The sequence below is a fragment of the Netta rufina genome (assembly GCF_964035555.1).
Source record: "Netta rufina genome assembly, chromosome: 1".
Classification (NCBI taxonomy): Eukaryota; Metazoa; Chordata; class Aves; order Anseriformes; family Anatidae; genus Netta; species Netta rufina.
Genome location: NC_140123.1, coordinates 152,102,144 through 152,242,974, shown reverse-complemented (window position 1 = coordinate 152,242,974; position 140,831 = coordinate 152,102,144). Strand labels below are relative to the sequence as shown.

General features: G+C 47.1%; 6 protein-coding genes across 9 annotated transcripts; all 6 read left to right on the top strand.

The window, feature by feature from the left end:
• Nucleotides 1-17,225: 17,225 nt before the first annotated feature.
• On the top strand, nucleotides 17,226-25,226 carry PVALB (parvalbumin; the record flags this gene model as incomplete). Of its 2 annotated transcripts, none has more annotated exons than XM_084290550.1 (4): nucleotides 17,226-17,301; nucleotides 19,182-19,314; nucleotides 19,775-19,884; nucleotides 25,115-25,226. In XM_084290550.1, the coding sequence occupies 4 exons, from the start codon at nucleotides 17,241-17,243 to the stop codon at nucleotides 25,141-25,143; spliced, it is 333 nt and encodes a 110-aa protein (XP_084146676.1). In that variant the 3' UTR covers nucleotides 25,144-25,226. The 2 variants fall into 2 exon arrangements, with proteins under 2 accessions (XP_084146676.1, XP_084146677.1); XM_084290551.1 differs by having other exon boundaries at nucleotides 17,241-17,301; nucleotides 19,185-19,314.
• Nucleotides 25,227-35,819: 10,593 nt separating this feature from the next.
• IFT27 (intraflagellar transport 27) lies at nucleotides 35,820-49,213 on the top strand. 2 transcript variants are annotated; one of them, XM_084287213.1, is made up of 9 exons: nucleotides 35,820-35,928; nucleotides 39,024-39,103; nucleotides 40,206-40,265; nucleotides 40,931-40,990; nucleotides 41,996-42,113; nucleotides 42,426-42,535; nucleotides 42,747-42,962; nucleotides 43,584-43,678; nucleotides 49,114-49,213. In XM_084287213.1, exons 1-7 carry the CDS (start codon nucleotides 35,895-35,897, stop codon nucleotides 42,843-42,845), a joined length of 561 nt encoding a protein of 186 aa, XP_084143339.1. In that variant the 5' UTR covers nucleotides 35,820-35,894; the 3' UTR covers nucleotides 42,846-42,962; nucleotides 43,584-43,678; nucleotides 49,114-49,213. The 2 variants fall into 2 exon arrangements, with proteins under 2 accessions (XP_084143339.1, XP_084143338.1); XM_084287212.1 differs by having other exon boundaries at nucleotides 43,520-43,678.
• Nucleotides 49,214-60,998: 11,785 nt separating this feature from the next.
• Nucleotides 60,999-108,414, top strand: CACNG2 (calcium voltage-gated channel auxiliary subunit gamma 2; the record flags this gene model as incomplete). The annotated part of the gene is made up of 4 exons (XM_084306193.1): nucleotides 60,999-61,209; nucleotides 104,039-104,122; nucleotides 107,419-107,559; nucleotides 107,879-108,414. 4 exons carry the CDS (start codon nucleotides 60,999-61,001, stop codon nucleotides 108,412-108,414), a joined length of 972 nt encoding a protein of 323 aa, XP_084162319.1.
• Nucleotides 108,415-118,419: 10,005 nt separating this feature from the next.
• Nucleotides 118,420-124,653, top strand: EIF3D (eukaryotic translation initiation factor 3 subunit D). Of its 2 annotated transcripts, none has more exons than XM_084282981.1 (15): nucleotides 118,420-118,503; nucleotides 118,730-118,864; nucleotides 119,117-119,162; nucleotides 119,513-119,649; nucleotides 119,774-119,859; nucleotides 120,367-120,439; nucleotides 120,571-120,683; nucleotides 120,903-121,035; nucleotides 121,193-121,340; nucleotides 121,582-121,712; nucleotides 122,209-122,294; nucleotides 122,463-122,592; nucleotides 122,882-123,024; nucleotides 123,480-123,760; nucleotides 124,558-124,653. In XM_084282981.1, the coding sequence occupies exons 2-15, from the start codon at nucleotides 118,742-118,744 to the stop codon at nucleotides 124,569-124,571; spliced, it is 1,644 nt and encodes a 547-aa protein (XP_084139107.1). In that variant the 5' UTR covers nucleotides 118,420-118,503; nucleotides 118,730-118,741; the 3' UTR covers nucleotides 124,572-124,653. The 2 variants fall into 2 exon arrangements, with proteins under 2 accessions (XP_084139107.1, XP_084139106.1); XM_084282980.1 differs by having other exon boundaries at nucleotides 120,568-120,683.
• A 535-nt stretch (nucleotides 124,654-125,188) lies between these two features.
• FOXRED2 (FAD dependent oxidoreductase domain containing 2) lies at nucleotides 125,189-132,200 on the top strand (the record flags this gene model as incomplete). Its single annotated transcript, XM_084291523.1, has 8 exons — nucleotides 125,189-125,703; nucleotides 127,172-127,423; nucleotides 128,060-128,329; nucleotides 128,797-128,963; nucleotides 129,617-129,782; nucleotides 130,286-130,527; nucleotides 130,846-131,016; nucleotides 131,255-132,200. The coding sequence occupies 8 exons, from the start codon at nucleotides 125,189-125,191 to the stop codon at nucleotides 131,503-131,505; spliced, it is 2,034 nt and encodes a 677-aa protein (XP_084147649.1). The 3' UTR covers nucleotides 131,506-132,200.
• Nucleotides 132,201-132,454: 254 nt separating this feature from the next.
• TXN2 (thioredoxin 2) lies at nucleotides 132,455-139,401 on the top strand. The gene is made up of 4 exons (XM_084306411.1): nucleotides 132,455-132,596; nucleotides 132,711-132,871; nucleotides 133,889-134,012; nucleotides 138,724-139,401. The coding sequence occupies exons 2-4, from the start codon at nucleotides 132,711-132,713 to the stop codon at nucleotides 138,838-138,840; spliced, it is 402 nt and encodes a 133-aa protein (XP_084162537.1). The 5' UTR covers nucleotides 132,455-132,596; the 3' UTR covers nucleotides 138,841-139,401.
• The last annotated feature ends 1,430 nt before the right edge of the window (nucleotides 139,402-140,831 follow it).

Below are 140,831 nucleotides of genomic sequence, written 5' to 3'. Positions count from 1 at the left end.
TATTCCAAGCTAGCTGGTTAGGACACCCTCAGATATGTCTGCTGCAAACCAGTCAGAAGTGGAGGGGGATTGATGTCCTGTTCCAGTTCGTTCCGTTCCACCTCTCGCCTCTGAGTTCTGCTGAATGTGACATTTTTCCCTGGCGCCTAATACACAGAACTCTGCTGCTAATTTTATGCACAGAGCTCTCATGCTGTGTAATTTGAGGCCAGAGTCTCCTCCAACAGCCTGCCAGCCAGAGTACGCACCCTCCAACATTGCTTCTGCTGCAGAGAAATGGGGAAAGGCAGGTGGAAACGAGCCAAACAAGCAACAAGCTCCTAAACTTCTCAGAGGTGTTTAGCTGATTTTTGGCTCCCAGGTCTACCAGGGATATTTCTTCAGCTCTCCCTGTGCTGTTCGTCAACAGCCTAGTCCAGTGGATCTGACAGCAGTTACAAAGATTCACTGAACTCAAGGCTCTCACTTCTCCCTTTTTTTCCCATATTAGATTCTGTCTGGCTGCTGTAATACTACATTAGGCTGCTGGCCACAAGGCTTATTTAATACTACAATGATACAGAAGAAGAAGCGATTACTGTAAGATCGTAATAAAGGTTTTAAAAGTGAAGCTGGTATCTCTTTTTCTGCACCTTATTTGATATCTCTGCATCTCAAAGACAAATTCTCTACTATACAAGATTCTAACAAAATGAGAATGGTCAAATAACCTTTAAAACCTGGCCTGATCATACTCAAAAGGGGATTGTACTGGATGTGTTCCTGTTAACAGACTAGAAAATCTTCTGTGCCAGATACCCCTTCATGCTTCCAGCTAACTGGAGCAACTTTTGCTGGAGCTATTTAGTGGAATCATCACCTCCCACAGCAGAGAAAGTATTGAATTAGACACATTTTCAATACTACTTACTTCTACCCTGGTGCTGATAGTGCCAGAAGGAGAATACCCCATACCACTGTCTTCTCCCAGCTCCATTTTTTCTTTCTCTTGACTGTATCAACCAATAGACATAAAAGGGAACTACAAGTTAGAAAGAACAAAGAAACTAAAAAGCTAAACTAAAAAAAAAAAAACACCTTTGATAACAGTTATATCAATAACTTCACTGAAAACACTTTTTGCCAGAACAAAATTAATTCCATTGTCTAAAGACTTCTTTGGATGGCATGATATCATCTTCACTAATGTTTCTTCTGGTATAATTACATTGAACAACAGTATTAACTACAGACCTGGTTTTAAGAAGAAAAAAATAATCTCAGACCTGTACAGCAGATCTGCACAGCAAGTGCTATTATAGCCCAGAGATCTATCTCTAGCTGAGACAAAATAAAATCTTTCTTGAGAATTTTAGAAGAATTGAGATATTTACTGGTGTTCAGCTGCAATAGAACATAATGAGCTTTGATGTCCAGACAATTTTCTTTGCACTTCTTCTCAGCATGAAATATGTGCCTACGTAGAGAGAACAAAGGAGGAAAGACCAGGAAGAGAAACATAATCCTTTATTCCGTATCTAGGATGTGAGATAAACAAAAGATAAGACAAAGAAGTAATCTAATTCCTTATATTATTCTAGTATAGTTGTCACGCTCACTGAAGAAAAAGAGGAAAGATACAGGCAATGGAAAGTGGGCAGAAAGGGGAACATAAATTAGTAAAGGGAACAAATTGGGATGTGTAAGAACAACCAAAGGTAAGGAAGGATTGGGAAGAATCCATCCATCCTCTGAAGACATGCATTGCATTTCCAAACTTGACCCACATGTGTCTGACTATCTAATTTATGAGAGACATGAAGCTGACCAGCCAGCAGGCTGGCCATAAATTACTTCTCTTAGATAAGACAGGATGATTTACATTAGGAGAGAGGAAGAGAAAACTAAGGAATAAGAACCATGCCCCTTGCCCTCTCTGTTTGGCCACCGCCTGAGATATACTCTGTTGGCCTCTAAAAATCTGCAGGTATCCTGAGGTGATTATACTTCTTGCCAAGACCTGTCTGTTACAAAAACTAATAGATCAGAGCCTTTTTCTACTGCCTGACAGCATGGATGCATGGAGCAACTACACTTTCAGCTCCATGTTACCAGCAATTTTGCTGACCAGGCTTTGCTCAAGTCCTTTCATTTTCCTCTTCTTTCATATACCTTTCTTGCTTATCTTATTTCTCTCCATACATGCACTTTTTTTTTCTTGTTTTATTTTATTATTCTCTGTATAGAGGTTGTATTGAGAGACCTAACAGGCATCAGAACTCCAATCTGCATGGTCTGCTGCAAATACAGTGCAAGACCATCCCTGCCCCAAAGAGAGAGTCTAAAAACAGTTTTGAATTATGTTCTCATTCTGTTGCTTTTGATCCGCTTGTTGCCATTCTTCTTACTGATCTCCATTTTGATTTCTCACATGTTCTTTATATACCTTACTGGAGAAAGACTATTTTAAGAGGAGTACTGTTAGAGAAAAAGAATCATTATGAGGGCATTTGGCTAGCTGACAAAAAAAAAAAGATTTGCCAGGACCAGGGGATGTTAAAGGCAGCTGCATGGACTGTACCTGTAGGAAATACCTGCACTTGTGTTTGTTGGGTTTAGCATTTTCCTGAGGTATTAAGATCTATATCTTGTTTCTTACCTGACTTTTGATTAAAGCACTTTTTTTTTTGCAGTATCCACTTGATATACTGGAGGGCAGGGCTGCCACTCAAAAGGCCCTTGGCAAGCTAGAGAAATAGGCCAACAGTAAAATCATGAAATTCAGCAAATGTAAAGTTCTGCACCTAGGTTAGACGGAGTGTGGGGATGGGTTGGCTAAGTAGCCAAAATAGGACCTGGAACATCCTGGTGGAGAACAAACTGAACATGAGTAGGTCATGATAAATTAATTTTCTTCTCTAGTAAATGCTTATAGTGCTCTCCTGGAATATTATTGCTAGTTTTCAAGCCCCCAAAACAACAGAAATATTGACAACCTGAACAGAAAGCTGCTTGAAACTGGAGGAGGAGGGAAAGATAGCCACCATGAAAATGAATAGTGACTAAACTTATGCACTGCACAAGCACTAGACCTGCACTAGTTTTATTAGCAATAAATGTAGTTCTTCAGTTATTCTTTTGTCTTAGAAGTTTGGTTCCCATTTCTTTATTCTTGTTAGTGTAGAACTTAAGATACTTACTGTAAAAAGAAAAAATAATTTATAAAAACTTAGTATGCCTGACTATATATCTGGCATGATGAAAAAAAAAGGATAAAGAAAAATTTATACAACTCGAAATTGAACTCTTACAGCCATTGACTAGCAACCAAGCAGAAAGGCTGCAGAGTTTTACACATATAACTTGTTCAGACAACAAGAATCAGATAAGGTTAACACTTTCACCATATAACTAAATACATCTAATTACTATTTCACAGACATCATTTGAAACTTGGGTATAGTTTTGTTCTCAGTTGCAGAACCCTCTGTTCACACGTTTGAATGGCAGACATAATATTTACCAGTCCACCTATGTCACGATGTAACTATACTAAGAATTTATGAACATCAGAAAATTTTACACAGAAAAATATTTAGTTTCTCCCACTCTTGAATTCCTCTCTTGATTCCTCAAAGCAGACCTGTAATCCTGCTCTGAATACTTTCTTTCCAATAGTTCCTTAATTCATATGTTGTAGAAAAAAAATGAATTCAGAATGCATTTGCCTGCTTTGGCAATATAGTTCACATACTTACTCCTTCTGATGATTGTCTTATGCTTCAAAGCCTACCAGATTTAGTGAGGCTAACACCAGATACTCTACTTTTAAATATAATCCTTTTTCAAATCTCAATAAACTCTTTGTTGAAATAATAGCCATCCAGCTGCTAAACCCACAAGATAATTAAACATTGTGTGAAGGGACATTTCTTTTTTTTTTCAGCAGATTTAATTTTTATCAAATGATTACTCCATCTTAATTTAAATAATAATTATTCAATTACATTTTTTTAACCTCTTCTCACCTAAGTCCTTTCCTGGGCCCTAGGACAATGGAACAACTTGAAATGTAACTGATATAGCAAAAGAAGGGGGAAAAGGCAAGAAATGGTTACTGAAGATTCTCATTTAGGCCATAGATCTGGCTTCAGAGGGACTATTCATAGTTGAAAAGTAAAACATATGCATAAGGCTGTGAAAGATCACAGTGTCTTTGGCACAAGAGTTATTTCTTGATATGAGATATGTAAGTGCAATACTTACGAAAGGCCCTAGTTACAGCTGAATCTACAAAAACTGATGTAGTGTAAAAACAAATGAGAAAGAAGTATCTAGGAAAAGAAACGTCTGGTCTTTTATAATAAATCTATTCTTCAAATAAATATCTGACTGAGTTTTCTTGGATTGATTTAGTCTGAGTCTGCATTTTTGACTGTACATGTAAAATTCTGGTCAAAACATCTACTTTACTATCCACAGACTGTGTTAAGAAGATGAGGTAGTCATGGTTAAGAATTCACGTTTGAATTAATGCTGCCACACAAGTGCAAAGACCTTATCTTAAACATGACAGTCCACACAAAAGATGTAACAGGCAAAAGAAGTTAACAACAGATATTTTTTTTTCCCACTTTTTTTTTTTTTTTTTTTTTTTCCTGGAGTAGCAAATTATCTAGAACTACAGAAGAATATTTGCTACATGCTATTGATCCAATCAGGATATCCCTTGGCTTTTCAAAAGAAACAACTCTCTTAGATATTTACACCTTTGGATTTCTTCCTGCAAGCATCTGTATCTGCAAAAATCCCTTCTCTCCTTAAAATGAACTACTTATTTCTGTAAGCTGTTACTGTACGGTGTGCCACCATTTTAAGGGAGACTCTTAGCAGATGTTTTTGTTTTGCTTTCTCATTCTCAGGCTCCTTTTAAGGAGCTATTAGACTTTTGGGTTCCCTAATCCCCCAACTAAATTTATCAGCAGTTGATTGCAGCCAAGAGTTAAGCTAAACTAAACTTTGAAATCTCTGTACAATGTATCAGATGCACTTCTGGTAGGGGAGGTGGAACAGAAAGCTCCGAATGTTCTCCTTACAAAGAGACATGAGAACCATGTTTTTCTCTCATCATTTCTCGAAGCTTCCTCAGATTTTTCAAGATCACCACAATTTCCCTGATTTTATAAAAGCGAGAAATGAATTACTGAAACAACTTGTCATTTACCTCTGTATCAGGTGTGTGCATGTTACACGTGCCTAAATTTTTGCAGATGTACACATTTTCCTCTACAAGTGTGTACTTCATATATCAAAAAGGTATGTGTATGCACTTAGGTTAAGGCTGCATGCATGCTTGAGACATTTGTTACAACCCTTACATGTGGTGAGTATGTATTTATCTGTGTGTGAGTTTATGTGTCTGTTCCCGGTCCTTGTCCTCACCCAATCAATCATTCCCTTGCTTGTTCTCTTACTCATACTCTGAAGTATTTATCAGAACCCATACCCCACCTGCTCTCTTTCCTGCTCTTATGATGAATAGTAAAATACAGTCTTAAATAATTTGCATGTCAACATCAATACTTGGTTAGTTTTCATGACAAGACATCACATTCCCCTATTATTGCAGAACTTTTCACTTCTATGGTACTTCCAGCAGAAGTGGGACTATTAAGTATCCTTGTGAGAACAAAATCCAACAAAACATAGAAAGGGACAAAAGGACTTACTCTTTCTAAGAAAATAAAAAAGTATATAGAAAAAATTTGAATGCTTAAAAGGAATTAGCATAAGACAGTGATTTTTCATCTGTAAGACTAATTGTGATCTAAACTGCCAGTAATTTTCATAAGTCACCAATATGTAACAAGAGATCAGTACCAACATAGACTGACAGTCTCAATCAAATTCATAACAAAGTGTTCCTCTCTCCATAAAGTAATTATTCAGTGCTACTAATTAATCCCTAACTCACTGCAATTTCTGTAAAAATCTCTAGAAGTCTAGAAGAGAGGCCTGGTCAAGTCTCCACTAAAAACACCATAAAGAGTTCCAGTGACAACTGTGGAAGACGGCTCAAGTCCAAAAAAGACATTTGAATAGATACTACAGCTCTTTAGATGTAAAAGCAATTCTTGCACACCAGGTAATAGTATACTGATGCAATAAAGACAAACTTCATATCTAAAAACTTCATAGCATTTACTCTGAGGACACATCAAAGATTTGTTTCCAAAATCATTTGTCTATCATTTTCATCAGCTTTTTTTTTCAGCAGAGAAAGTGTGTGTGAGAAGTGTGATTTCTGCTGTCTGTATCCCCATAGCTACTAGAAACAGCTAGAAAGGGAATTGGGCACATCACAGCATACAAAATGTCAGGTTAACAAATTCCATCACAACAGCTCAGAAACAGACGCTAGCTTTCTCCCACCTTCGTCCTCCCATATCACTAAAAGAACGAAAAAAAGAGAAGTCAACAACAGAAAACTAGCCAAAGCCACGTAAGGGGACCAAATATGTCCTTCAGAAACATAAACCCCTCTAAAAATAGAGAACAGCTATGCAAGTCACTTGTTTTTACTCATAGCAGTAATAAAAGGTCCTTGTAAGGGATTCGCACAAGCTCTGTGCTGTTACAGTAGCATCTGGTCTCCCCATTGCTGGAGAGAAATGGTGAAGAGGATTTAGAGCGTGTGTAACCTGCGAGAGAAATCATCTGTCATTCCCTCACAGGGCATTAGCAAACTTTCTCTCTCCTGAGATAAAGAAGAACCACTTTCCTTCCTCTGCTTCTTGAGATTACAGCTTTAAGCTTTTTTATTCCATACATGCTTATGACTAATGTTAATAGTTAGAAAAAAAAATCCAGCTCTATTAAGAAAAGACAAGGGAAGCCCCATCAAAAATAAACCATATTCTGTGTGGTACACAAGGTGAACTTGGTAGCGGAGAAGAAGTTGAGTAGCAAACAGATCCTCTCTGTGAAAGAGGATACCCTTCATCCACCCAAGTGAAACTTAATGGGCTGTACTTTTCATGATAAAGAGCCAAAGCAACAAAGAAAGTAAAGGATGCTTCATTATTGAAGATACGGTCTCAATAAAGGATGCAACATGCTATACTGTGTGGTTTCATGCAATCAATTAATCTGTTGGAGTTTCTGTTTTCTGCCCTTTAACAGGAGAAAGTGATAGAAAAATAAATCCAAGACAGTCAAACAACAGTAAAGGAGGGTATGGAGGTACACTAGCTCAGAGATCAGTGGGGTTTTCAGTATGACCTGCTACTTCCTTTTTTCCTTCCCAGAGTAGGGGGGAGAAATGTCAACAGAAGTGCAGAAAAATAGCAGAGATGATACATTTCAAAGAGGCAAAATGCTGCCAAACAGCACATCACTTTTATCTTGCAAGCCTCTGCTTGATCCAAAAGCAAGATATTAATGATCCCTTTACTGAAAATATCTCACTCCTCTTCGAGACAACAGCTTCTGTGTCCCACTGAGATCAAAACTCAAAGGGCCTAGGAGCTACTGCCTGTTACAAATGGCTGTGAAAACACCACAACACAAGCTAAAAGCTCTGTTGCATATCAGTCAAGTCTGTACCGCATGCTACATTTGATGCTCCATTTCTAGATTACATTTTTTTTGTACCTAAACATGGAAGACTAACATTGTTGTGAAAGGTGAGCTGCAAAAAGGCCTAGCAATAGTTTACATAAGTGATGGCCACCATGAACCACTTTTGGAAAAAAAAAAAAAATATTAACATCAAAGAACAAAATATGTGCCCATAATGAGCATCAATTCAGATGTGGAGAATACCAAAAAAAGGCAATGTGAGTTTTTATAACATAGTTTAGTCCAGTAATTTTTTTTCAAATACTATTTTAAATCAAGGAGATAAACTTTTTTGCATCACCTAGGAAAAAATGAAATCCCCCTACATAAGATTATGAACAAGGTGATGAGATTATTAGCAAAATAAATGTCTAAAAAGGAATTGTAAGAAGTTGTGGTGCACTGGTAATGGCAGGGAAGATGCCATTAACCTCTAGGAATATGCTGGTGAGCCTTTCTTTGATAAATTTTCTTCCGAGAAGACAGAGGACGTTACAAAAGATAAACTCAAATTTTCAGTTTGAAATATAACCAAGGGAATCCCAGATTCAGCAGAAGAGAATGCTGCTGGATCAATAACACCAGTGCAGGTCCATTCATGTGAGAAGTTTAGGACAGGTAGTAAAACCAGAGATTTTCTTCCTGCAGTCTTCCCTTTACGCAACCTAAAGAGATAGAGAAAGTACAGAAGAATTCAGTGTCTGAGTCTGATTCAATCTGCAAACTACATGGAGATATTTCTTCAGTGACAGTAAGTTTGTTTTGTGTGCATCTGTATATTAACAACTGAAGTGGGATTGCTGAATTCATTTCATCGGGGTGACTAAAACAATATTACAGAATAATTACTTTTATTTACTGATATTCTTGGCTGGATTGAAATCATGACCTAAAGCTGAGAAGATATCCCATTTACCAATTCTGTAAATGGAAGAATTGTTTTTCTAATGAAATATTGACAATAAACAAACAGCTGACTCAACTGTGCTCCTTTTCTGATGTTAGTTATAGACTTTCTTAGCCAGCACTTTCCACTTGAGAGGTTGGCAGGGAAAGCCCAAACTTGCCATTTAAGCATCACTGCTATGGAATTATTTCTACTCAGTTTACCCAGAAATATATAAATCCTTTACAAATTTCTGACTTTTAAATACATCTCACTGTGCACTAATAACTCTGAAACAAATTATAAAAGCATAAGAGAAAAACAAAAACAAACACCAACAAAAACCAGCAGATTCATTAGAAAATAACTAACAAAATTTGGCTTACCACAGGATTCCAACTGCTAAAACTGAAGTCATATTTCCCCAAAAGCCGTTTACCCTGATATAATTGCTTTGACTGCTCTCCTACCAGCAGTCTATTATAAATGGGAATAAGTAATGAAGCCATCTTTCTGCTGTGCTACTTTTCCTAGAATATAACCCCTGTGGTAATAATTACATGGGCTTATCCATCCCAGTGTGAACAACACCAGTGTCAATTATGACAAATGTCTGATACCCACGAGTGTCTTGTAAAGAAAACCAACTGTTTCCATTCTCTTAACCTGGGGTCAGGGTTTCCCACTGGGACTAACAGCTTTTTTTCCTGCTGTAAATATCCATTTGGGAGTTGCTAGAAGGCGTTAGGATGCACAGACCTCCTCTTTCAGCACCAGCTTTTTCTTGTTTGGTAATCTGAGCCTAGCTCTCATTGGGGGTTAACATAGAAACACCTATCACTGGTTTTTATTTGTATTATCTCCTTTGGGTGATACAGCTCATGACATCTCACTTTCTTTTCCACATCATTTGCAGTACAAGCTATGGATTTCCCAAAACTCAATGGTGGCATGGACTATTAGTGACCTACTTCTAGCCTCTGGGGTGTCTATTGTAGCCATTTGCTATTTTCAGCTTTTGAGCCAATTATCAGAGGAGTCGTGTAAAAACAGAACCACTAAACCTGAATCCTAGGAGTACAAACTTCTATCAGGCAAACCAAAGAACAGTCCATTGCAAGGACTATTAAGAAGTAATAGAAGCTAAAAAAGCCTGAAGCACTCTGATATACTACATCTGGCAGGACAAAGTGATAATTAGTATACAAAACAATTGGCATTTTCAATCACAGAGTAGTATCATAAAATATATGTGTACCTGAACAGGTATGCTCATATGCAGCCTAAAGAACATGGATAAGAAGCAAAAAGCAGCACATAAGCAAAAAGTCACAGTAAAAAAGGACTGAAGTTTCCTGTTTTTTTGTTAGGAAGCAAACATTTTTGTCCTATGGATACTGTCATTCTTTTATCTGATGTATTTCTCACATACATACTTCCCATCTGATCCTTCCACTTTTCACACATGTGGTTATCATAAACTACACCAAGAAAAATAAGTTACAAACTAAGGGAAGGGAAGGGAAGGGAAGGGAAGGGAAGGGAAGGGAAGGGAAGGGAAGGGAAGGGAAGGGAAGGGAAGGGAAGGGAAGGGAAGGGAAGGGAAGGGAAGGGAAGGGAAGGGAAGGGAAGGGAAGGGAAGGGAAGGGAAGGGAAGGGAAGGGAAGGGAAGGGAAGGGAAGGGAAGGGAAGGGATTCCTCTAGCCCAGAATTGTGTCCCTAACCATGAACATATACAAAAGCCTTTGGAACAATGTAAGCAAAAGGCAAACACATTATGAAACTTTTCCCTAATTCTACTCCAAATCCCAACCACATTTGCTCAGGAACTTCCCAGGCTGGATGTGGCCTATATAAATTTGGTAACCTTCACTGGAGCTCTCTTCCACAAATCTGACTATTCCCCTCTTCAACACATTAAAGCTCTCAGCACCACAAAATCCTTGGCAAACAGTTTGCCAGAATACATTTAATAGGTGCTGCATCCTTTACTGTGTATATGCATCCTTTGAAAAAGTTGCAAGTTGTACTCACCAATATGAAAGGTTTAGTGTTCCTTTTTCCAGGAGAGGTTTGCCTTAAAATTCTGGACAACTTCTAATAACTCCCAGTTATGTTATATTAATTAAAACTGATATTCACTCCCACTTCTCCAAAAGACTTTTGGTATAGCATTTCTAGAATCCAGAACCCCAATACTGTATAGTCTGTGGTTATATGGAGCAGCTAAAGCATCTCATTTCAGTTAAGAAAAAGAGCACTGTGACACTTCTTCCTTCCTTTATTTAGAAAATGAAAGAGGACTATATACCAGGGATACTGTAAGAAGGAGCAAGTCTAACAGCAAGAGCAGGAGGAAAAAGCATCCACTTACATCTTAATGTACAAGGAAAACACCAAAGAAAATAATGCCAGTGTAAGGATTCCTATGCTTCCTCTAAACATAGGTGAGGTTTGCTGAGTTTTGCTATAGAGGAAGGTGAAGGGGTTCCCATATAATGAATGATGACTACAAATGCTTCAAGATGTTCTTTAACCAAAATATACAGCAGGCATGCAATATTTGTTTATTTATTTATTTTAAGATTTTAAATGGTTGTGGGAATTGTTTTCCAAATCTAAATACAATGTGGATGGGCATGTATGTGTCTTGGACTGCAGCAAATTCAACCAGATTTATCATTCTTGGCTTATATCCTAGGAACAGGTTAGAGACTATAACAGATATTTTAGAATATTTTACAAGCTCAGACAGCAAAGTAACTCTGTATTATGCTGGGCACCACACTACCACAAAAATGTCAGCAGAACTGTGAGAATACCAAAAGGAAACAGGAAAAAAAAAAATATTACAGGTTTAGAGAGACTGATTCATGAGGAAAGACGTAAAACAGATAATTCTGTATAGAGGGCATAGCCTACCCAACCCAAGGACCGGAGGATATTAAAACTGTAAAATCAAATGGAAGGCATGAACAGTGAAAAGGTCAGTACAAAAAGAAGACTAATACAGAAATTTATATGAAAGACTGGTAAGCTAAAAATGTAGGAGAAATGTTAACTGGCAACCAAGACCTGTTATTTATCAATGAAACCTCTGAATTTTAAAATATGCTTTCAAATAAGCGATGTCATATGGCTTACATGTACTAGACACAGAAGATGGAAGCAGGATATGCTTCCTTTTTAAAGTGCTAGTAATGCACCATGATGCTAACATCAAAACTTTCACGTACATTGTCTGATATGAACTTGAAGCACCTTATTCCTCAGGTTACAGTTGTTTATGTGTGGCAGAAGTGAAAAAAAAATAAGTGAAAATGGATGAGAGTCCAATTAGCTCTGCAGTATATAAGTATCTCAAAGGGGAAGCACAGTTCTGTTTTTGTTTTTTTTTTTTTCCTGAATGAACCTGACTGAGATGATGACTGCTGTAAGACAAACATCCTCCCTAAACTCTATCACTTCACATAGGTGAACTCTCAGTGATCAGATGCCCTGTTGCCACGATGCTCTGTCTTTCAGCTTCAGCCAAATTTGCACTAATAACCTAGAAGGATCAGATTTCGATTGTATTTTTCTCACCAAAAATAATAATAATAATAATAAAATAAAATAATTAATGAGTTACTTGACATATAACACAGACCTCACTATCTGCCTGAGGAGGTCATAAGTCTGCTTCTCTCTTTGTAAATAAGCATTAGCGGGAACTAAGTAAATGGATAAGAAAGCTAAAGAAAGCTATCCTGATTAGTGGAAATCCTTTCTCACAGCTGAATTACACATGCTAGCTCTGCACTTGCTCTCCTTTCACCAGTGGACAAATGCACTAATTCCAGTGGATCAGACAGAAATGAAAGTCACACTCTGGTGGACAAAAAGACAGTCCTACAATCCATATCCCCTCTAAGCTGCCAAAAGAAGATAAGAGGGAAACATTGCTATGCCTGTTACCACATGGAAATGCAGCATCCTGCTAATAACCACGAGACGCTGGTATCTCGAAACCAGAATCTAATCGTGGTACTACATCAAAGGTGTATAATGTGTCAAAGTGTAATGCAAACTCCACATCACTGAACATAGCAAACAGCGCACTATGAATCATACTGCTCCAAAGGCAGCAGTTTGTGGAACCACAAGAGTCAGGGATTTCTCAAGGTAGTTAAATACAAATTCTCACCTGCTGTAAGCTAGGGCACAGAGACAGTGTTTGTCAAAGTGAGGAAGAAAGGAGGCTACCTGAAATGTAATATCGTTTTCCCCACTAACTGTAGCACAAGCAAAAATCAAAGACCACTAAAGGAAATGTAATACAAATATACGGGAGAGAGAATATTAAGCTGATGAAATTAACCTTGGTTATATTTGATTCAATAAAGCTTCCTTCTTTTGAAATTATCTAAAGCTCCTGGAGAATTTCCAATTTTTCACAGAACTCGGCATCAAAATGATGCTGGCATTAGCAAAATATTTGTAAATATTCTTATCCCATACTTACCTCAATTGTCTTTCCTCCCTTCTAGGATCAATTAATCAAGATAGAAAAGTCAAATCTCAGTTTTTCAGCACCTGCCTTTCCTGCAAGATAATTTCAGTTGTATCACAGTAGCCCTGGTCACTTTTTAACCTACCAGCTGTTGGGTTTGCATCCTGCAACTGAAAAGATATTTTGTTACTTAAGAATATACTCCAGATAAATATGATTCACAGTCCTTTGTAAAACATTTCCCCTTGCCAGAAAAAAAAGACACTAAAGATCAAGAAAAGTGTCCCCAGGTGGATTACAGAGTGGCGAGTAGGTCTCAATGGCATTTTTATTGTTGTTATTATTGCTTGATAGAGTAGAAAATAGAAGCGTCTTCAAAGGTATGTTTCCCCCAAATAAGCAATTCGGCATAAAGAGAATTCATATGCTGAAAAGGTCGCAGTAAACTTATTATGCCTGTATAGATTGTGACTCTTCATTTACAACCCTCGGCCTGTCCTAGGTAAGCTCAGGTTGTAAATTTTTTTTAGATTTCTTGTCCAATAAGGCCCAGATCAGAGATTTTGGATGCTCCTGGGAGGATGAACAACCAGCACTACCCAAACGGAGCTTGCTGCTGCCTGCAGGAAGCATCTCCCTGAACACCTTGTGGTGAAGACGACCACATCTTGACTGTGGCCTGTACAAGAATAAATAAATAAATAAATAAATAAAATTAAAAATAAAAGTATTCCTGCCTTCTGCCAAGGCCAGGAGGAAGAGCTGAATGTTGCAGCCTTAGATGCAGAGGCAGCTTTGGGCTGTTTCTTCTTGTTTCGAGCAGTGTCTGCCAGAGCTGGGGGGTTGGGGGAAAGGGGGAAAGGACAAAGTCCTGAATGTCTTTGCTTTTCTTTTCTTTGATCGTGTGGTTGCATCTTCCTGGCCCCTTCCTTCTGAGCAGAGTCCCGTCTCCCAAACAGAACCTGATTGAACGCGATGGGTCCCTCCGAAGCAGCCTTCATCTGATGGGAGCTCAAGGGCCCTCCTGCCTCTCCCCTTATCAATAAAGTTCCCTCGTCGGTTTGCCGAGGTAACAGGTTTTCACAGCCAGGGGAAGGTGAGTGCCAAGGATTATTAATAGTGTTCTTTCATTACTTAAGGGAAAGATAAATGTGACACCGTCACCAAAATCCCTGAATACCTGATACCACTGAGGAGTGGGTATCACCTGCCGAAAATAGAAGGAGCGAGAGAGGTTATATAAGGGGGGTTCCTACCCCGAGTTTCACCTCTTTTTGACCACCTCCATATCTAACAACCTGTTCAAGCCTCCTTGGGAGAGATCTGAAAGGTAAGTAGCAAGAAAACGTTCAGACTTCCATAGCCAACGTGGATTCGCCCGCTCCCGGCAGGAGCCCAGGACCTTTGTCTCCATCCCTCCGGCCCTAGAGCCCTTCCCACAACCAAAACCCGAGAGACAAAGAGGTGCAAATCTTCCAAACAAAGAGGAGTGGCTTCCCGCAGAGAAGACTCCAACCGAGAAGAAAGGGCTATTAGGAGGGGGAAATGGGTGACCGAGTGGAGGGGGAGCGAGGAGAAAGAGCAGGGAGAAAGTGAGAAAACGGAAATAACAAAATAACTCTCCCTGACTCGCTTGCTTTGGACGAGGGGGGGGTTGATTTCTACTTCATTTCCATGATGGTTTACTTGGTATGAGTACCAGCGTTCTGGCTCTAGTGGAAGGGGAAGCTGAGCTACATGAAAGCTTCTGTGCAGTCAACTTGGGAATCCACGGTGTCGATTTTGCAAATAGTTCCGGCAGCAAAACTGGCAAAACCTCAGCAAGAAAGAAAAACGCGTCACTCATCTCGGAGGGATGACGGAAAAAAAGGCGAAGGGTCGGCCGTGAAGCTGCCGATTCGTGAAACGCCTTTTCTATCTGAATAACGTACCAGCCTTGACTAAAGCTTGGAGGTTCAGAGCTTCTAGAAGGCTGCTGGCTGTCCTCAAAGCGAGTTTTGTTTTTTTTGGCACCTCTCACTCGTTTCTTTCCACGCTCAGGCCCCTTGCGCGCAGGAGGAGTCTGCTACGGGCTTGTGTTGCTGGCGGGGGCAGCCCTCCAAAATCGATGCGTGGTCAGCACAGCGGGGCTGACACCGAAATACGACTCGCCCGGCGGATGGGCAGCAGCCACCCCTGGTTGTAGGGACCTGAAACGAGGCGCTGGGGCTCCAAGGGAGAGGGAACATCAGCGAGGGGCTTGCAAGAGGGTCGTAGGAAAGCGAAGAAGGCGTGGAGAGGGAAGCCCGGCTCCTCTGCAGATCGCACCGATGCTGAGCCTGGCAAAGGGAGGTGGATGAGGACGTCGGGTCAGGCTGGAGGCGTCTCCACTGGAAACAAGAAGGGGATTTTCTCTCTTCCATCAGTTAAGCAGAAATAAAGAGACGCCAGTTGCAGAAGATCGCGCAACCAGCACGTTGTTGTCTCTCATGAAGAGTTGTGCATTGATGGGACCGCGTTTGACCCGTGTAAAACAGGCTACCGGGTTTAAACCTGTGCTACACGAGGCTTTCCCAGCCCCATCCTCCCAGCTCAACCCCGCTGAAGGCAGGGCCCCGACCAGAGCCCCGGCCCTATCCCGCTTTCCCTAGGGAGGTGGAGTCCGCTCCCCCATCCATCACCGCTGTTTGTCCTTGGAGAAAACAAAGCCTCTCTTGTATCCTAGGAAATATATAGAAATAGGGGGAAGGAAAAAAAAAAAAAAATCCAAGGAGAGAAGAATGACAGTCCCTCCCACAACGAAGGCACTCTGTTTAAAAAAGAAAAGGAAGAGGAAAAAAAAAAAAAGGGACCCCAATGTCACCTCCTCCTCCGTCCTTCTGCGCTCAGTGGCACGCTAATGACTCACCCGTCGGAGCTGAACTTGGGCCGCGGAGAAGAGGCTGCGGGCTCGTACTTTTTTTTTTAAAAAAAAAAAAAAAAGCGCTGAGGGATTACCGAGGGAAAGCAGAGCTTTCGCAGCAGCCTCCTCCTCCTTTCCCAGGCCGCTCTCTCGTTTCGGGACATGGGGCCGGCGCGTTAGTGGGGTCGGGCTGCATCTGCTGAGAGCAGCGCGGGGATGCTGCGGCCACGCTGCCTCCCTCCCACGTCCTTCCTAAAGCCGAGATGCTCACTCTGAGATGCCCACACTGAGATACCCATCCTGAGATGCCCATAATGTTCCTGCCGAGCTCTGCCCTACTACAGGGCCCTAAAACCTTGGCTGCCTCAACCTGCTGGCTCCTGCCCATCCCTCAGCCTGAGTTGCGCTACCTGCCGCGCTTGCCGCGAGAAATTGGCACGGGTTTTTGGGGCAAAGCAGAGCCAGAAAACAGGCAGAGCTTCCTCAGGCTTGGTGCCGGCTCTTCCGACGATGCCGGGGAGCTCCCGGTCCCCTCCCGAGGCCCCCGGCGCTGCACAGGAGCCCGGCACGAGCGCGTTGTCACCCTCCCGTCTCGCCTCGCCACATCGTGTCGCGGAAGGCTCTGCAGCATATTGTGCATTACAAACGGGAGCTGTGGGATTCGCAGGGATGTGATAATTAATTCAGCGAGGATGATGCTTAATATGGAGTGGCCCGAAAGAAACGAGGTCTAAAAGGAACGGGTGCGCGAAGGGAAAAGGGGGAAGGGGGGGGAGGCAGAAGGGGGAGACGTCTCCAGGCTCTGAACGGCACAGCAAAACGCTCCAAAGCTCCCTTACATTCGCTCGCCGACCCCGAGAGAGGTTTTGAAGCTTGGCATATGCCGCAGCTCCTCGCCCGTCACCGAACCTAACCGGTAAAGCTCGTCCCGACTTGCTAAAGGAAAAAAAAAAAAAATAAAAGAAAGAGGAAAAAAAAAAAAAAAAAAAAAAAAAAGGACCCAGCTCTGCACCACCGGCTCTTCCACCGCACCCGAGAACTTGACCTTGGCACAACTCCCCCTCCGCTCTGGCACTGCTCCAGCGAGGCTCAGCCTCCAAATTTCCCGCGGGGGGCGACCCCCTCCCCCCTTTTTTACCTCCCTCCCTTCCCCAGCCCCACTAAAAGGCATCCCCGTCCCCCTCCTCCCCGCAGCGGGACCGGGGGGCGACCCAGCCCCGTGGCACTTGGCCACACGCCGCTAACGGAGCTGGCGCCGGGCCAGCCTCTCCCGGTGTGCCATCCCCACACAGCACTGCAGCTTTGGTCATATGAGCAGAAATGATGAGAAAAGCACTTTTTTAATCTTTTCGCACTTGCTTCCCTGTTCAAACAGTTGCAGGATGGCTATGACTGACGTGCTCAGCGCTGAGGATATCAAGAAGGCTGTGGGAGCCTTTTCAGGTGAGTGCTTTTTTTTTTTTTTTTTCTTTTTTTTTCTCCTCCCTTTCGTCTCTTCAGCCTAGGATAGCAGTGGATTTTTTTTTCAGCTCGGGGAAGATTAGAGGATCCGGCTAGATAAAATATCAAAGAGGATGTGTTTTCAGAAGTGCAGCGGAGGCATGACAGGTTTATCAAGCGCAGGGCTGCATCCTCAGCAAAGTTGCTCTGCACATTACAGAGGCGAAATACTCATTCATTTTTAAAGGGAGGCAAGCAGTGACTGCAGACAGACTTTGCTTCCAACGACAGGAGACTTTCTGAGGGAACAAAACCCTGGCCGAACTAGGGCGGATTGCGTCCTGATGCAGGACAGGGGAGCCAGCCGGGGATGGCGACAGCTTATCCATCACCCCCGACATTCAGTATCAAGTCTTGCAGAACTGCTCCTTCGCGTTTCAAGGAGACAAGGAGCCGCTTTTTTCTTACTTTCTCCGCGGACCCCCTTCCCCCTCGGGTGGGCTTTGCTTTTCGGGATGGAGCAGAAGGCAGCAGTAGCAGAGCAAGCGGGCGCACTGCTCGACCGCAGAAGCTTTCTGCAGGACAAATGGCTGCAGCGGTCCTTGCATCCCTCGCGGACTCCTTCAGATTTCAGATATCCCCTATTTCATTCCTGGAGACCCCTGAAAAATGACAGTCGTCCCCCCCCCCCCTTGATGCTTTCGGAGCCTCAGAGTGTTAAGGTTGCTCCCTGCACCCCAAACCACCTGGCTGCCCCTACCACTCGGGATATCAGCCTCTTTCTCTCCCGGTCTGTGCCGTGACCTTCCCAAACAGGCACAAGTGCAAAGCCCGCTGAGCCCCAACAAACTCAGCAGCCGGAGAGACGCAGGGACCAACAAACTGCTTTGCTCCATCCAGCAGCTGTTTTTCTCATTAGCTTCTATTCTTCTAGGGCCGTCTCCAAGTCCCGGAGCAGATGCAATTAGGAGCAACTAATGACAGATCTCAGTCAAGCAGATCCCGAACGATTGAGCCTCCTTAATTTTATGTAATAGGGAAAGCTGCGGTAGGAATAAAGATGCGTTTAAAATAAATAAATAAGTCCACAGCATGTCTTGGAGGTCACTCTGTTAGGTTTAGGGCTACTTGGGTGGGACAAATGCAGGTGCTGTTAAAGGACAGGAGAGGTGGAGCAGGTAAACCCACTTATCCCCTCCGATTTCCAGGGCTCTTGTTTTTTCCCCGGTGTTTGTGCCTACAAGGTCCTGCAGGCAGCAGAGCACAGCGCTCCCTTGCAGTGCCTGAGCTTACAAATCACGATTGCACATACCTTTAGAGGCAGAAATGCAATTCTCTGATTTCGAGTAGGTCTTCAGGAAAAATGGAACAGAACTGAAATAGCCATGTGCTCTGAAACAGATTTTGTCAGTGTTAGGATCCGTGGGTGAGTAAAAGTGTTTTTTTCCAGGGGTGGAAATGTCAAAAAGCAGCAGTGATCTAACAGTCAGGGTTCAGTCTCAAAAGACTGTTTTAGTGTAAAACTTTTTGGGGGAAAAAAAAAGGGGGGGGGGGGTTAAGACACTGAAGTGGGAGCAAGCAGGTTAGACTTCAGTTTCCAACTCTGCCACAGAATTTCTGTGTGACCTTGGGCAAGTCTCCATCCCTCTCTAGCTCAGCTCTTCATCTGCAAAACAGAGACACTGACCCTCACCCTTTGTATATCTAAATTAGTGTTTGTGAAGCATGGACTATTACAGTGCAGATATCTAGCTCCTGCCACAGCTAGGCTAGAATGTGTTTTTGGCTCCCAGGGTAGGACATGCAGCAGTAAGGAAGAAAATGTATGTGTATATGGTTTAATGATTTTTCTAAGCAGTTGTCTGGCTTTTCATCTCCTGTAGCAGCTGAATCTTTTAACTACAAGAAGTTTTTCGAGATGGTAGGATTGAAAAAGAAGAGCCCAGAAGATGTGAAGAAGGTTTTCCATATTCTTGATAAGGACCGGAGTGGCTTCATTGAAGAGGAGGAATTAAAGTAAGTAAAGATACGTCCTTTCTCAATAATCTCACCTTAAGAGTCTAATTTCCTGTTCTTTCTTTTTTTTTTTCCACCCACAAGACTCTAGATAATAACATACATAGAGTTCAATCCCCTGCCTAGTATTTGTGTGCAATAATCAGTTGTTTGTTGATTATACATTCTAAAGAGTGTTGGAGGTACTAGTTGTAGCTTTCACTGCAGGATCCCTCAAACACGTGAATTATCAACGCCTCACAGACAGTTAAAATAGCTCACTTCGGTTAAAATGAAGTTTCAGAGTAAAGCACTCTTCCTGACTGACAAAAAAAGAGGGTTATATCCATCTGGATTCCACTTCATAGATCAAAACAGTGATGCAAATAAATACAAAGTAAAACTGTTCTGAAAAAGGCTTTTCTTTCTTTCTTTCTTCTTCTTCTTTTTATTTATTTTTTTTTCCACGCCTCCTCTTTAGGTTTGTACTGAAGGGCTTTACCCCAGATGGCAGAGACCTATCAGACAAAGAAACAAAAGCTCTTCTGGCTGCTGGAGATAAGGACGGTGATGGTAAAATTGGCGCTGACGGTATGTAATTAGAGAAATAAACTTTGATAGTAAAAATCGAATATTACTATATCACTCTTACATAACAAGAACTGGGTAACTTTAGGAATCACTGGGGGCTGTGACCTTCTGAAGGGCACAATTTGGATTTAATGAGATGTGAAGTCTTGCTACATTTTCCATACCTTACTTGCAGGCTTTAGGGGAAACAGGAGCCGAATTCTGACACTAGAGGGGGCAAGAGTTTACAGAAACCGAGATGTAATTAAGGCACACTCCTGCACAAGGCTAAGTACTGACACAACTTGTTTTAAAATCAGTTTAAATTTTCTGTTGTTTTGACTGCAGTCAGAGTCAGGGCACTGGGAGTTTACAGAGGGGCATGACTATAAAACTTAGAAAAAAGAAGCAAAATTCTTGCAGATTTTTCTAAAGATCTGAAAGAATATCTGCATTTTTCCTTGATGATTATTAAAGAAAAAAAAATAATGTTTTGCTAAGTCACACAAAGTGTCACAATGTTCTTAAAATTCAATGTACAGTCAGTCTGGTATGGCATTTCTATACTATAACAGTCTATGCAGCTTTTGCTAGTGCTTATGTGGGTCTTCACAGCTAAGAAAGCTTGTCACTCCCTTTTTCTAAATATGAGAACTGAGAGGGGAAAACATTCCTCTCACAACATTGCTTTAAAAAAAAAAAAAAATTGCTGTTTTCAGTTCCCCCTTGGTATGAATCAAATTAGCCTCCGCCTCCCCCCCACCAAAAAAAAAAAAAAAAAAAAAAAACTCCTTCCCCTCCCTTTTCTTTTTCCCCCTCTGTATCCCTGAGACACACTGGAAGAGACATGAGGAGATGCATTTCTGAATTACATCTTTCCTCACCGCAGGAGATAATAGCAGGGGTTTGTGGTGAGAGTACTAAATCACCCAGACAGCAGGCAATTGCTAAGTTTTCACCATACTGATAAGCCGTATGATAGGATGAAATCTAAACGTATCTTAAAATATATATAAATATATATATGTGTGTTTCTGTTACCTGATCTCTGAGATTATGTCCAAATAAAAAGCAATTAAGAAAGGAATAAAAGAAATAATGAGGTTATTTAACATTGTCTCCTAGTTTAGAAGCTCAAAAAATGGCATATAGCATCATCCACAGATGTTAGTCAGGTGATATATCAGCTAAATTGCCTGTTCATAGCACACTGGCATATCAGTGACTATGATCCTGTTTCCAGTCTAAAGCCTCTTTATTTATCAGATCATGATTATATTATGGTTGCAGAGGAGCAATTGTGAAGCATCCAGGGGAAATTTCTGCTAAACTTCAGCAGCATTATTGAGCCTGAGGAGTGTGTCATTATCTGACATTTCATATGCTATTTTATATGGCTCCTTATTCCCATTAAAATGAGTGGCACTGATACTAAAATTAGTGGGCACAATTTTCAGAAGAAAACTTGATTCAGGTAAGTAAGCGTGCAGCTGATTGGGCAACCTCACATCAGATACATTCACAGTTAGTCCCAGCAGGCTGCAAGCCAAAAACTACCTCAATTGGAATAAAATAAATACTTTGCAGAGTCATTTTGGCTTATATGAAAGAACACAGCACTAATGTTTTGATGTAAGATTGACTATAGCTTTTTTTTTTTAATTGAAACAATGCCTGAAAGTTGGTACCTAATAACATGCGATGTGAAACACCTCCCCTTTTCCCAACCTCTTTTTCTGCAATTTTTATTCTTACTTTGCTCTGAGCAGGAATTATTCTAAATTTACACTAGATAATGAGAGTAAAAGGCTTTTTTTTTTTTTTTTTCATCTTCTAGCCATATCCCTACTATAAAGCATATGTTCCTTTTCTGTTTCTTAAATATGACTCCAACAACAGACTATTACACTGGAAAGGCTTGAAATACATGCAAAGTTTTGGGACTGTGACCAAAGGGTGAGGATAACAGATACTTCATGCCTTTCCCTTTAGTTCATAAATCCAATTCCAGATTATAACTGCCTACCTAAATAAAATGTAAAGTCACAAGTGTACATCACATTAATATTCAATATTGTAATGCTGTATTTCTCTTACAAACCACTGGTTTGTATCCTTGTCAGGGCACCACCTTTATCCCTTGTTTCAACCAGCCTCATATGTCACTAAATGAGCATGATAACAAAGCCTTTCATAGCAGTTAATGCTAATTCACAAGATGGCCCTTAAACTCTATCCCTCGAACTCAGCCCATAGCAGCTGGGCTTCCTAGATTTTTTACCACCTCATAGAATCATATCTCAGCTGTATCATCACAAACATTATTCTGAACTTCTTAATCAGCATTTCTTTGGTTAGTACATTTTCTTCTATTAGGTCTGCTGCTTAAGGACTTTTTTAATTTCTGCAAGACTGGTTAGCTCTGAAATTAATTTGCCAACTTACCCCTTGTTTCGAGATCTGTAAGTTGAGGTTGATCTTCCAGTTTCAAACAGTTGAAAATGTGTAACCTGTTCATGCAAGACATGATAACCGTCTGTGTGATGCCAAGCCCCCTCCATTTTCCACTGACGTGAACAGAAGGTGAGGAATCTGAAAGAAAAATGCAGTTGAAAACCAGGTTACCTAATAAAACTACAAACACTAGCTTTCAGATCAGATTGGGAAATTATGCTGAAACAGCACTGTCAGAACAGAGGTGGAAACAAAAATGAAAAATTCTGCTCAAAATGTTTTTTTTTGAAATTTGAGTGCTAGCAGTAGACATGCACACCCTGCCTTTTGTTTTTCAATAAACTTGAGAAAGTACATAGAGAATTTTCAAAGAGTAAGGACCATAGATAGAATAAATAAATAAAAAAAAAAAATGACTGTAAGTCAAAGTCTTTTACTCAATACAGTTCAACTTCGAAAAATATTTATGAATATTTCGGTTATTTTCTTTAAAAGTTGCTAAAATGAGGCATCATACATTCAAAATTACAACTGCTAAATCATGACCTTGACACAGATAAAAGTCATCAGAAAAGAGAAAAAACCTTTTGGAAGTTTTTATTTTCTTAACTGTCATTGTGCTGTAATATTTTCTGAAATAAATTAATTTAGGTCATTGTTTACAAAGTTTCCGAAATAGATTTGATAGCTTTTTTTTTTTTTTTTTTAATCTGATCAGAAAAATTACTTTACCTGACAAAATAGTCTAGAACCTTGTAATTGAAAACTAGTATATGTGCATTATTAATATAGGATGCAGTCAGTCAGAAGATTTATCTCATTAACGGGCCATTCAGAGGCCATAAACGTTGACAAAAATGCCCAACATGCAGGGGCTAGCGTATAGTGCCTTATCTCAGGAGTTTTGCATATATGAATATGCTTTCTAACACAACCTGCCTGCAGTGGAGCTAACCTTCGTATGAAAATATATGGCAAACTAGTTAATGAAATTATTCAACTGGAACATCTCTGAAATATTTAAAGTACATTGAAAATCCAGGAAAAAGTATAAAGTGCATAGTAGTTATTCATGAAGGACTATTTTACGGTTTGGTGGCTATCAGAAAGTACCCTTGAAATATATTGCCATTAAGTGATAATATCACTATCATAATGTTATATTGAAAAATTTTGGCTGCAAGTTAAATAACCTTTTCCAAATATATTCTGTAGATACAACTTGCTTGAAAAAGGATTTAATTTAGCAGTAGCAAGTACGACAACTTGTTCTAATAGAATATGCATTGTTAGTTTTCCCTTTTGGAAAGGTTTCATCCCTGGGAGTTCATGTTTCTCGCTGTAGGATTTATTCACACAGTGATTCAATAATCATTATTTTCCTTTTCTGCCCAGAATAGTCTGGGTTTCTATCACAAGTGCTTTATGTTATCTCTTAAATTCAGTTTGCAACACTTTCGAGCTATGTACCCCCACTATGTACAGGATTTATGCATGTTTTATGTTAAGTAATCTGCATAACTAATCCTAATTTGGATTTACATCTTTCAAAATGATGGACAATTGTGGATTTAATTTAAACCCTTTGACACTTATTTCTCAGTCTGGCTTGTCAGTGTTTGGCAAAATGTTTTCTGGACGTGTCTATCAAAAGTGCTATCTGTTTGTATAAACCAATCAGTAAAGATTTCACTGATATGAGCATTTTTCAGTTGAACATCAGAATGTTCTCTAAAATGCCTAATTTTACTTTCTACCTCTTTTAGTTGAAAGGCATTACTCTTCATTACGTCAAACTTCAATAATGTCCTCTTGAGCCTTTACAGATGGCTACCTCCCCTATTTGTCATTTTCCTCTCAGCTGATTATGTTAAACCTATAAACCACTCTGTGTATCCTCTAATCCTTTTATCATCTTTGTTTCCCTTCTTGGGATTCCCTCCAGCCTCTCATTTTTAACGCTCCGAGGCACACACAACTACTGTTCAAGGTATCCTCATGTGTGAATGGTCCAAGGTTAGATGGAGTTAGGAATTTTAACCTCCATGGGTAATACAATATTCACAGAGTGTAGCGGGCCAGGCAGCTACTTACTGAGATACAAATGTGCCTTTTCCATGCTTTATCACCCTGCTGGAAGGCATTCTATATATTAAAGCATAAAATAATCCCAAACTGCAAATAGATACATTTATATAAATATTATGGATATAACAACAGCAAAAGCTACAGGGCCCTCTGAAATCACAGGAATTTTTCTCATTGTCACTATTGTGGTCAAGATTGCTATGCAGGTTTTTACAGCAGAGTCAGCCTGCTCTTTCTGTAATCTGTCATTTTCCATCAATTTGCCAGTACAAAATCCAGTTTGAATGTAATATACTTATAATATAGGGACACAAGTACTCTGAAAGACTCATTAATGAGTCTCTTTGCCAAACTCTGATATAAAGGAAATTTATCTGACTGCAAAATTAAATTTTGAGTTCTTGTATTCATCCCACTGAGATTTACAAAGGAATAACGGGAAACTAATCAAGTTCTTCACTTGAAAAGCAGTGGACATTTTTGACAGTCTGGCACATATAGCATTCCTTTCCCTTACCCTCAGAAAATTCTTTCATGTCACTAAAAGATTTCCTAAGTCATACTTTCACTTTAATTAACTTGGGTTTCTTTGCTCTTCTTTTATTGTGATGTTTCTGCTACATCAGTGACTCTGTAATCATTGTAATATGCTTCCTCCTTCTTTACACCTTCCTTTTTTAATATTTTTTTTTTTTTTTCCCTTCTCCAGAATTTGCAACTCTGGTGGCTGAATCATAAAGGCTTTAACCAATGCAAACCCTTCACCCATCCTTCACTGCCCAATTCCAACCACCTCCTGCTGACTGCTTTGGCTCCTGTTCTATTTATTTATGCTATTTTATACTCCAGCTCTGTTCTCTGCAATCCTGCAACTCTGTAATTGTGCTGAAAGACACTGTTAAAATAATAAAGGTCACATCAATCTGGGCTTTATTCTCTCTCACTATCACTTATTTCATATAGGCTTGACACACATTGAGTGAAAATTCTACTTCCCCCTCCCTCTGCTGACCCCCCTGCTGCTTTATCCCTAATTAGGGTAAAGTGGGAAGAAATTAAAAAATAGTAATAATAATTTGGGATAAAACGTGCAGAAAATGAGTCAAATTCAGTTCAAGTTCCAAAATGTGGCAGAACGGACTTCATTATTTTTAAGCCACCCCTACTAGATGGATGCATACTCATAGCCTGGAAAATCTCTAGTGATGGCAATTATCCAACTTCATTTGGCAGTTTGTTCTTTTGACTTAATCAATGTTACAGCTAAAGCATATTTCCTAATTGTTAGCCTACATCCTCCCTGCTGCATGTTGGTGATCAGCAAATTATTGGCGATCAGTAAATTATTTGCATCATTTGCTAAATTTGCCTGGTGGAGGGGGATTTTTGGCTAAAAGATTTGACAGAAATATCAATCAGTGCCAATTATGAATATGGATAACCTCATAATCTATTAAAATACGGTCACTTGTGAAATGCAGGATATATTTACTAGCAGTCTTACACAACTAACTAGGACAGGGAGAATGGAGAAACAGCATTAGGAATTTCAGGAAAGGGGGCACCAAGATTTGGCTGTGACACTACTGCTGACACTCCCACTGTTGAACTAGCGTACCCAAAAAAAAATCCCATTAAAAACAACACTTCTAAAACTTTACCAAAAAAAAAAAAAAAAAAAAAAAAAAGAATAAATATCTTTCTTTAAGTTAAATACAGGAAACTGAGATCCAGCTAAGGAAGCAAATGATAGTGAGCATATGGCAGAGCCTTGTTTCCCAAATCCTGGTCAGTACCTTTGAAACCAAGCTACTGCTTTTTATCTTTTTATTTTCTTTGTTTTTTTAAATCAAAGAATAAATGAGGGAGGAAAAATCACTTTTAGGCAACATTTTCCCCACATCTTGATATTGATTACTACTGCAATAAAAAAGAAGGATATTTGACATTTTTTGATTCCGAACTCTTCCCTGCAGCAATAATCCCTTGCTCCATTCTGATTATCACTAATTGGTATTGTAAAAAAAGGTAAGACTGAAACACTGTCACCATCGCATTGTACAGAAAACCATTCTCTGCCATGGCAATTACCAACGCTACTTGCAAAGCCAACAAACAATCCCTAAAGCCATTCTAGATTTTCACTCTATAGCCAGTTCCAAGGAAGGTTTTTTTTTGCTGAAGCTGCTGTTCATTCAAAAGAAACCCTCTGGTTTTGCACAATGTATATATGGATGTGAAAAAAAATGTATTGATTTTTAAGTACCCAAATAAAGCAAATGAAAATGGATTGCAGTGAAGCAGTTTGTTTATTTTTTTCTCGGCAGTTGCTGACCTCAAGTGGTAATAAAGCATAATTACAAGAGTATACTGCGCTACAGAAGAACATTAGGAATCCAGCTACTGAAGTATCATGAATAAAGGTCCATGGAATCACAGTATTGCCATAAAAATCACGATACAATCAAAGCTTTTATATTCTCTGTCTATTTTTGAACAAGCAAGGACTTACATTTAATACAGCTCTGTATGGCATGAGAACTAATTTTTTTCCAGCAAAAAACAGCACAATAGTACAAAGAGCAAATAAACCTAGCCATTGATGAGTCTAAAAATTATTTACAGGAAATTATTGGAAACAAAATATGTTACAGAAACATTAATGGGGATATTTTACCGGTACAAATCCGTAGACTCCAATGATTCCTGCATCAGTCTTTATTCCCATTATTCCCTCAGTCATTCCTGAACAAGCAACTCAGGGCCAAATTAGACCTAAAATTTTCCACTACACAGTAATGAATAAGATTAAAATAAATATCCTTTTACTTTCAAATAGAAAGTGATAAAACACTTACAATCAGTACAGGGACACCCAAAATAGCACCTACACTTTTCATGGTAGACAGTACTTGATATTCTAAACAAGAACTAACTCCCCACTAGCCATGTATTTGTTCAGTTTATTCAAATATGCAACTACCATACTTAGGCACCCCATGTCATCAAAATTCACAAAATCAGTTTTAAAGAGTTATTGTTAACTGTATTTCAAATTCAAAGTTCAAATTTCAATATTTTGTGCCTTAACAATGAAAGGAAAAACTAAGAGGTGTCTAATAAAAATATATTTCTGCCTAAACCTAAAATGACTGTTTTATCATTTATTTAACTATTACTATCACTGTCGATTCCTCAGTGTTTATCTTAGATTCTTATTTCTGCCTCCCATGTTGCTTCCAGATCTTCCCCAAATCCTGAATTGTTCAATTTCCAATAAAGAAAAACTCTCCAAATTTTCACGACTGCTTCTGTTAGGTGGAAGTTACCTACTTGCAGCTCAAAGTGCAGCAAAATTAAAACCAGCATTTTAAAGTTACAGTAAAATATAAAATAGAACATTATATAAAATGTATTAAATCCTTCATTTTCATATCATTCATTTTAATGTCATTAAGGCTGCCATAGAAATTACTTTGAAAACTGAAGAAAGATGAATTTGCTACAAAATTAAATTGGGCCTTCAGCAGAGTGTAGATTATAATACACTTGACAAATACCAAAAACATAAAAAATAAAAATAAAAAATCTACATTACCCTGTGATGTACTATTTCATACAGAAAGATGTGTTAATTTTCACATGCATAAGCAAAGGGGAGAAATCAAGTTTCTGTAAGAAACATTTTCCTTAATTTTCTTAATTGGCATCTTTCATCATCATCTTTGTCACGGTCAGTAAGTGTTCTGTAATTTTCTGCCTGTTGTAATAGAGTACAAGTTACAGAAAAAAAAAAAAAAAAAAAAAAAGAAAGAAAAAAAAAAACCTCTGAACACTGAAGACAAAATCTTAAAAACAAACTATACACATCCTTTCATTAGATACATAGCCAATGGTTTGTAACAAGGCATCTGGGCGATTTAAGGTATGTAAATCACGTTTACCCCTACAAAAAAGGTACTACTTGTTCATATTGCTATTATATATTGTTAGGAAAGAAATACAGCTCCCTCTCAGCTGCAGCTCAAAGTGAAGAGCCAAATCCTCAAGTCATAGACAAAATACGATTTCCTGACAAATGACATCACGATTTAACAAAAAAGATGTACACCAATAGACCATCACCAGCTCTTAACATTTCTCAGATCACCATTTTACCATTACCAAACCTTTAACCAACACATTCATACTCGTTTATGCTTTACAAGGTCCTGCCAAGCTTTTAATGGAGTTTCATGGATCAGCAACTTTCCACATGCCTTATTTTGGGAATCAATGGACTGGAGGCCATAACACCTGTTCATTTTGCAGAAACTGAGCTAGAATTCATAATTACTGTCTATCCACTCGCCCTGAGCTCATCACTGCCCAGCATCCCATGTTTGCTTCCACTCTTCACTTCATCAAAGCAAAGTTTGCTCATTTGCTTCCTTTGCCTTTTGTGGCTTTGCGTCTTTTGGGGGAAAGTAAGGACACTTCTCCCTAGTTTCTAAGTACTTTCAGTGATTGGAAATGCAGTTCACACTCTCTTTTCCAGCTACACACAGTTTTAACAAAGCCTCTGTACTCTAGTATCTAAACATGTACACCATTCCATCTGAAGCAGTTAATATTGTTGTTGTTATGGAATTAAAATTCACACCATTTCACAACATTATAAACAAGTTCTGCCTCAATAAAATAATTCAACACCAAAGATTACGAATTTACAAAATCCCATGCAGAGAATTAAGTGGTCAGTGGATAGAGAACATGTTTTTATTTATAAACCAATTGCAGATGAAAGAGAAATTTTATAGTGTACATTAAGCTACCAAAATCAAGCTGTGATTACAGTTTGTGCTGGTGCTCTTGTGCTGCCACCACCCAGGAACCACGGGTAACAAAGATACAAGAGCACAGACCTCAGCACATGCAAGTAGTTAGAATACCCCCTCCAAGTCCTGGACTCCCTCATTGCTAAGGTTTGCCTGAACCTGAGCTGCTGCACAACCCTACCTTCCTTCTGAAAGAGAATTTTGGCAGACTCTCTTTTCCAAAGAGATCCCCACCTGAGAAATCCCAAACGTGCTAGAGCTCCAACATCTAAAACAACTTTTCTGCGCGAAGCAAAATGTTTCTAAAGGGGGTTAGCTGTGCTAATGAGATACCAGTTGCCAAAACTTTCCCAGACCGTAGGATCTTTTAGTTTGGGACAATTATTTCACATGGGAGGAGGTACGTTTCTGGTTAGTGCTCTCCTGGTTAATAATGCAACAGAGCTTGATACAGTTTTAAAGGCAGAAATTATTACAAATAGAAGTCCTAGAGTCATTTCTCCAGCTGCAGACAAAGAGGAGCTGCAATAGCTACAATAATATAAAAGATATGATAATATAAGGATATAAATGAAAACACTGGGGGGCACTTAACCAGGCTGTGGAACATTCAGTTACAATAGATACTTTTTCATAAACTTATTTAGTCTTCCATCTAGGAAAATCTAAGTGAAAAGATCTTGTCGCTGCCTGAATGAGAAAGGCCAACTCTTATTTCAATCTGTAATTCCAGGGGATGCTCGCCTCGAGCCATTAACGGCTCACATACAAAACCCCAGTTGGTTTCACTGGAGTTACAGTGGTACAACGCTGGCATTAACAAGCGGATACTCAGGGCTTCAGGTGGTAAGAACACGTTAACTACCTATTAAATCCAACTTTGCCACCGTAGAGCTTCGAGACGGTCAGAAAGAAGCAGAGGAACAGAGGTCAATGGGCTAACAGGGAGGCACTACCGCAGGGAAGGGCCGTGGGTTGCTGAGAAGCCGAATGGCTCAGAGTCATTTTCAGGTTTTAGAAATGTTGCCTTGAAGGCTGCGGGGTTTTTGTTTTGTTTTCTAAATCCTAATATCTTAATTGTTAACAAACGTCGCTTCTAGTAGCTTCACAACGCAGTGCAGTTTAAAATTATATATATATTACTAGATACTAAAATATATAGGTAATAACAAATTATCAAGCACTTATTACTGCTCTAATATAGAGACAAATCAGAATTATGTGGCTGTGCTAATTTTAGGCTTCCTTCTGTAGATGAATGAAGATTTTCTGTCTTAAAACATTTGCATTCCATCGCCCTTCTTAAAGTAATTTTCAATTTTGCTGGATACAGCACAACTGCATCCACTCCTTCAGCTGCAATGGGTTGTTGAAATTGAGCTATTGCCCAGCACCTGCTCTTAGTCAGACAGCTCAAATCAGAGGTTAGGGGAAAAAATAAAGATTTTATGTAATTGTAATGCAAGTCTCCTTTTAGCTTTGCTGCAGTCAGTGTTCAATTATGTTCTGTAACAGCCTCCATTACTGGAGCCAGTGTTTTTCTGTTCCTCCCTGCATGCATTAACTTTCTTGTTCACACGTGATAGCCTTCTTAGTAAAGCAGAGGAATCTTAAGAGACATTTGCCCATAAATTTAATGAGTCTACATCTTCTTTTTGCCTGCTGAGGATCCTAGTGTTCAAGTGTATCTTCATTTTGAATGTTCCAAAGGAAGATAACTGGTATAATGTAACTTAAATTATTTCTCACTGAAGGCCTGATAGGTCAAAATTAACCTAAAATTTCATCTGGTCTCACGAATACAAAACACAGAGCAGGTAACAATGAAGGGCTCCCCATGTAATTTTTTTTCTTCCTGGACATATCCTATTTCTACAAGCTCAGGATCCTACTCACTCAGAATTTTTATTAGCTCATTCTGTAGCCCAGATGTTTAAGACTATCAGAAGCAGGAATCGAGGCTCTACTTCTGTAGTTATGAAAGCGATGAAGAATTCATCCAGGAAGGCTCAACAGCAAATGGGAAGGAAGTAGCTGGTGTGCACAGCTGTGGGAATTTGCAAGGGGGAGCCTTGATTTTGAAGTAGGAGGGAAAACAAACAATATATGGAGAAAGCTCTAAGGTAGGGATGAGAGGATGAACAACACAGAAATTCAGGGTATGGGACTTGGGGAGATGATAGATATCCAGAGCAGGAAGGATTGGAGATGATTAGAGGGAGGTTTTGAAAAGCTTAGAGGTGAAGAGGTTTTATTATAACATGAACACATTGTAATAAATTGACCTTGAAAAGAAAGGACATGGATAACATGGAAAAGCTTGTGCCTAAAAATTAACCTTTTAGGCAATAGGGGATGATAGAAAACAGAGTATTGCAGACTCTTAGAATTTTTTAGGAGTCTCAAGTATTTTCCTTCTCCATCCTCCATTAAAGCTTCAGCTACTGGAGTCACGTGGCTGACTCAGTTTTCAGCAAAGGCAAAAAATTTCTAGCTGTCATGGCAGCAGAGAAAACCTGAAATATTCAAACCCTAAAAACTTCAGAACAACATAAAACATTTCCTTTTTTATTAAATCTCAAGATTTGAATGTAGTTTGTCTAATGGTTTTTAACATAGGAAGTAGCTTTAGTGTAAACCTAGCAGGTGCTTTCTAAGCATTGACAGCAGCTAGAGAACCAAAAAGATGACTCCCAGCTGATATCATAATCTTCATCACCATATAATGAATGACATACTGGAATTATGGTTGGCTCATCTAATAGATGCTACCCATGGCTCATCTATCATAGATTCATATGTTCTGAGTTGTACAGCCACAGCCCCACAACGCAGAAGCAAACTCAGTGCTTGTTTACTGGCATTGAATCACCCAAAGTGCAATATTGTGCAAAAGAGCCCAGCAATGACTGCTCCAGGAAGGGTGTACTGTGATATGAGAAAGGTTCAGGTCACACAGAGGGATGCAGTAAGTCTTCAGTGTGTCATGGTTACAACCCCATTCAGAGATCTCTACCACATGAAGATGTCTGTATGAGGATTTGGGTCCCAAATCAGCAACCCAGGTCTAGTGCTGTGGGATATATTGCTAAAATAAACATAAAAAAATAGAATTTGTTCCCAGCACTTTTCCTAGCTTTATCATTTTTAATGCAGTCTAATACAGAACTGTTACTCTGATTTTCCTATCTACTTATATGCAAGAGCAAACAAATAAAGATTCAAGCTGGAATTTTTCCAGACGTGTTCAGAACAATTATTCCCCAATAACTTTCCTTATCTTTATCCTTGTGGATTTGAACGCATCCTTGAGAAATCTGTCCCTCATTCCATATTCAGCGGAGAGGACAAAACACTTACAATTAGCATGCTCAAACCAAGTTTATAGCCTTGTAGAGATACCTACTCTACATACAACCATTTACCACTTTTTATTGATGCTACAACCACCATTCATTTCTGACTTCCACGTTCCCAGTGTAGTACATCAAAAACAAATGACAGAGATGCCAGATCAGTCAGAAGCGCTCTTGTAGCTGCCAACAAATCCTTTGGCTGATTCCACCATTTTGTAATCATCTTAAATTTCAGTCCACCGAGTCTCAGACAAAAAGCCTTCACATCCGTGTCTCGATCCTGACCACAAAAAAGCAAGATCAGAAGACCTGGAACTATAATGCTATTATCACCAGTGACACAGAAAACATCCAAATTCATACTTCCGTGCTAATAGCCTCACTCTGAAGGAAAGAAACAAAAGGCCATTTGGGGGGATACGATATGAAGTAGCCCTCAAAACCAGATGATGCTTCTGTTTCTTATACTGTCTTTGGAAAGTGTAAAGAAATAAAATTTACACATCAGCTTTTGCAGTTTTCAAAGCTCTCCAGACATATCACTAAATACAGCTAATTCTGCAAGGATCTATGCAGATGAAGAACCACATGAACTCTGAATATCTATTTTCAAGGTATTTCTGATGCTGCTTTGTCACATTTTTTGTTTTTAGCAACATAAGTTTTAAGAAGAGATGAGATGGTCTGTATTTAAGCGCTTTCTTACATAATGATCTACTAATTCTTTTCCTCAACATTAATGCCCTCCTGAGAAGCATTGCTGACTCCAAGGATAGCTAGATTAGTTTCTCAGCAGCCTTTATATTAGGCAGCACATTCAAGATACAGGTTATAACCTACTCAACCAGAACAGAACCAGAAACTTTGAATCTGAAATACAAAACCAAGTCCTAGGAATATTCATGAGTTCTACCTCATCAAAAACACATTTTACCAGGTATGTTAAAATGTTGTGATGGAGACAGTGAATTGCTCACTGCCCCGCAGAATTAGGAGTAGAAAAACATGTATCAATCTAAAACACCATATGACCTTGGTTTAAACCTCATTGCAAAGCCTTACCTCACCTTGCTTTTGCCATTCCTTGCCACTCCCACTGGAGCTGCAGTGCCATCATCACTGCTTTCTGGAGCCTGATGAGCTGTGGTTTATCTGCTGTTTTGTGCCCATTGCCTAAAGGAATGTGACTTCAGATTTCAGGGTCCTGTGGCTACCAGAACAATTTACCCTGCTCACGTTAGAGAAGGGGCACTCGTAGGAATCTTGCTGTATTTGGTAAAGAAATGAAACATGAATAAAGGAGTGCTCTATTTCTCTTTAGCTGCTAAGTACAAGATTTAACGTAATCAACACTTCTCTGGGGTAAGGACCTCATCCTGTGCTGTGTTGCAGTTGTTTTTTTAAACCTGCAGGGTTTCTTTCCCCCTCCCTCTTCTTCATGTATTCAAGATGAGAGAAGCTTCAGTGAGCACAGAGACCAGTATTCCAATTTATTCAGCAGCAACCTCTGTGGACTGCTAACAGCGAAATGTGATTCTGCTTGGATTACAGGGTATGGACAAGTAACTTGATGCTTAATCTATCACTGTCAATGCAGGTAAGGGAAGAACTTTTACCTATGAGAAATCAGGCAGAGGAAAATATTGAGATTGGGGGAAAAAAAAGAAAAAAGAAAAAAAAAAAAAGTGGGGGGCAAAAGGAAAGCTGAAATGAGGGATTTGTGCCCTCTCTTTAAGAGCTGCATGGACAGCCACATGCAAAGGTAAGTAGGAAGTGAGGGAATGGGACAAAGGACCAGGGTGCTCATAGAAAAGTAGTAAATAGTCGAAAGGAGATAGACAGGTTCTAAGCAGAATTTTTCAATAGCAATGAAAATTTCACCTCCGAGATAATCTATCCTTTCTATTACACTGATCCCAGTGTAAAGTGGTAGAGCCGTTTGAGACCTCTGTAAATGTTGATGGTTACTACTACAGTACAGGCACAATCAATAAATCTCAAGTACATCATAATGGAGCCTCAAAGCCTGTGCATACAAACCTGTCAGTAAACTGGGACAGTATTACAAATAGACAAAGGATAACATGAGGACTGCAAAAAACAGAGCAGGGCAGAGATGAGTGGATTTCCTGGAGGAACGAGAGGATGGCAAGAAAGGTGAGAAGGGGGTGAACTATTTAGATGTACGTGATGGAGAACATCGTTAAAAGCACACCTGTTTTTACATGGTGGGAGGATTCAGTGATGGAGAAGAAAACACTGAAGGGAATAATCAGACCTGGGAGTCTTTTGCTTTTAAAGGAACCCCCAGAACTGATCCCATCACGCTTCTCTCCAGTCATCAACCACCACAGCCTGTAGAAAGTTCATAATCAAATTGGAGAAGCAATTACTTTCATTTGCATATAGCAGGCTGCGTTGTTTTTCCTACAGGTACTTATTAGCGTTGTTATGTGCTTGTCTGACAGGACGTATGGCAAACACACCCGAGCCCCAAACGTGCAAAATGGGGCACTCACGCCAGAAAAGAACCCAAAAGCTGCCTTCTAAACTGGCACGCTACTTTGAGGTTCGAACAACACCAAAAAAAAAAATTGGGGGCGAAAAATCACTTTTAACCAACTGCCTCCTTTGAACTCAGAGCCAAAATACGGGTGCGTAACGGCCACCAGGGGCGCGAGCCCCCAGCCGTTGGGCGCATGGGCAGAGCCACCCTCAGACATGGGTGTGTTGAGGGGGTGCGCTCATGCGCATGCGCGGGCAGGGCCTCAGCCAGGCGGGCGGGTGAGGGCGCTGCTGCACGGAAGATTCCATTCGTTTGGGAAGGGGGGGAGATAGAAAATGGAGGGTTTTATCCCTTCTTCTCATTTTTCTTTTATCTTCTGTGTGCTTCCAAACCACTGTTATATGATTTTTGGTCGTAGTTTTAGTGTTTTATGCCGCCTGCCCTGTGGATTAATTTCGGCTAGATGGTACGGTCCGCTGTGTTCTACCCAATAAGAAGCCGGCTCTTGCAAACGTAACAGTTGCTAGGCAGAAATCACCCTCTCGCACCGCACCACTAAAGCACCTCCCCCGAAAGGGGCGGGGATTCGTGTTTGACTGACAGGACGCTCGGAGGGCGGGAAAAGCCCGCCAACCAATAGCAACTCGCGGTAGCCTTGATGAGCAGAACTCACAGCCAATTGAATCGGAGAATGCTGGAGGAGGCGGGGCGCCCCGTTGCTAGGGCCGCGGCGTTGCTAAGGCCGCGGCAGAGGCGGGTGGCGGCCGCCGCCTTCCCCCGGATCGGGCCGGGCCGGGCCGGGCCGGGGCCATGGTGAAGCTGGGCGCCAAGTGCCTGCTGGCAGGTGGGTCCGGCCACAGCCGCCACAGCCGCGGGGAGCCGCCGGTGCGGAACGGCAGCGAGGGGAGGCGGCCCCGGGGCGGGGGAGGGGTGGGAGGGGGCGGGTGGGCGGCTGGGGCAGGGCAGGGCAGGCCCCGAGGGGTGTGGGGGGGTGGGCCCTGAGGGAAAAGTCCTGTCAGGGGTTGGGGGGGGGGGGTGGAGGGGTTGGTCTGTCAGGCTGGGGGCTCGGCTGCACGCACAGGGAATGGTTTCTTCCCGAGTGGCTTGGAACCTGGCCCAAAAAAAAAAAATAAATAAATAAATAAAGGAAGGTGAAATCACCGGGTTATTTTGGCAGGGTGGGTGGTGGAAGTGAGTACAGCTGGCTGGGAACGCTGCTGGAGGAAAACTTCATCGCTTTTATTTATTTATTTATTTATTTATTTATTTATTTATTTATTTATTTATTTATTATTTTCTTCGTGGAAGCTCTGTGCAGTTTGAAGCAGAAGACCCGAAAGAGAGGACCTTAAAGCTTTTGTTTGCAGACAACACGTGGGTGTCGCTCTTGGCTCCAAAGCTGTCATCTTTCACCCAGAATAAAGCCTTTGCCTTCTCTTTTTTATACCCTCAGAAACAGATAACCCTCAGCTTGCACAAAGCCAGCAAACACAGAGCAGTTATTCCCCCAGCTCTTTCTTTGTGATTACTGTGGACAGTACCGTGGCCTGTCTTGTAGACTTGAAACTTGCACACTCCTTCCCCTGTGGAAGTTCTCAGGTCCCAGTCTATAGGCTTTGCTGAATGAAGTCTTTCAGGTCTTGATGTTTAATGTTATCAAAGGCCAATTCCATGACAAGTCTAGATTCTTGTAGCTTTTCCTTGGGTTACCCAGTTATGTGCTTAAACCCAATTGGGTTTGGAGCTGCGTTTTCAATTCTGTTCACAATGCAAACAACAGAAATGTCTTGTTCCATATGCAGTTCTCCTAAGTACTAGGATAATATCCGTATATTACTGAAAATAATAAATTAATGTAGCATACCTGGCAAAATAACTTCTTTCTTCCAGAAGAGAGAGCTATAATGAAATGGATATGAGCGATGAGTAACATCACCGCCACAATCTGGAGGGAACAAGAGAATGCGCTTACAGTGGTAGAAGTGAAAACATCAGAGGTAGAGCAAGAAACGCTTGTGTACCTAAGGAAATTATGAAGAATAGACTGGATCACAGTACTGGGAGCTGCACTGAGGTCAAGGAGAACAGCAGAGGGGAAAAGGGCTTTTATTAGCAAAAGAGAGACCGTTAACTTGACAATAGAAAGCGATTCCTATGTTATCTCAAGGGTAATTTGCGGACACAAAGCCAAAGATATTGTTGTTTGAGCTTACTGTGGAGACACTGTGAAGGGGTTTCCTTTGTAAAGAGGTAGTTGTCAGCAGCAGGCGTTTTACAGACGCGCTGCAGTTTTTGGCAGAATAACGGAAATATGGGTGGAAGAAAAGCTGTGGGATGCAGCACTTGCAGATGACACCAAACTAAATGAGAAGGGCGAGGAAACTTATTTTGAGAAAGTGTAACGATATAATGGGCTAAGAGGATGGCAAAGAAGAATAAAAGAAGGGGGAAAATGGGGCTGTCAAATTAAGGAAAAGTAACACATTAGGTAAGAATTTGTACTGGGTGATGAAAATAAAGGCAGCCTGCGCACTTCTGAGCAATGTATGCTTCTCTAACTCATTTCACAAAGACAGATCTAATTGTCTATTGAAATACAGAATAGCTTCCACCCAGAACAGAGTGTTGTCTTCAGCACAAGCTTGGATTGATCAGGGAACAAACAAGCTGATTTACCAGATTTTCCTGTCTAAATATTATGAGCCCAACTCAGCTCAAAGTAAGCAAGCACGCTAAAAATGTTTTAACAAGAACTGCATTTAGTTAATGGATCTAGGAGCAATTGGCACTCTCCAAAATACCCTTCCTACTCTATCATGCCAGAAGATAGCTTTCCCAGTCTCCTTCACAGCCTCATCCAGGAAGCTGTAATAGGGTCAAAACAGACCCCTTTCTGGATTTATTTATTAACAATGTAACATGGAGGGTCGGTATCCCATGCTTGGCTGTTGTGAATGTTCCTTTCAGGATAAAGCTCAAACACTGAGATATTTAATTCCTGGTTTCTGTCCCTTTGAACCATCCAGGCTGCTGAAAGGATATGTGAAGAGAGGGTAAGCCCTCAGGGAACGTTGTTAACTCTGTGTTTTGCAAGGATAATGTTATGTTTCATGGAATGATTTGAGCATACCTGAATTCTGCAGTTCTCTGCCATTGCTTTGGGTCTTAGAGAGTAAGATTGTAACAGCGACCCAAAGCAGGGCAGATCTAAGGTTTCCCAAAGTGTTATGCAAACCACATCGGTAAACCTTAGCTCTAGAAGAGCAAAATCTAAAGCCCCTTGGTTTGCCTTCCATGCAGGGATGAATCAGCAGGCTCTTTCTCTCCAGCCAAGTGACATTTGCTTCTGTTATGCCCAGGATGCAACTAATGAGCCACCGGCAGCATTGAGTCAGCAAGAGTTGCTCACTTAGCAGGGTCAGCAAGAAGAGTTCATCGAGGAATGTTACCAGCTTAAACAGCTTTGTAGTATATAAATGACCTGTCTCTCCCTTAATCTCACTATATAACGAGAATTTGAATTTGTGGAAATTTGTGTACCAAGGACAGAAATCAGCCTGTGCAGCCCAGTCTCCCATAGCCTGGTATGTTTTTATCTGTATGACACTATATCTGGAAAATTTGAGTTCTTTGATAAAGGCTACGGGGTAGACATGGACTGTAGAACAAGCAGCAAGTCAAGCCTGATCTGGAGACCCTTTACTGTTACTCATGGAGTAGAAATCTGATATCAGCAACAATATACGTAATGGCAATATTTATTTCATCCCATAGGTAGTGCCTTTTAGATTATTTTGCGCTTCTCGTGACACTTATCTTGCCTGTATTCAGATTTGCAGTGTCCAAGTTCTTATGGCATAAGATAGGAATAGAACTGAGGGAAAACTAGATTCTCTAAGATTAACAATTTTTTTTTTTTTTATCTTTGTTTTTTTTCAGGTGATCCAGCTGTGGGGAAGAGTGCTTTGGCCCAGATGTTCCGCAGTGATGGGGCTCATTTTCAGAAGAACTACACACTGGTAGGCATAAATGACACAACAGGCTCAAACTGCTATCTGACAACTTTTCTAAGTCACACAAGAGAAATTAGAAGCTCTAGAGCAAGATAAATAATGTGATTTTAAGCTGAGGTGTTCAAAGTGGGTCTTATGTGGTTTTCTTTCTCCTGCACCTTAGATTCTGAAGAGAAACTGTGTAATGTTCTTCTGTGTAAGTCCTTACATTAAGTGGGTGCTGGTTTTGAAACAATGCAGAATAAATCAATTAATTTTTATAATTTTCCTGCGGAACAAATATTTTCACAAGCTTTTGCGGTGTTAGAGAATTTCCCCCTTTAGGGAATGCTCTATGAAAAAGCACTGCTGAAGGAGAAAAGCTCTTAATTCCAACTATTAAATGTGCATGTGGACAGTGTGCTTATCACTATGCAAACATGAAGATGTGCTGCACAGCCCCAAGATAATTATAATCTACAGAAACTGTTCCCAGATGAAGAGGATACAGTTTGCAGTCTTTCAGTGAGAGAATCAATGGTGATGACTAATCAGAAGCAGGATAAAAATAAAAGTAAATATAAGTAAAGTAAAAAAAGGAAAATATGAGTGCGGGGAAAAAAAAACTAAAATATGTTTATTCATTGAAATAAAGATGGAAACCAGAAGTTAAGGATAGAAATAGAACAAACAAACAAGCTACAAAGCAGAATGAGATAAAAGGTGGAAGAGGCATGAATAATCTCAGTCCCATATGTTAGCTGATCACATGGTTGGTGCAAAACGTTCTAAGGCATGCAATAGAGCAGCAATGTGATAGTAAATGTGGCCCCACAGATACCAGCTAATACCCTAGTATACAGGCAAAGATCTGGATGTTGGTACTACTGCATCTTTTTTTTTTTTTTTTCTTTTCCTTTTGAGCAAATCTACACAGCTCTGACATGTAAGCAGGACTATGTTACCCGAGCTATGAGGAGCGTTGCTGAGTTACTGAGTTCCCATCAGCCTGTTTGATGGGATTGTAATGATTCACAAGAATTGCCTCGGTCCAATGTGTAGTTGGTCTGCAGTTGGAAGGGCTCTTTAAAAGTCTTCTGAACCTTGTTTTCCTGATTCTTTTTGACAGACAACGGGCATTGAACTGTTGGTGAAGGCTGTATCAGTTCCAGAGACAAGTGATAGTGTGGTGAGTTTTTCTGTGACATAAATTGGGTCAGAAAGAGACATCCAGAGCTCAAGCCTCACTTTCTATCTCGTTCTAGTGGAAGATTGCACTGCGTGTTCATAAGGCCATTAAGTTGCATTAAGGAAATGAGACTGGTAGTATACAATTGCTGAGACTCTGGGGTTAGTTTAATCTTAAAATATATTTTACATAGTTACATCTAACAGGGCATGTTAAACCAAAGCTGTTGGCAGCATCATTAGGTCTCTGTTCTGTCTTTTAAGATGTTCGGTTTAGTTTATGTTGGAAGTTGAGACTCATCCATTTTTTTCCTTAATGCCCTACAGTCCCACTACTGGGATGTGGACATGTGTATCATTTTGTATAAATAGTGCAGGTTAGCTTCTTACTGCCTCACTACACGTATTCTGCTTCCAGTAGGGGCAGAAACCATACCCAGGGCCCCAGAGGTAATCCTTTTATTGTTTATTCATGAAAAATAGCCATTTATTTTCTCATCCTGTCTGAATTTGGGAATGCTCAATGCAGACAGCTTGTCTCTTAGGGACACGAGACTGCTGTACTGAACAAAATGCAGGAATGGCAAGTTCCAGTATTTACCTTCAAAAACTTGCCCTACACTGTGGTATTCCTGGCAAGAACCTTCTCTCTGCTTCTGCTTTCAGGAATTCTTCATTGTTGACTCTGCAGGAAAAGATCTATTTTCTGAGATGCTGGAGAAACTGGTAAGTATTATGTAACAGTCCTCTCCTTCCAAAGGAGTGCTTTTGCTTTGAAGATCTGAACTCCCCAGTCTGACAGATACAGCAAACTTTGTCTTTAACATAAATGGGAGTGATTACTTCAATTGCCAATGCTTCCTGTTCTACCTACCTGAAACTTGTAAAAGTACTAGAATACTTTCAGGAAGAAAGCAGGCAGATAATCCTTCAGTTTTCTCACAAAAGAAATAGGGATATATAACTGGCAATATTTGTGTGCTGTTGCTTAAAGTTATTTTTATTTCTTAGAAAAAACATCTATTTTGCTGCTACTCCAGCAGTGGTTTGTTGTTTGTGTTTTGTTTTGTTGTTGTTTATTTCTTCTTTTTTTTGTTATAGGGATGTCTTTGCAACAGGACACATTTTTGTCCTTGAGCATAACACTGTCCTTGATTTTTTTTTTTTTATTTTTTTCTCCTTCACTCATTCCTGTCTTTACCTTTACAGTTCTCCATTGTGCTGCCTCATTTGAAAAGGTGTAGGATCAATTAATTGATGCCAAGTTTGATAAGATGGCAGAGTCAACCTAGTGGTTCGTTGCTCTACAAGAGGCAGTTGCTCTGTTGCCCTTGCACCACGTCTCGTTTGCAGGGGACCCCTCTGAAAGCTGATTCAGCTTCTCAAACTGGCAGAAAACCTTTTTACTTTTTTCCCTAGGATTAATTTTGTACTGATTCAGCATGAAGAATCAGCTTCCTCAGGGATCAGATGAGTGCCAGAGCTGGTACAAGTAAAGGAGCAGGATCACACAGACAGGAATGGGGAGGGAAAGCAAGACCACCACTCTCGCTGCCACCTACCCAGTTAATCAACTTAACAGAGATGTGAAACCTCAGCCTGGGCGTAGGGTTCCTGTATATTAGGCTTTTTATTTTTGTCTCAGCATCTGTGTTTGCCATGCAGATGCAGGCTGGCTGTTGACCACATCATTCTCATTAGAGCTGACAACGTTCCTTTCTTGCTGTGCAGTGGGAGCAACCAAACGTCCTGTGCCTTGTGTATGATGTCACTAATGAGCAATCTTTCAACAACTGTGCCAAGTGGCTGGAGAAGCTGAGGGCTCAAGCAGTTGGAATGCACATCCCAGGTAAGAAGTGGGTGATATTCTTGCTGTCTGCTCCCCTTTTGTAAGGCAGCAGTTGTTCCTGTTGAGATGTGGCACGGAATATTTATTTTAAGGCAGGTGTAGACATGGCTTCCTCCGATTCATCTGCTTTTGTCACAACTCGGATAAGACATGAGGATGTTTGAGATGATGCCTTAGTGGAACCTTTTCTAGATAGTTTTAGACTGTTATCCGTGCCTCCGACTTTATCAGATACTTCTACAAATGTTCCAACGTTTATTACTAACAAATCATCATTTCTGTTTTTCCTTTGTTTCTCTTCTTTTTCTGTAGGTGTCTTAGTGGGGAATAAAACAGATCTGGTTGGTCGTCGAGTTGTGGAGCAGAAACAAGCAGAGGAGTGGGCTGACAAGCATGGCCTGGAATACTGTGAGATGTCAGTGGTGAGTATCTGCTCTTTTCACCATCTGTGGAAGTGGGTGTTGTAAAGTTATCTTCTCTTTCAGGTGAGGAAAGATAACTGGGGGCTGAATTCCGCTTATTTGTCCTCTAACTCACCCTCAGTTTTAAGCTGTCTTTTGTGAAGCTGTTAGAGCATAAATAGTAAAATGCTTATCCCATCTGTCATTCACAACTTTCTTGTTTCCTTTTCAGAAGGAGATGAGAAATTTTGAGGCCCCTTTCCACATCCTGGCAAAGTCATTCCACCAACTGTACAAAGAGAAAGTGGAAACCTTTCGCTCACTAGCTTGAGGGCCGTGACTGGGAATGACTTAATTAGCTTTTGAGCTTCTTCTGGGGCCCAGAATCCTGCGGACTGGGATACAGAGAGAAGAAAAAAGATGATTGCTCCCTCATGGTTATCTTCTGGTAATTCAAAATAAACTAGAAATAAGCAAGTGGAAAGACATTCTAATGAAGTTGCTACCTCAGCATTCCTTTTGTGTCCTCTAACTTGGTTCTCTGCTCACTGAAAGTCTGGTAGGTTGGAGGAGGCGGGGAGTAAAAGGGGGAGGGCAGAATGGAAATTGCCAGCTTTTTGCTTTGATAGTGCCTTGTCTCATGTCTCAGCAGACTTCCTGCTGCTACAAACAAGGATATAGAGGTTTGGAGGAGGAGAGAGGAAGCTGACAGGATATTTTTCAACTTAAGCAACCCAGCCTTGCAGGACAGGGCTACCTCGGTCCTACTACTTGAAAAGCATTTGCAGTAGGAAGCCTATGCCCTATAGCTGATACATGGAGACTCAGATATACCAGGATTGAGGTGGATTGAGGTGTGTTTCTGGGGGGCGCCCAGAGTTTGAGGCCTATTTTAAGTGTTACCCATATCATTTGTAGCACTGGTAGGCTGATGACTAATATCTTTTTCTAACTGGTGGTATCTGGTTCTTTTCTTCAATGAGGCTCGCTTTCTCTGCCTGGCAGGAGCTGTCTGTCTTGCATCTGTACCACTGTCACTTGATAATGCAGTGCCCTCTGCTGGCCCCAGGTCACAAGATTTCTGAAGAAGCTACCTCTGATGAAGCAAGCAGGACCTTCTACTGTCACATCCAAATTGGCGTGTCTGCAGAATGGGGTCATATAGTAAGAATACCTCTTTTATTCCAGGGACAAATCTAAGACTTAAATTATCTTTCTTTCTTCATGCATTTGTTATTTTATGTGGTTTTGTGTCATTTTTCATCTTGTCAGCTGAGCTTTTCAATTCCATGTTCTCATTAGATTTAGTTTTCAATCTCTTACTAGAATCAGACTCATCTTTATTGTTAAACTTCCCCTGCCTATCCTTGAATTTCAGAGCAAAGACCATGATTCTGATGTCACTGGTGGAAGCAAGATTTGGTAAATTAAAAACAACCTAGCTAAGTTACTTTGATTCAGCCATGTCTGGCTGGAAGTTTTGTATCAGAAAGGACAAAAGCCTAGAGAGAACACTCTTTTGTGTGGTGCATTGATGTCACCTCTGTAAGAATATCTGCTAATGCAGTACATGAAAGCATTCATGGTTAGGCACTGCTTTGCAGCTGGGCCTAACACTGAGGAGCTCAAAACCGTAACCTTTCTCTACTCCTAAAATTACATTAGCCTCCCTTGGGCAAGGGAGGCTGATTTTCATGGAGAATAAACACTGAGGGATTTTTCGGGCAGGCTTTTCAGGAATCTGTGTTTCAAGACTTTTATATATTTTATAACCATTTTTATGCCCGGTGCTAGGAATATGACTGTAGATGTTGTAGCAGACTTTATGAAACACCTCAAGAATCTGGAATAGCAGCTGGGCTCATTTCATTGGCAACAGCATGTTGATGCTGGGAATTGGCTAGGGAGCATGAATACCAGCTAAAGGGGTTAAGCAGGAGCTGAGCCCTCTAGGAAAGAAAATGAATAGTCTTTTTTTCTGTTTGCTTGGTTTTTTCCCCCTCAAGAAGCCACTTGGGAAAATATGATAGTACTAGTTAGGAAAGCTTTTACTTCCTCCAAATAAGGAGGACTCCTCCATGGATTTAGGGTCACTAGAAGATTCATCCTTTTTGACTTGACTTGGCATCCTTGTTGTACATGGGTTGCCTTGTGAATTCTGGGGGCTGTCTCTTTATTTACATGGGCTGAGGAGGGGTTTGCCTGCAGATGTTAGTGCCTCTGCCTATTAAGAATAAAAGCTATTTTGGATGCTGTGCTGATCTAGTTAAAGAACCAAAGAAGGTTTGTTTTGATTTGGTAGCTCATTTGCCCCTAGTTCTACTGATGATGTGATTACAACACAAGACGGATATTTTTTCAGACCGAAAATATCGTGCCAGGTGTGTCTGCCACCTGTGACGTGGTGTAGGGGGGAATGAATGCCTTGGGAATAGGTGATGAAATGAATCCCGTATGATCTTTAACTAGGGAGTTCAATCTCTCTGCCCCAGAAAGACTTCCCATGGCTTCAAATAAACAGTCAAAATGCACCAGTAAGATGAAGATCGGTGAACATTGTTTTATTAAATGAACACAGAAGCTGGAGGATCTCATTAAGGGAGTGCTTGCAGAGGTGATTTGTGATTTATAGGGAACCTGCTTTTGATAGGTTAGTGAAGAAAAATGCATCCCATGCAGGGAAAGATATATTGCTGGAGAGAGGAAACATATAATCTAATTAGCTATCAGTAGGGATTCACCCACTGCCCCTTTCCTTCCTTCCACGGGCCAGGACTAGAATTAGAAAAAAGGTTGTCCCTAAAGCATGTAGCCCAACTTGATTTTACGATACTGTTTCAAGGACTAACGTAGACATGATTTAATGTCTGTCAAAATGGTGTGTTTGGTCATCACCGTCTCAGTCGTTCCAAATGCATTTTAAAAGCGTAATATATTGTTCCTTCGTGGCTAATGTGCTATACAATACCAGCATGATGCAGGCGATGCTATTTTCCTAATTTGACCTTGATCGTAGAGACTAGTAGTGAAGGGTGAGTGGAGTCCATGGGAGCCAGATACAGACAGGCTGTGAAAAAGAGTTTTGTGTCTGTGTGAAGGAGTTTGGGTAGTGAGTAGGTGAGCTAGATGAGCAGGACGAGTAAGAGTCTGAAGCCATTAGTAATTTCTCTTACTGTGGCCAGCAGCTGTTGTGGTCATATCTGTAGAGCGAGGATGCTTTTTGCTGCTTATAGCCTTTGCAATTCCCTGAATTACAGACACCGTGGAGGACAGTGGGAGGAAGGCAGAAAGCATGTCTGCTGACCAGGAAGCTTGTTGTCTTCTTGCAGCTCCCCTACTTTGTCCAGCTGTGCATGCTGAGCACCTGCAGCAGTGAATGTTTACAACCTAGAAGAGCCCCAGCTCAACCAGAACTGAAATTTCAAAAGAAGGGAGAGAAAACAAGCAGCATTTTTAACTGTCTATAAGAGATTAATATGTAGTCCTTTTATAGAAGCTTGTTTGATTAAAAAAAAAAAAAAATCTTTCCTCCTCAGAGCCCCTCCTTGCCTTTTCTTTGGTCCTCATTTCTCATGTTTCTGCTCTATAGAATCCCTGTTACACTTGTGCCCTGCTTTACATGGCTTGAAACATTACCAGCTGATTTTTAAAACCTTCTAATTTCCCCATTGACTATTCCCAAGGCTACCTTTCATCTTAGAGAGATTAACAGATAAAAATTTTTAAAAAGTGGAATTTTTAGGCAAATTGTCATGGAAGAATGAACTTCAGGAAGTTGACTGACATTCTGAAATTTTACTGGAAATCTGTTTTTGTAAAGTTGTCATGTTAAAGATGCTTCAGTGGTTTGGTTTGGTTTTGCCAGACATATTCTACCATGAAGCGAAATGCAGGATGTAGAACTGCAGAAAGATCAGGTCATATTGTGGGATTTAATAGGAGTTTCAAAGCTGATCACACTGTGATAAGAGCTGTTCAGTCTTAACAATGGAGTGGTCACTGCTGTTCATAATAAAGCATTAAATATACTGAAATGGGGCTGTGAAAAAGTTCCTTGTAGAGATTTATTCATTTTAGAGACTTAAAACTTTAGAAAAGACGTCTTTCAAAAAACCGATCTGATAAATTACACCATTTGGTCCAGGGTTATTTCTGATATGACTTCGGCGACTTGAAGGGCTGGATTTAGTCTTTTATTCCAATTGACTCCCTTGGGTAAGCTTCATTTCTTTACCTTCTATACATCTTGGGCCAATCTGAACTGATAGCAAAAGACACATGATGCTGTTGAAAATGAAATACTGCCTTGGGGCAGAAGGATAAACCGTGTGGCCTCCTGAGGTCCTCCAAGCAATACTTTATATAATTCTATTAGATTAAGTGGGGAAAGAAGTAGTGTGGAAAGCACAAAACAGGCTAAGTCATAAACTAGCAATTAAACTGGGAGCTGGGCCGGGCTACAGCAGAAAACGTACAATCTATCCCAATTAAGAGCTGTATCTCAAGAGAAAGCAGGAGCCTGACGCAGGTGCTGACAACAGGGAAAACACTGTATTTCTGTTCTGCAGGCAGCAAATGCTTTCTGCTGGTGCTTACACAGACCCGTGGGGGTCCATACCCTGCTCAAGACTGTGCTCTGCTTTTAATAATTACTGTATCTGTGATGTTCAGGTGGCAACTGCTTGCAGTCGTTGTCTCATCTGCCTGTATAAAGCCAGCAGTGGGATGGCAGATCTCTGCTAGTAGCAGGAAGACATTCCTGTTCTGGATACCATCCGTTATGGGACCCCTCTCTCTCCATGGGGTCTCGGTCTTTCTTTTCCTATCTCATATCCACTTCTTGACGGGGAATAGCCACCTCTGTTTGTTCTTAGCAAGCGATCTTTTCATCTCGCAGATGGTACTCCGTGGTCCTGCGGCTAAGAGATTTCTAGGACCTTCTGCAGCAGAGGTGGATTCTGAGCAGGAGCTATTCAAGGGCCATGTTGGCCCCCCCACGTCCCTCTTAGCCTCAGGGCACATCATCTCTCTGCTTCTCGCATCCCATTTCCTCCTCCTGCTGTCATCTTGCCTTGAGAACAATGTCTTCTGTGCCAGTTGCCCTTGGCTCTGTTGACCCGGAACAGCAATGCTTGGGGGAGGGAGAAAGCAGAGAGCCCCTCAATCTCTGCTCCTTTCAGTGCACTTAGGTGTTGTGACTCCCTGTCCAAGTCCCCTGAGAGAAGGGGACGTTGCTCAGTCCAGAGTGTAATTTCCTGGCAGAAGACCCCCAGCAGAGTCCTGGCAGCCTCCTCTTGGCTCTTCAGAGCTTGCTGCAGTGTAACTTTCACAGACACTGGCTGTTCTCATTTTGACTTGGAGTTGTGGATTTTTTTTCTTCTTATTATTATATTTTTTACTCCTTGGGGGTCTTTCTCTCATTTTTCTGCCACAGCTTCACGTATTTCCTCCCCTAAAGCTGTTTGTCAAGAAAAGCCTGCAATAGCTCTCTTTCCTGGTCTCTGAGATCAAATCCAAATTTGGCAATGTTTAAAAGGGAAATGTGACAGACCCTACATGCCAAGCTGGGGTCGGGGATGGGGTCAGTTTGATGAGCTTCCCTCCAGCCAGATACGCTTCAGCTGGAGAAATGTGGAGCCTGTAATCTTTCTGCACAAGTACTGGAAAAATAAACAACGTGAGGACCTAAAGTTAGGGACTGTTAGAGCAGGTACACGGGCAGAACTGAGCAGCTGCTGTGTCTTGAGCAGTGGAAATGCGGGAGCAGTCGGAGAACAGGCGAGTGTAAGAAAGAGTGGGGTGTGTATTCCTTCACGAAAAGCCCAAGGGATTTGCCGAGGCAGAGTAGGAGGGTGGGAAATCTGAGTGGAAAGGCCTAAGGGTTTTCCTCGCTTGTAGAATTATGTATGGAAATCAAGTGGGAGGAAAAGTAATTTTTGCTTGAGCCATTGAGGGAAAGTGAGGATACATGCTAGTGCTGCAGGTTGGAGAGCAGGTGGCAAGAATAAATAACTGAACATCGACTGGCAGGGCCCAGATCTCTGGGCCAAGGTTGGTTTGGGGAATTCAGCGCTGTGATGAGTAAGGTCAACGGTTGCCATCAGTTTAGGTTCAGGTTGTAGGGCCTGCGTTAGAACAAGGCAGGGTGAATTAGAGTCTGCGTGACAGGGTCAGCGCTGGGGTTATGATAGGGCAGTAGTGAGAACCCATAATGACAAGTAATGTGGGGAGATAATTATAGTACGCTGCGGTGCTCTGAGGAGCACTGGCTGAAGTCAGCACATTCAGGTGAGACCAGAAAAAGCAGGTAGGCTACAGAAACGGTGGAAGAGTGTGAAGTGATGCTGGAAATTCAGCTTGAGTTCAGTTCTTCTAAGGGGATTTCTGAGGGGAGGGTAATAGACACCTACGATTATTACCCGCAGAGCTTTGTATTATTACAACACAAATTAATTCTGTTGTTTCTGTTGCTAGAAACAGGGTGATACGTTTGCTTAAACATTTTTCTTTTTTTTAGGGGGTGGGGGGGTCAACCAACCCATAATATTTCTGCATAATTGTGCTGCAGCCTCCTGAATACATTATATGCATCCATTCAGAAAACGAAAAGAGAACCTGCACTTCACCTGGCCAAGCAGATGTGACGGCTGCAACTTGAGCATTGACATTGCACAACAAAAGCTTCACGACCAGTTTGCACTGCAGAAGACCTCCCCAAAACACCAATACGTAACCTAAAAAAGAAATAGAAAAATGTAATGTGTATGTGGTCAATATAAAGCAGGTAGAAATCACCTTGTTCACGAATAAAACCAACTACAATTAAAAATGCCCTCAGCTCTGCATGGGAGGAATCTCTTTTCTGTGTTGGTTTCCTTTCTTTGCTTTTGCTAATCTCTTGATTCTTGCAAAGCGTCACGTACTCTAACAGTTGTGCGTGACCACTGCGTGCTATTTCTGGGCCTTTGTTTTTGTGATGTTGGATGGCTTCGGTGTGGGGACTGTGAGCCAGGACGTGTTGGGATTCAGGTTGTGGTTGAAGCATCAGGCATGAAATCGGTTTGTGAGGGCAGCAGAACAGAGGCTGGGAAAGAGTCCCACAGTTAAGATCATGCTTTTTTTTCACTGCTGTTGTCAGCAGAGGTATCAGGTTGCAAGGAATGGGAAAATGTTAGGGAGAGGACAGGGGGATGTTTTGGGTACAGACACAAGCAGGTTAATGCAGCTCTTTCTGTCCTTTCTAGTCTCTGAACCCACCGAGACCTGGGCATGTTTTTTTTAAGTGGACTGAGTCGTTGCTGTTGATGCCCACCCAACTAAGGCTGCCGCCAGGGTGGCTTTAGGCAGACGTGATCACTGGATGCCACCTGGGTCCACAACCTTTCCAATACCCGATTCCTCTACGCTCTCCATTCCTCTTGCCTCTCGCTGGGGTTATAAACCAACACCAGGAAAAAAACACTGGCCTTTCTGTACACTGCCACCCTCCCCGACCCCTCTGCTCCCCATCTGTGCGAGGCCAGAGCCTGTGCCCTGCTGGGCTGGCACCAAACTGGACCGGTACGGGAGCGAGAGAGCTGTGCCCACGTCGGATGCGCGTCTCCGTGCGGGTGAGGGGCATCCGAGGCAGGCCCCCTTTCCTCCTTTTATCAGACTGCTCTCATTTATTATACCATCTGTTTTCCCAGCGCCGGAGATGATGCTGGGGATATGTGACTTGGGGCACTCAGGCAGAAACTGGCCTGCACAAGGCCGGCCATGTGTTTGCCTCCTAGCAATGCAGCGGTCAGCAGCAAATTCTTTGCCGCCGCCTCCTCTCAGTATGGGAGAGAGCGAGCGTGGGCCTGGGCGTGTAGGAGACACAAAGAGATGAAATATGTGAAGGGGGGGAGGCAGGCGAGGGGAGATGCGCCGGGGTCCACGGGTGTCAGCTCGAGAGGAACCGGGGGAAAGCGGGACAGACGGACAGATGGGATGAAGAACAGGTTGGTGGGAGGGAAAGACAGGCGGAAGAATTGGGGTGAGGGGAGACAGCGAGAGCAAGGCTGAGCAGGAAGGACAAGCAGGAGGATTCGGTCGGTGTGTGGCAGGGAGAGAGATGGATTGTCTGTGGGAGAGAGATGCGTGTCAGCCAGGCGCTACGGTAATAGGTAACGGGATAACTACGGAGATGGAGATAAAGCGATTGCGTGCGTGCCTGTTTGTGTATGCCTGTGCAAAGGGGGAGCTGAGTGAATGACAGGGAGGGAGAACAGCCATAGGGAGCGAGGAGAGAGATAAAGCAGAGCTATAAGAAGGAGCAAAAGAGCAAAGCTAGAGATCAACCGTGGGGAAAAAAAAAAAAAAAAGAAAAAAAAGATGTGGGAAGGCGAGGCAGCCTCGCAGCGCAAACAAGAGCTGGGATTTAGCAGGGGGACAGGAGGGGGCTCATAGGAGAAGGGAGGCTAACACAAATACACTTGTGTATTTGGGGCTGAGGTTCTCCTACTGGGGCCGGAGAGAGGATGCAGGGCAGAGATCAGAGCACAAATCCCCGGTACTAGAAGGAAGCATTTCCACGCACGCACGGCTCGCTGCTGGTGCAGGGACCCAGTGGACCAGGGAATGTAAATGCCAGCGTGCAGGCGCAGGTTGTTTCCTGCCTGCTGAACTGCAGAGTACCTGAGCATCTGCAACCTGTGGGCTGCCTCTTGCCAGCGTGCCTGCTTGGCTGCTGGGAGCTGTTTAAGATGGCAGGTCAAGCATTTATTTATCATTTTCTTCTCCTCCCTCTTGCCCTTTATCCTCGCAGTGTGCTCTCAATGGGAAAGGAGACATGAAAAACACAGTGCCCAAATTCACGGGCACTTTCGTAATTCTTCCACCTCATGTCATACTCGCCACCTTGCTTTGCTGCCTGACTCTACCACCACCTTGACCATTTCTTTTCTTTTCTGTCCTTTGCCATGTCTTTTTTCATCTCCTTCCTTACGTCTTCCTTCAACTTTCCTTCATTTTAAATTTTCACTCTTCCCTGTAACTCCATCCCCCCTTCTCTGTTGTGCTCCAGACTTCTAGGTTATGCGCCTCCCCTTGTTGGTTCAGCTTATTCCTCCTGGTTGCCCTGTTTCTTTTCTTTTGCTCCTTTTAATCTCTCCCTGGTTCCTCCATCTCCTTCTGTCTGCCTGCTTCCTCTCATTCACTGTCTGTCTCTTTTGAACTGGGTTGTGAATTCTGTTGGCATCAGAGTGGGACAAACTGTAAAACCGAGGTTCCCGGAGGGCCAGGTTGTGATCATTTTATTTTTACAATGTCCTTGGATGTATAAAGGTGTTTGTTTGAGGGGGAGGAGCAGTGCATGTGCTCCATGTGGGAGAAGAGAGGGGAGCGCGGGCCAGAACGAATGAAGCTTAAAACTAATATAGGTCAGTTGCAGAGAAGAGTCCCAGTGGTCTGTGAAGCAGAGAAGCAGTTTGTCGCGTCAGACCGGCTGCTGGAAAGATGGCAGCTGAACAGTTTCATCCAAATGATGCCAGCAACCTGGAGAAGTGTCCTGTCAAAGAGTGCAGGGGAGGAGAGCCAGGCCCTGCACAGCTCGCCTCCAGCCACCTCCCTAACCCAGGGAATAACCAGCCTCAGATTGCCTTTTCCTGCCTCTGAGCTGTCTTCTCCTCTGCGTGTTCCTCTGTCCTCACGTGGAGGGGGGAACAAGGCTGAGGTACACCTTCAGGTGCCCCCTGCCAAACCCAGGGGGCCCAGGTGGACAACAACAGAGCCTTGGGGGATGTCCTGAGGTGTGTGGCCAGCCTCTGCTGGGGTCAGTGCTGCCGAGGAGCCCCACACAGCCAGCAGGGAGATGTCACCAAGGCTCTGGGCCTGGCCTGGTTGAGCTGGAAGAGCCGAGGGCTCTCCCTGGCACTGCTGGGAGTTGATTTTTCTCTGCATAAGAGCCCTCACTTGCCATGATTTGCCACAGTATGTGTAAACTCTGCACATGCCGTTCCCAGAGATCTTCACAAGTGGTTAGCAGTTGCAGTGAATGACTGGAAGTGGCAAGTCCTGATGAGCCCAGCATTTGGCCTCGGAACTTCTGATTTCATTTCTATTAAGAGTTTTGTTGCTATAGGAGGTTAATCTGCTAAAATGACATCTTGATATCAAAACAGACATCCAGAGTTTCAGAGGTACTTGGAGCCTATACAGCTCTGTAAAATCAACGTGAGATGCTGACTGCTCAGCACAACTGAAAATCAGGACAGTTCTTCAATGTCTAAACACGGAGTTAGGAGCCTAAATAGACATACGTGTTTTGTTTTCTTTTTAAAATAGGCCTCTGCTCCCAAGGCAGGGAATGTCACCCATCTTCAGCTTCTGTCCGTGGTGTACTCTTCTGCGCATACCAGAATGCTCCAGTCTAGCATCTGACTGGCTTAATCCAGTGTGTTTAGCCTACTTCCTCTGTAGGAGTTCACACTGCAGCCCCTAAAGCATTGTGATGGTAATAGAGAACCAAATCTGAGGAATTCATACAATGGCTCTGTGGTCACAATGCACCAGCTGGCTTTCACTGAAACGGTGTCTAAAGAACACGCACATCTCAGAAGATTCCTCCCTGACTTTGTGAGACTACAAAAAGAAATCCTCCTCACATTAAAATCTGTAGCCTGTTATCACTGATATCAGTGGGACCCTGTGATTTTGAGCTTTCTAAGATTCCCCGCTCACTGAGCTCCTGATTAGGTGTTGGGATACATGCTTCTCTCGATTTGAAAAATCAGGGCGACAATATTAACTATCCCACAGCTTAACCACTTATTTTATTTTGCTTAGGATGTTCCTTCTAGGGTCTCTCTTAACCCTGATTTATTACTGAGCATCAGAAAAATTAAAAGTTCAATATTCCATCCCTGACACCCTTAGCTATTTAACAGATCAAGAGCTAGGAGGGTCCTAAAGAAGACAGATGAGTATATATCTGGTTTGCAGAAGGGTTACCTGCGGCACTACCGCCAGACCTAGGAGAGCAAGTCTGCCCCGTCCAGCAAGCCTCAGCGATGCCTCTGTGGCAGCTGAGCACCAGATGACAAAAGCTGGTGTTTAGGCTGAATTGTGGCTTTAAATGGTAATACCAAATAGATGAGGTTGCACAGGATCCTCTTCTCTGTCTTCATCTGCGCCCTTTACACTGGAAGAAAGTCTGATATCAGGGAATATTGATCAGGGTCAACATGGAGCGTCTTCACTGTAGGCCTCGCTTTCCTCCAGCATTTATCACTGTACTAATGTTTCCAGGAAGCTTCTGAAAATCTTCAGTTCAGAAAAAAAGAAACCAACAACTTCTCTTTCTTGCCTTACTCTTTAAAATTCTCGTCTCTGTTTATTGCTATGTTTACCTGAAAATAGGCTTTTTTCTTCTTTAAGAGTCCTACCACAGCTGCTGCACATTTCCTCTCTGGCATTTCATGTACCTGTTTGTTAAGAAATGATGGCTTTTTTAACCCATGCATTCTGACCAGGAGACAAGAGGCAGGTCTGGGGTGAGTTCTAGTCCTGGTTAATGAATGAATAGACAAGGACCTATTTCAAACAAGACTGAGTTACTTGTGCCCATATTTCATGCAGTTCCAGTGAGACGCATTGCTCTGTGATCTATTCTGGAGACCTTTTACCTGTGTCTTGACTTAAGAGCAAATTCTGATCACAAAACCTGTGCTATACTCTTTTCACCAACTTCTTGTGAACAATGTGTGATTCAGTTTGGGTTCTTGCCTCCTCTCCTTTGTTTTCTTTAGCTCTGATTTTCAGGTATTTGCTTATCCAGGTGTCAAGGCTCTGGTACCTCTTGGCCCTGTTTCCTGGAATACGCTTCCAGGGCTGGAGGTATATGGATGGCTGTGAGAACAATCTGTGCCTGATTTGATTTTGCATATGGATGGAGAGGAGAAAATAAAAAAGAAAAAAAGAAAAAGAAAAAAAAAAAAACACAAAGGTTTACGTGAAGTGTCTGAGGATACGACAAAGGAGTAGGAATGAAATGTAAATAAATGGGTCTTAAACAGGATTTCTATGGGACATGATTTATGCAAGAGTAAGGGTAGAGTCGTGCATTCATTTATACACAGGATGGGCCAGCACGAAGGTAACCTGGGATTATAGATCAAGTGTAGAAAAATGTACATTCTGGAGTGGAAAAGTATGAGGGACAACATCTGGGGTGTGTGTGGGGTAGTGTCTTTAGTTTAACATAGCTATGCAAATAAGTGGGATAGACATTCTGTTGAGATAGGGGAATGTTCTCACAACTGATTTTCTCTGCTAGCCTTGTTCACTAAGTTTACATGTCAACGTGTATATATATATCTCCTCATATCTCATCACTGAGGATACTTTACCAAATACTGTAATTCCAGCTAGAGTGACTGGTTAGCAGCCTGCCCTCTGTTACAGTTAATGGGTTGCAGGCATTGATTTTCTTTTCTATTCCTATTGATTAGGAGGCTGCTGTACACACAAACCTCAGCACAGCATGGAAAGAAGAAGAGAGGCAAAACAGTTCTCATCCCAGCAATTCGTCATGGCTGAAAATTCATCCTGGAAATCCCAATCTTCTCCCACTATCTCTTTCAAGTAAAGAAGGAAGCCTTTCCCTTTTTGAAGAATTCAACCCACAAGGCACATGAAATGACACTGCTTTTTCCAACCATCTTCAAGGAGCAAACATTTCAAAGGTTGCCATTCAATGCAAGAAAAGGTTGTGTGAGACAAAGGAGCCTTGCGCTGAAGGCACAGGGAGTTTTAACTTCAAGACTCAATCTGCAACAGATTTCTTGGACAACCATTGGTACCCAATTCATTTATGAGAGTACCCAGATCTCACTAAAATCAGTGGCTAGACTTTGGTGGGCTTTGGGATTTTGTTTCAGTGCCTCCACAAACTGATGAAAATGTTGCATTATGAGAGTGTATAAGACTAAATTATTTTTTTTTTTTGCAAAAGATTTAGTTTAGAAGAGTATATAGGTCAGAAACTGAAGGACTTATGTATTGTAGCCTTATACCCTCATACTTACTCGCTGTTAGACTTCCACTCATATTTAATGCAGGAGCTTTTCATGCGCTCTCACAGTGGCACCAGCACTGCTTTTGCACAGAGTCCTCCTCAATTTAATCATTAGATCTCTGTACCATGTATCTCCCTTCTTTCTTCCTTTCTGGTCACAATATTATGCTAGATATGAATCTCCTATAGTATTTGAATATGTGATATTTACATTGTCTTTTATGTTGATTCTCATGTTAAAAGACCGCAAGATAAGGAGAGATGACCACTGAGGTGTTTGTTTTTTCCATCTGGATTTCTGTCTCTATCATCTCTACCTTCTCTACCAGTGATTTTCTGGGGAAAAAAAAAAAAAATCAACATTTTCTGTCTTAGGTTTACTAGTTTTCTAATTTGGTCTAAGAAAACCACCAGCATGCAGATATGATGTGAATAATGTTTCTTATGAACTTTTGGTCCCTCAGCTTTGGACACCAGTTATGACTGCTCGGATCACCCCCCCTGCTTGCTTAACTACACAGATATATGGCCTCCAGTGAAATTCCTTTAACATTAATTCTTTTTCTGGATCATATCTCACTTCCATCTTTTCTGCTCCATTGGCTTTCAGTTCTATAATCATCACCCTAACCCCAATTTATTTTTCCTAACATCTTCTCTGCTGGTGTATCTGTCTATTAACACCTCTGCTCTGCCTGCAGAACAGCTGCATCAACTCCATCTCTTTTACATCTCATTACAGAAGCTCCTTCTGCGATGGTCTTCCCAGTATGAAGATTCCTAGATACCAGATCACTGTCTGATTTTTCTCCTACGAGCTGAAAAGCTCCACTGCAGCACTTAATGCACAAATACTCTATTCAGTTCCATTACCATCCCATGGAGCTGCTTCCGACTTGATGCCCTTCATCTCCCTTCCTGCATCTTTCTCGTGCCCCTTTCTTTCCTACAGCACTGCCCCTTCTCTCCACAAATAGCAGCACTCTTGGTTTGCCATTGGAAGCAGACTTCCTGCGGCTCCCTGTCTCATCAGCTTCTCATTTCAAGTAATTTAAAATGTAATTTAAAATCTCTCTATTTCCTCCAGACTATTAATTTCTCTCTCCTTACTCTTCTATAGATGTCATTCTGTTTTGCACTATTCGGTAAGATGCGACTGTTGTAAAAATCTGCCACAGTGTTTTCAGTCTGTATTCTCATTTTGTATTATCATTTTTAATGATTCTTTGTAGGAAAGATGAAATCTCAGCACAGCATCTAGCCACAGCACAAGCAGTCGCACAGGACATTCTGGCATTTGCATTGCCTTTGTTCCATTCTTCTCCTGTGGCATTTAGAACTGTAGAGGGATTATTGTGAATGGTCTAAGAGCATATAAGTAGGATATCAGGAAGAGAATTATTTCTGGAATTTGGGAAGTGTAAGGCAGGAACCCCCTTTAGTCCTGATCTTAAGACATACTGAACCATCATAGGTTCCACTCCTCTTAGCCAGGGATTAAAGAACTCAATACTCTGCAGGCCTGGCCTTTTTATACTGACAGCTTCTCTGGGGAAAACATGCCCCTGCCCTGTTGCTGCAGCCATTTGAAGTCAAACTTGTCAAATCTGTAGAAATATGTAATAAAGGCAACAGTCACAGATTGGTTTGAGAATCTCTGTTTTGGCCCGGCTTCTGTTTCATCCTCTGAATCCTGACTGGATTAGTCAAATTTAAAGATATGTAATCTAGCTATTTCAGCGACATTTTTCTTGTTATAGACAAAATTTGTATTTTCTCACTGTGTTGGGGTGCCCTGTGAACCCCAGTCTACAACCTCTGCAGTGACTGCTCGCTCTCCATACTTGTCTCGCTGGACTCCTACCAGCAGAAGCAAGCTCCTCAACCCCATTTGTGCAGCCTGGCACACCCTGATCCACAGGCGCATTCCAATTTGTCACAACAAAATGAACACTTAGCCACACAGGAGAGCCTTAAGTGAAAAAAACAGCATCACACCTTCTCTCCCTCTCCTCTTTGAATGACCCTGCTGTGTAAGGACAAGCGAGCTTTCAGAAGGCCCGAGCTCTTCCTGCTTCCACTCACTCCACCCAGGTTGCTTGTGTGACATTACTATAAGAGCTGTGTTGCACTTTTTAAAGAGCACAGAGTAACTGAGGAGCCCACTTTCCCTGGAGCTATGAGCTCCACAGATTTCCAGTATGCCTTTCCCTTCCATATATGTGATATTGGTGCTTGATGGATTTTAGTGCTGACATGGTCTACTGAAGTTTGTCTTCCTTGGAGTCTTCCAGGCTTCTGGCCCGGCTTTTCTACTTTTTTTTTAAGAATGAGAAGACTTGAATATTGGGGTGGCCTTGGAGAGGAATGATCACCAACACAAAAAGAGCATAGCTCAGAGCCCCCAGAATGACTCGTTCCTCCCTTATGCCTTCCCTCTTTCAGTGGAAAGCTTTCAGAAGAGGAGGAGAGGTCCTAAGATGCAGGCTCTGCAGAGCCATTATCTCCCATCAGTTTAGGGGAATTCTCTGCATCTCTCCACCTCTCAAATTTGTTTAAACCAAGGCCAACAGGCCAGAGAGCCTGCCCACAGGGATATCCATGTCCCCCTTGCCCATCCTCAGTTGTTTGGCAGCTTCATGGGTGCAGAAAGAAACTCCTGGCTTCTGTGAGAAAGGAGAAGGCCAGGAGTCCCCCAGATGAGGCTAGGGACTGTCATTGTCCCCCAGCAATGTGTCGGTGGGCTCAAGCTGCACCATCACCTCCCCCCTTCACCGCATCCTTTCTCCTGCCTCCCCTAGGATATTTCCTGCCTGCTAGTGGCAATCTGCATATGGCTGATGCCACAGCCCATGAGTGCTTGCTGGTAAACACCCCATCTTGGTCTCAGCTGTGAGGGCAGCCTGGTCAGAGCCCTCCAAAGGGGGGAAATGCTTAGCCATCTGCGGGGTGCCCAGTGCCCTCGTTGCTGCTCATCACCCACTCCTTGCTATAGAGCCTTTCATGTCCGACAGTCCTGGGGGAGAATGTCCTGAAAGGGCAGTCCCAGGCTGCACCCAGAGAGGAAGAAGGGAGGAGAGAGAAATGGAGTTATGAAATTACATGGTAGCTGAAGCCCTCCAACTGGTTCAACTTCCCAGCACCCCCTCCCCTCAGCTCTTCTCCCCCTTCTCCCCCTCCAAACAGCAGTGAACCTAAAGCAGCCCTTCTTGTCTCTTGTTCACTGAACAATGAATCCGATCAGAGAGAAAGAAAATCGGCAGCATCGAGAATTAGATAATTTCTTTTCTTTATGATTGTTGCATTAATGAGCAGCTACATGTATAGAACCAGGAGGTGACTAATGTAATTAACCTGGTGTAATGATACTGCTGAGGAAGGGAGAGAGGATTATGACATACTTAGATGTTAGCATTGCACAATTTTGCATACGTTCACGGTACTATCAGGATGCGTCTGACATAGGAAACTTAAGCAGCGATAGATTTCAGTCTGCATTCATTCAGCTCCTGCGTCTTTCTGTGTGAAATGAGGACTGAAAGGCGGGTTGCTTTCTGAGGGTTGAGGGGGAAGGAATTCGGGTTGGCGGTTCCTTTGCTTAACAAAATCGTACTAATAATAAGAAATCGCCCTTTCTCGTGAAGAATCTTCCCAAAATGTCTGCTTCTTGGAGCAGGCTTCGGGATTTCACAGAAAGCTACAAAGAGAAAGTCAGAACGCAGGGATTCACACAGCACTGGTCAGGGGGAGACAGAGGGACGGAAAACAAGCAACACCAAAAAAAAAAACATATGCAACTTGCAGCGAACCCGGGAAGAGTGAAGAGCGAGCACTTAAAAACAATAGCGACAGCCAGAACAAGGGAAATAGACGCTTATTTCTAAATTACCCTTCCACGTTACATTTCCCCCGTCTCCTGGGGAGAGAAACGTCTGAGTGAAGTTTTGTGCGGGTCTCACTGCGGCGCGCGGGTCGCACAGCGAGGATGCGACTTAACAGCGGGGATGCTCAGGCAGCCGGGCCGGGGGCCGTCGGGGAGGAGAGGGGGGGGGTGGGGGGGGGGGAGCGAAAGGCAGAAAGCGAGAAAAGAGGGAGAGCCCCAGCCAGATACGCCTTCAGCCGGGGGGGAGCAACCCTGGCAGCAGCGGCGGGGAAAGGCAGCGGAGAAGGAAGGAAGGAAGGAGGAGGTGGGGGGGGGGGGGGTGTTTAGGGCTGCCCCCTCCGCCCCTCCCTGCCCGCCCGCCCGCCCGCCTGCCCGCGCAGAGCGGAGGAGGGCGGCCGCCGCCCGCGGATGCTGTGGCTCGGGCAGGGCGGGCGGCGCGGCGGGCAGGGCGGGCGGGGGGTCTGTCCTGCAGCACCGCGGAAAGCTCCTCCGGCACCGCCGCCCGGCGAGCTGCCTGCAGCGCCCGGCGTCCCGGTGCGCTCCGCCCGCCCCGCCGGCCGGGGAGCTGTCCTTCAGCACCTCCGGCCGCCGCCGCCGCCGCCGCCTTGATGCAGTAGAGGGCCCGGGAAGCCGCCGGGGGGGACGCCGCGGGGCAAGGGGGTGCCGCAGCCTGGGCGCAGCTCCGAGCCCCCCAGCCCGGGAGGGGCGCCGCGCCTGTCCCCCGCCTCCCTCCCCATCGCCACCCCCAGGAGCCCCCCTCTCTCTCTCTCTCTCTCTCTCTCTTCCTCGCCCACCTCCGCCGGGAGCGAGCGCCGCGGCTGTGCGGAAAAGCCATGGGAGGCGAGACCTCGGCACCTGTTCAGCTGAAATCAAGGGCTTACAGTATACTGGGCAGTCTGGCTTGGTGGTAGGAGCGAGCGAAAGGAAGGAGAAGCAAGCGAGAAAAAAGTGAGAGAGGATTGGAGCGACTGCCGCTGCCGGGAAAAAAAAAAAAATAAAAAACCCAAGGAAGATAACTGGGAAGGAAAAGGATTTTCATGGCGCAGGCTGCAGAGCTAAGCAAGAAGACTGAAGGTTGCATCTCTGCTCTTACAGTCTCTAACTGTCTAGGTCCAGATAATGAGAGATTGTGTTGAGGATGCTGCTGCTGCTCCCCTGTTCACTGTGGAAGCCATCTCCAAATTAGCCATTACATATGGAAACTGGAGACCAGAATTTTAGAAAAAGGGATTAAGGCGTCTCGTTTTGGGGGGGGTTCTCTCTTTATTTGTTTCTTTTTTTTTTTTTTTTCTTGGTTCTTTTCTCTCTCTTTTTTTTCTTTTTCCTTTTTCCTTTTTTTTATATTTCAACCAGAACGTTTCCGATTTAAAAGGCAAGCCTCTTCCCGTGTGGTCTTTCTAATTTACACTCTTTTCCGTGGGCTTTCTTACCTCCCTTTTTTGATATCTATCTCTCTATATATACCCATTATATTATTAGTCGGAATTATTATTCTTTTATTTTATTAAACACACACACCCCAAGAATCAGAAGGCGGTTGGGTATTTGTATAATGAAGAATTATGGGGCTCTTTGACAGAGGTGTTCAGATGCTTTTAACCACCGTTGGTGCTTTCGCTGCCTTCAGCCTGATGACCATAGCTGTGGGGACCGACTACTGGCTTTACTCCAGAGGGGTTTGCAAGACTAAAACTGTCAGTGAGAACGAAACCAGCAAAAAGAACGAGGAAGTCATGACCCATTCTGGATTATGGAGAACCTGCTGCCTGGAAGGTATTTGATTCTGGATCTCCAACCCCCCCTCCCCCCTTACTTTCCTATCCCACCACCCCATGCCCCCTCTCTCCCCCCCAATAAATCCCTTTGCATTCCACCATTTTCTCACTTCATTCCCTTCACCACGATTGAGAGTGGTGGGCTCAGTTACTCAGGGCATGGAGGCAAGAAGACAGGAAAATTATTCTTTGCTCTGTTTCCTTCTCCCTTCCTCTTCCTCACCCTCCCCCACACACCCTCCCCAAAAATTCACTTCCCCCCTCCGATGGGAATGATGCGTGTGTTACAAAAACACCAAGAGACCCTTTCAGAAAGGAACCGTGTGGTCTGCCTGTCTTCAGATTGTTTGTATTGCCTGGGAAAGCAATGCCAAAATGCTGTATTATTGTTGTGCTCCGGCTGCAACCACAGAGTGAAATCATTTGTCTCTTTGCAAACAGCTTATTTGCAAAGACAAGACCGGGAGTGAGAGGCAATGTGGGGAGAGGGTGACTGCAAAGCAATTCGGATGCAATTATTAGTTCACTTTAGGAGGGAAAAAGAGAGAAATGGAAACAACCCTGTTATGTCCAAAATGCCTCACATGGTAAATCTGACGATTCCAGTCATCTCGAGCAGAGTTCAGAGCATTTCGTAATGTCTGTAAGCAACCACATCTCGCTGGGTTGGGTGCAGAGGGGTCTATTTGGCGGCTGATTGGTTTGTTTTGGGGCTGGGATTTTTCCCCCGTTCGTTTGTTGTTGGGGGTGGTTTTTTTTGTTTGGGGCTTTTCTTTAAGGTTTATGGTAAAGGCTAAAAATAAACAAGTGCCTGAATAGAAAAAAAAAAATCAGCCTAAGTCTGATGTGGTGAAACTGAACAGCAACTCAGTGACATGTCTGATGGCAGAAGAGAGACCGCCGCAGCCAACTTCTGGAATCAGACGTTCCTAAGGGAGGGGGAAAGAAGAGAGGGGCCAGTGATTCGCTTTTAAATATGTGTTGCTCCGTACTGCTATTGGCGTACGTGTGGGCTGGGGAGGTGGTCTTCAGCCGGTGCTGGAGGGATAGGGGCAACCGATGGAAACGCATGGTTTATGTTACACACGTAGCGAGGAGAGAGCGAGAGCAAGAGCGCATATTACAGCCCATTGTAAAACCCCTGCTTATGAATCAGCTCCCAGCTGGAGGGTGGGCTGCCGGGGGTTTATGGACATCCACAGATAACGTATGTGTCTGCCGGCATCCACCAGAGCTGGGTGTGCCTGGAGCTCCCCGATGGGAGAGAAAGGGAAGTGGGTACCGCAGGACGGATTTTCTAAGACCGGCACTGGGAGATGGAAGGCAGGGGGGAGGGGAGAATAAACTGTGTATGTCCTAATGTCTCTCACCAAAGCAAGCTAAAGCCGCTGTTTAGAAATGGTTGTGTCCGGGAAGAAGCGCGAATTTCCCCCCTGTTCTTGGTGCAAACGGTTGAGTGATGGCTGGACATGTTTTGAATAGCTAAGTGACTTCATTGAGCGATGGTCTATTTGACGCATACTGCATTTAGTGCCCTTTGTCAACCCAAACTGCTGCCTTTTAACATATCCTGCAGAGGAGCTCTATGCTGAATACTATATGCTGTCTCCACGCCAGAAAATCAATAGCAGTAAATTAATGGGGGATGTTTTAAACACACTCACTCACACACACATTTCCTCCAAATAGATAAATATATATAGATATATATTAATAAAGAATGAAAAGCCTTTCACACAGCTATTCATTACAACCAGGGAAAGAGACATCTCCTTAATTAAAAATTAATGAGAGAGGGAAGAAAAAAAAAATAGCAAGCCCAAATGCGAAGCCATGCGGGGAGGGAGGGAGGCTGCGGGGAAGAACTCCCTTCCTGAGCCGTGTCCCCGAGCTGGAGGGCGAAGAGAGGCTGGGGTGGAGACAAGAGGTATGAGGACCCTGGCCGGGAGAGGCAGTGAATTCAGATCATGTCTATCTGCCCACAGAGCCGGATCCAGAGGGACGCGGTCTGAGGGGGAGGAGGAAGGGGCGGGTGAGGTTTGTCAGATCGGAGGAGCTTGGGGCTCCTTCGCCTTTCCATCTGACAGGACCCCACAGGCGCCCTGCAGAAGTGGTTTGTGTGGCAGGGGAAAGTGCCAGGATGCTTCCAATTAAAAGCTCAGAAGTGCCCCCGGCCCCCCCCCACTGCCAGCCCTGTGCCCTGCCCGTGCTGTCATGGCTCACACTGAAGCCCTGCACAAAAGGCAGCCTGAGAGCAAGCTGTGTACCCCCATGGGATGCTCTCTTGCCCCTGCCATGTGAGGGGTTGGGCCTTGCCATGCGATGTGGGGCAGGAGCACCCAGTGGGGCTGGAGGGTGCAAGGAACCACTCAGGAGCAAGCCCTGCTCTGAGCCAGGGCATCCCTAAACTGAGGGCACAGGTTGCACCACAACTTCAGTACGAGCAAAGTAGCAAAACATCTCCACAGGGTGCAGAATCAGCCCCATGGCCACACACCAAGCAGGACCAGGCCATGGCTGTGCCCTGTGGGGCAGCATGGCCCTGGCACCCCCTGGCTCCCAGGGCAACACAGCCAAATATCCCCAGTGGGCAGCCATGAGCAGGCCCCAGGCAGCAAACCTTTCTCTGTTGTGTCTGATCAGCCAGAAGCTGGCTTCCTTCTCAGCAGAAAGAATCAGAAAAGGTGTCCCTGGGTCACTCACCCTTCCCAGCAAAAGCTGCAAGCTGGTGCAGGAAGGGTGCAGAAGCGGCTCCTTGTCCCCATGGTGCAAGGGGGTGGACAGGTCTGTGAAGGGAAGGGCTTCTTCCCAGGAGGCTGAGAAAATGGCCAAAGCCTTGGACTCTGCTTACACTCACCCTGTCCATGGTGTGGCAAAGGTGGCTGGCAAAGGGTGTGGGACAAAAAAGGGTGCCTAGGGGTGGGGGGGCATCAGGGCAGGACTGTAGGGTGAGGAGAGGCAGTGAAGAGGAGGGCAGGAGGATTTTTAATGATAAAATAATCAAAGGAGCCAAAACATTGCTCTGCTAATGGTAGGGAGCCTCTGATGAGGTTGCCTTCATTTTGGGGCATGTGGGGGAATGGCACTAGCCAGCACTGTAGGCTCTCAGAAATGGTGGACTCCTTGTGTTCAAAATGCAGTGGTAGATTGTCTTTTCTCTTCTTGGCCAAAATGCCCAATAGCAAAAAAGAATGTGGGGGCTCAGGCTGTGTACACAGGTACACCGCTGTCATCATCCAAGTTCCCCTCAAAGAATTTGGTTCCTGGGCTTTCAGTTTCAGGGTTCCCCTCTGTTCGGTCATTCAACACTTTCAGTCAGTATTTTCAGGTCTTCACATTGCTCCAAACAGCAGTATCATTTTGGGTGTTCCTCCTCTACTGGGGTTCCTCTCCCCTCTTTCCTGAGTCCTAAAGGGAGCCCCTGTTCAGTGCTGAGGCTGGAGCAGAAAGGTGGTGGTTGTTCACATTACTGCAGACCACACTTCCTATTCCTTTCCTAATCTTCCTTCAGATAATTCCTTCTCAGGCTTTGGGGTCGCCTAAATGCGTCCCTGGGCCATTCAAAAGTCTTTGCCCTTCAAGAAAAATGGCAGAGCGACTGCCTTTCTCAGACCCCTGACTGCGTATGCACAGTGCACGCACGTACACCCAGCAGCTGAGATCTGCAAGCTCATGCCACATATGGATGCTGCACCTCTTACAACTTCGAAATGGCTGCGGATCTTCCAGCCTAATTCCTCCTTGGCACCGAATGCTTTTAAACCACTTTTTTTATTATGAGTGATGCCTTGTCTAATTCTTTCATTAGCTCCTGTAGATCTCCTACAGGATCTCAAAAAGTGAGTGACGATGCCTTATCGGGGTCTTATGAAGCAAGTAAATGAAATGTATTTTATATCTGTAGGTTATTGGTTTTGTCATGTTGTCATTATTATTAGGAAAGGGATAGGTCTGGGAGGCTTTTATACTAAGAAGGAGGGAGAGAGGAGTCCAGGGCAGGCAGGCATGAGTGATGCGCATGGGGTTAGACATCCCTGTAGATCTGACTGGTGTGAAGGCAAGTAATTGAATGGATGTTGGTGCAGAAAATAATTCCTGCCTAGAGACCCTTCCCAAGGAAAATTAATGAGCTGATCTGTTCCCTTTCCAGCTTGTTACATCTGAACAACGCATGAGACTTAAGTGCAGTTTCAGTGTTTGCACAAACGAAGAGCTGATGGCAGAGCAAGGCAGGGCACAGGCACTGGACACAATCCTGGCACTGCGTCTCTTCCCCGCGCTGCCTTCTCCTACCCCTGGCTGCTTCTGAGCCACTTTCTCTTTTTGCATGATCTTACAAGCATTTTTTCCTTGTCTTCCTTCTTATCTTTCTTTTACCCTTCGTTGCTGACAGTGTCCCCAGTTCCGCCCTGCAGAACTGCCCGCCGTCCTACTTCCAACCATCCACAAATCCGCCGGGGTCCCTTCCCCCAGCTCTTGCTCTCATATGCCAGGGGCTTTTCTGAGGATGCACTGAAAATTGCAGTAGCTTAAGTGAGGGTCTCCATGCCTTGGTGGTGCAGGAGCAGCCCACAGCATGGCCCTGAGATGCAGCAGGAGGCAATAGCCCAGCGCAGCGCTGACTGCTGCCGCTATCGCATCTGCCAGGGAGCAGGAGGATGCAGAGCTGCACGGGCCTGGCATGAAGAAGGCAGAGGATTTCCAAAAGTGGGGTGGCAGGTGGTGAGGGGGAAGTACCTGGGATCCCAGACACGGTTGGGTTTGGTTCTCCTCTCAGTTTAAATTCACACCTGGCTGTACATCACTGGCGAGCCAGGGATTTGATGGGCTGAGACCTGGAAGCTCACTTCATCTGTAAGATTTGACAAGCAGAAGCTGCTTCTCACCAGTCAGTTGCTAGAAATGACTTCTGAATTGCTTTTAAATTCTGAATCTTCCTGCTGACAGAGAAAGAGGAATGGGTTAATATTGTCCTGAAATGCACCAGAAATTGCCTCGCTGAAGAGAGTGAGAGCGAAATGCAGTGGGAGGGACATGGAGATGCAGTGTGGCAGCAGTAATGTATAAAGAAATTACACAGAGATAGAACAAATGTCTTCTTGCCACGGAGACCAGGAGCTATTCCTATCCCGTGTTTCCATTTTAACCCATCCCTTTCCCCGCACAGGCCCCCCAGCCCCTGTCTCGCTTGGCTGCGGTTTGGTGCCACCTCATCGGGAGTTTGGGGGAGGAGGGCCGCTGAGGTTCGCCAGCAGCATCTCCATATTTATCTCATTTAAAAGCAGAGCGAGGAGGTTGCCAGGGGGAGCGGGGAACATTTCAGGCTGTCGGATGGCTCTGCCCCCTGCCCCTGTTTTAAGAGCAGGATTCCCAGCCAAGCATACCCTTTTTATCCCAGGGGGAGCCCTCACAGCTCCATTCTGCGCTGCTTCCCCCTTCCATACCGCGCTGGTTGTGGGGACGTGCTGCTGCATCCCCCTTGCAGGGGTTTTCGGGGAGTGACAGGGTCTCCTGACAGAGGAAGGGTCACCAGCAGGGCTCCCAGCCCCAGGGCTGCAGCTGTCCTGCAGGGGAAATGCAGAGCACGGAAGGGGTCGGGGATGCACGGAACAGACCGCAAATGCAACACACCTCAAAGTTATTTTTCCCTTGTCTGCCTGACCCCAGATCTTTCCTCACCCTCCATCTTTGACTCATTCTATCCATCTCCATTTTAATTTGTTCTTGTTTCCCTCCCCTGTTTTTCCTCTTTATTTTTCTCTTTCATCTTCACGTCTCTTCTGTGCTCTCTCTCAGAGGCAGCTTCCTCTTCATTATTTCTCCCTGATTCCAAGTTCTCCGAGGCCCATCCCCCTTGCTCTTTCCTCTGTTACATTATCTTGTCCTTGCTTTCCTCTGTCCCCTTTGCTCCTGCCATCTCATCTGTCTGTCCTCCTTCCTCTTCTCTCTGCCATCATGCCACCCTGGCTGTCCCCCATCTCACACACGGTCGTTCCCCCAGCTGACGACTCCGTCCTTTTGGAGCTCCTTTCGAAGGCAACCCTTCTGCAGCCCCTCATGATAGATGTCCCCCTCCTTTCTCTGGCCCGTGGCCCCCCTCCTCAAAGCAGCCTATGACACTGGTTGCTGTCGCTGTCTGCTCTCACCCCAGGGCACCACAGCTCCCTGTGAGATGGGGGGTGAGACACAGGCCCCCCCTTTCTGCTCCCCTCATTGCTAGTTGCCTGTGGTCAAGCCAACATCCCTCCACTTTGCTGCCTCCAACCTCCCGTGGCCGGAGGGCTCACTGGCAGCGCAGCTGATGAGCTGGCTCATCTGCATGCAGCCAGCAATTGGGCTGGAAGGAGCTCCCGGCAGCCCTAAATACCCTCCCTGGCAGCCCTCAGACACGAATCAGGCCGGGGTCCAAAGGGAAAATCAGGGTCTCTGTAGCCATCGCCCTGGGGCCGTTGTTGTGCACTACAGGGAGGGATCTCTGGTTGTCAGCAAGCAGTGGCTCAGCAAACAGCCGTCCTTTGCAAGCTGTTTGCAGGGGGAGGATTTTCTCTGACAGCCTCAGAAGCACCCAAGGAGGTGAGGTGAATGGGGCTGGGGTCTCCAAAGTCAGACTCAATGGCTAGGTGAATGAATCTCAGTGAACCAGGTAGGGGATGCTGCTGGCTGGTGGGAAAAGGGGGGCTGTGAGGCGTGCAGGGCTCTAAATGAACTGCAGCAGCTCCTTGGATCCCAGAAACAGGAATATTGCTGCCAGTTTCCCAGGGCAGTGCGTGGCTGCAGACAGAAAACCCACCAGCAGCAAGTCCCCAGCCTCCATGAGTAGAGCAGGGGGGATAACAGAGAGCGCAAGGAGCAAGGTCTGTCCAAGAGAGGGGACTGCAAAGCCAGAGGAGGGTTCAAAAAAGGGGGACAGGGACAAGGAGGAGTGAGAAAGACCATGTGTATGAGGACAGCCTGAAAGACTAGATGTGTTTGCCTGGGAAAGGAGGTGAATGAGCGGGAAAGCAATTGGATTGTGTTGAATAATGAATGGGCTAGAGAAGATGGATCAGTAGCTCTTGATTTCCCCATTTTGTAACACAGAGACAAGAGGACCTGACGTGAGTCACCGGAGACCCAGTTAAAGCTTTCTCATTTGATGCGTATCAGGGCTGTGGATCTCATTGCCACCAGAGCTCCCGTGGCCAAGATTTTAACCACATTTAGCAAGCAAGTGGGCATTTACAACAGAGTTCACGAAAATTAAGCGTCCTCATAATGGATATGAACAGTGTTTTGGGTGTTTTGTAATTCAGCAATTAAGCCAGGCTCCATAAAAACTAGGATAACATTTCACAAGGACAGCCTATCCCCTATCTGACTGCCATGTGCTTCTTGCCTCTTCCCTGAAACATTTGTCAGGGATTAAACGGAGCTCAGATTTACTTAGTCTGGCATTTCTTTTGTTTCTAGATGCTGTGCTATGCAGCTGCAGCATAAGGTGCAAACTAGGCCTGCGTTTCTGCTGGTGTCAATGACTGCCCTAATTTGACAAATTAACTGTGAGTTTAGGTATTTCTATCATATTTTGCTAGGGAAGATCTGGGATACAGAGCAATTAAGAGCATATGGAATTAAGTGGAGTCCTTTTTCTTCACACCCCAGGGTATAAAGTAAGTAGTTAGCAGTGAAGGTGCTATATATGTGCAAAGAATTATTATTGTTGAAGTCCCTGCTTCCCAGAAAGCAATAGGCTTTGGGTCTCTTTGATGCTATCATGACTAAATTAGAAACGAGGTTGTCTCTTTCCTCTTGCATCTGTGGAAATGATTACTGAACTGGCATCTGATGACGTACAGCACTGTAGTGTTTCTATGCACAAGGGATGAAGGCCTGATTCTCCCCTTGTTTGTGCTGGTGTAACCTCAGTTACTTGGGTGGAGCTGTGTTGCTTTCACGGTCCATGCAGGCAAGAGAAGGATCAGGATGAGAAAGGGCTGTGCCTGCTTCAAACAGCCATGCCCCCAAAGGTCGCAGTGTTCCCTGCTTCACCAGTGCTGTACCCAAAAACCCAGGGGCTCAATTCACCTCCAGTGTTTGGGGGTGCGACAGCCCCAAAGCCGGTGACATTCTGCACTCATTTATGCCAGCTGTTCTGCTGTCTAGCATTCCCTTTTTAAAAACTATTTCCATTTTCATCATTTTTCATCCTTGCTAGAAAAATTTGAGCTGGCATCACTCCCTGTGGGGGAAAAGGCCTTTTATGGGCTCCTCACCTTGGGTTGGTGGAAGTGTGAAATAGCAGAGGGGACTGTGCACCCCCTGGCATTCAACTTTCTCTTGTTATTTCTTCTGCATTTCAGTCTTTCATCAAATCTCTTCCAATTACTGACAGCTTTCTGTCTCCCAGCCCCATTTATCCCCTTTGTGTTACGGAAAAGCTCCCTCATAAAATTCCCAACTACACAATCAGAGTTCCCGTAACAAGCCCTGCAGGATAGGTGAAATCCACTTCTGTTTCTGTGGCACAGGCTGCTGAAGTTTTTATACCAGCTTCCTATCAAATCTATAACTCCCCAGAGAAGCATATGGACTTTATCCTACACCTCCTATTCCCCCAGAGCATATACTTCTACCTGTTATCTTTGAAAAACAGAAAATGAGGATGGTATACAAAAACTTGAGAATGCAGTGCCATCCTATCCATGGGCAGGAATTCCTGTGATGTGTGTTTTTGCTAGAAGCAGAACAACTATAAATTTCTGATTTAGCTTGTTGTATAAAGTATACATTCTGTCAAATAAAGAATAACACTATCCACCTCCGTCCCCTGGATTTTCTATCTGTTTCTGATTTTTCTCTTCCTATTTCTCAGTTTTCATTCTCCCCCCGAACATGATTTTTTTTTAGTGCTTGTTTTATTTTTCTCCTCCCACTGCTTCATAACTACATTTCATTCTTAAATTTGCTATCACTCAGAGAACTTCCCTCTTCCTTCAGGTCTTGTTTATACCAGCAGCGTAGCTGCAGTGCTACAGATCACACTTGAACACTGAATAATTCCCAGGTTTATGGTCATGTTCATTCAGTATCATAGACTGAGCATTGTCACTCAAACCACTTTTCATCCAACCCTGTTTGCTGACTCCTGCAACCTAGCTGTGGGCTGTCCACTGCAACTAGCGCATTTCTGAGAGCCTGTTCTGGGGGTTTTATTTCCTCATGAAGATGTTGCCTTGTACTTTCCTTTCTTTTTTTTTTTTTTGTTTGTTTGTTTGTTTGTTTGTTTTCTACACTCCCTTCACCAGGCCCCTTCAGAATTCACTGCTTTTTCTTTTCTTCCTTTTTTCTCCACTTTAGCTCTTGTGTCTGCCATTTTATCCCCTTTTTCTTCTCTTCCTTCTACGTCGCTATCCCTCAGTCCTGGGTAGGAACTACCCCCGATCCCAACCTATTCAGCCTCTATGGAAACGTAGTGAAAATGGATTGAAGCTAAGTGCGTGCATGTGTGTTTGCACATATGTACATCTCCTTTCAGATGCGGTCACTTAGAAAGCTTGGTGGCTGGCTCTGACTTTCACCTTTCAGAGGGCCCTGAGGAGTCATTTCTGAATGTAGATGCCCCTCAGAATTGCCTTCAGACTACAGGGTCCCAAGGGATTGATCATCAAGAATTTCTGCTTCTTCTTTTTAGATTCAAGCATTGCCCTTTTCCTTAGGCTGAGGGTCATGGTTTTTTGAAGGGCAGTGGCAGAATCATGAACGAAGACATTTTTCTCTTGCTCATTTTTGAGTGAGAGAATGAATGAACTGTGATAAATATTTTTCTGTATATAACTAGAGCTGTCTCAGAGAAGTGGCAGAGGAAACAGATGGCAGAGGCCCTTTATAGGCAGCTGCTGTTGTCTCTTAAGGTGTCACCAGCACAAGAAAAGTGGTTGTAATTGGGGAGCTTCAAGATCAGCAGTGCCTGAAAGGACTTGAGCAGAAAAGAATGCCATCCTGCATGAAGGAGGAGAGACAGAAATCAAATATTCACAGAGTAATGAATGATGCTTGAAAGGTAAAATAAAGTATAGGGAATAGTTTGAAGAAAGCTTTATTAAATGACGTGACTGGAGGATGGATGGTTCTCCTGTGGTTGGGAGTTCACGCTTGGCCACAGACAGTGGGAACACTGTAGGCAGGGTGAAGAAGGTGGCTTAGGTTATTTGGGGGACAGAAAGCAGAGCTGATGTTCAGAGGAAACAGTGGAGTGAGAGACACCGATTTCCAATGCACTGTGGAAATGCGGCCCAGGGGAGAGGAAATGTCCAGGAGTAGCCAACTCTGGGCTCCTATCTCCTCCAGCTGGCTTCAAATCACCCCTGGAGTGCGTGTTTTCAGGATGAGGGGTGCTATGGTTTGGTGTAGAAGTCTCTGTCCCAGAAACTCCCTAAATGATTTGCCTGGCTAGAGCCTGAAGTCTGCCTGTACCCAGCACAAAGCGAAGTTGTAAGCTGACCTGTAAAACAACAGAAGTGGAGACATGAAGCAACTCCCTCAAAAAAAAAAAAAATAACCAGAACTAGAATACTTCCTATCTTCTGGCCTGGGAGGGATTTCACATTGGGCTAAATCCTAGCTCTTCTAGTCATGAAGATGTCTACATCTCTCCTGCTCTCTTCGCGTCTCTGTAAGTAGGAGCCATGTATCCCTTGCAAGGAAGAGAAAGTTCACAGAGAAAGTCAATAGGAGACTTGGAAGGAAAACAGAGAGGATTGCAGGGTTTGTCTTGAAATGTAAAGGTTTGGGGTAACATAGCAGCTGTGGACAGACTTGGGATTAATGGACCAGAAGTTTTCATGGTTCCTCTAGCTAAGACATATCCATTGCAACTGTACTCAAGCACCTCACAGTCTTGAAGGGAAAAAAAAAAAAAATGAGAGCAGAGTGGTGCAGCTATTTCACGACTGGGAGAAGGAGAAACAGAGAAACTAATATGTCTACACTGCAGAGCGAAGTGCAATGCAAAGAGCAGCACAGCACACGGGAAAAACTAGGATTGACAATTTTCCTAAATTTCAGGTGACTGTGTAATCATTGCAGCACTCTTCCCCAATCATTGCACCACTCTCCCCCACTTCACTCATCACTTTGTCCCTGCACACACAGGAAAAAATATCTCAGTAAGGCCAAGAGCAGCTTTCCAGGAATTAATTTCAGGGGCTGTCTAAGATCACAAGAGAAAGGCGTTTTACTGTGTGCTGCATCATTACAGCTTGGCCCACATTTGCAGGAATGGTGAGGGGAAGTATTCAGAGCAAAGCAAGACCACAAGAAAGAATGCTGTGAGGATGTGGAGGCACCAGCACCAGAAAGGATTCACCACCTTCTGCAGAAACTGGGGGCTTGGGTTGTTACTGGGAGCAGACTGACGCAGTGGTGCAGGGAAGCCTTTTCTCTTTCTCTCCCCTGCTCCACCCCATGGGATAAAGAAGGATTTAGACTCACATGGACAGGGCAGGGTCAGTCACACCAACCAACCATAGACCTGCACCAACGTGGAAAGTGTGGCCAGTGGTCATGGCTCCGTGCAATAAAAGACTAATGAAGGAGAGTTGGCAAGAGGAGGAGTCAGAGGAGCTGAAGTGAAATTGTTTTGTACCAGCTTCTTCTTGGTGAAGCCAATAAATTTATCCATGTAAGCAACTTCAAGCAGACATGGACATCTCCTACACTGAGTCTCTCTGCTAGTCTCCCAGTTGTAAGCACATGAATTTTTACTTCTGGAGGCTGGGGTAGTTTTTGTGGCAGAGAACCTAACGTTTGGCCAGATTATCTTTGGTAAAGCAAGGCAACCAAAATGTAATGCTTTTCTCTGGCTGCTGCTCTTCAGCAGAGGGTTCTGAGCATTTCATCTGTTATTGCCACTGGGCCATTGCAGCTGCACCAACATGCTTCACGTAGGGTGGAAACACCTTATGCTAGACACTGTGCATACACAAAAGATCTCATCCCTACGTCAAAGAAGTGATAACCTAAGATGACAAATGACATATGAAAGGCAGCAAAGCAAAATGCAGTAAAGGTGTAAAACTTGTTTCTGTGTTGTTGTTTTTGACATCAGCAAGAGGTTATTACACCTAGAACAGACTTCATCTCCTTCTCCAGAGTAGAGAGAGCAGAATAATGCAGATCAGGACACATCTGCCTGACACCAGGCAGTGCCAGAAAAAGATACCTGGATAGCTCAAAGTAAGTTAGCTTAGGTATTTCAAGCCCTACTGGCTACTCAAGCATGATGCTCTGCACAGGCAAATTAGCAGCATGTCTGAGAGCTGTCAGGACACAGCACTTACTCAGGTGTGCTGCTTCCAAGACCCATGTGAGGTCACATTATGTTGTGCCACGGAGACTTACAGCAGGAGTCTCTCTCAGCTCTCAATCTAATTCCCATATCCCCAAACAGGCATGCCTGTGTGCTTGGAGGTTTTTTTTCTTTATTAGGTAGCCACAGGTAGTCTGAAAGAAATGAATGGTCCATATTGCATTTGGGTTCCTCTGGGAGGAATACCATGTTATTTGGGAAAGGGAGCTTGGTCCCCGGTGTGTCTCTGAATGCTTGGGAGATCTGGAGCCAGAAGACACAATCACTGCTGGATTTCTCCTTTGCGTTTTCAGCAGGCAGAGCTGAAGGACACAGAGCCTAATCTCCATGTGACCTGCAGATTCTGTCCTTTTCTATGAGGGCTGAAGCTTGCTGAAGAGGCAACGCTGGAATGCTTTTGCCCATGTGGTAGCTGCCCTGGGGATACATGGCCACTTCTGTCTCTAGGGTTGTCACTTACCAGTGAAAATTCATTGGATTCATGACAAAACTGCAGGATTTACCAGCAAAGAAATAGTTTGTTCTGAAAATAAATAAAAATCTGATCTGGGGGTGGTAATTTACTCAGACACCCAAGAGATCACTTATTTTGAGTATCTTGTTTAATTCTCACGGAGACTGCTCATTTTCTGTCATTCTTGATCTTAGTTTTCTTGAAAGAAAAAAAAAAAAAAGGTATATTATATTACATGTCTTCTTCCCTATAACAATAAAATAAAATAAAAATAAAATAAAGGTCTCAAGGAAAGGAAAACCCCATGAACATCTCTTCACTGAGCTGCACCACAGCAGGGATGAGGTTGAACTCATATCCAAACAAATTCTTAAGACCCACATGGAAGACCACTTTTCGTTGGGAACCATGTGAAGAATTAGATCTCTGCAACTGATACACAGTCAGTAGCTTTTCCCAAATAATGAACTAATCAGAAAAACTAAAAATAGGCTGCATTGGAACATCAGTTCAGCCATTTGGAATGTAGAGCAAATGGCACTGAATGTGTTTAATGAAGTGAAAGAGCTTTGTTTTTAATCACTGAGCTATTGATAAGTGGTTGATAGGTGATCAAATGTGGACTCTGCTTTCAAATGCTGTGACTCTATGAACATGTCAAGACCCTCTTGAGCCACCCTTATTCCTTTCTTGGCTAATGCAGTAGAACTTTCTGTCCTCTTTCAGGACCTAATTCAATAAAAAATTGTTATGTTGCTTTTTGTTTCCCCAGATAACAAATATTTAGCCTCCGGGCAAGTCATCAATTTTCAAGAATAAATGCCCATAATTCTACAAAATCAGACCCTGGGAACTGGGTCGGATATGTGAGAGAAGATGACAAGCAGATCAGTTCACATCTCTACACGCTGTTATGAAAATAACACCAGGGCATCAGATTAGGAAGGTGGTGAGAACAAGTGAGGGAGAATCTGGTTTTGGATTGTACAGCAGCAAAAAACATGGGGGCATGGGGTAGAGTCTGCAACTGAGGGGAGATTTCATTTTCCTTCAGGGAAGAAAGTGAGCTGCGATCTCATGGGTATTAGACCAAGGGTTATACAAAAAAAGGGTAAGGGAAACTGAGGTTCTCTGGAAAAAAAAAAAAAAAAAATAGATCTATTATGAGGGCTGAACAATACTATTGAACTGGGGCAGTTCATGACAGACCCCATTGGACAGACTTCACATTTGGGCTAGACCACCTGGCCTGTGTCCCTGAACCTATGTCATCCAGTCAGAATGTCTTCAAAAGGAATTTAAACAAGTTTGTTTTCTGATTTGTGTTATTAAGTGGCGTGAAACAATTGGAATGAATCTGGGGACTGAGCCCCCATATCTATAATGACGTATGCTAACGCTTTAGTGATTTCAGTGGACAGTTTGCTACGTACCCTGAAGCTATCTACACTCTCGCTTCCAGTGGAGAAGAACCACAATGTCTTTCTCATGGTCTGCATGAAATCTCAAATTATACTTGCGATACAGTTTACGCACTTTACAGCAATGTTTCAACACTGGTTGGCTTGGTACACATAGTCCTTAAAAGTTCTACCTCAGTATTTTTGGGGCCACATCCAACCTGTTCTGAGTCAGTATAGTAATTAATTAGCTGAACATTTATATTTCGATTATAATTTCACATATTATTCAACTCTATCCTATTAGTAGCCAGGTTTCCCTTTTAATCCCAACTGCAAACCAACTGTCCATCAACTGCAACGTGCTCATACATTAGGGTGATGAGAGCAGCAGAAAAGCCTAAATGGGTTGCTAGAAAGTGCTCCAAGTAAAATAGAGCTGTGTTTCGTTAGCGCTGGGAGGATCAGCCGCTCTTTAATTGGATGAATCACCCAATGGGTGTGCTCCCTAAGCCAATCCGAGCACGCCAGTTCAGCAGAGCCACAGTGAGCAACGCTGTGCTGCGTCATTCGGCATTCTCTGGCGAGTGATTAAACCCATGTCATTTGTAATAAATCAAATCCTCTCGCAGGGTCAATCCAGCAGGTCACGCTAGGTTATCGTGGCGATTGCACGCTGTTAGATCAGGTACTGCTGTGTCATACAGGTTTTTGCTGGGTCACGGGGTCATGCTGGGTTGGCTCCTCAGATGGCATCTCCTGAACTTGCCAGGAGCCCTCCTGGAGTATATCGGGGAATGGTAATGGTTTGCCACTTAGCCGTCAGTGCACCTGGCTCCTGCCTCTTCTCATGGGTGAAGTATCTCTTCCCTGGAGAATCTGCGTTAGTCTCCTTTATTGGTTTGAACAGCCACTGAGATTTTTGTGATTTGTCCCCCCAAAAACACCACCAGCCCTAGGCCCAAAAAACAGGCAAGATCTAGTCTTGAGCCAGTGACCTCTTTTTCAGAGCAGAAAACATCATGCTATTCCAGTTGATTATATTGCTGCCTGACTCCGCAGCAATAAAGGAGATCCTGCCCTCTGCTAGCATTGCTGCACATCACTGGTTTAAGTGGCTGCTTGGGGATCACCCTGTTATAGGGAAATCTCCATGTAGCCAAGAAATGTAAAACTTCTCCTCAATTAGGAATAAGGGAAGAAGAACACATATAACAAGACGTCTTGTTCCAAGAGTCCCCCTCTTCAGTGATACGTTGTTTTGAGTTATGATTTGGTCAGGTATGTATTAGAACAGCCCTGAGGTGTCTCTAACTTGCATCAGAGACTAAGCCAATCTTTTCTGGTCTGATGATCAGAAAAATACAAAGGCAGCATAAAGCCACCTTTAGCTGCCTCACCATCTATCCTGTTTCAGATACCACTGAGAAAGCTGGAAATTCTCAGCTTCTCTGCAGAATTCACTTCAGATGTCAGGAGTTTAAAATTATGACATTTTTATGCATAGAAGGGCAATTCAAATTTTTTGTTGTTGTTGTTTTGTTTTGTTTTTAGGATCGTTATGGCATCCTGTGAGGTCTGTGTGGTTAGTTTAGTAGTAACTGATGATTGCTTTCACAGAGGAGGAACACGAGAATAGTCTCAATAACATTTTTAAGCCTCTCAAAATAAATTTATTTTCCATGACACATATGGCACCTCCAGAATAGACAGTGGCAGATTGTGGCATGAAATTTTTACTGGTACCAATCAGCATGACATGCCCAGCCCACTGGTGCCATCGCTGGTCAGGAAAACAAAGACTAGCAGATGATTTACTGAAGGAAATGTCCCATTTTCCATCAGCAAAAACAATGCTGCTGGTGAGATTTCAACTTGTACTTTCTATGCACACCATTGCTGTCCTCTGCTTAGGGCAACTGAAGTCATTCTGCTAGTGCATTATTTCTCACTCTTTGATGCATTTCAGCACCCAGTGTCCCTGGAGAACAAGGAAATGCTCCCAGGCCCATGGTATACATGGAAAATTTGGGACACGGGAAGGTTAAGTGGTTTGCCAAGTACACAAAGACCGTGACAGAGCTGAACTCACTTTTCTCCAGTTCTTAAGTCCATATCCAGATCACTTAACTGTCCTTCCAGAACACAGTTTACCTGGCCTTGCTGTCTATCACACCACAGAAGGACATGGCCTGTTTTCCAAGTGTGAAGTATGTAGGTGATCTCTAAAGAACCACAAAAATGTTAGGGATTGCAATCAGCGAACTGTTAAAGCTGACTCCAGCTCTACAGAACTTCTTGCAAGCTCCTGGGTTCTTCAGGCAGAGGAGATCTCTGCAGGAACTGCATCAGATCTTGCTGGTCCTCTACTGGAGTCAGTGAGAGAGCCAGAAAAAAAAAATAAATCTTATTCCCTCTGCAATTCCAATCAAACTCGTATTTTCCTCAGCAGAGCTATTTTAAGTCATTCATTATTATCTCTTTTCTCTCCAAAGCAAAGCCCATTTGAACCCATTTGAGGTTGTTAAAAGCAAAGGGGAAGGAGAGAACACTGGGGTATTGTTCTTGCTGCAATTGCAGACATACTTGGTACCTAAAAGAGATTTTATTAAAAAACAAACCAACTCTACAATGCTTTGAGTGAGAAGAAGAAAAAAAAAAAAAAAAAAAAGAAAAGAAAAAGGAAAGGAAAGGAAAAAAGGAAAGAAAATCCTTGCTGTTGAAGTCTAGGGCAGTGAGGCTCTCAGGGAAGTGAGGTCTGCAGTTGACATACTGGATCAAACCCATAGCTGGAACATGTGAGCGTAAACCACTGATTCTTACTTTGTAATGCCTGTGAGGTTAGGTAGATTATCTCATTTAACCTATGTGATGTAAGCAGGACCCAATACTGAGTTCCTGTGTACGTCTGCAAGAGATGGTGTTTAATAGCAACAGCAGTCACTGAGGGTATGCCTTTCCACATCTTGCTGGATGCCAGCTTCCTCCTGAGGCTTCCCATATCAGTTGTAGCCCACCTGGAGACATTTTCAGGTGTGCTCTTCTGACAAAAAAGCAAGCCATGGCTATGCAGCCACATTAGCTTGCACAGCAGGGCAAACTCATGTATGCTACATGATGCAGGCAAAGACACAATTTGGCACCTCGTATTCCTTGCTTTCTTCCAAGCAACAGCATGAGGAATCACTTTCACCATCATCCTCTCCTTTCTTTCTCCACCTGCTTATCTTTTTTTTTTTTTTCTTTCTCTCTCATTCATGTTCAGCAGGTGCCTTCAGTCCCCAGCCATGTTCCCAGATCTTTTCCAATGTCAGCTGTGGAGCTAAAAAGGGATTTTCTGAATGTGATTGATCAGGTTGTCACAAAGCTGGCTGGGAGCCATTCATTGGACATTCATCAGATTGCTACCACAGAATGCAGATGCTGAGTTTCCAGTGTGCTTTAGGCCCATGAGCATAAAGAAAGATGAGTCCTACACCTGACTGGGCATCTCCAGGGATGTCTGAGGGGCACAGAGCCTTTATTGGCCATCCCCTCCCAAGAGCTTGACCTCCTGCCACAGTTACTTCTTCCTGCAGGCTCCTACAACTTCTCCAGGTAGCTTAAAAGCAGCCTCTCACAGAATGCTATTGTGAGGAATGAGCCTTCTGGGTTAAGCTTTAATTCATCAGACACTGCTAGATGTAACAAATATGCAATAAAGATGAACTTTGCACATAATGCCTGAACCCAGCATCACTCGGAAAATACAGATCATGAGAAAACAACAAACACAATGCCCTACACACAGCTCCCTCTCTCTTTGACTCTGTGGGGGATCTCCTGCCTTCAGGTTGCCAGCTCATAATTTGTCTTTTCTGAACGTGGTTATTCCCTTCACTAAATTTAGCTTTTCTTTCAAAGAACATTCACTCCCCTCTCCGCCATCTACACTCTCCTGCCTCTTGATGAAGTTTGCTGTTTTGTTCCTCATCTAAGCCTTTCTTTAATCCCTTCCACCCTTACATAGCTTTGTTCAGCTTTTCATAACCTGCTCAGTCCTCAGCAATCCCGCCGTCCCTGTGTTGGATCTCAGTCATCACCCCCCAGGATTCAAGGGCCAGCTACCACCAGCGATGTGCGAAGGGTTCCACAGTCTCTTCTGTCTAACAGTGAGCACACATCCGTGCTGAAACCATTCCCAGAGGAAAAGCAATGTAGCAATACCGTAACATCAAGCTCGGCTCATACAGAGGTCCCAAGTCAACACGAGGATCAGGACCAGCTGCTCAAAAGCTGGCACCTAGGGAAGAGGCATTTAAGCCTAGTGCTGTTCTAGTAGCACTGAAGGTTTGATAGGTGCTTCGCAAGAGGTAGAGGCATTTATCTCAACAAGCAACTGGGACCTTCAGCTGCTCATCTGGCTGGTTTTGGAGGATAACTGCTCACCTGGGTCTCCTCCAGCCATCCAAGTTCCTTACACAGGAGCTCAGAGCACGAGGACAAGATGAGGACACAGGTCATCTTCTAGATGTCGTGTGACTCAGGGACCCAGGGCATGTTTTTACAGGTGGAAGGGAAGTAGGTGGAAGCATCACATCATTTGTGACTGCAGCTCAGCAGGTGCTCCATTTGCACGCTACAATTTGTGAGCCACGATGAGGTATGATTTAGAGGATAGAGTGCCTTGGTTTCATCAGGGATGTGGAGAAAAGGGAAAGCTTTCCACAAGAAGCTGTGAGCACAGCTCAGGGTGTGAGGCAGAATCTTCCTACACTGACGTGCCCACACACAGACCAACGCACAGATCACCCTTGGAGTAAAGATGGCTCGATGGGCTCTTATTACAAACGATCCCTGGCTACAAACATAAGACAAAGTAATTTATGGCACTTCCTGCGTTTCTGAATAATCCTTAGTGGGTTGAATTGTCCATAAATCTATTTGCTGTTCTTTGGACACAGGTGTGAATCCAAGGACTCTCTGACTCTTAAAATGATGAAGTTTGGCAAGCAGAAATCACTTTTTAGATCAAGGATTCACTCTGCCCTCCTTCAAATGCTGCAGGAAATGGTGACATGCTTACAGGAAGTAAGATCTGATTCTGCTAAACAGGTCTGAGATAACTTGCCATTTTCAGAGCGGGGTGAAACACATGGCAATTATAATGCAAGAAGCTTTATGAGGATATAACTGTTTAAAAGCTGATTAGGAAAAGAGGGACTTGGCATCCAGTCTGGAAGGGCAGTAGAGGGAAGGATGGCTGCATGGCAGGACCCCTGTTGGTGTATGAATGTCTGCGCCATGGTGGCATTGTTATCCCCTTCTTGTCCTGACAATGTACAGTCAATGGCACTTCAGGAGGTGGGTGGGGGACATCTGGTTAATGAGGAACAGATGGACATCATCAGACGCGCATTACACCTGCTCTTCCCTCCACTGCTCCCTCCCTCGCTCTCTGATTTCTCTGTTCTCCCCTGCAGCTGAGCTCTTCCTTCTTTCTCTTAAATGGGAGGGAGCATCTGTGTGCTACCAAGAAGGAGCAACAAATGCCTCTGGTCAGAGCCCAGGTGTAACACCAGCAAACACAGTTAGGAAATTTCTCAGCTGAAGCACGCGCATCTCTCTGGGAGCCCTACAAGCTGAGCTGGTCCCCGCTTACCATGTCCCCTGCCCACTCCAGTCCCAAGACCCTCACACCATCATGACACACCACCAAATTTCTGCTCTGTAGATCCCCCTCTGGGCAAGGCAGACCTGTGAGTGTGGAGGGCAAGATGTGTGAATCTAATGCCTCGGCATGGCAGAAGCAAGCAGTGGGCAATGGAGACCACTTCCCCACGTGCCATTTCTTTGATATGAGCTATTTAATAATTTGTGAAGGAATTTCTTGAAGCCCATCCTTTGGGACTTGGCTGCTTACTCCAGTGCGAAAATTTACATGTTTATCCTTCCCAGTGCTCCTCTCTTTATTTCATGGGGGTGATTTGTAGAAGAGGTGCAACATTTAGAGCTGGCAACCTGAATTTCCTTTCCTTTCTTCTGGATCCCTCCTGGCATTCAGGTAGGACTTATGTCTGTGCTCTTGCATTCTCATCCAGTTAATGGGTCCGGTGCAGTGGGTTTGTTGTTCTCCCATAAAAATCTGAAAACGTAAACACAAACCAGATCCTAAGAGAAATACAAATTCTCAAAGGCTTGTGTATCTCACAGCCCAGAGGAGACAGCACAGTGTTCCTAGAAGTGCCTCTACAAAGGAAATCTTCCTAAATCCCTGTGTTCCAACCAACGCTGACAAAATAGCAAAATAATTCCTATCAAGTTCCAATTGGCTTTCATTAATGCTGGTGGCTTTCATTGAGATTTTCTCCCTGCGAGATATGACAGAAAAGTCAGTCCCTAAACCCCTTCTCTCTCCTTATAGTGATTTTACTCCACCACGGTTATGCCTGCTCACAGCTACAGGGTTGAACTGATCCCTCAGTTTAAGTTACACGATGTGCTTACGTAGCAACAGAACAAGGTTTTCCACCTCTGTCTCACTCACCAAGCATTTCAGAGTGTGTGAACAAAGTCCCCTGGAAAGGTCCCTTTCAAGGGCAGCAAGCAGAGGTATAGTCAGCAGTCCAGCCATGCTCCCTTCTTCTGTCTCTCTAATCTGAGAGCTGTTGCAGTGTCCCAAAACGGGATTAATCTTCTGTGTAAGTCTGGTTAGGATAAAAGGCCTCTCTGTCCCTTCTGTGGTTTCTACTCCAGCTGCCCTTGAGACGCATTGGATTTTATATATAGGGCACAGACATAGCATGAATGAGGAAGGAGAACTTCAAAGGAGGATGATGTAGGCTGGGTGAGGTGGAAACTGAGTTAATTCACTTTATTTAAGTTGATCATTTCAATGAGGAAAATGGAGGAAAATGGACTGAGTCCCTGTGGTATTCTCACCACATTCTCAGCACACAAATGCTGAGCTAGCATCCAGAGCCATCCTCTGCCAGGTTCTTGACTTTACGGGCAACTCGGAAGTATTATTCAGTATATATCTCAGCCAAAGCATCATGACTATATCTGATTACCCTTGGGTTTCCTTCCAAGATCTATTCCGTACTCCACCTCCTTTTGCCTTTTCACAAATAAGCCCTCACTCCTCTCTCCTATCCATGGGGAGTTACGAGCAGACTGTACCACAGTGAGTTAGCCTCACAGAGTCCAAAACCTACTAGCAGGATGGGTCACACAAGAGGAAAAGCCTGTTCATCCCTCTTCTTTTGCCATTCATCAGAAGCTGAAGTGTGTCCATCTTAGCTTTATCCTTTAAGACTTCCCTGGGTCTCTATTCCTGCCTTGGACGTATCCTTCATTGCAGCAGAGGAGTGCAGGTGATGAGACTGTCTGCACACTACTCTTCCACAGGCTATGGAGCATGGCAACGCAGTCTGGAACTGGTGAACACTCACTCCAGTGAGTCCACAGGGAGATCCCAGACTAAAGATCCCGTACAGAAGTCCTCAGGGACAGAACACACTCAGTCATCCCTGGCAGCTCAACTCCAGGCTTCACCATACACATACAAACAAATGTCAGGCCAGTCAGCACTATCACTTTCCATCTGCTTGGAGGGCTGTATTATTTTTTTTTCATCTTAGATTCTTTCTTCAGACACATCTCGTACCTCTCCTTGGACACGTTCCTCAAGGACATCTTTTTTTATTTAAGTCCTCAACCCCCATAATAGAAGTATCTGCCCAAGGTCACTGATCATTCATTCCTTCTGCTGGAATGGAGTTGGGATAATCTGGGAGATTCTTAACAGCATAACTTTCCTGTTTGCAGTTCCCTTCCCCACAGCCCCAGGGTGCAAGTCTTGGCAATAACGCCATCATCAATGTTCCACCTCCAAATAGCCCTCCATCTGCTGAAGAGTGAAAATCCGTGTCAGTGCACCTGAACCTGTTCCCTCGCAAGGAGATTTTCTATGTACTGCCCCAGATTTGTCAAGTCCATTATAAAGAATCCTGTTGTGCAGAACTTCAATTCCAGACACACTGCTTTGTAAGATAAATGCAGGTTGAAAGAGTGCAGCTGCATTCCTAGAGAAGAGGGCTACAGTTCCCCAGAGACCCTCGAAGGTCCAAGGTAACTGCAGTCATGACCTCATTGCCTGCAAGAGCCTCATCATTGCAATAATGGAATGAGCTTCTACAAACCCTGCTGGAGAAGGGACAAAGCTAATAACCCCGATCTCCTCTTCTACAAGTACATGTATGAGAAATGACCTGGCAAGCCTCTGAAGAAACCTGATGCCCAGGGCTGGAGAGGGAAGGAACTGGGGTTTACTGGTCGTTTGAAGTCGGCAGGTTTTGGATACTTGCTGCAGTTTCTTATGAACCACAAGCTGATTTTTTACTTTCCACTTAAATGCAGCAACATCCCGTGAAGTGTACTGCATTTTGGCTGCTGAGGCTGATTCATCAGAATTTCAAGGATCCCATTTTCCTGCTTTGTCCATAGCACTTCTCACATGTAGTGGCACCCATGGTTATCCCAAGTCAAAAAAGGCAGCCATGACCTGAGTTAGAGTTCAGTTTCAGTCATTTTCTCTGATTTGGTTTCACTGGTAAGTTGGTAATAATATTGCATTTTAGGTTATGGCTGGGTTTCCATCCCAAACAATCCCAAAGGCTTATCAGTTATGAAAAGCATCATGACCAGCCAACAGAGTGGATCTGCCAGAGCACTCACCCATTTCCTCTGTTTAGACTAACACGGACACTTCTTTTTCTTTAATATACGATTGACTAGCAGAAGTCCGTCAACATGCAGCTAGTCTGGGAATGTCTGTTTTTCCCTATCCATGTTTTTCAATCTCATTCCTTTTCTCCTTGTAAGTTCTAGTTACAGCACAAGTTCAGCAGCTGGATCCCGTGACAGGACGAAATTTTACAGTTGCTCTGTAGGTATTTATAGTCCGGCCATTATCATGCTGTGTATGTATTTTAGTACTGGGTTTCCAGGCTTTGCAATGACATAACACTGACTTTCACCTCTCGTTGTGCTTGCTTCTAGACACCCTCCAATCACGGGGAAGTTGGAATTGGGAAAGAAAAGGTCGGTCAGGCAGCTGTGTTAGTCAAGTTTGAATTACAGGATCACTGAAGCGTTTCAGTGGGAAGGAAACTCACAAAGTCTCTCGTCCAACACACTGCTCAAAGCAGGGTCAGTGATGAGGCCAGGCCAGTTTGCTCAGGGCTTTATAGAGCTGGAGATAGGTCTGATATCATACCCCAGCAGAACTTCAAATGGATGTTGTGTATCACTGAAGAACAGTGATGCTCAAACTTCCAGAGGCACATGGCTTTTAAAAAATTGTACTTTGGTCTTAGTGGTTTGTGCATCACATCTTTGAAACTTGACTCCTCACTCTAGGAGCCCTCTTTAGGTACTGATCAAAGACTGAAAACAGCCCACCTTAGATCTCAAACCAGCATATGCTGTAAGTCCTACTCGGGCCATATATTTGTAGGAAAGCCAAAGAAGGCATTTTGTGTGACTTCTTCTAGGTGGTGTACATGAGTAGGCAGAAAGAGACACACACATTCAGACAGAGCTTTGTCATGTCTGGTGGTGGAAAAATGAACTCCCAGTCCTGAGGTTTCACTTGGAAGATCAGGAAGGGCTTCATCTTCCTTATCACAATAGATAGAGTGGCCAGAGAGTGAGAAATCATGTAGGAAAACATGATTTGCAGTATAAATGTTCAATGTATACACACCAGAGGCTGTGAACCCATGGGAACATCTCTTGTTCTTCTCTGGACCAGAAGGTGAAATCCCACACACCCCGTGTCTTGTCCCTGCAGTCAGATGCACGTGGGGCTCTCCACTGCCCTGGGGATGAGCAGGCTCCTCTTTGTGAGTGACCTCTTATGTGAGGTGAGTTCCTAACAGGAATTTGTGCCTTTCTGCTGGCAAGAGCCCTCAGGGTGAGGCTGGAGGCACTGCCAGCCGTCAGGGTCATCCTCAGAGTCCTGAGAGACAGGGCAGGCATCTGAACCCTGTGCAGCTGCTTTTGGTCAGCTTGGCTGCTGGGTTTGGATTCCTGCACCAGGATCCAATGCTCTACTGATGTCAGGAGGGACAAGGAGAAAAATATCCTTGTGAAGTCTCATTTGTTTGGCACCTTATCCAGAAAACTGGGCAACAGCACAGGGATTTTGCTACTCTTATCATGTAGTGCAAACCGGACGGGAAAAGTTTAACCACTATAAGTTAAATGTGACAAGGGTTCACAGTCCCCATGTGCTGAGGATTTGCTGCTGTAAGTCCCAGGGCTGGAAAACTGTGTCAGCTGGGGCTGCTCTGCTCAATAGTTCAATGGCCCAATGGACAAATGAGAGGATAAAAACACACTAAAAAGCAATCTGTGGCCACGTGACTGCCTGTCAGCCAGTGCCACCGTCCTGCAAAACCCTGGGTTAGTAATTAGAAACAGTAAGTATTTCATAAAGCAGCATCTCCTGCTGTGATACATCTTAGATAAACACAGAAAAAGGCTCTAAGCCAGCCCACTGGATCTGGTTCAGTCAAAGCGGACAAACCCACAGCCAGAGGAGACTTCCCAAATTTTGGAAGGGGCTGCACCTCTGAGTGGTGCTGCCCACTGATGCTCCAGAGACACTGGCCATTGGGCTGCCACCAGCTTTTTGCAGACCCTGGGTAACAGCTGAGCCCTTTTATATGACCACAAACCTTCCCATGTGCCACGTCAGCGGCTGCACCGGTCTCAGACATCTCTTTATTCTCACTTCCATTCATTCCTTGTATGCACCCATATCAGATGCAGTTAATCCCAGTCTCCTAGAGCCAAACACCCAGGCCAGTTGGGAGCTGGGGCTGTTAGAAACAGCCCCTGCACTCCAAACTCAGCGCTGTGTAGCCAGAGGAACCAAGGCAAACGAGTTTGCAAATGGCCCCCTGTTTGTTTGCTTGTATTCACTCTGTGGCTCAGATCATTGCTGCGCTGCATATGGTAGATGAGCACTTGGCGTTTTGTTGGGTTCAGAATGTGAGTGTTTTCAAGGGCTGCTTATCGGTTTTATAGCCAGCTTATAATCTATATGTTAGGCATGTAATGGTGTGCAGGGGGCTGATTGATCCAGAGCTAGATGTGGTAGCACTGCTGGCTCTGTCAGCTCTCTTTAAACGGTTCATCAGATGTTTGCAATGCAAGCTCCTGTACCACCTTGATTTACCCGCAGCCATGACTGCACTGCAGCCATTTCACTGCACACAACATCTGGGAATTAGCTCCAGGACTTCCCCACCCAGGAGCAAAGGCCTCTCGTCCGGCAAGCCACAAGAGCAGTTTCACTGTCTTGGGATGGAGAAGATGGAAGTTTATAACTAATAAAAACGCCAGCAAAATCGTATACATTTGGCTGCATTCACAGCTTGAGCTAAGTGAATTGGAGGCAGTGTGAGCTGCTGTAATATGTCATTTTCTCTGTCCTGCCGGCACATAACTCACACAACTCCAACTATCTTAACTGCCGACGGACTCCCCCGCGTTTGTCCCTCGCCGTCCAATAAACCAGATAGTGATGCGGTGCTCGTAATAGCACCTGCACGGCTGCCCTGTGCCACAGCAGAAGCGTTCCTAGAGCAGCCAGGAAGAAGAAACGTAGCTGGGTAGACCAGTAATTGAGAAAGCTGATATATTTCCACCAGGAGAAGGTAGCAATTCATACCCTCTACCTATCATTATCCTTAAGTATTGATTCCCCAGTCACATTTTCTTTGTTAAATGGCTTATTTCATCAAGGAGGTATTCTGCAGCTGCAGTCAGAGCGGGACTGAGCGCGTGCATACATTTGGAGTGCAGGGTGTATGTGACCTGAATTTTGGAGTAGCCTCTCAGACTACTCCTCTAATGAAAACTCGGTGTGCTGCGTCTCCTGCCGCTGGTTAACTCCTACCATCCGGCAGAGTGGGTTGGGCTCCGATGGGCCTGTCGACAGGACCTCGTCTTACTTTGCACAAGGAGATAGATTTTGGTAAACAGCACATTAAATATTTGTGTGTGATCGTTCAATTTACTTTAAACAAATTTGCTTCGATTGTGTTCCCACTCCATTTGTGTCTGCCTTCTGTGAATGTTCCAGCAACATATTTACTGGCACGGATTTTCACTCAAACAGCAACATTTAAGTGAACACATTTGTAAAAAGCAAATGTTGAACCTACAATCGGAAAGTATTTGCTCTGATAAGACACTGCTATTAATGAGTTAAAACCATTACCAAATTATTACTGGAAATGTTTATTTGACAGAAACCAAGAATTTACACAAAATGACAAAAGTTATGAAATATGTTTTTTTGGGACATATTTTTATACATTTTTCCCTTTTGGGGGTAGAGGCAATGGAAAGTAAAACATTTTGCATTTGTTGATGGTGGCATAGGTTAAAAGTCACTCAATACATGTGCCTAGTCACAAAAGAACTGAATTTCACATCTCATAGACTTAAAGTAATGCTGGCAGAAACAGTTTAACAAACAAATCAGAGGTTGAATTGACCTTGTGTTGTCAAAAGATGTCAATCAACAAACAAATTAAGGGAAATTATGACTTTCCTCCAAGAAAGATTTGAAAACAGATGGGAGTAAAGATTAATAGTTCTGTGGGAGTGAATATTTCCAAAGCTCTTCAAAAAAGAGAAGGATTTTCTGTTGATCATGTACAGAACTGTACTTTTACTTTGCTTTTAAATCCTGTCTTTTGTAACATTTGTACCATGTGCTGGAAGAACGCAGGTTGGTCTGGTTCACAGTGGAAAAATACAAGAATGAAGTTTAAAAAAAATGAAAACAAATCTGAGATCAATTGAAATCAAGACAGGGAAAGAGAGAGAAAGTCAAAAAAAGCAGACAGATGGGAATGTTAGTCCAGGCCAAAGAAACAGTATTGGAAAAAGATAGGTCAACCGCTAAAGCTGTGGGACCCCGAAGAACCTGGCACTGGCAGAGAAATGTGAGTAATGGCACACATGGGAGTAAATCAGCTTTGGAAACAAAGGAGAGGAATTTGAATTTTTGCCTTGAAATGAATGGGAAACCAAGAGTCAGAGGTGATCGGGCAAAGACGTAATACCAGTTGTGTTTTGTTGTGCACACAAATTTGTGAAAGCATGGAGTAAGAAAGCTGCAAAGGTCAGACCATGCTGTAAACAAGGTGAGTGGTAGACCTGCAGTTGGGACATAGCTAGGTAGAGAAGATGAATTAAAAATTCAGAATAAATTCAGATTAAGAGGACGTATTCTAGTTGTGAAGGAGTTAACTGAGAAAAGGCGATACAAATCCAGAAGCTTTCTCAAGCAAGACTTCAGGAAAACAGGGAAGAGCCCCTGAAGTCATAAAAGGTGGGTGTATTCGAGCATTACTGACATAAAACTGGCTGGTAGAGCTCACAGGAATTTTCTACCAAAACACATTTTTTGTCTGTGAACATCAGTTTGTTGAAATAGGCACTGTGCTGAAACATACTTTATAGTCTCAGCAGAAAAGGTTGCTTAGACCTGAGATGGGATCACTAACTGGAAGAAAAGAAAGAGAAGAGGCAATCAGAGGAACCAAATAATTACTTCCCTCATTTAGAACGGAGAAAATCCAGGGTGAAGACTTTGCTGGATGAGAAGAAGAATTTTGAACCGATGTTTTCACAATTTCAATAGCAAGCCCAGCTGCTAGACTGCTAGTTCTTCTAAGGCAGGGTTTTTTCCATTCCTCTGACTGAAAAAAAAAAATAACAACTGATGAAGTGGGATATGTCACAGTACAAACTGGAGATTTAATTTGAAACTTCTAGAATACCTGGGTGCTTTCCAGCCTCGCCATCTCTCCGTGCCTTAAGGCAGAAAGAAGACCATGAAGCAGCAGTATCCTCCTGAATGGAGGTCTCTGTCTCTGAAGCCAGAAGTAGCTGAGCTCTACTTGATCTTGATCTGATGGCATACAACTACATTTTCATAGGTGTTCTTTTTTGAGTGCCTCATCTGAGATATTTTGCACCTCCTGTTCTATTCTGTATTGTTCAAAGGTGCTGAAGACCTACTGCTCCCTTTCAAGGCCTACGGCAAAGCAATTAGGTTAAGTTATTTCAGACTGGATTCCCAGAAATGGAGATGCATAAAGTGAATGAACATGTGAAAATATTGGCCCTAATATCTCTGTGACTCAGCTTTTCCGTTTCTACAATGGAGAAAACGATGCTTACTGATTTTCAAAACACTTTGAGCTCTACAGATGAAAAGCAGAGTGAATGTTAAGTATGATTATCATTTTTATTAGGAAAAGGTTTAAAGGATTTTTATCCCCGGAGAAGGGATCCCAGCACAGAAGAAGCATCCCTGTCCGAAGAAATGCCTGGAAGTTGAAGAGCTGCTAAGAAACCAGAGTACCTTCATCCCAATGAATACCCCGGGAGGGACGGAGTGGGCAACCATCTCACAAAGCTGCCACAAGGTAAAAAAGAGATGGGACCAGGCATCATTAACAGCAAGGAGATCATTAGATTCCTGCACTGCGGTCTGCATGAACCTACAGCAAAAATGGCCGAGGACAATCAAGTAGGAGAGATAAGAGGGAGTGACTCTCTTAAGCACTCTATGAAGAATAAGGAGGCTCTGGGTGCTTGTTAAATGGAAAGCTGGTGTCGATGGAGGAGCCTGAGGACACAGCAGATAATGGCTTATTTTCAAAGAGCTGAGCAGAGTACCAGAAGCTAAGGAATTACTGGATACGGGAGTAAAGTAAAAAGACGGAGTAAGGAGATAGGCCTAAGTGATGAGAGACAGCAGGGTCAAGGGAAGTAGTTGTTTTCTTGAGTGACTGAATTATGTCAGATGTTTCCAGGGCCGCAAAGAGAGTAGGAGGAGATGCACGAGAAAGACTTGGGAAAGGGAGGTGTTAAGTCTAGGTGAGCTAAATCAGGGCGATCTGTGACTGGGGAAAAAAACTAAAAGTATGTTGTACATGTCTGGAAAAGGGCTAGGAGGTGAGAACAACATGGGTATGTTGGGAAGAATAGCAGTGTCTGAGAAAGGGCTAAAAGCAGGTAGAGAATTGATGGAGGAATAGGAACAGGAGTATCCATAATGAACTGCCCTAAGTCTTCAGCTGGACCTGGAGAAGGGATTCATACTATCATTTCTGAAGGTATAACACAAATGATTGAAAGTCAGAGATGGGACAAATTGTCCCGAAGAAGATCTTGAAGTGATGGACTTTTTTTTTCCTGCTCTTTAATGCAGCCAGTGTTGGACAGAAATGGAGATTACCCCAGCCCTGCAGGTATTGCTATAATGAACTGAGAGAGGAAAGAAGGGAGCCAGTGACACAACAGACAAGCACTAGCAAGCATGTGGGAGAATATTTGAAGGGAATCAAAGGTTCAGTGTGATCCTGAGATGAAGAGACACCAGGGAAGTGGTGCAAACCAAGGAAGGCAGCACTGGGTAGGGATGGAAAAGTTGGGCTCATTAGGACAGAGTGACAGAGGTCAGGAAGCTGAAGGAGAGAAACTGCATGCCAATATTTGGGGAGCAATGTGAAGGAAGAGGAAGGAGTAGTGTGAGGAAGCATTGTGAAAGGTAAGAAAGCAGAAGAAATTCACATGCAGGAAGTTGTTTCAGGAGTGGAAAGAGAGCTGAGCTGTTAACAAACAAAAAAAAAATAGAAAAGACATAGGATCTACTCGGGGTTTCAGAATGTGAATCCATCTTATTTCATAGCCTAGTGGTCCAGATGCTGTCCTTGCTCTCACAATGACCTAACTGGGCTTAAAACCAAAACCTGGTCCCCAGGTCTGGCACATCCCATTCCTGGCTGCCGCACAGAAGTGACCTCTGTCCCCCTTCCATGGTGCTCTTCCTTTTTCCTCTTATTTCCCAGGTGTTTCAGGAAAAGAGGCTGTTGTTCAGGGACTGTTTTGTGATTTCAGATCATTCTATCCCAGCTGTTAAGCTGGGCAGAAGATGGGTGATGGGGCTTCTTCTGAGAGGGAGCCATAGGAACGGGAAGGTTTCTTGCTCATGCTAGCAGTTTTGTCCTGCAGGGACCACCCTTGGTGAGATATGATCCAGAGAAGCAGCAGAGAGAGTGGCATTGATCTCATTGGGACCCTGCAGAGTGTGGGAAATGGAAAAGTCTGAGGATAGAGGCAAACCCACTGCCTTCCTCTCTGTAGAAAGTCTCTGTGCCCGACACCTACGGGCAAAGACTGGAGATGCCTACCCCTGCAGCTCAACGGGTAGTATAGGGTAGGCTTAATACTCACACTAAAACATCCAGCGTGCAGCAGCAGCATCTTTTCCCTACCTGCTGTTCCACTTGTGTCACTCTCTCTGCTTGAATCCCTGCCTTGACTCCCAGTCTCCTTCTACATCAAAGTTCAGTTCCTCATTTCATCTCCAAGGCCTCACGTGGCTCTGCTGGGGCTCGTCCCCCCTTTCCTCTCCCACCCTACCCTGCACTAGCTCAGCACTTCTCCCCTCCCCAGCCCCATCCATCTCCCTAAAACATCAGCTCTGCTCCTTTTCTTCGGCGGCCCCCTCTCCCCTTTTCACCGCCCAGCCTTGTCCACCTCCCTCCCGCCTGCCCTCAGGGCTCATTCACTGCAGCTAGTCTTCCTGAGCTAATGACTTCCACTTCGCCTACGCCCTTGGCAAGCATTGCCCCTTCTGACTATTAACTTTGTTTACTACACTGCATCTTCAGAATGTGGAATGATTCAGAGATACCCGGCTAAAGCCAGGAGCAAACAAGATGTGAGCATGCAGTAGCTCAGCCTGTGACCTTTCTCAGCTGCTTCCTTCCCTCCTTCTAGCCTGCAAGTCTCAGACCTAATCGTGTTCCCGATGCTTTCCCACTGACCTTACTAGAAGCAGGATCCAGGCTTTGTGGATGAAGCCCAGTGGCCTGACTCTGAAAGCTGCCGAGAGCATCCTTGGAAGAGCCAAGCATCCGTGCTTGCTGGTGCCCCAAAGGCTGGGGTATTCATATAGTGAAATCCAGGGGGCAAGATCCTGCCTTTTTAGCTGCCAGTAAAATGCCATGTACACTTGATGGCATGTGGAAATACATAATAATGCCTCACGCTACGAACAGACAGCATTATCAGGGAAAGGCTTTCCCCTCCCACTCACCCTTTGTCTATCTGCTTCTTTCCCGTTGTCGAAATTTAGCATCCCATCCTCCACTGAGAGACTCGGCTTTGCTCTGATGCTTGGAAGGCATCCAGTCCCAGCTCGCACACTTGCTCTGCCAGTCTCCACAGGTATTCTGTACACAGGGCTTCCAGCTAGTCAAGAAATGCTCTCTCTTCTCCCCCCCGCCAGGGAATCTCCAAGCTCCGGGGTTGTTACAGGATCCCGGTGGCGAGGCAAAGCCATGCGTCCTCACTCTGATATATTAATCACTTCTGCTCCACAGCACAGCCTCGACTGCACTGCAGGAGGAGAGGAGCCCTTTGGTAGGGATGGAGGCCAGCCCTTTAGAGGCATTTGCACAGTGCTCATGCTGTCTGGTCGCAGGGGAAGCGAGAGGAAAACCAGCACGGTTTGAGTCCTAGCTTGGCCAAACCTCACTCCAATGTTCCCTAAAAGTGACTCCAGGAAAAATGCTTTGGACCAGAGACTGGTGCATAGAGGAACGAGGCAGACTGGGTTTCACATTTGGGTTTGAAACAACTCACGTGCCAGTTTGGCAAAACCAAGGCCTTGGGAGGCTGGGCTAACCGAGAGGCCTGGAGAACCAGGTCTTGGTGCAGAGCGTACCTCAGAGTTGGTTTTGGGGGAACGGGCTGAGGGGCTGAGGAACAGCAGCTGTGGGTAGGGCTAAGTGGACAAGAGGCCACAGCTGGCCCTGCAGGCCTCACAGGCAAGCTGCAAACACGTGCCAGGAATGGGGGGAAAGGTGCACGGCGGCTGACGTGAAGACAGGTTGATTCAGAGACTGGGCCTGCAGAACACAGAGACCTCTCTTTGTGTCCCACACCACTTTGAAATTATAAAGCTTCCTGTTCTACACTGGGGTGGGACAAAAAAAAAAAAAATTAATACTTTTTAGACTAAAATCATGGGTTCAATGCACTGAAATTGTCAGTCGACCAGCAGTTCGTGTATTCACCTCATTCATCTGGGATCGAGTCAAAGCCTCTGTACCCCTCAGAGAAATTTTCATTGAAAAACCCTGACCAGCTGATAGAAGGAAAGGCTTTCTGCAGTGGCTGTAGCATAGGGGAAAAAAAAAAAAAAAAAAAGAAAAAAAAAAGAAAAAAAAGAAAAAAAAAAGGATTTACTCATGGAAAGGCAAACACAAAGTGAAGCTGAAATGCTGCAGTTCTTTGATCTTGGCACACGTCCTGACAGGCAGCTCCAGCGCGATGATAAGATCACGAGGGGAAGATCTAACGTGCAGCACAGCATTTTAAGGCTCCGCTGCTTCACAGGCTGCTGGAAGCGTAGCAGTCAATTAGAAACTGGGGAGGGGGCTGGAAATTCCTACTGGCGTTTCCAGTGGAGAACTGAGAATTTTTTCATGGAAAAGTGGGCAGACCTGGAAGGGATTTCAGCAGCCTTCAGGAGCCAAGTTCTTGTTTTACAGACTCCATGTACAGTTTCAGCTCTGAGACCCACCTTACCCAACGTGTGGGGCAGGCAGGGAGGCGCAGTTTGGTGCAGGAAGCTCTGCTGGGCATGTCTCCAGGGGCTGCGATCCCAGCCACACAAGGTGGCTTGGACATGATTCAAACCCTTGAAACGGCCCTTCAGGTTTCTAACTGAGTGTAACCGGACCAGATCACGTTAGAAATAATATTCTCCAGTCTAGTACTGCAAGTAAATTTTATCCCGTTATGAATAGCCTCCTCCCCAGGACGCAAGAGCAATGTTACATGTAGTGAAGCTGAAAACGCTTCAGAGATTAGCCCTAGCACATAGCTCACACCTCCAGACTCTTCTGTAATGAATTAGCGTGCTCAATGGATGAAAAAATATTGGTGCAGCAGCACGGTTTGCAGTCAAGCTTCAAAGGGGTTCTGGTGGCTGAGCAGCGCTACCTGCTCCAGCCGTGCCGCAGGGGCTTTCACGCTCATCCTTCGCAGCCTCCCCTCTGCCTGCTCCTGTCCAAATCATCCACCCCTCGCCGACCTCTGCTCACCTTTCTTGCAGGCACCATTCCTAAATCTGGCACGCTTCTCCTCTCCGCCGATTTCTTTTTAAAAGCAAACATAAACTTAACAGGATACACACACGCACGCAACCGTAAATGTCTCACAGTCCTGTGCTGCAATAAACCTCCCTCTTCCAAGCACCCTGCTGGCACTGTTTGCTTGTTAAATAAGCCCAGTGCTGTGCTTAAGCCTAACTTTTGTTACAAGTGCTTCAGGAGAGGGCCAAGGCACTTTGTTTCCTTGTAAAGCACAGGGGTACCTGCAACTCAGGAGAAATAACATGAATAAAATTATTAACGTTCTATAAGCAGCCTCCAAAGGCTAACACTGCTCGCAAGGCTTGGCATTTGTTTTTGCTGGGCTGCATGAGGAAGGGACCTGAAATTAAATCTGTGCAATAGCTGCTCCAACAGCCGGTGTTCGACATGGGCTGGGAGCAGAGCAGTGAGCTGGAGCGGCAGCTGCTCCTCTGGAGGTGTCGGGAGCCACGGTGCAGCTGGGCAGCACACTCTGGTTGGATTCACGTGGGCCAGATACCTCGTTTGGCCCCGTGGGGTGTAATCTGTGTTTACCAACATGTTTTGAGCTGGGGAAGGGGCTGCAAAGGGGGCTGTCCCCAGCAAGGGGACATTGCCAGGGCAGGGAGCTCCCCTTCCAACCACTGGGGACACCAATAGCTTTGTCCCCAGCGGCTGGCAAGAACAGGCTCCCTGTGCATTGCATCTGCCACATCCTTCCCCTCATTTCTTTATTGCTTTGGGGGCATTTGCTGCCTGAAGGGACAGCAAAGCCCCCAGGGCACTTTATCTGGCTGCAGCGAGGGATGAGCGATGCTCCCCGGCTGGGCAAAGCCTGGGCGAGCTCAGTGAGCGCGTAATGGCCGCGGCGCTCGTCTGTGGCAGCCCCGCGCCGGGGGAGCTTCCTCAGCCTTGCGTGAAGGGCTTTGGGTTCCCCCAGTGTCAGCCGTGCTGGCGGATACCCAGCACTGCTCTTGCTCTGCTTCCTTGCCTAAAATCATCTCCACACTTGTCTTCTGGGCTGGAAGAGATATAACAGGTTTTCCAACCCTGGTGAAGCCACTCAGACCAATTCTTGCAGTGCAGCCAGTCCCCCAGTTCTCACCCTGAGGTCATTAAAGAAACCAATTGCTAAATAAGAGGGATGAGGTCTCACCCTTCCCCTGTGTGTCCGAGCCTCGGAGGGAAAGGGGCAGGAGACAGGCAGGATGGAGCAAAAGCTATTACTGCCATTGTCTTGCTCCATTCTCTGGATTATTTCCCTAGGGTACTCGGGTATTTTTATTATTAATAACTAATTTTTATACAGCACTTTTCCTTCTGAAGGACCCTAAAGCACACCACATACTTCACAAGTTAATTGCCAGCTGTGAGCCTAATTCCTTGCTTGGTTGTGACCATAGCAGCTGAAGGTGCCACTCAGGGTCTCACTGGGTTTGCACCAGTTTAACCGAGGACAGCCGCTCCCTATAGAACCAGCAGGATATGTCAGAGACAAATGCAGCGTAAGGTTGGAGGTGAAAGATCTGAATTGCCTTTTTTCCTCCTTGATAATTTGAAAATGACTAAGGAAAAGGCTTTCAGAAAGCCTTCTGACCACAGCACTGCGATTGCAAGCGTCCACGCCTGTGCACCATGACTTCCAATCGCCCCCAGGGCTATGGTCTCACCTCCCACCAAAATATCAGCCACCAGGGTAAGCCTGGCCCTGTCCTCTGATGTACTCTCAGAGATCAACACCATCGTTTTGAGGAGAAAAAATAAATGCAACCCAACCAGAGGAGGGGAATTATAAATCTTCCACCACAAGGATATCCTCTGCGTGCTTCTGGGGAGGATGCAGCCCAGCTGAGCTCTGGGTCTTCAAGCTCATGGCTGGGGCTCTTCAGCCCCTACATCCCCATCAGCTGGGACGGTGTTTACATGCTCTTGTTTCTGAGAGTTTGCTGTTGTAACCCTGTATGCAAAACCTGTCCTAGTTACAATATTGCTGCCGTGACAGGAAAAGGAAAAAGAAAAAAGAAAAAAAAAAAAAAAAAAAAAAAAAAAGAAAAAGAAAAAAAAGGAAGCAACAGCTCTTAAATTCTCCCTTCATCCCATCCACCCTTTTCCCCCCAGGCTTCCATTAGTATCTCCCTTCCCCTGACATCTGGATGTGCCGCCGCAGCTTGGGATTGCCTGTGGTAGCGGTGGAGCAGCTCCTCTCCTCCCACACCTTATGCACATCATTTCTCTCTCACTGCAGATAATTGCATCACCCTTCCTGTCACTCGGCTCGCAGTTGTAGTGTCACATTTGACTCGTTTTCCACACACACACAAATGTTCTTGCTACAAATTGCCAGTTTGGTGGTTTGTTGGTTGTGTTTTTTTTTTTTTTTTTATCCATCCGGAATATCTTGATTTCTTTCGCTTGCCCTTTCTGTTTCGTCAGGACTTCTCTCCATGCCCTGATCATCTCCTGCCTTCACTCTTCCACCTTCCCTCCAGCAGCTCCAGCTCTCCGGCTGTGCTCCAGGGTGGCTAAACCCCAACATCACACTGCAACACCTGAGCACAACTATTTACAAACCCTTTTCTCAGTCCTTTTTCTGGCTCCCAGCTCATTCACGGACCACTTCTGCCTCTTCTTGCAAGGCAGAGGTAATAGCTTTTACTGGCTCAGCTGCCGTGCCTTGAAAACTCTGCGACAGGGCTTGTACGCATGGAAGTTCACATGGTTTTGTGCACCAGGCACCCTCACAGCTGCAGAAATAGTTCCTAACCTCTCTGCTGAGGAATCAGAGGCATCGTCAGTGCTTTACACATCCATCAAACCACACGGGAAAATATCAGTGAGGAAAACACAAACGCTTTCATTGATGTGTATATATGAAATCACAAGGTGCATTTGCTATGTATGTAGAAATAAGACTATTTTCAGTTGCAGAAACCCATCACAGCTGGGAAATGTAAGAAATACAACATTAGGAGGAGAAAACAGCCGTAGCTTTAGATAAGCCTACTACATTTTTGTGTTTAGTACTGTTTTCAGAAGAAATTCGGCTCAGGTTTGATTCTGGCAGCATCTAGAAAATAGAGTCAATAGCTTACCAGGGGAGATGTTTGTACTGGATGTATGCAAAAAAAAAAAAAAAAAAAAAGGATTTTTTGAATGACTTTTCTTATTGCCGTGTTGAGGTTTTTAATTTGTAACTTGGACAGATGTCTAGCAGTGCCTGAAAACCAGCCACCCGCAATGCTTCAGCTTGCAAAGCTCCAGCGTGCTGGATTTGTCTTTGCACCAAAATGCCTTCCAGAGCCTGTGCACAGCGTCCCCAGCCAACCCCCCTCTCTGCCTGCAACAAAGCTCGGGAAATTCCAAGCAACGCCGCCGCGGATATTTTTGAAAGTTACAACCCTGTAACAAGAGGGTGTTTATAAGCGTAAATCTTCAGATAATCTTAATAACTGCTTTTGCTACTGCTGCACTTCGTGGCAGAGCGTTGAGCCAGCCAGGGGGCAGCGGAGGACGGAGCTGCAGGATGGGGAGGCAGGGAGAAAGCTGCTGCCCCAGGAGGAGGCTTCGAGGCCGGGGCTCCACTCACCCTCTCCTCCCCAGTGTTGATTTCTCCCACTCTTCTGTCCCTTGCCCAGCGACATCCACATTTTTCTTTCTATTAACCGCCTCCCGACCGAAGTCATCTCGCCGGAATTGGTGCTGTCAGGCCGTTCGCTGCTGTAGCTTTGGTCACGGTTAATGCGCTGCGATATAGCCCTTCCTTCGGGCTCATCGAGGCACTGTAAGGCAGTGTTTGTACCATTTTTGCTGCAGTAAAACCCCGTTATTATCTGATCCTTAGCAACAGCTGTAATAAACATGATTATTAATAATACGTCGAGGAGAGCTGGTATAATGGTTCTCCCTTGTAGGCAGGGGGGGATATTCTTTCATAACTATAAGATCAATTTCTATTTTGCATCAGTCCTTTTACAGTCTTCTTCACCACAATATCTGAATGATTTCCAGTGGCACATTAAGTGATGGGGCTTGATATCAGTCACATGTGGTTTGTTCTTTTATCCTCTCCCCAGGGAGAGAATTATGTATGCAACATACTGGTTATGTTGCTAGGGTTTTGTTTGCGTTCTTTTTATTTATTTTTTTTTTATTTTTAACATATGCACTGCTGCATGTTTATGTTGGAGGAGGCCACATCAAAGCAGGCACGTTGCAGCTGTATGGGAAGGTGGCAAGATTTTGGATGGCCCTTTGTCCTCGTGGGATCTCTGCTGTTTCTCCAGACGCAACCCCTGCAGACCCCACTGGCTGCCCCACTGAGCTTCACCTCGTGGTAGAAAGCTCCTCTGTCCCTAAAGAATAGAGCTGTGGGTTCTGTGGACTTAAAGCTTCCCACCTGAATCAAAAGGCATTGCCTCTGGCACAGCATTGCCTGCGGCTGCGCAGGGCCAGAGCTCCTAGAGCAGCACCTCCTCAAGCCCCCATCCCTCAAAATGACCATCCCTCATGTATAACCCTGCAACCTGTAACCAAGGCCTTTAAATCCATACTGAGACACGTGAAGAGATGGCCTAATTTTCGTAAGATGCCATCCTAGGGCAATAGAGAGCACTTTGGGGTAACTGGCTTTTTTTTAGGGTGCCTCAGCACAGGCAGGTGAAAGCAGATGCCCATGAGCACTCTCTCTGCTCCCTGCCACTGCACTCTTCACCAGCTCCAAACCTTCCCAAACAATGAGTGCTTTTGTGTGCTTCCTCCTTGAAAGGGTGGAGCTGAGTCAAAATGCCTTTAAAGGGTGTTTCCTGTGCTTCTCATGGCACACCATGAAACCTCACTCATTCCTCTTGAAACTATTATCATCAACCAGAGGGTCAGCATCACTAGCAACATTTCTGGATGGTGATGGCAAACCTCCACTCCTGGTTTGGAAAACCTTTGCCAGGATGTGTCAAGCGTGCCAATGCTTTGCCATACAGCTCTGGAGTTTGTGCTTTCAGCCCAGAGGCCGGCTCTGAGCTTCACCACCTGGCACCAAAGGGGCTCAGCTCAGAAATGGGGCTTTCTGGAGCAGAAAGAAATGTTTTTGCTTTTTGACTGTCCACCTGCCCTTCATGGGTCGTTTCATGCCATTTGTTTCACAGGTAAATAGTAAGTGTCAGTTTAATCTTCAGTGAAGTTTACTTCTAAGGCAGGAATCACAAGTGTGCATCTGGGAGGTCTTTCACATGGGCACAGCCTCAGCACTTATTGGAGAGGTCACATCAAGGAGGAGCACGTTACATTTGAACTGGAAGGTGGGGAGAATTATCTGGTCCAAATGACTCCAGTGTCTGATCACCTTCATGATTTTAATACAAATATCCCCAGGCTGTTTCCCCGAGGCAGGGAAATACCATTATTCCCAGTGCCGGTGACAGAAGAGGGGGGTTAAGTGACTTGCTAAAACGATACAGGAAGCGTGTGGCAGCAAGAGGTGCCAAATCCTTGGCTAACACCGCGCCGTCGCTCCGAGCTTTTAGAGACAACAGCTATATCCAGCCACTTTATTTATTTCTTCGCAAGCCACCATGCCAAAACCTCTGCTAAATTAGAGAGGGAGGCTAGAGGAAAGCTTTCAGCGGATTGCTTTTTCCCATAAATGGAAATATCACAAATCATTCTGGGAAAACAGGTCTTTCTGTTCTCTCCCCTCTTTGTCTGCTTCTCTCCTTTTGGACGTCTCTTCCTCTCCCTCTGGCTCCCAGTTTTCAGATGTACGGTCCTGACCATTTAAAAGCGCTCCCTGCCCTGCAGGAAGGGAGCAGCTTTGTGCTCTTTGGAACTTACTATTTGCCAGTGGATTGCACTCTGCAGGCAGGCAAGACTTCTGAAACAGCCAGGGCTGCACAAAGCGGCACAAAAATAAACCGTGCCATCAGCAGCACCGAGCCAGGCTCTCATCGGGGGTAACTCGGTCCGGCTCGCGCTGCAGCAGAGCTGGCAGCTGCCAGCTGCCCTGGATAGACAGCATGTACCCAAACGGTGGCCTGGCCGCATCAGAGGAGGTCTCTGAGACTAAAAACTCAGTCGAAGCTGATGTCTGTGCGCCTCAGACATTCGGTGGCTCTTGGCAGCATGGCAGGTCACAGCCCAACGTGCTGTCTCTGCTCCTAAGCTTCCCAAAGCTCGGGCAGGTGACAAGCAAACGCTGGGGATCTCACTGAAGGACTCACGATAACACCCAGGGGATTTGGGGGATGCTCAGGTATCTTGCTGTCGTGTCAGAAGGCTGAGCGCTAGGATTAGGGGTATTTTCCATGGACCTGGGCATCCTCAGCTTTTCATTCCCGAGACAAGTCAGAGCTTGGTTGCTTAGCATATCCCAAATCAGGCTGCCCCAAGGAGCCCCAAAGTGGTGTGTCAAGTAGGATTTCCAAATAATGATGTGCTCCTGCTCAGGAGCTGCAGCGTGGCACGGGGCTCTTCCCTCCCTGTCTCTGTGAATGAATGGGAGAAGGGCCTTGTGCCAGACCTCCAAAACACCTCTGAGCAGCCTCATCCCCATCCCCGTGCATGGCTGAGGCATTTCCACTGGCACAGGTGCTGGGGAGGCTGTCCCACCATCCCAGCAGGCCACGGATGTCCATGAGAGAACTGCTGAGCCACCTTGGTGCCAGAAGTGACTTCTCCATGCTGAGCAGTTTCCTGAGCTGCCCTAGAATCACAGAATTATAGAATATCCACAAAGATCATCGAGTCCAACTCCTGGGTCCCCAAAGCATCCTGAGCACTCGTTCAGCCTCTAATACCCATGTGGCCACCCTGTGCCCTCTGGAGCACGTCCCCACAGCATGTCATGCCGAGCAGCGCTGTTTCCCCGTCTCACAAGGTGGGCCTCCAAGGCAGAGATAAGAAATGGCTTTAGCAGCCCGCCTGTGGCAGAGCAGAAAATGAATCTTGTTCTCTCCTATTCCCACTGACCGCATTAATGACCTAAATTCTGCATCCTTTCTCCATCCATCGCCCATATGAGCTAGGAGGCATTGGAGGAGAGGCTGTGGTAGCACAGACAAACTGCTGTCATCCAGAGCCATGGCGCTCTGTGTACGCAGCAGCTAAGATGGGACCAGTGCTGCCCACCCTGCCTTCAGCACACCAGCAGGACTGAACCAGGAGGTGGACGAGTCCAGAGCAGCACATGAAGATGAAGAGCGGCTCCTCAATACCGCAGCATGTTAAACACACTGGGGTTGGACACCCCAATGACCAAGCACCCTGCTTAGCCACTTCTGCAACACCCACGGGACATCCAGCACCAGAAGCAAGTTTTCAAGGAGCCTGCATGTCACCTCTGAGCACCTGAGCCTCCAGCTAGCTGTGCCACACAAGTCCACAAAACAAAACACGGCAAGGGAAAGGATCTCTTCATGCAATTATCTGCCCTCCTCGCTGGTACTGTGTGGGCAAGTAGCAGGTGGGAGTGTGGCGGGGAAATTTGCTTGGCTGTGAAGCTTTCCTTCCAGGAGAGCCATGGCTGAGAAGCAGACACTTGGATGAAGTAACTGTGCTGGGGAAGGGTGATTAATAACCTCCTTTCACAGCCCACAGGTTCATTGTGGGAACAACACTTCAGAGGTCTACGGAGAGGCTTTGCTCCTACTTTCTTTTCCTGTTACTTACCTCTTACACACACTCCTCTCTGCTGTGTCTAGCCTCTTCACGGAAGCTCTTTGAACTAGCAGTTAAAGGCGATGGGTATCTCAGAAGTACCAGGCACAAGCCAACAGGACGCAGAAGAGCTGAGCTTGGCGGTTGACCCAGCAGATCTACAGCTATCTGCTCAGTGCAGCCTCCCAGAGCATCCCAAACTTTCCTTCAGCAAAGCCTGGCCTGGAGAAAAATGCAGGGGGAACCCTTTGTGCTTGGTCCCTCTTGCAGATAGACCCAAATACCTGAGAGATCAAGGAGTGATCTCTTTATCAGGTAGTATAGTGTTAGGACAAGAGGCAATGGCTTTAAAATAAAAGAGTGGGTTTACAGTAAATTTTAGGAAGAAATTCTTTACTGTGAGGGTGGGAGGCACTAGAACAGGCTGCCCAGAGAAGCTGTGGATGCCCCATCCCTGGAGGTCTTCAAGGCCAGGCTGGATGGGGCTTTGGGCAACCTGGTCTGGTGGGAGGTGTCCCTACCCATGGCTGGGTGATCTTTAAGGCCCCTTCTAACCCAAATCATCTGTCCCCAGTTAGGGGACCCATGGGACCACCATGCCCAGCCACGCACCACATGTGGAAACTTCATCCCTCCTTTCCAAACAGCCACCCCTGTCCCACCAAGAACAACTTGATACCTCAAGATACTAGTCAACCAGTGGCTGGTCAACCAGTGGTCGTGATGCTGATGATGCTCGAGGATTACCACTCTGGAGCAGTAATGCTGATTTCAAGAGGAGAGTGACAAGAATGGTGAAAATAAGAAACTGGTAGAAATCCCAGATGATGAAGGACCAGGCAGATCTCTCTGACCTCCTGGTGGGTGGGCTTTGCTGGTCATGGAGTATGTAAAAGATGGTTCCCACAGAAGCAGAGAGGCTCGGAGAAGACCCTGTATGGAAATGAGACTGGTCAATCCTCAGGTGACCAGCCCAGCTTCTCATCTAAGGCAGAAGATTTGACTCCTGCAGTGCATGGGGTGCTTGGCTACAGAGCTGCACCCACACACTCGTGCCAAGCTTCTTGCAGGCTTAATCTGTGAGAGAACACAAGAGGAGGCCTGGTAAAGGTACACAAAACAAGCAGTCATATGGGGAAAGTAGATTAGGAGCTTTTGTTCTTCTCATACAACACTGGAACAATGGAATATATCCCGCCAGTGAAATGACTAGGTAGAGCAAATTCACAGCTGAGAAAAACAAACACTTCTCCGCACAAACACAATCAGCCCGCTGTACGCAGCGCTGCTGGAATCCACCGAGGCCACGCCAGGTGAAATTCAAATGGAGAGTGGGCTTTCCTACGGCTACACAAATACCCGAAGTTGCACCGGTGGATGCTAACAGAAGGGATATTAACCCGCGTGCTTCGCCGCTTAACCCAGCCTGCAACCCCTGGTCCACCCCCTGCAGAGGTGGGCAGCGAACTCCTGTCTATCCGTGGCCAAGATCTTCAGTGCTGCCTGCCACAAAGCAAGGGATGCTGCTCTGGGTGTACACGAGTTTGCATCTGTCTTGTGTGCATAAGAGGGAGATGTATGTATGAGCATGCGAGGAGAGCATCTGGTGGTCCGTACATGAGCGCGGGTGCTGCCTGGGAGAAAGGAAGGGAGGGTGTAAAGCGCGATGCAGAGGGCAGTTGTTCCTTCATGGAGGTTTCTGGTGTTCTCATTTGTTCTTTTTTTTTTTTTTTTTTTTTTTCTCTCTTGTTCCCTAGGGAATTTTAAAGGTCTGTGTAAGCAAATCGATCACTTCCCTGAGGATGCAGATTATGAAGCCGATACAGCAGAATATTTCCTCCGTAAGTCCAGAGGCATTTTTCCTTGCAACTGCTCGTAGGTGCTAGTGTTGGGTGCCTTTTGCTCTCTGAAGGCAATGCAGTATAACTCTGGGCCCTGAGGGGCTTGGGGGGGCTGAGGGAGCGATGTCTGTGAGGGGTGGGCAGGGCCCCTCCATGCCCCTGAGCCTCTGCATCTCCCCTGGCTGTCTCCCCTTTCACCTGCCTGGGACCTGCTGTTTCTAACTCGTTGTGACAACCAGTGGCATATTCTCATTAATGGCAACCAATTATGAAAGAAATCTGGAGTCTTTTAACCCAAATCCATCAGAGAGCTGCAGAGCACAGCCTGACACATGACAACAACGCTCTCTGAAGCCCTCTCCAAGGCACAGGCCGCCTGGGGACACGGGGTGGGTGCAGGTCATGGTTGCAGCTGGTTCTGCACCCACAGCTTGGGCACAGGACCACCAGCGCTCCCCTCCACATCTCTGCTTTGAATGCCCAAATGCGTGCGCCCACCTAATGCAGAGCAAGGTTATAGTCCCTCCAGTTGCATCAGATTTAAGAAATTCCCTGAGCTGTGTCCGAGGAGCACCCATTTCTCTCTTGTGCCACCTCTCCCCAGACACCAGTGGCCTGCAGAGTGGACCCATGGCAAGCCGCCATTTCCTCCTGCCCTGCGAGCAGGAGCTTGCTGTTCCTTTATCTCAGCTGTGTCCCCACTATCCGTTCCTCTCCCTGCAAGCACAATGTCCTCTGACAACACGAGAAGAGATCTTCTCCCTTCAGGAACCCGAGACAAGAGCTTTTGACCCCCCAAGGTGAAGCACCAGTGGCCTCCAAAGGCCTCTCAGAACTGCTCCTTGTCTGCCAGGTGTGCTGGGAGCCAGCTGCGGCGGCCCAGCCCTGCGGCAGAGATGAGAGAGATAATTTAGGCTCTGGAAAGCTCATTTGTATGTGAAAAGAGGAGGCTCTTATGCTGCTTCCTCTTGGTTTCTCAAACACTCCTTCGCCCACTGTTATTGTAAATAACCCGGGGAGATTGCCTTTCCGCAGCCTTGGTCTCTTCATGGCTGCGTGGCCCCTGCATGGCGGAGCAGGAGGCTCGGCTGTGATCCGTTTTGGCACAGCAGCTGTGCAGGCTGCCTCCAAGGACAAATCTGCTCTTGCACAGTCGTTTGGGAGCGAGGAGGCTGCAAGCATCCACTGAGCTACAGCAGGGAGAGCTGGGGGAAGGGGGCGAACATCCCAAGAGCTGTGGATCCGTTCCCTCAGAGGGAAGAAGGTCTGAAGGCAAAAACTGTCAGGACCTGCCAGTGGCCCCAAGGCAGAACCCTTTTAATGTGAGAAGTGGGTTCAAAGTGGGATTTGGCTGGTCCGTTAAGGACTTCTCATGTCACTCCTGAGGGGAATGGGGCTTCTGCTGCCTTAGCCCTGGCTGGAGAGGGACCTCACCGAACAGCCTCTTCTCAGGACTTCTGCCAAATTGGGGTCCCCAGCTGCTCTGCACAGGCAGCACCTGGAGGTATGAGCAAAAGCAGCTAGAAAGATATTTATTATTATCAAACTAGGTGATTCCTTTGCTTGGAGGACCAGCATGACTGTGGGAGAGGGCCCGTGGCCAATCTAGAAAGGCTTAGACTTTATGCCTGCCAGCCATCTACAGAAGGTGTCTTATGTTTCTAGAAATGAAACACCAGTCAGGGAGTAAGCAGCAGCATCCCTGTGCTTCTTTGCTGGAAGGAATCTGACTTAGAAAACAATCAGATGCTATGAGGGAGTATCCAAACACCATCATAAATCCTCTTCTCTTTAGCCCCAAGGATCCCAGAAGACCGGATGAGATCCTGCCCCTCTCTTGCTTGCATGGTCTTCCAGAGGGGCAGGAGGCAGGGGCTGCCCTCACCCTTCACATGCTGCCTGCAGCTCCCCATGTCAGCCAGCAACTTGAGTTCTCCCAGCAGATGGGAATTTCAGAATTCAGACCCAATTAAAACCGATGAGGTCAGGGTGGGGTTGTGAGCATCCCTCTAGAAACCCTCCGAACAGAGGATGTCTGCTTGATATTTGCTCACCGCCATTTAGCTTCGCCTTGTCGAATCCTGCCTTGCCTTCCAGAAGCTATTAAGAAGGTTATTATCACTCGCCTGTTCCCTGAAACACAGCCAGGCAGAACTGGAAAGCAAGCAAGAGAGGTTTTCTCCCTGTCTTTTCCATTCCCTATGTGCAGGCAGGGGGCTAGGGCCCCCCACAAAAAAAAGCCTATTTTGTCTGCCTGGTGGGTTCCCAACACCAGCAGGGTCTTTGAAGCACAATCTCTCCTTGGTTCGTAAAAAGTCACATCTTTGCTTCAGTAAGGTTCATTCTTGTAGGCAAGGAGGGATTGGCTTTCATCCCTCTTCCAAATCTTTGCTCCACAAGCAGAATTGCACCAGCGTGCCTGATACCTTTCTTTACCAAGCAAGGCTTCATTTCACGCTTCACAGCTTATTTTCTCTTGGGAAGGGAGGAAGGAAAACCTTCCTCATAAAAAATAAGAATATCGGCAACACAAACTGATGCAGAGTGCCCAAATACATGTGAGTCCCCCCCAAAGCTCTGGGGTACATCGTGCATGCCTGTGCAGGCATCTGCGTGCATCTGTGCCATTGCCCTCTGCTGGCTGAGCTCTTCTGTATCGACCGATGGCGTGCGTGTGTGTGGGAGCTGGCACACACGCACCCATCCCTGTCCTCTGGAAGGAGCCCAGTTGTTTAATCACCAGGATAAAGCCCTGTGTGCCGGCACGCAGCGCTTGGAGTTTTGCTCCTCAGCCTCACTGCAGTCGCAGAGCGGAGAGCAGCACCAGGAGCTGCTTCCCAGCCCTGAAAAAGTCTCCTCCCCTGAGAGGATGGTGCCTTTCGGGGATGTTTCGAGACTGAGTGGTGCTGTAGGATGCAGTGGGGCTGATGCTCTTTGACACACGGGCTTGAGCAGCATCAGTGCCAGGGCTCTCCTCCACCCATGGTCCCACCAAAAGCTGGGGGAAGAAGGCGGGAGGCAGGCGGCGAGGGGAGGCCCCCAGCTCCGCCAGCCTCCGTCTCCTTGCTCCAGCCACAACTTCAGCGAGAGCTGCTTGCAGCTGCTCTCTTCCTATGGCACACTTTCTCCATCCCCCTTTTTACTCCCTCCTGAATTAGTCCCTTCATTCTCCCCGCACCTACCAAACACACTCGCGCCCTCCGGTCCCCCTTCGCCCCATGCTGCCTCCGCACCCCCGTTTCCTCTCTCTGACACGTGCACTGTTATCTCTGTCCCTCTCCCTCTCTCCTCCACAGGGGCTGTTAGAGCCTCTAGTATTTTTCCGATCCTGAGTGTGATTCTGCTTTTCATGGGTGGACTCTGCATTGCAGCCAGCGAGTTCTACAAAACCCGACACAACATCATCCTTAGTGCCGGCATCTTCTTCGTGTCTGCAGGTAACGGGACACGCGTGGGACGGGCTTTGGGGCACGGGTGGGCTGTGTTTTCCAGCCCCGATGAGCCTTCCCAGGGGTGAAGATAACCCTATGAGGAAACCTCTCCATCCCGCTGCATGGAGACCATGGTGGGGAGAGGGTGTCCCTGTGTCCGGTGGCTTTTTGGGACCGGCATGGGAGAGTGGTGCAGGGATGCGGGAACAGCCTGAGGAAAGCTGTGGTGAAGCCCACAAGTGGGTGTAGAGTTTGGGGACCCCCATCACCCCCTCCCCGGGTCATTCTTGCCACGTTGTCCTCCTGACGGCCGCCTCTCTCTCAGGTCTGAGTAATATAATTGGCATCATCGTATACATATCAGCCAACGCTGGAGACCCCTCGAAGAGCGACTCCAAGAAGAACAGCTACTCCTACGGCTGGTCCTTCTACTTCGGGGCCCTGTCCTTCATTATAGCCGAGATGGTGGGAGTGCTGGCCGTCCACATGTTCATAGACCGGCACAAACAGCTGCGCGCCAACGCTCGCGCCACGGACTACCTCCAGTCCTCCGCCATCACCCGCATCCCCAGCTACCGGTACCGCTACCAGAGACGCAGCCGCTCCAGCTCCCGCTCCACCGAGCCTTCACACTCCAGGGATGCCTCTCCCGTCGGGATCAAAGGGTTCAACACCCTCCCATCAACAGAGATCTCGATGTACACCCTGAGCAGGGACCCGTTGAAGGCCACCACCACCCCCACCGCTACCTACAACTCCGACAGGGATAACAGCTTCCTCCAGGTTCACAACTGTATCCAGAAGGAGAACAAGGACTCTATCCACACCAACACAGCCAACCGCCGGACCACCCCGGTATGAAGCCGTCGCCAGGAGCTGGAAGCGGGGCAGGAGGAGGCAGGAGGACGGGGGGTGGGATGGGGGGCGAGGGCGGGGGGCGAGGGCAGGGGGCGGCGGATGGGGGGGAGGAGGAGGAGGAGGAGGAGGCGGCGCAAGCGCCCCTGGGGTGGGGCCCTTCCAATCGCAAAAAAAATATATATATATAAAAGTTAAAAAAAAAAAAAAAAAAAAAACAGAAAACACACAAAAAAAACACACGCGGAAACAAAAATAAAAAATAAAAAGAACGGCCGATGAGCAAACAGATAAGCAGACAAACAAGCACGCGAACAAAACAAAAAGCAAACAAAGAAACAAGCGAGCAAACAAACAAAAGAAAAAAAAAAAAGGAAACGCGAGGAAAGGAACAACAGTGAAAAAAAAATCTTAAAAAAAAAAAAGAAAAAGAAAAAAGAAAAAAAAGAAAAACTTTAAAACTGAGAGAGATTTAAAAAATAGAAATAAATTTAAAAGAAAATGCATGATTTCCCATGTACCATTATTTTAACATTTAATAAAAACAGATTTAAAAAAAAAATATAAAAGGGAACCAAGAAATAGCAAATGACAATATACCAAGTGGGAGGAGGAGGAGGCAGCTCTTTGGATTTTGGGGGGGGGGGGGGGTCATTAATTTTATGGTTTGTTTCCCACTTACTTTATCCCAATGCAGGCTCCTGGGGGAGCAGAGGGGGGATGGACTGGCAGTGACTCCCCTGTCCTGGGGCTCCCAAGGGTTGCAGGGGACCCTGGGGTGCCAGGGGGAACAACCACAGCCCGTTCAGCCCCCCCAGGACCCTGGGGAGCCGCTTGTCCCTTGCGGGTCCCCAGGGATAAGGGTGGCTGCTGTCCCCAGGGAGCACAGGAGCTGCCACCAAGTCACCGCCCGCAGTGTCCCCGGGGGTCCCGGGGGCTCTCCCGGCCCTGGGGACCCTGGGGTCAGCAGTGACAGTGCAAAAAGCAGAGACACGCAACGACAAATGAAAAAAAAAAAGAAAAGAAAAGGAAAAAAAAAAAAAAAAAAGGACAAAAAAAGGTTTCTTAAAAAAAAAAAAAAGTGGCAATTTTTTTAATAAAACAGCAACTATAAATAAATGTAAATATAATAAGTGGATTTACTTGCAAGAGAAACAGATAGTATTTTTGGTTTTCTTTTCATTTTTATTTTCTCCAGCTTTAAACTGTGAACAAACGAAGCGGGCGGCGGGGGTGGGCGTGGGGGGCCGTGGGGTGGGGGGCCGGGAGGGGGTGCGGGGCTCCCACCGCTCACTGTGCTGCTGCAGGGGGGCACCAGAGCCCATCCCCGAGGGCTGCTGTGGGGCAGGGGGCACTCACACACCCCCCTCTGCAAATGCTCGGAGGCTCCCCGGGCCCAAAATGTGGTCAGCTCACCTCCAAGTGTCCCTGGACACCCACCTCTCCCGTAGGGGGGGTCCCTTTTGCCGTGGCCATTTGGGCCCCCGCCATCCCGCAGGGATTCAGATGAATTAAAAGGGAATTGGTACACCCCAAAAAGGGGTATGGGGGGAGGGAACTGTGGGGAGGGGACCCCTGGGGGCTGCTCTCCACCCCCCCAAAGCAGCACGGTGTGCAGGATGGGTGCGCCGAGCCCTGGGGCAGCTCAGACCCACTTTTTCGACTTTTTGGTTTTTAGCTTTTTTCTTTTTTCCTTTTTTTTTTTTTTTTTTTCCTTTTTTTCTGTTCCCGTCCCTGCTGCTCCAGTTTCAGGAGCCTGGCAGGCTCCTGCTTTGGCTCCCAGTGGGGTTTCTGCTTAAAAACATCTTGACCCCCCCCCCCCCATTGCCCCCAAATACTTCGGCTTCAGCCCCCGAGGCGGGCTGGCAGGGCGAGGGGAGCAGGTGGGTGGCCAGACCCCTGCTGAAACCCCCTCCTCTTAAAAATAAATAAAGGGGTACAAAATTCAAATGACCCCCCCCCCCGGTATATGGGGATGAGTGAAGCTCGGTGTCCCAGACATTGGCGTTGGGGGGTCGGGGGGATGTTTGGGGTTAAACCCAAAGCCCCCCTGGAGCTGGGGAGCATTCACAGGGGGAGGCAGGGGCCGAGCGCAGGAGCCCCCCTTGCGAGGGATGGGAAGGGACGAGGGCTGGCGGGGAAGCCTTTTTCCGAGGGTATTGCTCATGTCCAGCTCAAAGCAGTACAAGAAAACCGACCTCCATTTTCTTTCTTTTCGTGGGTTTTTTTCAGACTGTTAAAAAAGAAAAAAAAATTTTAAAAAGAGAAAATGACAAAAAAAAAAAGAATCCTGGTACATGAAATAAAGATTTTTTTTTTTATATATATATATAACTTGGTCCTCGTTTAAGTGGATTTCTTGGGGGCGGAGTGGGGCGGATTTAAAGAGGAAAACATCCCGATGTGCTGGACGAGCACCTGGAAAACCAGCAAGAGGAGCAAGGACGCAGCGAGAGGAGCAGGTAAACCCCGGCCATGCCTTCGTCTGGCCTCGAAAAGAGGCCACGAGGCTGGGCTTGTTGCAGGCCTTCCCTGTCTCCTCGTCAGATCTCCAGGCGAGCCCCTGGTCCCCCCAAGGGCATCACGCTGCTCCCTCCGCCCTCCGCCCCATTTCGGCTCCCCCCTGGGGACCCTTCCCACACAAAATGAGGGCACCAACAGGGAGGGGGAGGCGGCGAAGCGGGACGGGATGCGGCCGCCATCCCGGTGGAGGCTCCTGACTGCTCCCTCCTGCAAGCAGGGCAGTGGGGAGATGTGGCTCCAGCCCCACATCCCAGACAGTGCTCCAGGACAAGGACAAAAGATGCTGTCCCTTCTTCCCCCCCTGCTTCATCCCTCCTCTTCCTCGCTTTTACAGGTCGGGGTGATGGAGGGGGAAGGCAACACCTAGAAATGAGGCCTGCCGAATCCTGCCCAGTGCCCCAGACAGGGCCAGCCTCCGAATAATAGCAACTAACAGCAAGACTCAGCACTTTTCACGTTCAAAGCACTTCACAGACATTCACTAATTAATTGTCACAAGCCAGGCTGTGTCGGATGCGAAGGGCCTGTGCAGGGGTGGGAGCCCTCATCTCCCCCTTCCCCTGGGGTATACGGACATTTCGGGTGGGTGCAAGCCCTGTCCCCTCGGCCCTGGGTCACGGTGCTCCTCCTGCCACCCGTTCACCTCCCCCAGGCCCTGGCTGTGCTGGATGAAGCCCGTGGGATGTTGGAGACCTCCGGCATAGATGACAGCCTTGGGTTTGCTTCTGCGGGAGACCAGCGCGTGGGGAAACCCAGCTCCTGGGCGATTAAATTAGCACAGGGCATTTAACAGCATCGTCGAAAACGGTTTAAACACCCAGGAGCGCTAATTAGTGGTAATGGTTTGGTGAGGGAGGAAATTAAGACCCAGGTATGGAGCCCGGCGCTTTTCTCTGCAGATGATTTTCAGTGCCAAGTGACGACGGGGAGAGGCCAAGCGCCAGGCGCGCACGCCGCTCGTCGGACTTGCATGGGAGGACGTCGGTGGGGGAGGAAGGCAGCTGCTCCTTTCAAAAAAAAAAAAAAAAAAAAAATCCCTCATCTTTCAGAAACTACACGCCGAAGACAAGCAAGGAGAAGGAGAGGTGGTGGGGATGGGGTCTGTGTGGGGTGCTGCCATGCCAAAGCCACCGTGTGGGTGAGGATGGCCAAGGACAGGCCGGCCAAGTGTGCTGGGGTCTGTCCGAGTGCAGGGCTGGCTCCAGAGGACCTGGCACCCCACGTGGAGAACACCACCTGAAGGCAAGCAAGCAGCATGCCCAGAGGTGCTCACACAAGCACCAGGAGTGCCGGGCCCGTGCTGTCCTGCTGCTGCTGCCAGTACAGGCCTGAGGAGCTCAAGCTCCCAACAGCAGAGGGACCCCACCGGAGAATTGAGGGCCGTGCTGCTTCCCGTGGGCACAGCCACGGGAGGACAGGAGCCCCATGACAAACCCCAGCCCCCCGACCCGGCCCCGGTGCCGACGTGAGCTGTTCTGGCAGAGCGTTGTCACTTGTGCTGGTTTTCCACAGCCGAGAGGAGCGACGTGCGAATGACGCCAAACCCTGCTGGCCTCCTTTCGCTTGCCCTTTATCGAAACCTCCGGGCCGGTGCGGAGGTAGGAGACGGGGTGCTGGAGCCACCCGTGGCACCACACACCCCAGATGCGCAGCAGCGAGGGTGCAAGGGTCCGTGCACCACGGTGAGGAGGTCTCGGTGCCCTCTGCAGCCACCGGCTCTTGACATTGCGCAAAGTCGACACCGAAGAAGCCGCCAGCTTCTGCAAAGGGGTCAAGATGTACGGCTGTGGGCTGAGTCCCAGAAAGCGATCTGCAAGGGCAAAGTGTTGGGCTAGGGAACAGGTTTGCCTCGCTGCTGCTCCTCCTGCTGCTCCTCATCCCCTCCGGGATGAAGGAAACGAGGGACTTTGCTCTCTGGGGACCCGTCAATCAGAATCTGCCACCGCCGTTTAATTTGCTGAATGCAGGGCTGCTGGCAGCTCGGGGCTGTGCCCATAGCTGAGCAGGCAGTGCCATCCCGTGGGATGAGCCCAGCACAGCAGCCGAGTCCCAAAACCGCACTGTGCAGAGCCGGCGGCAGCACAGGCCTTGAGGGATGTCCCAGCCCTGGGCAGCGGGACCTGGACCGGTGTCCTGCTGCTGCATGAGGGTGGCTGGGGACAATTTCCATTTTTCTAGGCTCCCTGCTCCTGAGCTCTCTCCTTTCTGCTGTAATCTGGGAGCAGACCCAAGGACAAAACCTGTTGGGATGTGGGGATTCGGCTCGCCCCGATGGGACAGGCTCCAGCCAGCCAGAGGGAAGGTATGGTGTTAGGAGGGCAGAGCAGACACAAGGCTCTGAGACCCTCTGCATCACTTGCTGGCCCACCTGGGGACCAAACTACCAGTTCAGTCCCTTCCTAACCTCCTTCTAACCCCAAACTGAGGCTGCTTCAGTTCAGGAGCAAAATCAGGGACCAGCCTTGGGTGTCAGCGGTGACCTTGGGAGGTGCCAACTTTGGAGGGACAGGCAGGGAGAAGGAGAGACAGAAACACCTCGGGCTGCTGCAGCGGGAGCTCCCAGGAGCAGGGCGAAGGGTGTGCATCCCTGCCGGCTGCCCCACAGCACCCGCAGCCCGGTGGGAGACGTACGCGGCACGGCTTTGCCCGAGGAGACAAAAGCACGCGGCTGACTCCTCCGAAGCCAGCAGAGAGCAGATGGCACCGAAATCTGCTCAAGAGGAGAGAAAGGAACAGCCCCAGGGCTCAGCTCCCCGCGTACCTCCAGACGCACATTTGTCCCCGTCCAAGCGTCTCTGGCTGACCGAGGGCAGGGGAGGGATGGTGATGCAAGGTCCCTTGCCCCCGCTCCCTTTTTTGGGGTCTTTTCCTCCTGCAGGCTGAAGCCAGCCACCCCAGGAGCCATGGGGCAGAGGGCAGGGGGCTGTCCTGTGCCCTCATCACTGTCCCGTAATGCTGCTTTAAGGAGTGGAGGAGAAAAAAGCTAGGGCAGACCCAGAGCTGCCTCAGCTCCCGGCAAAGTCCTGCTTAGCCCTCTTTGCCCAGCTGGCACAAGCAGCAAGCTTTCCAGAGGAGGGACCAGCTGGGCAGCAGCATTTTCAGAGCACGTTTAACCCCAAAAGACGCCGATTGCTTTCACAGGGGTTCCTGCAACACCGCTGATGCTAGAGTGCCTCAATTTCAATCTCATCAAGTGCACCCCGATTTCGGCAGCAGCTCTTGTCTCTGACGTGCTTCTTCTCCTGGGGAGGTGGGGGAACGCTGCCCTGCAGCACCGCTCCCCGGCCCCAACCCTGCACAGCACCCAGGCACCCACGGAGGAGCCTCCCCAGGGTCTCCAGCAGCACCGCAGCGCGGCGAGGATCCGCAGCTCGCTCTGCGGAGCGCCAGGCTCCCACCCCAAACCCTCCCCGCCTCCCGCAGGCTCAGAGCCAGCAGGGACGCTGCCGGCACCAGCTGCTCTCATTGAGCTTTGCAGAATAAACTCGTGGAATTAGCCTGTTGGCTGCCGGGATCAAATCCAGCGCTGAATGCAGATCAAAGGAGACAATCTCCCCAACAGCTTTGCTCTGGAAGGGGCAGCGTTCAGCAGCTGAGGATGGAGTGTGATCCACGGTGCCTCTTTGATGGTGCGTTTGGTCCAAGCCCCGGTGGTCGAAGTTACAGCTGTCCTGGGAGAGGTCTGACACCGGTGATAGAAACAGCCAAAGCCAGGCAAGGGACAGCTCTAGTTGAGATAATTTTGGGGAGCACCCTACATGCCAGGAAGCTTTGCCTGACAGCCTTTTCTTAGCAGCATGAACGGAGCAGATAATGTAGGGCAAGACTGAATGCAACAAAGAAATACAGTTTACAGGCAGAGAAGCTTGTCAGGTTTCTGTCCACCCTCAAAGGTCTGTCCCAGCAGACGTGGGGAGCACTCAGCATGGCTGGAGGAAGAAGAGGGGGGAAGCTTATCCCTGAAAGCACAATCCCCCCGCCAAGCACAAACTCAGCACAGTCCCCGCTTGGACCTTCCCGTACGGAGCTGGTGGCTCCCAGCACACGCAGCAAATCTGCCAGGTGCCACCTGCTCCCAGCCCCGCTCGGCTGCACAGGCAGCAAATTTAAACCCGGGTTCATGGCACAGGGAAGTTGCTCTATGGCTATATATTTTATTTATTTATTTATTTATTTTCCAGGGAAAATGTAGCAGCAAAGCACCTGGCCTGAGAAAACAGCAGAGCGAGGAGGCAGATAAAAGTGCAATGAGGAGGATGGGATGGGAAGAGGAATGCCGGGGAGGAAGGAGGGCTTCCCTGGATGTGAACAGAGGGAGAGGGATGGAAATGCAGCTTTTTTTTTGGTGGAAGTGAACCTCCTGAGCAGATGAGCAGCCAGGCAGTGGGCAACCATCCCCACAGAGCTGCAATGAGAACCCAGGAGCCAGCAGTGAGCTTTGCTGCTTTAAATACAAAGACTTCAGAGAAGGAATCTGACTTGAGGGCTGTTGGGCTTCTCAGCTGTGGGAAGGTGTCAAGGCTGAAGATTATTTTCTTTGGGCTCGTCAAGGAGCTCAAGGCCATGGAGACTAAATATGGTACAGGTATACCATGTATTTGTTGTCTGGTCAGAAGCAATTGGCGATTTTTGATGCCACTGGGTTATGGCTGTGAAGGTTTCGGACCGGAGCAGTGGTGGAACAAGCCCCTTCTTTTGTGGGTCTGCAAACACCAGCGCAGATTCCAGAAACGGAGAAGTGGGAAACAAGAGTGTAAAACCAGATGGGAGCAATTTATCCTAGCTGTTTCATAAGCATCTTCCAGGGAAAAGTGATTAGCCTTATTAACTGATTAATTAACTGATTAACTGAAATTACGGATCAAAGATTAAGTGATTGCAAGCAAGTGTATTTTGGGCAAAGTCAGCACTTTTCTGGGAAACTGCGCATCTCACGTGCCGTTAATGAAAGCCCTTCAGCAGATCATCTGCAGAAACAGTGCTGGGGCAGGAGATGTCGGGGGTGAGGTCTGGTGCTGCAAAAAAGTGAAGCAAGACCACTCCGTCCCCTCTTCTAGTTGATCCCACCTAAATGGAGCATCAAATCTCACCCTCCTAAAGACTAGGTTTTTCTTAGAACTTAAGAGCTTTCCTCTTGATAAGAAACTGGTAGATTATGCCTTGCCCAGAGGAGTATTTATTCCACACTGGCTGCTCCTTGTGCATGTTTTCTCCTCTGACGCATGCTTACACCCAGCTCCGTTCCCAGGAAAGGCAGCTGGATGGGCTAGGCCCAAAGTGCAAATCTCTCATTTTCAGAAGACAGCAGCAGCATTATGCTTGCTTTTGAGCACCTCACACAGGGCTGGGAAGGAACAGGAGGATTTTTGTTTATCAGTCTACTTGCTTTCTCTTCATTCATTCCCTAGTCCAGTTTTCTCTGAGGAGACATAAAAGGAGCAGAAGTCCCAAACCAGGACATGAACGTAGCCATGTTCAGGCTGAGTCTAACGCATCCCGATGGACAGCATGGATTTGTCTTATTTTAAAGCCCAGCCAGCCCTGCCCAGGTCAAGAGACGAGGGATGGGTGCTGCAGAAGCCCAGTGCCAGCTTACCCGGAGCCAGCACCGTGCCTGCCACCACCCTAGGACTGCTCCAGCACTGGCGACTTCTGTCTCCACAAAGGCTGTGCAGGGTGAGACAGTTACAAATGGTATTTTATAAACGACGTTTCTATAAGTGGATTATTTTTTTTTTTGCTAGCGGGGAAAACTGCTTTAATAATCCTACGTCTGATTAATGGCACAGCCTCCTGGCAAAGCAGAGACTGCTTCGGTTCTTTCTTGAGGAGGAATTAAAAGTGGTAAATAAAAGAAGAAATGCACGGCACTCTGCCTGAAAAATATTGATCTAGACTCTTCTTAGGTGAAAGATGACCAGTGAAATGCTCTAAAGAGTTGGGCGATATAGCCTGTGAGCTAAAGACATCTGTAAACTGGATCCTGCTCTTTTTAAGGGTAGAGAAAATTTCAGTCTCTCTGTCATGAACAGCTGAGATTTATGGGTGGATTTTAATTCTTATTCTCCTGGAAGGGAGAGAAACACTTTCCGTATTACAGAGACAGGGATCTGAGGAACATGCTGTATGAAATGCCTTGTCCGTGGCCTCCTCGAGAAGCTGTGGAGCTGAACTCTCATTCCAGCCACACATCTCCCATCCAGCAGGTTGAGGAAAGCCACCAAGGACAATACAAAACATGGAACACCGTGCTGTGAACACAAGGCTGACCGCCGTTCCAGTTCTTCACACATCTTTGCCCCCCAGAGTCAAGTATTTTGTAACAACCTCTAAAACACAGTCAGTCGTATGAATGTGAAACGGTAGTATTTGCTTTCCTACATAGTTTGGAGTTCATCTTTATTTCACGAGGCTGCAGGTCTGAGAAAATTAAGAGGCACTGCATTAAATTACGCTTCCTATCCTGACGCATGGCCTGATGCGCTCCTCGTCCTGTCTGTTCCCTATCGAAGTCACACATCTCTTAATTTCCTCCTCCTCATTTATCTGTGAAAACAGGACTCGGGCCAGCAGGCTTCACGGCGAGTCCTCCACATGCCTGTAGTGATTCGTGGAAGAACTCTACCACTCCAAGCAAATGAGTTATAAAGTCGGTATGTGGTTTATTTCAGCGCCGGGCGCATGCAGGATAGCTCCCAAAGGCATGCGCACCCTAACAAGGCAACTTGCCTTGTGCAAGTAAAAAGTTACATATGCATGAAGTTTCCCAATACGCCTATACATATGCATAACCTATCCCCACTTTGTATTAAAATTAGCTCCAAGAAATCCTTTCCATCAACTCCCTCCCGTCTGTGCTTGCGTAGTGCCTGCTGGTGGTGGTCGTCGGGGGGGCATAGGGATGAAGGCTGGTAACTCATCTTCATCACCACTAGCTGACCCCCTGCCTTTGTACAGACTCAGGGGCTCCTTGGCTCTTGCCCAAACCACAAGGTCGGTTTCTGAGCTGTTTTTTTTTGAGACAAGTTCCCCTTTTTTGTCAGGAAACGTCCTCTGTGGGGGCCCCCGAGACTCCTTGTTTTGGTGAATTTGCACAGCAGTAAGCAAAGGCACGCAGCAACATCTACTTTAATGCGATTAAGCGCGCCACCATTCTTCCATTCCTGGCTTTAATAATTACGATCGCTTTATTTAGAAATCGTTCATGCGATTAAACAAACCCCTGTTCTTCTATCCCTGGATTCGAGATGGGAAGCGAAGTGTTTATTTTACTAAGCGTTTATTTTACTAAACGAAGCGCTTATTTTACTAAATAAAGCGTTTATTTTATTAAAGCGGGGCGCGGAATCCTTCATTTTACAGGACTTTACACCACATAACCCGACGGCTCTCCCCGCCCGGCCGCCATGACGTCCCCACCTCCGACCCCCTCCACCCGCCACCTCCCGCGCTTTACGGCAGTCACGCTCCCCTCCCACCCCCTTTTTGCGACAGTCGTGTGGCGATGACGCGCTGAGGGCGGGCCGGGCGCCTCTTCGCCCGCCGCCATCCGCCGCCATCGGGGCCGCGCAGGTCAGGGGGGCGCCGGGGCCGCCCCAAAACCCCTCAATGACCCCCCAAAACCCTACTGGGACCCCCCCGAAACTCTCCTGGGACCCCCCCCGTGGTCACCGGGACCCCCCGGCCCCGCCCCGGCCCCGCTGCTGGTTCCGGTGGGCCGGGCCCCAGCCCCTCCCCGGGCCCTTCCCGTCAGGGCCCGGTAGCTGAGGGGGTTTCTTCGCTGTTTGTTTCCTCGCAGGAGGTGTAAGCCATGGCCAAGTTCGTGACCCCCGTGATCCAGGACAACCCGTCCGGCTGGGGGCCATGTGCCGTGCCCGAGCAGTTCAGGGACATGCCCTACCAGCCCTTCAGCAAAGGAGACCGCCTGGGGAAGGTACCGGCGTTGTTCTGTGGGACATTACGGGCCCCGTGCACCCCCTGATAGCCCTCCCTGCACGCTGCTGGCCTGCCTCGTGTTGTGCTGTGGCTGCTCCGTGGTGTGTGCCGGTTGGGGCAAATGCAAACTGTTCGTAAGGCTGGCAGGCAGGGCTGGGAGTTGCTGCTTCTGCTGCTTGAAGTCCTGCCTATATAAAATCAGAGAAACATCGTGTTAATACTTACTCTGACTCTTTCTGTTTGTCCTCAGGTGGCTGATTGGACAGGAGCCACGTATCAGGATAAGAGATACACAAGTACGTGCTGTCCGGTGGCTGCCCCTCTCACTTATTTTATGCAAAGCTTCCTTCCAACGTCATTGCTGCTTTCATGTTCCGCACCGGCTCTGTAGTGGCTTCCTGCACACCTCAGCAAAAGAGGCTCCTTAAATTCAGGAGCATGTCTCACCGCTGGGAGGGCTCCATGGGACTCTCCCTGTCCTCAGGGTTTTCTTAGGGGTTTGTTCTACCTCGTGGCGTAAGGCAGGAGCCCCACTTCATGCATCAGCCTTGAGTGAAGGCTGTTGGAAGGAATTTCAGGGGGTTGGAGTGTCAGGTTTTTTTTTTTCCTAGAAGCTCGGAAGCAAGATGATGTTCTTTATTTCCAGACAAGTACTCGTCGCAGTTTGGTGGCGGGAGTCAGTACGCGTATTTCCACGAGGAGGATGAGACGAGCTTCCAGCTGGTGGACACAGCCCGCACGCAGAAAACTGCGTACCAGAGGAATCGTATGCGATTTGCACAGGTAATGCTTCTTTTCAGAAACAGCTTCAAAGGAGAGACTGAGCGAGACAGAATTACTTTGTCACTAAAACATCTTTTTTTTTTTATTATTACTTATTTTTATATTTTTCCCTGCGTTTCCACAGAGGAACCTGCGGAGAGACAAGGACCGTCGGAACATGCTGCAGTTCAGCATGCAGACACTGCCAAAGAGTGCCAAGCAGAAGGAGAGGTGAGGGCCTCAGAGACGAGCATTCTGTACTCGTGTTGGAGTGCGTGAACGTGCTGTTGACAAATTGGTTTAGTTACTGCAATGGAATCCACTAGAGCTAACAGCAAAAAAGAATTTTGGGGTATTTCCAGTCCAGTGTTTCACTGACGTGACTGGAAGTTATAAGCATGGGTTTCAGGCAGGAGAATCCTTAGGAGAATCTCCCAAGAATTCAGGAGAGATTTTGAATTGAATTTGGAAGGTAAACGTGACGATGTAAAGCAGGTTGTGCCCTTTCTGAAAACTGTGTTGTAGTCATTAAGGATAAAAATACTTGGAGCGTTCAGAGTGAAGAACAGCTTTGGGTGCCTCAGGCGTTTTGATCACCAGAATGCTCAGCAAATGTGTCAGTGGCTTGGTGCCTAAAAGCCTCGTTCCTCTGGTGGTAATTTGGAAGTGTAGGAGTCATTGTGGCATGTAGGAACCGAGAAATTGTCTTCATGGCTTTTCACGTATTTATCACTTCAGAGATCGTCTGCGTCTACAAAAGAAGTTTCAGAAGCAGTTTGGAGTGAGGCAGAAATGGGACCAAAAATCACAGGTAAACTAGCTGGTTCTGACTCCCTGTGACGGCTTCGTTTCTCTGCTGTGCTCGTGGGGAAACTTCTCCTGCACCAATCCTGATGTGCTGTGGCTGTTTCTCTCTCTGTTTCGCCTCTGGCCGCACAGCAGAAGCCTCGTGACTCCTCTGTGGAGGTGCGCAGTGACTGGGAGGTGAAGGAGGAGATGGATTTCCCTCGGCTGATGAAGATGCGCTACCTGGAGGTGTCAGAGCCGCAGGACATGTGAGTTCCGAAAGCAGCCAGGGGTGTGCTTCCTGAAATGACCCCATTTTTGGAAAGCAGGAGGGTGGGGGCCTCCTAGCGTAATCCCATTGTTCCCTGTGAGGTACCCAGACTGGGGAGGGGTAATGGAACACCCAACCATCACCTCAGTCCTGTGTGGGTTGTGGGAGGTGCTATTTGTGCGAGGGTATCGAGGTGGTCCCCCTTTTCTCTCTGCAGAGAGTGCTGCGGAGCCCTAGAATACTACGACAAAGCCTTTGACCGCATTACAACGAGGAACGAGAAGCTGCTGAGGAGCATTAAGCGCATCTTCCATACCGTCACCACTACTGATGACCCAGTTATCCGAAAGGTACGCTCACTGGCTTGCCAAACCCAGTGTAGCTTCCCAAGCATGGGAGAAGGAATTCATGACCTGGTTTGCCAACACGTCTGATCTTGGCTGGAAAAGGGAAGGGGAGGTTGGTTGGTGTTGCTTAAACACAGTTTTTCTTCTTCTGCACCCGTAGCTGGCCAAGACCCAAGGGAACGTGTTTGCCACGGATGCCATCCTGGCCACGCTGATGAGCTGCACTCGCTCTGTGTACTCCTGGGACATCATCGTCCAGAGAGTTGGATCCAAGCTGTTCTTTGACAAGAGGGACAATTCAGATTTTGGTGAGGAAAAGTCCTGAAAAAAAAAATCTTTTATGGTAGTCTCACTTTTCTTTAGGCTTCTTTTTATTCCTATTATTGATTCCGTGTCTATGTCCAAACTGAGACACCTGGAACAACCTGATTGCTGCAGTACATTGCGGACCTTTCAGTACTGATCTGCTTTAGTGTGGGGCTAGAAACTCCTCAAAGCAGAGGTGGCTACTCCCCTAATATAATTGTTTTTGACTTGTTTTGTTCCCAGACCTCCTGACAGTGAGTGAAACAGCTAACGAACCACCGCAGGAAGAGGGCAACTCCTTTAATTCTCCCCGCAACCTTGCCATGGAAGCCACCTACATCAACCATAACTTCTCCCAGCAGTGTCTGAGGATGGTAAGGCCAAGCAGCCCTGGGTAGTAGGGGCTGTGTGGTGCAGAGTCTGGAGAAGAGACTTTATTCAGACTTCTTTAATAAAGCAGTTTAGTATTAAAGTGTTATAATTGACAAAGATATTTTACATCGATGTTATTTCAGTTTTGAAAGAGGTGGGATTACTTATGGTGAGCAGCTCAACTTTTTTTGTGGAAAGATTTTCACCTTTATCCCCCAAAGAAGAAATCCCACTCCCATTGGTGAAGGAGGCAGGCTTCTGAGTATACTAATTAAAGCAGAAATGCTGACAGAAGTAATGTTTACAGCAAAGTGTTGTGGAGATAAGAATTCTCACCAGCTGCCTTAATTTTTTTAGTGTTTTTCTATGTAGGGGAGGTTTAGTTAGTGTTGCTATAATAGCATAATTACCCAACAGGAGAGCTCTTGTGTTTGTTTTTTGGTTTTGTTTTTCTTCTTGTTTCCACCCCTAATTAAACCCTTCTGATTTCTTCCACAGGGAAAGGAGAAATACAAGTTTCCCAACCCAAACCCTTTTGTAGAGGATGACATGGATAAAAATGAAGTGGCTTCTGTTGCATACAGGTATGTGAATTTCTCTCTCCCAGCTTTGGTGAGGATGCAGGATGTCGGTGTGGTTTGCAGGCAAAACTAGACAGAAATAGTAAACAGAGGGTGAGAGGATTTTGCTGAATTTTTGTATCTGGAAGAGAAAGAGGCTGAGAAATAACCGGCAGGACTGCGTGTTTGCAGGTACCGAAGGTGGAAGCTGGGAGACGACATCGACCTCATCGTCCGCTGTGAGCACGACGGAGTGATGACGGGAGCGAACGGAGAGGTGTCGTTCATCAACATCAAAACGCTGAACGAGTGGGATTCCAGGGTGAGGAAGAACGAGATCCCAAAGCTAGCTCTAACTGCTTCACTGCTGCCTGACACCCCAGGTACAGCAGGCAAGACGAGACAAACATCTGGTGGTGACCCCTGGGTTGTTACATTCCATCAAAGACATTTTGGTGGGCTGATAACTCTCCCCCAGGTGCAAGGTAGTTGGTTTGAACCCTATCCTTGTCCCCAGGTGTTGTGTGCTGTAGTCAGCGTGTTCCAGGGCTGCCCTCATGAACTCTTCCCTCCCCAAAATCCTCCTAACCAAGTTTTGCTTCTCCCCTTAGTACTGCAACGGAGTGGACTGGCGCCAGAAGCTCGACTCGCAGAGAGGAGCCGTGATCGCCACGGAGCTGAAAAACAACAGCTACAAGTTAGCCCGCTGGACGTGCTGCGCGCTGCTGGCTGGATCGGAGTACCTTAAACTCGGGTAAGGCAGCGTTTCCACCCCAAACATCTTCCAGGTGCGTTTCTGGACCGCTTGCTGTGCTGGCTTCTGCCGCTCATCCACTTTCCCAAGCACCTCGGTCTGAGCGCTTTTTGGGTGGTTTCTTCGCGCAGCACCAGCAGAGAGTGGGTGGGCTCCTAGCTGGGCCTCCCAGCAGTAGGTTTCACCACAGATGATATGGCTGATAATTAGTTTTCCAGAAAAAAAATAATAATTAATTATTCTTCTGTACTGCCCCATCGGATTTGGGCTAGCGGAAGGATTCCAGGTAAGTTTGTGATGGAGCAAGCTTGTAGCCAGGGGCTCCCCTTAGTGCCCCAGGATGAGGATGGCTCTTCCTGCTCAGCCCAGGGAAGAAAACCAAACCCCTCGTTCTGCTTTCCTTGCTGGTGGTCTTCTGGGGGCTGGAATTGATCCCCTGCCGCTCCCGTCTCTAGGTACGTGTCCCGCTACCACGTGAAGGACTCTGCCCGCCACGTGATCCTGGGCACGCAGCAGTTCAAGCCCAATGAGTTCGCCAGCCAGATCAACCTGAGCATCGAGAACGCCTGGGGCATCCTGCGCTGCGTCATCGACATCTGCATGAAGCTGGACGAGGGCAAGTACCTCATCCTCAAGGACCCCAACAAGCAGGTGATCCGCATCTACAGCCTGCCTGACGGCACCTTCAGCTCGGACGAGGACGAGGAGGACGAAGAAGAGGAGGAGGAGGAGGAAGGTTTGTAGCACGCTTATGGTGGTTTAGGCTTTCGAAGGGCGTACCCACCGCCCAGGAGGAAGAGGGTAACGTGCGGTAAGGATGGGATCTGATTGGGATTGTGGTGAGAGGAACGGGGCTGGGGCGTGGTGGAGAAAAAGGGGGTGCTGGGGGCATCCCAAAGGTTGGAACAGAAAACCTGGGGAGTGAAAAGCTGAGGAAAAAGCGCAGGGGTGGTGCCTGGTGGGTGCTGGGGGGGGAGACTAAGCACAGGGCCTGAGCTTAGTGGGTGGGTGAAGCTTGCTACAGAGCCTCATTCAGCACCGCAGGGATTTGGGGTGATGTTGATTCATTCCAGCCGCCAGCAGGCACTGAATTTACTGGCATTGGGGCTTTTTTTTTTTAGCTAGGATTTCAGAAGTAGGAGTGACAGCAACCTGCCCATACAGCATGGGGCTGCCACCTGTGTGCAAGCTGCCTGCGTGAACGCGTGGCTGCTGCTGCTCCTGCTGCTCTTATAGGGCTGGCGGCGATCCCTGGCAGGGGCTCTGCGGGCGCTTTTTGGGAGCAGCTGCCCTCGGCCTCCCCGAATTGTAGGAAAACCAGCACGCAGCTGCTTCCCTTTGGGCTGTGGCACTGCCCAGCCTCTCACCTCTTTTATTACAGCAGCGTTACGCTGCTGCTAAAGGTGTATTGCTGACAGGTGGGGTTTGGGGGGCTGCGGGGCAGGAGCTGCCCCGTTCCCCGCAGCCTTTTTGGGGTCGGGGTCTGCTTCCTGCCCTCCCCCCGCTTCATTTCTCCCTTCCCTTCCCTTCCAGAGGAGGAGAGCTGAGCGGGGCTGCGCGGGGAGGCTTCTCCTTCACCCCAGGAGCTGGCAGCGGGTCACACGCCCGGAATAAAGTCACTTTGCTCTGCGCCAGCCTCCTGTCGTCTGTCGTCGTGTGTCGTCGACCCCCCCCCCCCCCCCCAAGTTGTGTGTCCCACCCACCCCCCCGCTCCCTGCGGGCGCCTGTCCCTTTAAGAGCCCCTCCCCGCCCCTCGGCCACGTGGTTGGCGGCGCGCGGCGGCGCCCTGCTGCCGGCGGCGGGAAGCGGCGGAGGAGTCACGTGACGCCGGCCGGCGGAGGCACCCGCGCGCGCGGCGGGGCCCAGCGCGCGCTTCCCCCCCCCACCCCCACCCCCCTTTCTTAGCGAGCGGCGCGCGCTGCAGGTGAGGGGGGGGAGGGAGGGAGGGGGGCCAGGTGTGGCGGGCGGCGGCCACGCCCCGCACGCTATTGGGCGGGGGCAGCCGCGCCGCCGCCCTATTGGCTGACGGCCGGCGGGGGGGCGGGGCCTGGCGGGGCGAGGCGCTGAGGGGGGGCGGCGCCATGTTGTGAGGCGGCGGCGCCATCTTGGCCCCGTCCCCTCCCGGCGACGCCCCCGCTCCTGTCCCCACAGCGGCCGCCCCGCCATGGCTCCCGGCGCCCTCCTGCGCCTCGTTCTCGCTGCCGGTGCCCTCTGCGCGGCTCCTGCTACCGCTTTTATCTACCACGACTACTGCGTGCTGGGGGCCGGCCCCTCGGGGCTGCAGGCGGCCTACTTCCTCCAGCGGGCCGGCCGCGACTACCTCGTCTTCGAGCGCAGCCACGCGCCCGGCAGCTTCTTCGCCATCTACCCCCGGCACCGCAAGCTGATCAGCATCAACAAGCGCTACACCGGGAAGGCGAACGGCGAGTTCAACCTGCGCCACGACTGGAACTCGCTCCTCAGCCACGACCCCCGGCTGCTCTTCCGCCGCTACTCCCGCCAGTTCTTCCCCCACGCCGACGCCATGGTGCACTACCTGGAGGACTTCGCCGCCCTGCTGGAGCTGCGGGTGCAGTACGACACGGCCGTCGTCCACGTCACGCTGGACAAGGATCCGCAGGCCTGGAACGGCCACTACTTTGTCCTGACGGACCAGAACAGGCAGCACTATAAATGCAGGTAGCGGGCGAGCTGGGGGCCGGCCATGCAGCTTTCCACACGTGTTCTTTAACTAGCAGCTTCATAGAACAAATGAGGTTGGAGAGACCTTTAAAGATCGCTTTCTCCACTCCCGTTATTCAAAGCTGAGCCAGCTCTAGCAGGTTGTTCAAAGCCTTGCCCAGTTGAGGTATAAACAGCTCCGAGAGTGGAGATCTCCCAGCCTTTACCCACCATCGTGGTGGAAAAACATTTCACAGGGTTCAGCGGGGTGGGAGGGGGAAGTAACAGCTCCTGGGGAAGCGTTGCAATGTTATGTGTCAGGTACCTGCGAGCTGGCAGGGCAGACAGGAGCTGGCTGCCGTTGCCGTGATTTCCATGCCGGATGCGTAAGCTGGTGTGAATCGGTGCTGCGATGCCTAACCTCAGTTAACCCGCGTGTGTTTAGAAAAAAAAAAAAAAAAAACAGGGTTTAGAAGCACGCCCCGGTTAGCTGAAGCCTGTAGCTGGCACAGAACCAGCGGGAGGAAACGGGGGAACAGTGGGGTTGCCACGAGAGAGGGAGCGGACCGCGAGAAATCACAGACGAGGCTCCTGCAGATCCCCAAATCACCCTTCCCCGTGTCATGCTCACACACACCCCGCGCTGTTACTCGACTGCATTCTTCAAAACCATCTACGAGTCACTCATGTGAACATACGGAGCGGGTTTCTCAGCTCTCCTGAGAGCCCCAGCTCTACGCCAGCAGGTCGTGCTGGCTGCCAGGCGGAGGGGCGCTGGCTGGCAGGCTCGGAGGGGACCGAATGCGGTGTCGGACGCCCACGCAGCGTGAGGGAGTTCCTCGCGGGAGCTGTGTAAGCAAGGCTGGGACGGCGGGCGCTGCTGCGAGCCTCGGCTGCCTGCTGCTTCTTTCTAAGTTGCAAAGTTTGCCCTGATATTTAAGCAAAAGCTCTTAGGGAAGGATAGAAAAGGATTACCGCATTTGCTTTTCCTGTTAACGGTTCAAATTGTGAATTTTTATGAATAGGAGTTGTAGTTTAAGGTGCTGAAGCCGTTTTCCATCCCTCTTAAGAACGGCTTTTGTTCCATTCTATGAAAACGCAGCGCGTGTTTTAAATCAAAGTAGTTTTTAATGCGGCCTGTCACCAACCTGTGAAACACATCCACAGATAACTGAGAGAGATAGGGAGCAAGTGCAGCTTACACGTGCTGCGTCCACACTTATTTTTACCATACGTAATGACATCAGGAGTCCTTTTTGGTGGCCTAATGCCAAGGAAGGTGGGAGCGGGTCATTTGGTGAGGCTGGGGAGAGGTTTTGGGAGAGGTTTCTCTGAAAACCAGGGCGTACGTAGCACCGATCAACCTTATCAGCCGACTCAGTGCGACCAGAGGGGATGCATCCCTAGTGGTAGGAGCAGTGGGATGGAAAGGCAGCCCGATTTCCTGCAGTTCCCGTGTTCCCTAATGCCGGCCCTCTTTTTGCAGCGTTTTGCTGGTGGCCACTGGCACGTGGGTCCCCAACGTGGTGAACTTCCCCGGCTCCGAGTACGTGGAGGGTTACGAGACAGTGTCCATTAACCCGGAGGATTTTGCTGGCCAGACCGTGCTGATCTTGGGCCGGGGCAACTCGGCCTTTGAGACGGCAGAGAACATCCTGGGCGTCACGAATTTCATCCACATGGTGAGCCGGTCCCGCGTGCGCCTCTCCTGGGCCACGCACTACGTCGGGGATCTGAGGTAGGAAACTGCTCTTCTTCTTCCTGCTGGAGCTGGAATAAGAATACGAAATGAGAGTGGCTGCGTGCCGAGGAGGCTCAGCAGTTTTGGGGTTTGCTGAGGGAACGTGGGGCCTTTTACCTTTAGGTCCTGGGTTTAAAGCAGGCCAGGCTGCTGCTGCTGAACACAGGAGCTTTACGAGAGCTCTTCAAGGCCGGCGTGAAACAGGAAAGTGTTCCTGTGGAATTTGCATCGCTGAGAAGTGCTCCTCCTGAGTTGTTCCCCTGCTTGCAATCTCAGAAGAGAGCTCAGATGTTGCGTGCCTCACGCGAGGGCAGCGCTGTGATCAGAGATTAAGCCTGGGGCTCGGCAGACCCGCGTGTGGTTAATTGCTCTGCTGCCGACTCCTGGGCTGACAGCAAGCGCGCTCTGTGCCTCTCCACCCCATCGTTCAGCGAGGCAAATAGCGCTGCTGCAGCCAGGGAACGCGGCGAAAATTAGGGCATTAATGAGCACACGCATGGCTCACAGGGGTGAGGAACAAGGGATAAACCTCTCCTGGTAAACTTGTCCCGTTCCCAGGAGCTGACCCCAAGCCTCGGGTCCCACCTCTCCGTCCTTCTTGTAGCTTTTCTTCCCCTTCCCCTTTCATTGTAGAGCAATTAACAACGGCCTGCTGGACACGTACCAGCTGAAATCTCTGGATGGGCTTCTGGAGGGGGACCTGGAAGATCTGGCCATCGTCAAGGACAAGAAGGGGAAGCTGCACATCACGCTGCGGTTCTACCTGGAGAACAGGAACGCGAGTGCAGGCGTCGACTCCGTCACCCTCCCCCAGGACGAGCTGGATAATTTTGCTACCCGCGCGCCTTACGACCGTGTCATCCGCTGCCTGGGCTGGAAGTTTGACTTCTCCATCTACAACAGGTGAGGGCTGAGCAGGGCCTGGGGGAAACAGGTATTTGTAGCAAAAAATAATGAAGGGCCTGACCTGGGAGGGGAGGGAAGGGCACGGTTGGCTGATGCTGAAAAAGTTTGTGCCTGCACAGCTCAACCTGCTGACCTGCCAGGTCACCTGGAGAAGGGCAGAAGTTTTGGGGTGAGGATGGGCAGCTCCTGCAGCAAGGTTTTGTCTGCTTTTTTTGTCCTGAGGATGCAACCTGCACTCCAGGCTGTACAGGCTGGAATTTGATGGTGGCCACAGCTAGCTGGAGATGAACCCCTGCCTTCTGGAAGGTCCTCGGTGATGTTACGTGCTTGGGAGACTCCTGAATCCCCCGGAAGGCAGTGGGGACACGAAGCAGCACCTTGTTGTGTCTGCAGTATCAGAAACCCTTTTGATTTTTCCACCCCTGCCCTTCCTGACAGCCTGCTCTTTCTCTTTCGCACGTCAGATCTCTTCGAATGATGCCGGGAAGAGGGAACAAAAACAAATATCCTCAGATCAAACCCAGCTACGAGTCCAGAGGCACGCGGGGGCTTTTTGTTCTCGGCACCGCTAGCCACTCCATCGACTTCAGGAAATCCGCCGGGGGCTTCATCCACGGCTTCCGCTACACAAGTGAGTGCTGGGCTGTGCAGAAGGGCAGAGCTTGGGGGCCGCCGCTCCCTTGGAAGGAACAATTCAGAGCTCGCTGCTGGAAAGGGATGACCCCAAATCCTCGGCTGGCAGCAGGAATAACAAAACACAGCCAAGCTGCAGCTGCACAGGGGAGGGGAGGCCGTGGAAGTGACTCAGGGTCGTATCTGAAGCCTGTGGTTGTCTGTCTTTGTTTTGTCTTGTACTTGTGCTGCCCGTTGTCTCTCAGTTGCGTAACAAGAGATTTCTGCCTGCCAAACACTCAGCCTGGTGACAGGCAGTGGGTGAGAGGGCTGCGCTGCGGTGCTAAAACCCGGCAGCTTTGAGCAGGGGGGCGAATTTCAATGTCTGTGCGCGCGTCCTTCCCCTGCAAGGCCTGCTCAGGGGTAAAAAAAACATCTCCAGGGACCCCTCTCCCCCTCAGCAACCGCTCAGCACCGCATCAGCTTTCCGAGGGCATCTCCACTGCAGTTAGCAGCGGGCTGGGTGGCAGATCCTGCACACAGACGAGCTCGTCAGCTTCTTTATCACGTCCTGCTACAATCCGTGCGCAACAGAACGAGGAGATTTTTTTTTTTTTTACACCTGAGCCTGGATTTTTAACCAACCCGTCTTTGTTTCCCTTAACGCCTCAGCTCGCGCGGTCCACCGCCTGTTGGAGAACCGCCACCACGGCGTCCCCTGGCCGTCCACGCTCCGCCCGGTGACACAGCTCACCGCTGCCATCATCAAGCGGGTGAACGAGGCCTCGGGCCCCTACCAGATGTTCGGTGTCCTGGCTGACATCGTCCTGCTGAGAGAGTGAGTGAGGGAGCGAGCGATTAGTCCCAGCACTGCGCTCCGTCGTCCCCTTCCTTTCTTCCTTTTGCTTCTCTGTCACTGCCCCTGGTGCCACCACGCAAATCGCTACGGTGCTGCCTGAGGACGTTGCCCCATCCCATAGGCAGACACCTCAAAACCTGTACCACTGGGCCTCTGTACCCGATTCTGCCAATTATTTCCTTCTCTTGAAGGGCTGAAACAGCCCTGCTGGGCTCGGAGCTGTGCTACTCCAACTGTCCCCTCAAGTTTTCCTTGAGCAGCTCTGATAGAGGGATCCCAGAGTCTGGGGAGGGACAGAAGGGAGTCTTGTAACAGCAAATGCAGCCTTCCTAAGCTCTGCATCAAGTCCAGCCCAGATCTGCAGCTACCAAAATAACTGCTGATGGCTCTTTGGCCTTAGCCTCGATCAGCTGCAGGGGTGTTGGATCCCGCTTGGCTTTTCTCTGGCTGCAAAATCTTACGGTTGTGGTTGCGATTTCTAGGAATGCCACGGCCTTTGAATACCTGGAGGAGTACCCGGTGGGAATCCTGGCTGAGCTGGAAACGCAGACGGGGAGGAGCGCTCCCGAGGGGCTCTTCGTCGTCCTGATGGAGTACGGGAGGAACTTCTCGGGGGCTGACAAGGATGTCTTCTACTACAACCGAGCTGTGGGAGAGGCGCAGCACGCCTGGCAGTCCAACTTCTTGCACCCCGTGATTTACTACTACAAACGCCTCCCGACAGGTGAGCGTTTCAGCCTCTGTGGGTACTGAAGCTTCACCTCCAGAAGGATCAGCTCAGGGAGCAGCCTGAGCTGCGAGGAAAGCAGCTTGGGCACGGTTCAGCCTGATGGGCAGTCCCTTCCCGAGTGAAATGATGGCAAACGCTGCTGTGGCAGGGCTCCTCGGGACAGAGCTAGCAGGGGGGGGACTGCAAATGTGAGAGCAAGGTAGGGATCAGGAGCTCAGGGCAAAAACTGCGCCCGCTGTCGTGGCTGCTCGCTGCTTCCCCTTTTTAATTCCATTTTGATTCCGAGAGCTTCCCTCAATGGTCTCTTGGCAGAGCGCGAGATGAAACTTCGGCCCCCAGACTGGCCTCTCCCCCGCCCGGCTGCCGTCCACCACATCGTGGAGGATTTTCTCACCGACTGGACGGCCCCGAACGCCCACATCCTGCCGCTCAGGCGTTTCTTGGAGAACTGCCTCGGCACCGACCTGCGCAGTTTCTTCGCAGGTAATTCGAGCCTCGGGCTGAGGCGGAGGAGGGACGTGAGGGACACGGGACAGGAGCGAGCTCTTCTGCTAATAACCGAGAGCTCCCTGCGATGCGCTGGCGCTCTCACAGTCGGGCACACCTCTCTGATGCGCTCCCCAGACAGCAAAAAGTGCTGCTTCCCCAAAACCTTTGGGAATTGTTCCCTCCGGGGTCTCTCTGGTGAGTCTGATGTATTTTTTTCTGCTCTCCTTGGCAGAATCCTGTTTCCTCTTCGCCCTCACCCGCCAGAAGCTGCCTCCCTTCTGCCAGCAGGGCTACGCGAGGACGCAAGGACTCGCAGGGAGCGAGAGGCTGCGGCGCCACGCGGTCACGGCCGGCCTGCTGGAGGATTTTTCTGCCGTGGACTTCTCAGGGGACGAATTCCCCAGCAGGGACCAGCTCCTGAAGGACCACGGCGGCCCCGTCCGCCCGCTGCAGCACCTCCTCAACCCCAAGGACGAGCTCTAACGTTTCTCAGGCCACGCGGAAACCCATGGGTGCTGTTGTGACAACTCTGTAATGGAGATCCCGGCCAGGACTCTCCCCTCTTCCTGCACCTCTTCCATCCCCATCCCTTTTTCCACCATCCACGAGTTGCCAAAGACCTGCCCCGATCTTGCTGTTACAGAAAGGCCCGAGGTGCTCCCAGGGACAAGGCAGGGCCTGAAACCCAGCGGTGCTGAGGCGCCCGCTTTGGCCTTGCAGTGCTCGGAGTTGCCTGAAGGTGGTGGTTATATCCTAGGCCAGCATCTGCAGCGACATCCAGGGGTCCAAAAGGGAGATTTTAGGGACATTTGGGTGACTTAAACCCTCACCTCCCTCTGGTGAGGTGACTTGTTCGTGTCCTCTGTGAGCCTGCGCTGCTCCCTGGATGCTGTTTGTGCTTCGAGATCTGTTCGTGTACTGAATCCAGAGTGGTTCTCTGGGCAAACTGCACGGGATTTTTGCTGCCTCTGAGTTAGGGCAGTGCTGGAGGTGGGCACAGAGGGGTGCTGGGTTTTCACTAAGCCTGGCTGGGATCATTTCTCATTTCCAGGAGAGCACTACAAGAGACCCTTCGCCCTGCAAGGCTGAGCAGCCTGCCTCCGGTCCTAGGGCAGAGAGACTCGTACTGAGCGTGGCCCTGCTGTCCGAACTTTTTTCTTATCTGGTACCAAACACCCTAAAAGTTCCCCCCGTGTTTTATAAAGCATGTCCAACACCCCTCCTCTTTGCACTGCGTCCTGACAAGAAACTTCCAGCTGCACTTTGGTGACAAAACGCTTGTCCTCTTTCTTTCTCTCCGCTCACCCCAAAACCCCTCTCCCAAGGGCTGCCCGGGCGGTGGGCTGCGCCTTTATGCTCCTGTGTTACCGGAGGGGCTCCGGGCGGGGCCGGTCCCCTAAATCCCAATAAATTTGGGGCTTGCGAGGGGAAGGTACTCCACGCTCCGCCCCGAGCCGGCGGCTGGGCACGACCGACAGCAGCAGCAGCCACTGAGAGCCCGCAAAGCGGCGCGGGGGCGGCTCCATCCGCAGAACCGGCCGGAAGCCGCTCGGGGCACCTGCGGGCAGGGAGAGGTGCGGGGCTGCGGTCGCGATAGGCGGCGGGGTCGCGACATCGGGGAGGGGATCGCGAGCGGCCCCCTCCACCCTCACGCCCCTTTCTTCTTCTTCTTCTTCTTCTCCCCGCAGATGGCGCAGAGGTTGGCGCTCCGCCGGCTGCTGGCTGTGCCCTCCAGGGCCTTGGGGACCTCCGCGGGTCGCCCCAGCGCCTTCAACGTGCAGGACGGCGGCGACTTCCAGGAGCGGGTGGTCAACAGCGCCAAGCCCGTCGTGGTGGACTTCCACGCGCAGTAAGTGGCCGGCAGCGCCCAGCCGCGGGGCCCTTCATCCAGCAGGGCCTCCTGTGACGCCCTTCAGCGCTCCTCGGGGCTAAATGCCAGCCTAAAAAGACACCGAGTGACGTTAACGCTCGTTTTGGAGCTTCCCAAAGGTTCACGCTGCGTCTTTGGAGCTGTAGCACCCCGGGGGCTGTTGAGCCAGAGCTCTTGACAGCCTCGTGGTAGCAGCGGCGACGTTTCTGGTCAATAAAACTGTTGTTATGCTCCTGCCAGTTAAAATATTCCTGCATGTTATCTGCTGGAGTAACAATACTGTTTATATTGTGTGTTTTTTCAAGTGTTTTCATGGTCCTGTAGAGCTGTGATATGAGCTGTGGCTGATTCAGGCTACAGAGCAGCCCCAAAACAGCTGCTGAGCAGAGCAAACTGACAAACCAAAACCAACATCAACTGGGGGACATCAAGGGAGAAGAGGACAAATAATGGAAAGCCTGAAAGCAAACATGGAGGGAGGCACAAAGCTTACCAGAGCTTTTTTCACATAAAAAGGGCACTCAGAGCCTTAACTTGAATTTTGCTTGGTCTGAGGGAGTTCACAGCTCCCTAACCAGTGCGTTTAGGCACAGCGCTGTTTTCCCCATATGTGGCCTTGCAAAATCTGCCCTGGCTGCCGTGTTCTTGCTTTAAACAGCTGCTACGTCTGCAATTTTCGCAGCAAACCCTGCAGCAAGTACGCAGGCAAGTCTACGACAATCAGCACGAGCTGATAGGTGTGCAGGTGGCTGCCCCACACCTGACAGCGACGCTTGCACCACAGCAGCGTTGTGGTCATCTGGGTCACAGTTCAGCACGTAAGCAGGGCAGGGACGAGCGGTTGAGCAGCAGAAAAAGAGGACGGCCCGGGCTGGGGGAGCTGGTTAATGTTTATGCTCGGTGTTTGGTGCCAGCAGTGTCCTGTAGTTGGGCTTAAGAGAGAGAAAAGGGTGGTAAAGGTGCTGGCCTCCTCTCACGCCTGCTCTTTCTCCGTAGGTGGTGCGGTCCCTGCAAGATCCTAGGCCCCCGGTTAGAGAAGATGGTGGCCAAGCAGGAGGGGAAGGTGGTGATGGCCAAAGTGGACATCGACGATCACACAGACCTTGCCATCGAGTACGAGGTAGGAGCTGGGTCAGCACAGGCTCGCCGGTGGTGGTAGCCCACAGCAGGGCCCTCTCCAGGGAGAGGTGCCTGCACTGCGGCAGCCTGGGCAGGGAGGGGAAGCCCAGGGCTGCTGCCTGCCTCTTCCTGGTCTGTTGGGTCACTCGGCAGTGGGTGGATTTCACTGCGTGCCCCTCCTCCAGCTCTGCTGCTCCTATTCGGCGTCCCCACCTCCAAATCTGCAAAAAGGATGGCATCCAGGCAGGTTTTGGATACCTCCAGCGGAGGAGACCGCACAACTGGAAAGAGATGGGCTCCATCATCTCAACACCCTCCCCTCAGATACTTACATACCTTGAGGAGACGTCCCCTCGGTCTTCTCTCCTTCGGGCTAAGCAGGCCCAGCTCTCTCAGCCTGTCCTCTGGTCCTCTCATCACCTTGGTAGCCCTCTGTGCCCCCTCCAGGAGTCCCGTGCAGCGTTTTACTGCCTGCCCGGGCTGCTCAGGCGTAGGGCAGGGACACGAAGTAACAAGCCCCAGGCTGTTGCACTCCTTGACACAGTTCTCCGGGCAGCCAGCCCGTCCTCTCTTTCTCTTTCCCTCCCTCGCTGAGGATTTCTTGCTGCTGGCAGCGTCCTGGCCTTAAGCTGCGTCACAAGGGGACGGCGTGGGCTTTGTTTGGACAAGTGGAAGGCAGCTCGGAGTCTGTGATTCCCCCTGCTCCAAACCCTACCCCAAACCCTGCCGTGCTGGGAGGAGGAAGAAGCCGAAGCAGCTCATTCCTTCCTGCTCCTTCCCAGGGAGAACTTTCTCCCTGCACTGTGGCGGAGCATCCACCCACAAATGGCACTTGCAGCTTCCACGGGCTGAGCACGAGAGCCTCCCGTGCTTTTCTTAGGAGGTGGCGTGCTCTCGGGCATGCCAGGGCCAAGGGGGGCGAGTGCTGCAAGCCTGAGGGCTCTGCAGCTCGAGGGTTGAAAAAGAGGCTGAAAGCTCCTTGGTTCCTCAAGTGTGATTGCCGACCGCGTGCACACCTGCTTTATTTGCAGGGTCTGGTTTGGTCTCTGTCGTTTGGGGCATCCTGTTCAAGGCAGAGGCTTGGTTCGTGCACTGGGCACGTGCTCGGTCTTGCTGGGAAGTTGCCAGCTAAGGAGATGGGAGCAGAAGAGCTGATGAGAAAATTTTGGGGCGAGATCCAAGAGGAACCAGAGGTGGTATTTGGGAAAGATCAGGGAATCCAGAGGGATTTTTATTTTATTTTTTAAGGCCTTCCCATCTGAGATTGGATATCTGCAGGCTGAGAAGGATTTTGTTTGGGGCTTTCCGTGTCCGTGTTACCCTCACAGCTCCTCCCCTCGCTGCCAGGAAGCCTCCTTCCATCCGTGCCTCTTCCCTGCCACGTGCGTGGCCCCCAGTTCGCACAGCGTCATCTCCCACGGGCTCCTCAGCCTGGGGAGAGGACAGAGCCCCCGGGAGGAGCTGAGGAATGCCGCTGCATGCCTTCACGCCTGCTTCTCCCTGCCCTTGGCTCCAAACAATTGGGCTAGCACGAAGCCCAGACGCGTTTCCTGCAACCAGAAAAATCCGGGCACCCTCCTCCGTCTGCTTAGGGCGGCACAGAAGTTCTTTCTCTGAGTTTTCCTCCTTCTGTCCAGCGCCCTTCTTCGCCAGCTGCGGCCTTTTGCTGCTGCCGCAGCCTGCTCTTGACCTCCAGCCTCGAGAGCAGGAAGGGAGGAGGACTTCTGTTTAATTTGCTTTCTCTGGAAATTCCATAAATTCGTTTTTTTTTTGTTTTTTTTTTGCCTCGGCCCGTTGCCTATGCCCCTTGGGAAAGGTGGGCACGGGGACATCGCTCATGGACAGAGCTCGTCCCTGTTAACGCCTCGTTCCCGAAGCTGGGTGAAATCCTTCCCCCGTCGGTGCCCAGGGTGGTGCAGATGCCCCAGTTTCGGATGGGAGAGAATTCCCCGAGTGCGAGTGCTGCCGGGAATAGGCTGCATGGCTGCTTCTGTTTGTTTATCTGCTTGGTGAGTGCTGATCAAAAGCAGCCTGGCTATTTCCTCCGCAAATGCTTTGAAGTAAGAGGAGGGTTTATTTAGGTTCAGTGCAGACTGGACATAAAAAATAAAAATAAAAAAGAAAGAAAGAAAGAAAGAAAGAAAGAAAGAGAAAGAAAGAAAGAGAAAGAAAGAAAGAGAGAAAGAGAAAGAAAGAAAGAGAAAGAAAGAGAGAAAGAGAAAGAAAGAAAGAGAAAGAAAGAGAAAGAGAAAGAAAGAAAGAGAAAGAAAGAGAGAAAGAGAAAGAAAGAAAGAGAAAGAAAGAGAAAGAGAAAGAAAGAAAGAGAAAGAAAGAGAGAAAGAGAAAGAGAGAAAGAGAAAGAAAGAGAAAGAAAGAGAGAAAGAGAAAGAAAGAAAGAGAAAGAAAGAGAGAAAGAGAAAGAAAGAAAGAGAAAGAAAGAGAGAAAGAGAAAGAAAGAAAGAGAAAGAAAGAGAGAAAGAGAAAGAAAGAAAGAGAAAGAAAGAGAGAAAGAGAAAGAAAGAAAGAGAAAGAAAGAGAGAAAGAGAAAGAAAGAAAAAGAAAGAGAGAAAGAGAAAGAAAGAAAGAGAAAGAAAGAGAGAAAGAGAAAGAGAGAAAGAGAAAGAAAGAAAGAGAAAGAAAGAGAGAAAGAGAAAGAAAGAAAGAGAAAGAAAGAGAGAAAGAGAAAGAAAGAAAGAGAAAGAAAGAGAGAAAGAGAAAGAAAGAAAGAGAAAGAAAGAAAGAAAGAAAGAGAAAGAAAGAAAGAGAAAGAAAGAGAGAAAGAGAGAAAGAAAGAGAGAAAGAAAGAGAGAAAGAAAGAGAGACATCTGCTTCGCGACCAGCACACCCAAGAACCTCAGGATTCCCTCCCAGCCACACAAAGGGGAGCTGAGGCCCGCTCACGGCTTCCAATTTGGAGGTCTGACACTGCCGTTGGGCTTTTCTCCCGGAGGCTGCTGGCTTTTTCTGTGACTTCTGAAAGCGCCGAGCCGGGCCCTGCTGCTGCCCCCTGGCACGCTGCCCCCTGCACGGATGTTTTGCCCGACTCGGGGACGCGTGGGAGGAGATGGAGGGAGCAAGTGCGCGTGAAGTGAGCCCAGTAACTCGTTTTTTTTTTTTTGTCTGGTCCTCTGTAGTGCTTCGAAGAGCCATCTGGACCTCTCCCGGCCCTTACTGGGGTGGTGTTTAGCGTTGCTGGTTGGATACTCTATTTTTTAGGAAGGAGCTGGGGTGACCGTGCTTGTTCCTAACCCACTCTGCAAACCAGGGGGAGGCTCAGCAGAGCGTTGCCCATCAGGGAGAGGAGGAGACAGGTGAAATGCCGCGCTGGTGTGTCCTTTCTCACCCCTAAAACCCTAAAGGACCGTGTCTTGAGCTCCATCAGCACCTCTGGGGCCTGAGTTTTCGGGGCCTGAGTTTTCGAGCCCTGCTCCAGCCGGTCACTAGGAGGAGCTGAAGAACCTGCGGCACGGTGGCAGCAGCCCCGGCGCTCCCAGCCCTTTCGGATCCGACTGCACAAAAGCCCCCCGAGGCCAGGCTGCAGGAACAGCGCTGGGCCGGGAAGGGAAGAACAAAATGTCCCTTTCATCTCTGCCTCCTGCTGGGAGGAAAGCCAGACCTCTGGAGGGTTTCCTGCAGGAAGGATTTGCGAGCGTGGCAGATCCTTGCTGGCAGCGGGGCCGGGACAGCTGGGAGCACGCGGGGGGAAGGCCGTGCAGGCTGGCAGATGGGCAGCAAGCGAGATAAGAAGAGGACGTGTTCGGGGGGGGAGAGGCTTTGCAGAGATAAGAGCACCGGAGCTGAGGGTGGTCGTGCCAGCTGTCTGCTCAGCAGCACGTGGGATCAGATCTCTGAGCTCTGATGGCTCCTCCTCGTGATCGCGTCTACGAGGTTTCTTCTGTCGCTGCACCCCCAGCGAGTCCCGGAGGAGCGTCGTCATTTCCACTGCTGTTCTCTCCAATAATTCCCAGCAATTTTTGTTTTGGACCAGGAAAACAGCGTCCAGAGCGGTGCAGCTGCCTGCAGGCACTGCCTGGAGGGACTTCTCTTCCTACCTGATCGTCGGGAATCCAGCTCAACAGCTAAAAGCTTAGGCAGAAAAGGAAAAGATGGGTTGGGGTTGTCGTTACTCTGGTCGGCCAGAGCAGGATGTCTGCCTGCTCGGTGATGGGTGGGGAGCCCTGCTCTAGCTCCTGTCCTATTTGGAGAAGAACTTGGCTCCAGTCTGGTACTGCCCTGGCCATAAAACGTCTAAAGATCATCGTGTGTGAGAGGTAGCCTGATAAAAGACTGGGTTTGTTTGCTTGTGGTAGGATAAGAGGGAAAGAGAAGCAGAATTTGTACTGGAGAGGAGAAAAAGCTTTACCTTTTCCTGTTATGTTAGGCTTGGTTTTGCCTTTTAAATTGTGTTACTTGTAGGGGACGTGTCTGCTTTGAGCAGCATGGGATCAGCTCCTTCACCTGCAGGTAGGGCCCTCGAAGCTGCTTCCAAACTGATGCCCTCAGCTTCCAAAAACCAAGTCCCTGAAATTCGGAAGCAAAACTTCAGCTAAGAGAAAAGCTTTCAGTCCCTTGCTAGCCATCGTTGTCTCACTGTCCCCGGGAGCGGGGGAATTCGGGGAGGCACAGCCATAGAGCTCCATTTGGGATCTGGGTGAAGCTGTGCCCCTCACAGACTCTCCTTACGCGCACCTCTGTGTTTCTCTTGCCCCCAGGTGTCAGCAGTGCCCACCGTGCTGGCCATGAAGAACGGAGACGTTGTGGATAAGTTTGTGGGGATAAAGGACGAGGATCAGCTGGAAGCATTCCTCAAGAAACTCATTGGAGCCTGAAGTCATAGGGTGGCCGTACCTCTGCCTCCGGCTGTGTCTGTGCTGCGCGTTCCTTGCCTGGCAGAGCTGAGGGCCACGTGGGCTGCCTGCCTCGTACAGCCTGGGGTTTTCTTTTGTTTGGGGTTTTTTAGGAGATGGACAGTGTTGTAACCCTTCCTTCCTGCTCCCCCCTTCTCTCGAGCAGCAGTAGTTGTAAAAAGTGTGGAGGAGCAGGGCTGCTTTTTCTCAAAATGGGGAATGTGGCTGGGATGAGCAGCCCGCGTTTATCAGCAAAGAGACGGCTGTAGACGACTGTCTGCCCTGGGTGGGTTTGTTTTAAAGTTGGGAATGCCTCTGCCTTGTCTGTGAAACCCGTGTTTTTGTCCCGCTGTCCTCACGTCCCTGGGACGGGTACAAACGCTCTGCAAATCCTCAGGCTCCTCTCAGAATTTTATAAGAGAAAATCGAAGTATTTTATGGTTCTCCTTTTTTTTTTTTTTTTTTCTGTAGGTCTGTAACAAAGAGAACTTTATTGTCACTTCCGTTTAGCTGGAGAATAAAAGTTGATTCTCTGAAATCGCAGGGAAGTCCCTCGTCTGTCCAGAGGGGTGAGAGGCAGTACCAGCAGGGCAGTGGCTGGTTCCTAATGATGGGCTGGGACAGAGCAGGTTACGACTTGATCCCTACTAAAATTTAACGTTCTGAAAAGCAACCAAGTGGGCTCCTTTCACAGGGCTTGCAGTACTGCTCCCGTGTCCCGATGGTAATTGCCCCGACCTTTAGACTAAGGTGGCAGCTGTGTGCCCATCTCATAAACAGCCCTCATTCTTTCCCAGTTTTTCCTCCCCACGTTCACCTGCTCACAGTCCAGCTGAATTCTGCACACTTCCAGTTTTCCTTGGCAGTGCCCCGCTCCCAGCGGCCGAGTACGGCATCGGGGCTGGTGCCCGCTGCGACGCTTAACTTCATGCCTGAGCACACCGTACGTGCCTAATAACCATGTAAGACCTGTGTGTGTGTTTTTTTTTCCCTTCCTAGCTTCTGTTTCCCTCAATCAGCCTTGGCTCTGCTCCGTTTCGCCTCCCTGGCACAGGTCGTTAGGTATTTTTTTTTTATTTATTTTTTTATTTTTTTTTTTGCCCTGCACCTTCTCAGGAACGAGCTGTGACCTTTTAAGGAGCGAGGAAGCGGCGCTCCAAGCCCCGCGCGTCCCGCCGCAGGCGTCGCCCTTCCCACCTGCTCTCACCGGCCCGGGGCCCCCCGAGGTGGGCCGCCTTCCCGGCGGGGCTGAGCTCACGGCCTGGCGCGCCGCCCGCCCGCGCTGATGTCACTTGGATGTAATTTGTAAAGCAGCGAGCGGGGAGAAACGGGCTTGGGCTGCTGGCCCGCTCCCGTTTCAGGCCGAGCAATCCGCCCTGCACCTCGGTGTTGCTGGCTGCTCTGTAAACGCTTCTAGGAAAGACCGTCTCCCCTTCCCTGCTTGTGCAGGAAAAGTTAGGGGAACAGCGTCACGTAGCCAACAATAGCCAACTTTTATGCTTCACCATCCCACAGAACAGGAAAAAACACGGTGACTTTGCATTGTGCGGTGAAGAGACAGTATAAATTAGCTATTTTATCACTTCCTGCTGGGGAAAAGTGGAGCTAACGAGCCGCTCAGCTATTAAAGTGTCAGCCTGCTTTAGGGTGCATTATGTGAGAGCTGCAACTGTTTCTGTGAGATAAACACTGGAGACCCACGTACACAGGGAGAAATCCTGCAGAAACTGCCTGGCTGGCAGCGAGGCGGAGGTTGGGGGCACGGTGATGCTTCGTGTGGTTTTCACCACGGTGCAGGCCTCAAAATGCAGAGATGTTTTCTGCAGCGGGACCCGAATTCGAATCCCTGGCTGGTGACGGCTTGGGGAGGTGCAAGCAGGAAGCACGGCAAGGAGCGTGTTCACGCAGCGGTCAAAAGAGGGGTTGCACAGCAATTTTCATGCCAGCTGAATGCGAGCTTGGTCTTTCCTGAG

Bases quoted from the DNA above. Each gene is read 5' to 3' on its own strand.
- IFT27 (XM_084287213.1), top strand. From the start codon at position 35,895: ATGGTGAAGCTGGGCGCCAAGTGCCTGCTGGCAG. The intron at 39,104-40,205 runs GTAGGCATAAAT...TCTTTTTGACAG, and splicing joins TTCAGAAGAACTACACACTG to ACAACGGGCATTGAACTGTT. The intron at 40,991-41,995 runs GTAAGTATTATG...CTTGCTGTGCAG, and splicing joins CTGAGATGCTGGAGAAACTG to TGGGAGCAACCAAACGTCCT.
- EIF3D (XM_084282980.1), top strand. From the start codon at position 118,742: ATGGCCAAGTTCGTGACCCCCGTGATCCAGGACAACCCGTCCGGCTGG. The intron at 118,865-119,116 runs GTACCGGCGTTG...GTTTGTCCTCAG, and splicing joins AAGGAGACCGCCTGGGGAAG to GTGGCTGATTGGACAGGAGC. The intron at 121,341-121,581 runs GTGAGGAAAAGT...TTTTGTTCCCAG, and splicing joins GAGGGACAATTCAGATTTTG to ACCTCCTGACAGTGAGTGAA.
- TXN2 (XM_084306411.1), top strand. From the start codon at position 132,711: ATGGCGCAGAGGTTGGCGCTCCGCCGGCTGCTGGCTGTGCCCTCCAGG. The intron at 132,872-133,888 runs GTAAGTGGCCGG...CTTTCTCCGTAG, and splicing joins GTGGTGGACTTCCACGCGCA to GTGGTGCGGTCCCTGCAAGA. The intron at 134,013-138,723 runs GTAGGAGCTGGG...TCTTGCCCCCAG, and splicing joins ACCTTGCCATCGAGTACGAG to GTGTCAGCAGTGCCCACCGT.